The following is a 106,712-nucleotide window of genomic DNA, read 5'->3' on the forward strand; positions in this document are numbered from 1 at the left end:
ACTATTTGGCGCACAAACCTATGCATTTAATAAGGTGCATTTGTTTTGTTTAAAAAATTAATGTTTGGATGCTAATTTGAAAAAAAAAATCAATTCAAAAAACACTCATTACTCCTATTTCCAATCATTACTCTCATTTATCTCTCTACTCATTATCTCTATCTCCAATCATTATTATCATTTCTCTCTCTATCTCATACCACTCATTACCTCTATCTCCAATTATTACCTTAATTTCTCTCTCCATTCATTACCTCAAAAATTCTCAAAAACTCATCCAAACAAAACATAATTTTTTTCCCACAAACGAATAGATACCAATGAATTTTATTAGTTTATGAAAAAATAAGTTTTTTAACGAAAAACATGACCTTTGGGTGTAGCCTAGTTGGTCGGGTATCTACCTTTGGGAGTGAGCCGTCATGGGTTTGACTCCTTTGGATATAAGATCAACCTCTTGTGGCAATACTAACTTTGAACACCTCTCACTAACTCCCGCTGATATATACAATGTTGACAAAAAAAAGAAAAGAAAAACGTGTATCTTTTGTAAGGACTAGATTTGTGCGCTGAACATTTATTTAGGGGCAAAGAGAGTAATAAACAAGCTTGAAAATTAGCATGTTTGGTTAAACTCGGCTCTATAAGGCTCATTTTATTTTAACGAAAGGAGATTATATATTGGTTCTTATTAATTCAAAAAAGTAATATGTTGTTGTGCAATACTAAAAACTATAGAAAAATTGTACCACTATTTTGTAAAATAGGCTTTCTCTTAAAACTTATATCCACAGACCAATATAAAGGAAGCACTTCAACCAACGATAACACCTTTGCCTTTTGTGTGTCTTACTAACTAAAATAATTCGTAACTATTTATTTTTTAAATTATTAAATGTGATGTATTGTGAGAGAATGACTTGTCTCGTAAAACATAAAATAAGTACTTAAAGATAAGAACCTTATCGGAACTGGGTCTAAGGCCGGGCTTTATCTTGGATATTTTAAAAAATATTTGGGTAAAAGTCATAATATTTTATTTTACTAATTTGTCTTGACGAAACGAATGAGAAAACCAAAAAAGTGAGACGCAGAACTAACAAACGCGAAAAAAATTTAAATAAGAATAAAACAAGAAAAATCCCAAAAAAACCTTAGCGGAACACAACCTTACTAGTCATTATTGGCTGACGCCATTTTTCATTAGCCATGTGTATTTTTTAATCTAATTAATTTAGGTTAATTAAGTTCATAAAAGTAAGTTGGTAAAGTAAATATCAAACAAAAATAATAATCATCACCCAACAATAGAAAAGCAAATCATATTAGTTGTAACCAAACATATCGTGTTAGTTTGTGTTTTGTTTATTTGCTTATTCAAAATATTAAAATGCAAAAAACAAGTGAGCCTAAATTGTATGGTAAAATTTTGATTTATTTTACCATGGGTTTTTGGGGGCTTATGTGATTTACCTCCCTAACTTACAAAAAATATGCAAAGATTGCTCTACTGGTCTTGGAGTAAATCGCAGGGAATTCTATCTGCAACCCGACTCAAAAGAAAAAACACCCCGCAAATTCTTTCTCAATTACATTTTTACAAAATTAAACTACAAAAAAATAAATGAACTTTTCAAAAAAAGATTTTATTTTTATTTTTTTTGTATTCAGCATGGGAAAACCCCACAAAAAAACATCGCATTACTTATTAAGCGCCAAACTGAAACCCCAGAGCGAAAGAGTATGTCAGCGAAGAGAACAAATAAAGAATCAGGATTGATTACTTATTGGAAAATAATTTTCACACTCCCCTTTTAACCATCCACACACTTTTTCTTGTTTTTATCCACACGAGTTTATAATATTGTCCTTGAATGTGAGAAAAAAATGTATTGAATAATGGCAAGATAGTAAATTCAAGTGGATAAATATACAAAAAAAGAAAAAAAAGAAAAAAAAAGAGTGCAGATGCCATATGGTTAAAATGAGAGTGTGAAAATCAATTCTCTTACTTCTGAAATCTCTAATTTCTCCCTTATCTCTCATAACCTCTAATCTTTGTTTTTCTCCCTTGGTCTCTAATTTATCTTTTCGGGTTTTTTCCTGCTCGTGTTCTTCCCCTTTTATTTCCTGTTCTTCCCAAAAAAAAATATTTAGGACCAATTTATCCCCTAATTTATTGTCATCTCACAACTTCATTATTATAGTCATCTCATAACTTCAGCAATGATGATTGGTAACACAAATAAGGTGGGGCTAAAAGCTAGGGTATTCACTATCCACAATGGCATGTATGATAAAAATTAATAGGTTTCTACGGTTAAAAATATTTGTGCAAAATATATGACTCATAATGGTATAATCAGACTTAGCAACTTCTTTAAAAATAATCACATTTTCAGCTTTGGGTAACCACGACTAGCAGCCTTTTGCCAACAACTAAATTTAGTGGACCCCGCTAATTCTCAACCAAATTTAAAAGACTATTTTCTATTTCTATTTACTAGTTTCAAAACTATTCAGAAAACCTATTTTCAATATTCACAGTTTTTAGTCTTTTATGGTTTGAAAATATGATATGGTAAGTTTTGGTTATCCAATTTTGATTGTCATTGTAGACTTTTACATTGCGCTAACCTTAGCAATTTGGATTAATGAAAAGCTGGTGTGGCAACTTTTAGATATCCATTTTTTGTTATGCCATTTTTGGATACCAAAGAGTGAGCTTTAAGTGTCAACTTGGTTTTTAAAGAGGTTCTGTGATTAATTATTTCGGGCTTAAAACGAAAGCAAATGAATTTCCTTCAATCCTATGGAGTCTAGACAATTACGTACTTTGTTAACCATGCATATTAGAAGGTGATAGGTTCGTTATCATTTATTTTTCCAGTTAGAAACAAGAAAAACATCATGATGATCAGCTCAACAAGCGACTATATTGGCGTTTTTCATTTAAAAAAAAAAAGAGTATAAAACCAGTGATGCTTTTACTATAAGATCTCGAACTGAAAAGTTTTCTGTATGATTATTGAAGGCCAATTGATCTTTGAGCACTCTGATGACAAAGGAAGAGAGAGAGAGAGAGAGAGAGAGAGAGAGAGAGAGAGAGAGAGAGATCAGCTTCTCCCTGATATCACTTCTTATTCAGAGTTAAAAGAGGGAAATATAAAATAACTCGAAGTCTCATCACCATTACTCCTCGATCATGCCCAACGGGTATACCATACTAGAATAACTCGAAGTCTCAGCGCCATTAGTCCTCGATCATACCCAGCGACGTCTCTTTTATCTTTTTTCCGTTATAACTTTCATACGACTACCAAAAGTGCCTAAAAACATCCATAAATAAGCATATGTCAATGAGGAGAGGGTAATTTTGAGATTCTCCAGGGACCCAATCCTTTCCTTTCTTTGATCATCCAGTCCTTTCCTTATTCCAAAATCATTCAGCTTTCTGAAGCTGGAATAGTAAGAGCATCAACAGACTGTAATAAACAAAAAATACGATCCAAGATAGTTTTTTTTTTTTTGTAATACAAAGTTAACTACAATTTCATTACTGGCAACCAAAGATAAGATTTTACACAATATCTCTAACTTGTGTTTTGGGGCAATGTTAGTCTTTGTGCAGATTGTGAAGTATGTACAAGGAAGCAGAAGACAAGAAGATACAAACAGAATAGCTCAACAGATCCAATCCAGTGGCTATAGTCACCATCTTGCTCCTCTCAAACATCTTCACCAAAAGAATCATGACAATAACGTGTCCGACTTTCGTCTTCAGTTCGTCAAGCGAGCTGATTTTCATCCATTTAGGCCTTTCCTATAGTCAGTAAGAAACATTCAATGAGTTTATTTTACAGCAAGAAAGAGGGGGGGAAAAACCAGGGAACATTGCCATCAAAATGAAGGTTTAAGATCATCCAAGCACCGAAAAAGAGAGAGAAGGATTAAGATTATCCAGGTCTAGATAAATGCTCAACCGGTAAAACAACTTAATCACGCAAATGGTTTGCACTGAAAGCAGCAAGTGTCATGAACTTCACAAAATAACATGAACATACACAAAGAAAAGAGAACGACGCAAAACAGTTTTGCATCTGCCAATTTGGGGTGCTGGTATGGATAATGAGGTTCACAAAACAGATTTAAGGCCATCTGTTGTGGATGGCTTGCATTTTGGGAAGAACGTTCTGATGTGAGTCATGGGTGTCCAGACAGACGTCAATAAGACACGTTTCTAGACCTACTGAAAGTGCTATCTGGACGGTGATTAAGTTTGTCCGGACAGGCCATAAAGCCCATATCCCAAGTTTTTTTGGTGAGCCAAACTTGTAAAACAGAGGGGCACAATTGAGAGGGTGATCAAAGAGTGTGTAATTCTTATTGTTTATAATGGATTGATCTACCTTCCAAACCTCTTTATCTTGATGTTGAATCTTAGCTCCTTCATCTCACTGAAGCTTGATTCTAATAATTTCATCAGATGGCCGAGCCAATTTCAGAATGTTCTGAGAGCAGCAGGACTCCTGCCATATGTGGATGGATCTAGTTCTTGTCCTCCTATGAACACTGTGGACTCTGCAAACCAGGATATTCCAAATCCAGAATACTTATAGTGGATCAACGTTGACGCGCATCTATTCAGTTGCATCACTGCAACTCTTTCTCCTGTCATCTTTCATTATACTTTCACTGTAAATCCAGTGATGAAGTGTGACCATTCCCAAAAAAGGTTTTAGATCTCTTTCAAAAACGCACTTACATCTACTGAAGAGTAGTTCGAACAATCTGTCTAAACAATCTGGTCCTATGGAGGATTATCTTCAGCAAATTAAAGAAATAGCTGATCAACTGTCCTTGATTTCTTCTCCTGTTACTGATGAAGATAAGGTTCTTTGTTTTGATAGGCGATGAAGGTAAGGTTCTTGTAGGAATGAATGACCTGATTTAGCTCTGGCTGTTAATATTGCATGTCAATATAAGCATGCTCCATCTCAGGGTGATTTTAATTAGCTTAAACGTCCTCTTGCATATGTAAAAGGTACTCTTTCCCATGGTCTTTCCTTGACACCAGGAGAATTTGTTCTACATGGCTATTCCGACTCTGACTCTGACTGGGCTGGTGATGCTTCTGATAGGAGGTCAACTTTTGGTTATTGTGTTTACTTAGGGTATAACCTCATTACTTGGTTTGCCAAGAAGCAACCAACAGTGCTAGATCCTCAACTGAGGCAGAACATTGTGATCAAAATGATGCTTTGTGATCTGTCTATTTCCCTCCATCTACACTTGTTTTGTGGTGTGACAGTGTTTCTGCTTTATCTCTTGCTTTGAATCCAGTTTTCCAAAACCAAACCGAGCCTTGTGTCCCAATCAATTGGGGCTGTCTACATGAATCATGTTTTTCTATTGAGCTCTGTCTAGGGCTACCTCTTCATTTAGATTTAGTAAGCCTAATCACAGTATCCAAAGTCAGTTTAGGTCTTCCTCTTCCCCTAGCCCAACTATTCACTATTATCACGTCACTCTTCTAAGTCTTCTTGACTACTGCGTCTGTAGGTCTACGGTAAATATTTCCAAACCACCTTAATCTATTTTCTCTCAACTTATATTGCATAGGTACAGCTCCTACCGTCTCACAAATAGTTTCATTTCTAATTCTATCACTCCTAGTCTTACCACACATCCACCTCAACATCCTCATTTCAGCTACACTCATCTTACTCAATTGTTTCTTCTTGATAGGCCAACACTCCGTCCCATGCAAGAAAGAAACAGATGGAGGTTGACTACCATTTTATCTGAGAGAAAGTTCAATCTAAATATTTTATTGTGAAGCAAATCTCTAGCACTTATCAATTAGCTGATATCTTTACTGAGCCACTGCCTACTTCCAGATTTGTCTTGTTGAAAGACAAGCTCATGGGTAATTCTTCCCTCATTTGCTTGATGGAGACTGATAGGAATCATTTGCAGCTATCGCAACTTAATCAAGATTCAGCTAAGCATCAGAAGATTCAATCAGTGTCAGTCGACCTTGGTTAAGCCTAATCCAGGGTAGTGGTTGGGCCGTTGGGCTGTTATGTTAGAGTTAGCTTTAGATGGTTATATTAGGCGGTATAATAAACTTTACAGCTACTCTACAAATGGTTACTGTGAGGTCTATATAGCACGTAATCATCCGAGATCATTAAATCAAAAGAGATGAAATCTATTCGAACTTCCTTTATTCAAAATGACAATCAAGTTGTAATTTCTGAAATCTCCAAACTTATCCTCTCTCTCTCTCTCTCTCTCTCTCTCTCTCTCTCTCTCTCTCTCTCTCTCTCTCTCTCCCATTGCAAAAGGATGCAGGAAAACAAAGCAAATTATCGAGTTCTAGGAGTAACTCAAAGCTGCAATGAGCTTCAAGATTCGTGGTGTCAAATGCCTTGTTTTTGTTGATAAATAAAATGGAATTCAATAAAGAACAAATAAAGCCAGATGCTATCTTCCGGTAATTAATGATGCACAGAACTGCTGAAATCAATACAAAAGGAGATTTAACCAGTCCATAAAGAGATTACTACCTTTAAAGCGAACATCCCAAATAAGGAAGACCCCTTTAGAGCACGGTCAACAGTTGGAGGGACATCAGGAGATACATTGGTTATAAATAAACCATATAAGCCCATACCAAAAATTAACATGACAGTCCCAGCAAGATACACATCTGCATTAAGTGAGAATTCACTATTAGTGAGGGCTGGCTGACCAGAAAAGGAGTTATCATGTGTCACACCAAATAAGAGAGTTAACGGAAGTATCGAGGAAGGTAACACTGGATTCGGTAGAGAATAATTCATGAAAGGTTGATATACATGGTAGAACACAATTGCCTGATATGTATTCTAAGATAAAAACACCATTTGTGATGTATGTCAATGTGCAGTCTGTTGCATGTGTTTTTGTGTGTTATGCTGCGTCCATAAATGGAAGATGATGTCACACATAAGGGTCTATATATCCATTGACGAGAGTACCCCCACCTAGCTTCACTTTTTGGTGCAATTGACTGTCTAAATTCTTCCTAAATTGACTGATTTCATGTGGGGGAACGTTAAGGAGATTCAAGCTCATGCTCGTTCCAGCTCAGCAGATCAGCAATTAGTTGAGAGTCGGTTGAGAGTTAGTTAGTTGTTTAGCCATTTAATCCAAGTGTTTGGATATGGTTAGTTTAGAAGCTGTCTTGATGTTGACGGGTAAACTGTTTTTGGCTTATATAAGCTTCTGTATTGTAAGCAATATCGAATATTCAATCAATGAAACAGAACCGAGTCCATAGTTTCTAGTTCTTCATCTTCTTCCCCTTCTTTTTCTTCTTCATTTTCTGAGAATTCTTTGAATATTGCAAGTCAATCAAGTCTACAAAGGAAAACACGGTATTCAAGTGAAAATAATAGAAACGAGATATAACAAAGCCTTAGCCTCCTCTCTCTCGTGGTGATTGAATCCAGAAACTCCAGATGAGATCAATGCAGTCTAGAGAGTAGCAGATACTACGTAAAGTTCTGTTTGGAGAGCTATGGATTTTAAATGAAAGGATTCAGCATTTTTTTCAACGGCCATATTAAGAATTGTAGTTACACAATGACTCTGGTAACTTGTTAAACATGTATTTGGCATTAACAGAAATATTTATGACCAAATTGGATTTATCTTAAAAGCAATTCAGAATCTCACCAATAGCTTCAACTAGCAGTAGTACCATCTTTCCTGTGTGTATCCCTTTGACACAGCTCGTCCAGTAAACTTTGTATGCCTCAACTATGTACACACAGCCCTACAGAAGAGAAGCAATCAGTTCGGGAAAACCAACCCATGTAAAAGATACAGTCACTAACCACACTGCTAAATTCCAGAGAACGATAAACAATTTTCACATGGTAGTGGCTCAGAAACCAAAATAAGATTATAATACACTCAATCCATTTAATCTTCTGAAATGCAAAGCGCACTTCGTGAATTCCAACTGGGATCTGGGAATACGAATTTGAGCTTAACTTGGAGAAGGATTTTCCACAGGATCAAGATGGAAACCTCAGTTACCATTCAACTAGTAGCAATACCAGAAAATATGTCGCAATGGAAGGATGTGCCTCTACTGGTGATTTTTGACACGTCCATTATAGAAAAACAGGATGCCGCTGACGACAAAGAGTATGAACTAGATTATTCAAGTGTTACAGCATACAGCAAAAGAAGCACTCCGTGATGTGGAAAATCCAGATATCTTTTGACTACCATTAAAAATGTAGAAAAGAGCACAATGAGATTGTGCATATCCGGAAGTCCTTCGCCACAAGATACCATCAGATAGAGATGGTTTCCTCTGATGTCTGGTTAAGGAAGTCAGAATTTGAGTGCAACTATAACCAAGATCACTCCGGCACCACGTCTCGCATTGAACTCGCTTATGTCATAAAAGAATGAGCTTGCATATAAGGCAAGGATCACTCTCTATTAGGTCTTTCCTAACTCCTAAACCTTAATAGCTCCACAACTCAAAACATTTTATCAAAGAACAACCCCCTAGGCCAGGAGTAGGGTCTAGCTACCTTGCTCGGGACAATAGGAAGCATGTGGTATAGAGGCTAAAGCAACAGGGTTTGTTATGGCTCATTTGCCACAAGGATAGCTCCTTCTTGACAAGTCAAAGCAGCTGGCATCTCGGAAATGTATCATAACTACCGCTTGAAAGATAGGAGCCCGTATCATACCTACAACCTGTTCTATAACAATCCCTGAGATTCCCATGATACAGACCATAAGCTCTGATCATAAGAATCAAAGAGAAACCTTGATAACCTCCATTTTTCTCCGTAATAAGGAGGAAGCTACGAGCTGGCTTTTCCTTCTTCCAAGATTGTATATAATGATGGGTTGGACTCATCGTTGATGACAAACATGAAATACACATTATTACACATTTAGCATACTTGACTCGCTGGCTGACTGCTCTCTCTCTAAGGCTGTCCTGAACTTTCTCATCTAACTCCATTTGTCTCAAGCAATTGTCCAACAGACTAAGAATACGAGGAAAACATTTCTTTTTAATGGCACTGCGAGAAACCAGGGCTGAGGCTATCTTGGATGAAGCATGCTTATGGTGGAGTAGCTCATCATTTACAAAAACAAAATCTTTAATGTTTTGCTTTTTCATCCGATACAACTATAGAAAAAAAGGAGGTGAAAGACAACTTCGATTTTTAGAATGGATGTGAAAAGGCATAAACTGAATAATCATACGATGCGGGACTGGTGCGTCAAACAAGAAGTTGGTAACTTCCCGCTCCAACTACTGATATATCATGGGCCAATCAACTTCGAAGCTTGATTTTGGACATAAGTGGAAGGTAAAGGCCAACCATAAGACAATGTTCAATGAATAAGCTCTGAGAGACACTTCCATGAACCATAACCATAAACATCACATTTCAAAAGTTCAAATGTATGCATGTTTGGTAAAGACTAAAATGAACAAGAGGATCACAAAAATGTAAAAGAAAAACTCTACAGGTATATGAAAATAAAAAACAAGACACATTGGAATAGCTAAAAGAGTTGTACAGGTTAGAAAGACATTACATTCAGAAAGCACAGCAAAGAACCAGCCAATGAACCCGCGATAGCAAAAAGTGCCAAAAAGCGGAAGTCAAATATTGCCTGCTCAATTAAGATAAAGTAAGAAATGTTACAATCTGACAGCTGAAACAATCCACCACAGAATTACAACCATATACAGAAGTGCGAATAAAGGATAGGTGTATACAAATACTGCGTGATGTATCATGGAACACACTAGTATGCATGCAAACTTATAGAACACACAAAATCTGTCAAGTACTCCAGGAATTGTACGTGGACATGAAGCTACACTTAGCGTTGAAGGTAAACTGATTACAGAAATGGAAAACTGACGCAGGAACCAAATTCTGGTGCAGAAGCATCTCAGATTATATTCAAAAGGCCTGGTAAGTAAGTTTGGACTACTATGTCACTTGAAGCCCTTCGTTCATTTGTTTCAGTAAATTCATTGTTTCTTAGGTTTGGAATGCTTTTTGATATTGTCAACTATAGAAAACAGATCCATGTTGCCAAACCGCAATACTAATGACTTAAGGATTATTTACTAAGTTTGTTACCTAAGGTCATGAGTTTTCTTAGTACCAGAAGACTCGCATGTATCTTTCTAAGTAGCCATTAAGAACTGCTATTGACAGGATAAAGGAGAATTGAAGAGTAAATATCATATGGCAAGAATAAATACTGGGTCACTCTCAGATTTTGGTTGGTTTCTCTGACAGTCTGACTAACTCTAGAAATCAGACTTCCAACTCGTTCTTTTGTCTCGTGAACTCCAGTCTCGTTTAATTCTTCCCTGTTTCTAGGAATTTGTTGGAGGTGCAAGTTTTGAACCAGTAAAACACCTAGACAACATGATTTTAGTCCTTTACATTCTTGCAGCTTTTTAAGATATTTAATTTCAATCCCAGGTACCGCTGTAAGCTATAATCCTTCACACAATGTGTTTATCACTTCACACAATTGCATGAAGCAACACCAGAGGAACTAAACAGGCTATAGGGATTTCTTTAGTGGAAGAGCAAGTTCATAATAAGCAGTTTACAGAAGATAAAACAACGCAACAAATAAAGCTTCGTTGCAATAGTAGGATCTGCACTAGCTCTATGCAGAAGGTGTTGATCTCCTGCAACTGAGAGATGCATGAAGGACGTCAGAGCCTTGTTAGCTAGATAGTGGGCTTGTCGGATATCCTTGCATTGAACCTTCGTGATCCAAGGAAACTAAGTTTGTACTGATCAAATATATTTTACCGTACGGCCATACTACTATATGTTGAGACATAAACAAGTAAATGGACATCATTAAGCATGATAACTGCAAAAAAAGTGACAAAAACTTTAAGAAGAACACGGAAACACTCTATAGGGTCACTATGTTTGTCTACTAGGGAATCAGCTAGTCTACGCTATAAGGACACGCAAATGTAGTCACGGAGCGGCAAGCAGAACAAAATCACTTACACGACTAAGCTAGTAGCCAGGACAACGAACGAAGACATTGTCCATAGGCAAGAGGATCTCAGAACAGGTACACATGAAAATGTTTTTTCAACAGATAGGCATCCAAATAGACTGCAAATTGCATCAATAAATAATGTCAACCTTTAGAACTCATCAAAACTAAAGTCCTTCCATTGACACAAATGTACTCAGAAGCACATTAAAAACGGCCCTGCTATGCAAGACAAGGAAAATATGTCCTTGTCCAGCATTTCAAGATAGTCTCGTTTCATATAGTTTTTGCAATTTGTCAAAAAAAAAAATACAGTTTTTGCAATTTGTTGTGGAGTTGTCAATAATGTTCACCAATAGATCGATGCAAACAAAAATGCAAATTCTTGATCATGAGGATCGCTTTCTGAATTCATTGCTGACACACTTGCTTTAGCACTAAGATGGTACTCACCAGTTTTTCCACTTCCCATACAAGACAAGCGGTAAAACGATGTATTGACAATTAGCACTTATATCAAGCATCTAAACTGCAACTCGTGATTTGCACTAAAAGTTTATGTACTTTACATAAAATTTGATCTTTTTCTAGTATTGTCTGGATCGTTCCTAGAAGTCTCACGTAAATGAAATTCACTTAAATTTGTTAGAGCAGATAATATAGCTCAATAAAACAAAGTGAACTAGGTCCAATAAGTTTTCAGCCAAAATAATTGTTATAATCTTAATAGTGTTTCGTGTACAAATTTCTTTTAACCATTTTTGATTTTTGTGACTACTGAGCTAAAATCCTGCAGCTGCTCCTGAAAACCACCAACTATAAAAAGCGCAGAAATTTATTTAATGTCAATATGCACAATAACGAGTGATGTCAACTGAAATATACCCTTTCAATGGAGGACTCGGTGGACTGAAAGAAGCGAAGAAAAGGGTTGTTGCCATTTGGGCCGGCTAGTGCGTAGTTGAATCCGTTTTCTGGGATTTTAGGTGATTCCACAAAGGACTTTGGTGGGGGCGATGATGAACCAGAGGAAGGCGATGAGCTCAAAGCAGCAAGTGGAGTAACAGTAGGGGACGATCGTTTGTGAGTTGTTCTTGTTCTTGTTGTACTTGTAGGGCGCGGGGAAGCTATGGAGAAGGAGAGAGGGGTAGCTGAGACTGAAGCCAGAAATGCCATGGCCAAATCTAGAGAGAGAGAGAGAGAGGGTTGGAATGGAATGTTTGGAGCATTGGTCGATGAATGAGGGTCGTGTTTTTCCTGGACCTAGCTTTCTTAATCAAGTTTTTGGCGGGTAGCGATAGAAGTAACGGTTATGCTTAAAAGGGCCCCACGCCCGACACGTGATAATGTCTAAAAGTAACCCGAAAAGAGCGAGATTCACTATTCACTTTGATGTGTGTAATTCAATCGTCAAAATGAATCTCAACAACTGACTTTTTTCGGAGTATTTTCTTTCGGGTAGGTTTGTCAATGGGTTGGATCCGATCCGGATTCGACAAATCCGAATCCGATAAGACTTGAATCCGATAGTGGTAATTTGGACCCGAATCTGAAAAATCCGAATCTGATCCGAAAATTTTTTATTTCAAAAATTTTAGCAAAAAAAAATTATTACTTTCAAAAAAAAATTATTTTTCCAAAAAAAAAAAATACAACTTCTTAAACATTTTTTTTTCAAAATAAAAAATTTATAGTTTTTTTTTTAAATTAAAAATAAAATTTCGGATCGAATTGATAACGGATTTAATCCGATCCGTATTTGGATTACCGGATTCGGATTATCGGATCGACGTTATCGGATTCGGATCGGATTTTTCGGATCAGATCCGGTCTATTGACAGACCAAAACTTTCGGGGTAAGTTTTTCCTTTACCTAGAATTCTTCTTTTTTTTTTTTTTTTTTTCTGCTTTTGTCCTTTTTCTGATAAAGTGAGAATGGATTTTTATCTCTCTCGTTTTTTAAAGTGCAAAGGGATTTGGGGCAGCCTCTGTGGACAGGGTAAAAACGTGCATTGGTCGAACAAGTATCGCATTGCTTGGGGTAGTGCAAGGATGGAACGAGAATTTCGTAACCGAGAACTGAATTATGAACAAGAAGATTTTGAAATTCGGAAATTTAGTTTGGTTTACGTTTTGAGGGTCGTTTTTTGAGTAATAAGTAGAGAAAGATACAAAGTGAAATGAGATAAATAATTAAAGGAAATATTTATGGGAGATCATACGCAGATAGAGGGATTGGGTTTTGAGACCCAAAACGAGTACATTAAGAAAAATGTTAATATTAGTATTTTAAAAAAATCAGAAAAAAAAGTTAATATTAATATTAGAATTTTTAAAAAAAATCGAAATGACGTGGAGGCCTTGGTCCCCGTGAGCCCCATAATAGTTCCGTCTCTGCGATAGTGTACATATCTTTGTGTGTCTTCTTTCTGTCTTTTTTTTCCAAGGAAATGGTAATTTTCGTTAATAAAGGAGACCATCAGAGCGAGTAAAGAGCCACAACCAAAAAATCATAAGTCCCGGAAAACAAGAAACCAAACTAGGAAATGGTCCTAATACATGTCGTTCCTACACACAAATATAATCCCACAAAGCTAGGTATAATAAGATGATGCAAATAATCGTGAAAAAGAAAGATAAAGTAATAAAGTAATGGAGCAATAGCCTCTTGTTCCATAGAACTTAGAAGAACGCATTGCCTCTTTATTTTATTATCCCTTTTGTATTACGACTCTAGTAGTCTTGTATTTACATCTTGTCGTTTTGTTTTTATTTTGAATTTATATACCTTTGACAAAATTATGTTCTAGATATACGGGGGGATATCTAGGGTGGCTCTACATATTGTCGTTTTGTTTTTATTTTGAATTTATATACCTTTGACAAAATTATGTTCTAGATATACGGGGGATATCTAGGGTGGCTCACCCATGGGCCATGGCTGATTCGTCTGAGGATCGCTAAATCACCAAGGCCGAACAGACATAGCACAAACGAGCAGTAATGGAGGGATGAAACTACCGTCATAAGACTCACAACCAGCCCAGATCCGTCTAAGCCAAAACCGCGGACAACCAGCATGGGCTTTGAAACACGACTACGCATCACAATCCACCTGCAACGTCTACCACCGAGTCCAAATATACATACTATTCAATTCAAACCGAACGCCATTTGGTCTTATCTTGAGTCACACAATTAGAATGTGGGTGCAAGCGCGAGAGTGTAAACGTCTCTAAAACACATTCTGAATTACTAAAATCCGCGAGAGCAAGCGCATGACATTTTGGAGTCAATGAGCCAAAATGAACAAAAAAACCCAAACAAACTACCCTTGCAAAACGGCAAAAACCTCGGAAGTCTAAATTATTCCTAATCCTTACCATAACTTAAGCAATGAAAAAGATCAAGCCCTGGCAACTGGAACAACCATAACTTGATCAAGGACAGGGCCACAAAGAGACCCAAAGTCATCAACCCTGGTGTGGTAAAATGAACTGAAGAAAGTAAGCCTTGTCCTGGCTGAAATTGCTCTGAACTTCAAACTAGCTCTCTTGAACCTACCCTTCCCTTGGGACTTGAAGGGCACTTTTATGGTATCTTTGCCTGCGAACGCCTCGACCATCATCGATCCGTGGCAGCCGTTCTTTGCATCTCCCACGGAAAAAGATAGGTTGTAGTATTTGTTTGGGATCGTTCGGATAATTTGGGCGATGGCGCTTTCTCTTCCCGCAACCAATTCAATTGCGGCAAAGCCAAAAGGGACATTGAAGTGCTTCGAGTCTATTATTTTTACGGCTTTGAGGGATTCGATGATCCAGCCCGGGAGTGGGGATGTGAGATCTTCTTGTCTGGGAGGGAGTAGAATACCATTGGAAGAGTTCATTAGCAGGTGGGGGATCTCCTCGAAATTGCCGTTCTTTACCAAATTAGCTGCAAGAAATCATCACAAGAAGGGACCAAAACCATGAACTTCGTGAGATTTTTAAGACAAGAATCCTAAATTGAATTACACAGAGAGTTTCAGGAGCAGAACAATCCAAGTCGTTAAAACAAGGATCAAAAGTGCACTTCATTAGATTTTGTATGGACAAGATCCCCAAATTAAAATGGACTGATAGTTTTAGGATGCAGAAGGATCTATGAGATTACACATATGCAGATCAGGGAGTTGATTTTGATAAATATATCAAAATCGGTCGCATGAGTATTGTTTGTGAATTGTGATCATCAACTCAGTGCCAAACATCCAAAAATTGAGGATGTAGATCTACCAGACAAACAAAGAAAACCATATTACAAATCTAACAGTACCAAAGCAAAAAGCATCAAATGAGTCTGCAAGTTCAGAAAACCAAAAGTCACAAGCAGGAAGAATTTTACAGATTTTTAGGCAGGATGAAAATTTGTAAACAAAAAATATAGAAGAGTAGTGCTAGCTGTGATCCTTTAAGTTGAAATCAAAATAACCCACAGTTTATGGACCATAATTTCAAAAGGAAAAAAAGATATTGTAATAGAACTCATAGCCAGAACCCTTCAGGAATAATAAGGCAGAAACAATTCTAATGTTATAAACTTATAAGCCTGTGGCATTGTTCCTTGAAGTTACGAAATTGAGGCATCTATATTGGATTTCTCTCTAGCATTTTGTCCACAAAGAACCTCGCTGGTGCACCATGTTCCACAACTAGAATGACAGAAATACGGAATGACATCCTCGTATTACATTGATCTTTTGAGCATATATCAAAATCAACTGCCCAAATTTCTGAGAAACCCATGAAATAGAAATAACAAAGAAAATCGAAGATGATCAATCAATGACACATTTCTTCTCTTGGTGGACAATAGGTTTATGATCCCCAGGATTTAGTCGAGGTGCGTTTAAGCTAGCCCAGACACCTTGTTATAAAAAAAAAAACACATTTTCTTCTCTAAAAAACCATCATAATGAGAAGCCAAACATACAAAAACCCAAATAACCAGACAACAAAACACAAAATGCATAAATAAACAAGCATATCGAGAGAGAAAGATATATCGATACATGGATCGATGCATGTATCGATATTCATATACCTCTTGTTGGCCTCGGAGGGAAAAGCTCTTTGATGGCTACAGCATCCAAGAGGGGTCCACAGCTAGGATTCTCTTGAGCCCCAGGGTTGTGGAAACTCACCCTAGCAAAATCAGAAGTAGCCCTGAATCCCCAAGCATAAGTATCCCCACCATTGCTGCTATACAGTGTCTGCAGGGGAAGATCTCCCGTCTGAGGGAGTACCGAAACCCTCAACACCTCGTCCTGCGCACAAGTCCTCGATGCACCGAATGTTAGTGCGTAGAGTGATCCGTTTTTCACTGGTATTGTCTGAGAGACCGAGGCGTCGTTTCCCAGCCTCACCGCGTGGACCCCGTGTGCCACGTTAAAGTACATCCCGCCGGGCTGAGGCCCACCGGAGATGTACTCAACTAAGCCGTTGATTTCCCATTTGGGAAGTGAGTATTTTCCTTTGATTACCGTTTTCTTGATGAGGTTTGTTTTGTTGGGTGCCTCTTCGAAATTTCCATTCGGGAGGAGTCCTAAATAAAACAGGAAAAGGAAATTGGAGAAGATAGCATAAACATAAGGATAAGGCCATGGTCAACACAATCCAACAGGTTGGTTTCCTCTAAATTAAAAAACTGGAGTACAATCTAGTAATTATTTTAAACACAAAATATTCCATAAGATAAAATATTACACTATATCCCAAATCATTCCTGCAAAACAAACTTCCAGGAGCATGATATCAATTATTTAACATTAGCCCCAGGTTGCTCCAATTGAGGTGGGTTTGCTCCCACACAATTGAGCAGCGTTCGATTTTTAGAGTCAGGAGTCGGGCCACAAGAAAGAAAGTAATTTCTTCCGAATTTTTCTAGTCCCGATGACTGCCTATTAACAAACATTAATTGAGGCAGGCGTAAATTAACCCGGACACCCTGACCGTGGGGAAAAAAAAAGTTTAACAATAATCCTTCCCAAAACCCCACTATCCCTAAATAGTTATAGTTTATTTCATTTGGCTTTTCGAAAAAATAAGATGCAGGTCTGGTTTGGATCGCTATATCTATCATTTTGGAACCAAGATGCATGTTTAGTAACGTGCATTCCGTCACTAGTCAATTTGCTCGGGTATTACTGATTGCGGTGACGCATAGATAACCTCAAGTACAAACGAGAGAGAGCAGAATCAGAGAGAGTAAGAATAATCTGAAATGTGTGTCTTTGTGGGTGTGGGAGTCTCTCTCTCTCTCTCTCTCTCTCTCTCTCTCTCTCTCTCTCTCTCTCTCTCTCTCTCTCTCTCTCTCTTGTGTGTGTGTGTGTACGTACGTGTGTACGTGAGAGTGAGAGAGAGAGAGCACAAACTGCTGAGTAAGGGCAAATGCTAAGCAGTTTAGATCAAATTCCACACTCCAAGTAGAACAAAAGAGTTCAAACAAAGGATATAGAAGTACGTAGCTCCAAAAAAAGGGTTAGATCTGGGTATTTGAATACCTTCCAAATAAGTAGCTCCAAAAGCAGAGCCAAGTAAAAGGAAGCAGGAAAACAGGACAAGTGAGCTCAACACAGCCATTCTCACACGGATGAAGAAGACAAGCTAGCGGAGAGGGGCAGGGTTTTTTTTTAGGTACAATGGTGGAGAGGGTTTTTGAGATCTGGGATTAGGGTTTCCAATGCCCTACATTTATAGTGAGAGGACAGAGAGTGTGTGAGTGTGCTCAGTGAGAGAGAGAGAGAGAGAGAGAGAGGAAGAGAGGACAGTAGCTTGAGTAGCCAGCTGCAGCAATCAGATAGATTTGTCTGCCTGTTTTGACTACATGGAAAATGAATGGGCACCGCCAAAGGAGTGAATTATTCAGTGGAGCACCGTCACACGTGGTCTTGGGGTTCTATCCGAACACGTCTACGCGGGTTCGTACCAATTGCGAATTTCACGTGAATGCGCGGGGGTAAAGATCCCAGTGGCGACTTCAAAAATATCTAAGTGTAGGGTCAATCATAGGGTTGAAGCGAATTGAGCGATTTCCAAGTTCAGCTTGTTAAGTTTAAGAGCAAGCTCGATTGGTAAATTAGCCGAGCTCGAGCAACCCGAAGCTCGACTCGGCTTGGCTCAATAATAACTCAATAAATGATTGATGTGCTCAATAAAGGCTCGATAAGAATTTGACAAGGATTCGAGTACTTAATATTTAATGTACAATCTTAATAAAAGAACATTGAACAATTTCTTTAGAATAGAGTATATTCTTGAACTTGCATATGTATTTATACATCTAAATTACTTATATATGTCGTTAGTGCTCGTAAATTGTGAAGGCTATATTTTACGCGTTGTGTTTAATTGGATTGCGTTTTGAGCAAGATTGTGATCGATTAGTTTTAAGAGCGAGAAATAATCTAATGTGGTGTCAGTCGAAAAAAAATTTGGGATCATTTATGAATTGAGAAGAAATTTTACAATAATAAAGAAAAAAAACTTCCATGGAGTCGCGCGACCCCGTACCCTATAGGTTGGAGTCGCCTCCGGCTCCAAGAGCATGTAAATATTTTATCATATCCTAATGTTCGAAGATAATATTAAGGCCAGGAGAATGTCACTAACGTTGGAATAATTTGGAGCATGCCAATACGAGTACATGCATCCTATACGTTTTGAAACTTAGCAGAACCATAGAGCATGTACACCAGAATTAGTAACATACCTTTTCAGCTAGTATTTTGGAGAGGAGAAACTCAAAAAATATCCTTGCACAGGATTAGGTAAAAGGGTAGGTAAAATACATTTATGAACAGGAATTAGCCACTTTTACCTAAGCACTATTCACACTCCTTTCTTTATTTATGTTTCTTTCTCTCTCTCCTCCCTCCTTGGGGGAAAAAATAATAGGAAAAGAGTGAAAATATATATATTTTAATTGATGTTAGGTAAAATAGATAATATTGATGTAGTTGTGAAAGAAAAATTTGATAGCTAAAGTAGAATTGTGAACTGTTCACAAGTTAGTATACTTATCCACTAGTAAACTTGCTCTTAGTCGCAAGTGTATGCATCCCAAGAGAATGTCACTAACGTTGGAATAATTTGGAGAATACCTATATATACGGGTGTCACCTTGAAAAAAGGATCACGAGACCAACAAAAGTATAAAGGGTAGTGATAATATCGAAATCATTTATGTGTGTCAAAACTTCAGTACACAAAAGTTTTTGTATCATGTGTCGTCGGATACAAGTCTTCTATACATTAGAATTTTAACATTAATGAAAATAGTGTTTGGCATTACCATGTTCCAAGTATAAAACGGGAGTTATCTTATTCAAGTGATCAGCAAAGTAAATTAAAGTCACAGTTACCAGATAAACAATGAAAGTTCGTTAGTTGTCTTCATCCTGGATATTTGCAATGATTTCTCTAGTTGAAACGAAAAATACGGTGTCAAAATTTGACCAAAATAGTAAAAAAATTGAGAAAAAATTAACAAAAAAAGACCGTGCCAAAAATCACATGAAAAGTTGGATTGGGGTTTGTTGCTGCACTTCAGTTTGTAGTGCGGACAATCCTGCCGTCCCTCTCGGCACGGACGGTTCGGATATAATCCAACCTCTTACAAATCTTAATCATCCATTGTTTGCATGAAAATCTGAGTCGTCTATTACCGAGATAGATGGCTAGGTTGGCCGTGTAGTGCGGAAGGTGCACTACAACACCCCAAATCCTAAAATGTTATGCCAAACTCACGTCCCATATTGTTTCATTTACGAAAATTGTGTATTTTTTATTAGAAATTAAAGCACCAAAACTTTTCAACTTTGTGGACACTAATTTCAAGATGTTAATTAGTTCTTCAAACTAGTGTGAAAAAAAGTCATAGATTGTGGTGTACAGATGTTTGTAGTGACTGGTGAGTCGATTTAGCTGGAGAACACCTTGGTGTAGTTATGGTTTGGATCTGGGCATAAGAAATGATGTTCACCATGATCTGCATAAGGAACACCCACTGTTAGGACCTAACAGATCGGAGGTGATCGGGAAGGCATTCCAATGGCTAAGTGACTGGAGGTGAAAGGAGATGCAGGGAAGGGTTTAGAGTAGAGTAAACTGTTTAACTCCTCAGGATTGATTATTGTAAACTACTACTACTTTTTATGGAACTCCAAGACTTGCCCTTTAAGATGCCCATACTCTACACGCACGGTAACCACCACGGTTGACGTTATTCATGACGTATGGAGCCAGACAGTTAAGTGCACGTAGGTGAACTACCTTTCATATATCGCTAGGTCATATCGGTCAGTCTTAATGCAGCCGTTTGGAGAACTTGTCTGCCTGAAGCGAAGATAGGAGGATCCAGACCACTAAATTGGTCCGGCCCAACTGTTCGAACATGCCCAGTAGACTCACATCTCAAGCGTAGAGGCACACTGGAAAATCAAGAAATTAGAAGTAAGTTTACGGAAAAGACTCTTTGGAGCAACGACCACAGGGGACCCTACTGGAGTGGGATGAAGCTGGAGGCCCTATGTGGATTTGTTTTTTTTTTTTTTGAAGAGGTTATGTGGATTTGTTTAACTTCTTGGTTGTTGCGCGACTTACTCCAGAGAGTCCTTGGATTGGTAAAGCTGTAATTATTTGACCAAACAATGGGCCAACGTCCTAATATGTCTTTTTTTTTTTTTTGTTATAGATATAGAGATGGTCAGTTTCCCACAGGGTTTGTGTGGTGAGGAGGCTACAGCTTCGAGTTGTGCTAACGACCCCTTTACGAACTTGATCCTTCTGAGAATTCTGGTTGTGGTCCATTGGCCCCTGGTGGGGCGGTACTTGCTATTGCTTTTTGGTCCTTTTTGAGCCTTCTACAGATATGAAATCCCTATGCTCACGCTTAAGAGATGGTTGATATGCTCGATTGCCCCTTCTCCACCCTTTTTGAGGATTATAAAAAATGGTCGCGCTATGTACCACATTATTATCACCCTTTTATATTATTCCGCAACTAGGTCCTGTTTGTTATCACATACTGTATAAGTTAATTATTAAAACATCTCCAAGGAAAGTAGTAAGTGTGTGTGTATATATATATATATATATTGATCAAACCTAGTCTTGTTGCCACGCGTGGTAAATTGCTACTTGCAGCAAGTGCACTTCTAGCAACTATTCAAAGGTTTTTTTTTTTTTACTTAAAGGGTTCAACTTTGACAAAAAATTATTTAGTTTACCAATCGTAATTAATAGATTTGATGAGATGAAAGTTCGGTATGCCATTTCTTATTCTTCAAATTTAGAGTGAGAGAGATAGATGGTGTACCAAATTTTGCTACTTCTCTTGGAGTGTCTTTTGTTGATATGGATATTTAATTATAGTTTAATTTGAATTTTGCTACCTCGCTTGGTAATGCTCTTAGATCATGATTATTTTGATTATTCATTTTAAAAACTAAAAATAAGTTGGAGATGTGTTTGGTGCAACTTTTTGTAAAGCTAAAATAAAAAATAAATAAGTTGTATAATAGCTTATTATAAAGTAAATGTCTAGATTAATTTTAATCGTTGCATAGAATCAATATTAAATTAAGTGTTTTTTTTTTTTTTGGAAAACGTATTCTTACAACTTTAGATAAGCATAAAAAGTAAAAATTGAAGCTAAAAATAATCTCCTCCTCCTTTTTTTTGTCAAATAAGTTAAAAAAATGATTATTCGTAATTCATACCAAAGACATTGATCAACTTATTAAACAAGTAAGTTATTATGTAAGCTTAATACAATTCGAAAAGTATATCGAACGATATCCGATCAACGTAATTTTTGAAGTGGCCAAAGTACTCGATGAGCTCTAAAAAGTGACCAACATGCTAAGTGCACAATTGTTGTGTTGGTTGTGCATGTAATTTTGATCGTCCAGATGTATTTGAACGGTCTAGATTTAAAAAAAACTCGGGAAAATTTAACTTTTTCGGGGAAGAGTTTGAGCGAATTCTGGACATTTATTACAACAATGAACGGCTAGAGATTGGTTGTGTATTGTGTTTTACACAATCGTTATGTGTGTAGCACTTTTGTTAACGGTTTTGATCATTACTGTGGGCCCACAAATGGGCAAATCTGGATTGAATTGGATGTGTTATAACACTGGACAGGAGCTGCCCCTCAAATTGTATGGTGAAATTGTTTTCTTATTTCGTTAATTGAAAGTCTTGAACTATTTTCTAATTTTATTGGTAATTAGGAAAAAACAAAGATAAGTAAAATAATGATGCAAAATAACGAGTTTTTGGTTTGAAGTTTTTTTCTTTTCTTACTTTACCTTTTGGTTACTAAAAGCCTCCAACAACTTTTTTTATTTTCTATTAAAATAAAAATTAAATTAAATCCAAGTAATTGCAAAAAAGTGGCCTTGTTCGTTTCCAAATTTTACTTTGTTTTCCAATCATTACCCTATATATTTCTCCAATCATTACCCTATTTATTCAATTATTAATTTCATTTCTTTCTCTATCTCTTTCCACTCAGAACCCCTTTCTCCGATCATTATCCTATTTCTCTCTTCACCTCCTACCAAAACTAAAATACCCAAAGTTAACAAGAGCACTTCGAACTATCATTAATTCAAAAATTAATAATAATAACATACTACTAACTTAAAGAAAAATAACACAGACAACTTAAACAATACACAATTAAATCTACAACTTTAAATAACAAGAAAAATAATTTCCAACACCTTTTTTCCCGGATGAAAATTTTCCATTTTCATTAAAAGCCTAGCCAAATAACTCATCTAACGTGTAGATAAGGGTGTTTTGGGTATTGTCCAAAATTGGGGAGTTTAATTTGGTCCTTAATTATGCAAACTTATTGAAAGAGAATGCAAAAAGGAGAATCCGAAAAACTCCTCCTGGCTCCTATAACAACATTTCAGACAAATCATTATGGGAAAATGAGTTTGGGTTGCCCTTGCCAAGCACACTAAACTTGAAAATGAGTTTTGGGTTGCTCTTGTCAGGAGCGCAAGTGTTTAGTGTGATGGTTGATATCTTTGAGTTTGCCCTACTCATATGTTTCTTAGCGGTACTTATTCCAGACCGAGGGGATCCTGTGGGGTGGGGCGCCCTGCAACCCGTGGAGGACAGATCTAGGACGTCCATTTCGACAATAGACGACTCAGATTAAAATCTGATCAGTGGACAATCCAAATAGGAGTTTGGAGCGCAAGTGTTTGGCGTGATAGTTGATGCCTTTGAGCTTGCCCTACTCATATGCTTCTTAGCGGTACTTATTCTGGACTGAGGGATCCTATAGAGTGGGTGGGATGCCATGCAACCCCTGTAGGACACATATAGGTCATCCATTTTGGCAATAGACGACTCAGACTATAATCCAATCAATGGATAGTCTAGATCAATAGGAGTTCGGATTAAATCCGTGTTGTCCGTACCGAAATGAACTACTAGATCGATCACTCTACAACCCCTGTAAGGCGGAGTGCCTTATAGAATTTTTCATTAAAGAATCCCGTTCCATAACACCTTCTTAAAAAATAAGTACTTATTTTACATTTTCAAACTCAAAAATGATATAAATGAAAAATATTTTTTTATTTTATTTTTGCACCGTTCAAAAGATCTCAATGAGATTTATAAAACAAGATTCGTATTGCTAGAAAAATTATTTGCATAAATACATTATTTTTTAGTTTGAAATTGCTTTTTTATTAAAAAATATGCACTTAAAATTGAACATGGAACACAGAATTGTTAAAAAATAAATATTTATTTACAATTTTAAAGCTTAAAAATAATGGACTTACTGAAATACTAATAATTTTAAAGTTTAAATTTATTTTTTTTGTGCTACAATTTTTTGTGAACGATGCAAAAAAAGCCAAAATTTATTTTCATAAATATACTCCTTACTACCAGGAGTAGTATTTAGTTTGAAAATTGCAATTAGGAGTAGGTGTCTAACTGTCTATCTATCTACTGAAAAAGAAAAAAATCACTCTATGAACTAGGAAGCAACACAGAGACTGCCCTTTTGTTTGGTTTAGTTTTTGAAATTTTTTTTATGATAGTAACAGGGGTAATAAGGCTCCGTTCCAGACCACATTTTTAAAAAATAAGTACTTATTTAATATTTTTAAATTAAAAAATAATGTAAATAAAAAATAATTTTTTGAAATTTTTTTTTGCACCGTATAAAAGATCTCGATAAGATCTATTAAACAAGATTCATATTGGTAGAAAAATTATTTGAGTAAATACATTATTTTTGAGTTTGAAATTACTTTCTTAAAAAATAAGTACTTATATTGAGTTCTGGAATGAGACCTAAGTAGAGAGAAATAGAGAGAAGAATGATTGAAAATGGAAAGAATCTTTGAAAAATATTTTCAAAATGTAATGTTCTCTTCTCTTCTCAAAAAGAATTTTTCAAAAAATTCCTCCTAGATTCCTCTTAGATTCTTTCTACTTCCATTATTTTTCTCTTTATTTCTCCCCACTTATTACTCCTATCATTTTTCAAAAAACTTTTCAAAACACAATCTAATAAAACAAACAAGGCAGCGCGTTTCCCAACAACCAACTTCCACCTTCCGATCACCAAAACCCCATCCCGTCCCTCCGTTTGAAATCCCGCCCAGTTCAAATTTCAAATCACAACCCGACCGTTAACCTCTCTCCCTCTTCATATTCGTCTCCAAATCCCCCCCTTCTCCCATTCCTCTCACCCATCTCTCTCTCTAGAATCCGAAGACACCATCTCTGTGTCTCTCTCTCTCTCCCTCCCCCCCCCCCCCCACGCCACAATGGCCGCAGCCAAAAAGCTCCCCTTACAGACCAGCTCCAACGCCAACGTCGCCGCCTCCATACCCCCACCCGGAAAAACCATCGAAGAAACCTACCAAAAGAAAACACAGCTCGAGCACATCCTCCTCCGCCCCGACACCTACATTGGCTCCATCGAGAAGCACACCCAGACCCTATGGGTCTACGACGACAACAACGAGATGGTCCACCGACCCATCACCTACGTCCCGGGCCTCTACAAGATCTTCGACGAGATCCTCGTAAATGCAGCCGACAACAAGCAGCGGGACCCGTCCATGGACGCCGTCAGGGTCACGATCGACGTGGAGCAGAACCTGGTGAGCGTGTACAACAGCGGCGACGGGGTGCCGGTCGAGGTTCATCAGGAGGAAGGGGTTTACGTGCCGGAGTTGATTTTCGGGCATTTGTTGACGAGTAGTAATTACAATGACAACGAGAAGAAGACTACCGGTGGGAGGAACGGGTACGGCGCGAAGCTTACGAATATTTTCTCGACCGAGTTCGTGATCGAGACGGCCGATGGGAAGCGACAGAAGAAGTACAAGCAGGTACAAAGATCTTGTTAGGGTTTGCAGTTTTTTTTTTGGTCTAATGATGTTCGAATTAGGGTTTCTTGAGGGTTACCACTTGTTGTTTATATATGAAAAATCATTGAGGCCAGTTGGAGATGAAATCATCTGTTATGGATTGACTTGTTTATATATTATGGATAGATCTCTATTTGATATTTTCTACACCGAGTTCACAATGTTGGAATTGGGTTTCTTATTTTCTGCATTTTGATTGACTAAACATCTAGGGCTTTACAATTTTAGTGATATTGGAATTAGGGTTTATTGAGGCTTGTAATTATATGGTAGACATGTAAATGGATATATGGGGCATTTTTCAAGACCTTATTTTCTGCTTTTTGATTGTAGAAACAACTAGGGCTTTACAATTGAATTCTGATCTTGGGATTACAGGTTGTTGAGGGTTTTGCTTGTATGGTATATATGTAAATGGATTTATGGGGCATTTTTCAAGACCTAGGTTTATTTTGATGTTGTCAATCTTGGTTCGTTATCAGTCATTGACAGCTATATGTAAATGGATTTATGGGGCATTTTTCAAGACCTAGGTTTATTTTGATGTTGTCAATCTTGATTCGTTATCAGTCATTGACAGCTAGGGTTTCTTAGTAAATTCTTCAGTACCTGGTTATTTAGAGTTCATTTGTCGTAGTTTGGTTGTGATTGGATGATTGCTAGCTATCTACCATGTATACACAATTATTGGCTATATGATTTGCTGGATGTTCTAATAGCGGTTAGAGATTTCCTCAGGTTTCTGTTCTTGAATTGTGGGAATCAAGTTAGGGTTTTCGTTACACAATTTGCAGATTTAGGGAATTCCACGACTTAAGGTATTATTTTGTGCATCATGATGTGACAATGTTTGTTCATGTCTGATTGTCATTAGCTCGGTTTTTTTTTCTTTTCCATCAGGTGGTATGGGATTTCTTGTTTTGGGAAGTAGAGGATGCAACCCCTCTCTTGACAGTTACCCTGACTTCACACTTCATTTTTCTTGATAAAACTTTCCAGCTACTTGCTTTGGTATCTTGCTCAAATGAGTCTAAAGTTGTTGTTGTGTCATAGCTGTTATGAGTGACAAACATAGAGGATGACTTAAGTTGTTGCGTCATATTTGTTCGGTCTGCGGAATAAATGTAGCTAAGAGAAAGAGAACCAGTAATTCATTCCATTTGCCTCTCTCGTGACCGAATATTGTAGTCTGTAGAAGCCATCTAAGCCAAGCGTTTTCATTCCCAAAAAAATTTATCTGTACCATGGCATCATTCACAAGCATGCTCACGTATTATCGCGACTGATAATCCATTTAATTATTATTTTTTGATCAGCCAGTTTAATTATATTTTCAATTACTTAGTCTGTACATCATGTTTCTTTAAAGCATACACGCTTGCAAACTGGGCTAATATCTCCCTCTGCGATGAAGGTGTTCTGTAACAACATGGGAAAGAAATCGGAGCCCATCATAACAAAGTGCAAGGGGAGCGAAAACTGGACCAAAGTTTCATTTAAGCCTGACTTGGCAAAATTCAACATGACCCATCTTGAAGATGATGTTGTTGCCCTGATGAAAAAGCGAGTGGTTGACATAGCAGGATGCCTTGGAAAAACAGTGAAGGTTGAGCTTAATGGGCAACGTGTACCAGTAAAATCTTTCCTGGACTATGTTAATCTCTATCTTCAGTCTGCCTCCAAAGCCAGACCTGATCCCCTTCCAAGGTCCTTGTCTGAATCTTCAGTTGAGCAATTTTATTTTTGATAACAATAATCATAGTGCTCATCAAATTTTCTTTAAATCCATCAGGATTGCTGAAAAGGTTAACGATAGGTGGGAGATTTGTGTGAGTCTTAGCGAAGGGCAGTTTCAGCAGGTACTGACTACTGATAGTTGGAATTTATGTTTTTATTATGGCGTGTTACACAATCTGTTGATAACTTAGATGTTTTTTCCCCGAAGTATCGGAATTTTTGTATTGGGACATAACGTACAGTCTATTGATGAAACTTTCATGTTTTGTTCGGATATATTGATGCCTTAAACAGGTCAGCTTTGTCAACAGCATTGCAACAATCAAGGGTGGGACTCATGTTGACTATATCACAAACCAGATTACAAACCATGTAATGAGTATTGTAAATAAGAAGAACAAGAATGCTAATCTAAAAGCCCACATGGTGAAGAACCATATTTGGATTTTCGTCAATGCTCTTATTGACAACCCTGCTTTTGATTCTCAAACCAAAGAGACTTTGACAATTCGCCAGAGCAGTTTCGGGTCGAAATGTGAACTCTCACAGGAGTTCCTAAAGAAAGGTTTGTGGCATCCTCAGTTTATTTGAAAGATCAACTGTTCATTCTTTGATTTTGATGCTTTCTTGGTCAATCCTTTTGCAGTTGCCAAGTCTGGGGTAGTGGAGAGTCTCTTGTCCTGGGCAGATTTTAAGCAGAGCAAAGATCTCAAGAAAACTGATGGGACAAAGAGACAGAGAATCACTGGGATTACTAAGTTAGAAGATGCTAACGATGCTGGAGGGAAGTACTCTGATAGGTGTACCTTGATTTTGACAGAAGGAGATTCAGCCAAGGCCCTTGCGGTAAGTTAGTTGTTTTGTTACATGAACTTGTCAGAGGCCAACTCAGCTACCTTTGATTTTTGTTTTAGAGTAAATGTCTAAAGTTTTTCAATCTGTACAGATGGCTGGAATTTCTGTTGTGGGTCGAAATTATTATGGGGTGTTCCCCTTGAGAGGTAAATTGCTCAATGTCAGGGAAGCAAGCCATAAACAGATCATGGAGAATGCAGAAATTCAAAACATCAAGCAGATTCTTGGACTCCAGCACGGAAAGGAGTATGACAGTGTCAAGTCTTTGAGATATGGTCATTTGATGATCATGACTGATCAGGTTTGACAGACTTTTTTATTTTGTTATTTTGTTTTGTCTGTCTTGCTTTCAGTGCTTAACGAAGTTATTTTCTTATGCTTTGACAGGACCATGATGGATCACATATTAAAGGGTTGTTAATAAATTTCATTCACTCTTTCTGGCCTTCGCTGCTAAAAATTCCTTCATTCTTAATAGAGTTCATTACACCTATTGTGAAGGTCTCTATTCATTTTTAACAACTCTGAGCTTTGTTCTGTTACTGTATAAGTGGTATTGAAAGGGATGTTTTCTAATATCTTCTACAATTCATTCTTGTGCAGGCTACTCATAGAAATGGGAAGGTTTTATCCTTTTATTCCATGCCTGAGTATGAATCATGGAGGGAAAGTTTGGGAGGCAGTGCCAGTGGTTGGTCTATCAAATACTATAAGGTTTGTATGGGCTCATAGTAGGGAACCAACCAACAAGTGGAACCGAGTGCCCCATTTTTGTAGGCTACTATACTACTATTTTGTCTATTCATTTTTCCTGTAAGGAACCCAATAGATCACTTGGTATTTCTGTTCGAATTGTCAGATTTGATACTTGTACATTTCGTAAGATAGTTGTATTGGTGACAGGGGTTGGGAACAAGTACATCAAAGGAAGGGAAGGAATACTTCAATGATCTTGGAAGCCACAGGAAAGACTTCATCTGGGAAGATGAACAAGATGGGGAAGCAATTGAGCTTGCCTTCAGCAAGAAGAAAATTGAAGCAAGAAAGAATTGGCTCCGACACTTTGAGGTTTGAAGTTATATAATGTATTCCACAAATTTGTAAGTTCTCTTTTGTTTTGCAAATGTTCTTTTTTCTAATGGCGACAACACTTTCTTCGTTTTTGTGGTTGCAGCCTGGTACTTACCTTGATCAGAAGGAGAAGCTCATCAAGTACAGTGACTTTGTCAACAAGGAGCTTATACTGTTTTCAATGGCAGATCTTCAGCGGTCAATACCTTCGATGGTTGATGGTTTGAAACCAGGACAAAGGAAGATCCTTTTCTGTTCTTTCAAGCGCAACTTTGTTAAGGAAGCAAAAGTTGCTCAGTTCTCTGGTTATGTATCTGAGCATTCAGCTTACCATCATGGGGAGCAAAGTCTTGCTAGTACCATTATTGGTATGGCGCAGGATTTTGTGGGCAGTAACAACATAAACCTTCTCCAACCCAATGGCCAGTTTGGCACTCGTCATCAGGTGAGATCAACAAAATCTTGTCTCTTAGGCTCCATTTGTTAATGTCAAATATTTGCTTCAAAAATATTTTCCTCATTATCTTTGTTTGCACTCAATGAGAGAAAATGTCAAAATATTTTGGGAAATAATTTTCATCAGATGTCGCAAGATGACTAGCATTTGAAATCTCTGTAAGTCAATTTTGGCACATAGCATTCTGAGTTTTCTCATATCGCATATTGCAGCCTCAACCATTCTTTGCATTGCCATCTCATGCATCCTCAAATTTTCCTTTGTATGGTATTTTAATCAGAGCTTTAATTAAATCGTAACAGGCATGCTGGGATTGTTTTGTTTGGGTTTTTTTAACACCAAGTTCATAGTCTTGAATGTATAACTTGTTTCTAATCAGGGAGGCAAAGATCATGCGAGTGCTAGGTACGTATACACTCGCCTTTCTCCTATTACAAGATTCCTGTTCCCCAAGGATGATGACATCCTTCTTGACTACTTGAATGAAGATGGGCAATCTATTGAACCTACTTGGTATGTTTTTTGATTAGTAGTAAACAATTTATATGATGATGAAGTTGTTTGGCATGTTGTAAATTCATTTGCCATTTTATAAAGGTACATGCCGATCATACCAATGGTACTAGTCAACGGAAGTGAGGGAATTGGGACAGGATGGAGCTCCTATATTCCGAATTATAGTCCAAGGGATATAGTTGCTAATGTGAGACATTTATTAAATGGTGAGCCAATGGACGTTATGGATCCATGGTACAAAGGGTTCAGAGGAACGATTGAGAAAACAGCAACCAAAGAATCTGGGGTTAGTTACACTATCACTGGAATTATAGAGGAAGTCAATGACACCACACTCAGGATTTCAGAGCTGCCAATCCGACGATGGACTCAAGATTACAAGGAATTTCTGGAATCAATTATGACGGGGAATGATAAAATCAAAGATCCTTTTATCAAGGTATATGATCTGATATTTAGTATCACAAGATTGTGGTGGTCTGGATGAGTTTCAGTTCTCATATAGATGCTGAAATTGGTTGCAGGATTACAGAGAGCATAATGATGACACCACTGTCCATTTTGAAGTTATTTTATCAGAAGAGAACATGACGGCGGCCAAGCAAGAGGGCTTGCTGAAGAAATTTAAACTCACCACTACAATCAGTACAAGCAACATGCACCTCTTTGACGCGAAAGGCGTGATTAAGAAATATGATAATCCTGAACAAAGTAAGATTTTTACTGATAAGATGCATTGGTTTACATTAATCTTATCATGTATCAAGTTTTCTGGTTATTATCTATTCACTTCTCACCTTTTGCAGTTCTTGAGGATTTCTTTCACATAAGGCTTGAATTCTATGTGAAGAGAAAGGTAAGCCGGTTCACAAAAACCTAAATGTGCAAATCTGCTACTTCTTAGCTATTCACATGTAACCCATTGTTTGTCTTGTACAGAAAGTCTTACTGGACAATCTTGAAATGGAGTTGTTGAAACTGGACAACAAGGTTAGGTTCATACTCGGGGTTGTGAAAGGAGATATCATTGTGAGCAACAGGAAGAGAGCAGAGCTGTTTATTGAGCTGAGGGATAAACAGTTTACTCCTTTCCCCAAGAAAACAAAAAATGTGGATGCAGCAGTTGCCGGGGCAACTGATGAAGCAGAAGAAGCCGAAGAGAACTCAGAGGTGGTGGCTGGATCCAAAGGAGTTAGAGCTAGTGATTACGAGTACTTACTGTCAATGGCCATTGGAACCTTGACACTTGAGAAGGTTCAGGAATTATGTGCAGAAAGGGATAAACTCAGTGGAGAGGTTGATGAGTTGAGCAAGGCAACTCCAAAGTCTTTGTGGATTAAAGATCTTAATGCTCTGGAGAGAGAACTTGATGTATGAGTCCATGGATCATTCTTTTTCCCTTCTTTTTCTTTTTTCATAACCATTTCTCTTGATGCCATTGAACTGATATGTATCTATGGTTCAGGAACAAGATAAAACCGATGTTCAGGCAGAGGCAGCAAGAAAGAAGATGAAAAGCAGGGTGATGGGTGAAGCTGGTCTTAAGGCGGTGACCAGACAAGCACCAAAGAACCCACGGAAGAATAATAAGAAGAAGACCGACGATACAGAAACTGTTTCAGAAGCAATGGAAACAACAAGTAGTTCTGCAATGGAAACAGGTGAGTTTCGAGTCATTTTTCATGTTGGCCTTGCTTTTTTGATTACCATTAAATTGGATTACCTCGTCTTTTGTAGATAACGTTCCAGAGGTTGCAAAACCAAAAGGCAGAGCAGGTCCAAAGAAGGCCCCAGCTAGAAAGGTTAGCACTTACAGAATATTTCACAACTGGGTTGTGTTATTACTTGATTACATCCATTTGCTCTTCTGCTGCAAGTATTATACTCTGCGGTTATTATTCTACCACTCAGCAGGAGAAGCCGTCCTTGATTTTGAGAGATGAAGATGATGATGATGATGATGAGGTTCTTGAACTAAAAGACCGACTTGCTGCTTACAACCTCGAATCTTCTCCTGATCACTCTGAAGGTTATTCTATCTTCCTATAAGCCTAGTCAATTGTTTCTACTTATTCCACAAGGTTAAGAATCACTTTATATTTTAGTTAAGGTTCAGTAAGAATCACTTTATAAAATGACGAAGGGATAGCTTTCTCTGGGAGAAATTTCGGTCCTTTCAAATATTATACAAATTCAATGAACACTGGAGGGAGGACTGTGTTAGTGTAAGAAGCAGTTGGAGATTTGTTTGCTTAAATTTTTGTTCCATGTAAATGTTACGTTGCAGGCATGGAAACTGAAGTGCACGAAGCACAGGCCAGGAAGAAAGCTCCTAGTAGAAAGGCTGCTGCTGCGGCACAGAAGAAAAATTTGTCAACTGTGACAGAAATTTCCGACGATGAGGAGGAAAAGGAAGATGAGGAGGAAAAGGAAATGAGTGATGAGGATTTTGAGCTTGAAGTCGTAGATGTGGCAGAAGTAGGAAAGAAAAAGGGAGGGAGAAAACCAAAGGCAGCAGCAAGTGCTAATGCCGCTAAACCTGTTGCAAGGAAAAGAGAGCCAGCTAATAAGCAAACAACGGGTCAGAAACTGATAACTGATGTTTTGAAGCCTTTAGAAAATATGGGAATTTCACCTGAGAAGAAAGTGAGGAAAATGAGGGAATCTCCATTTAACAAGAAAAGTGGTTCTGTTTTGGGAAGGATTGGAAAAGATCTTGAGCAGAACATTTCGGTAGAAAGCGAAGAGAGTACTGAGGATACCAGTGAGGTATTGGCTCCAAAGGTCTTACCACGAAGGATGAATCGCGGGAAAGCAACGTATGTTGTGAGTGAATCCGAAAGTGATGCAGTTACTGATGATTCTGACTTTGATGAAGATAAAGATTAGTTTTTCTTTTATTTTTTATGAGGTCAGGTGAGTGCTGCTGACTGAGATTGGAAAATGGGAAACAAACATTTTCCTGTAGTTCGTTTATTATGACTTCGAACTTGCATTGTTTTCTTGTAACTCGTGAGATGTATAACTTTGATGTGTAAATTGTGACAAAAAACAAGCTTTAGAACGTTTGTTTTTTGGAGTTTTACTTTCCTGGGTTTCTAAGGAAGAATAAACCCGCGAAACTTGCTAATATCCGTTTAAAAAGAAGTCAGCAAGCTTGGCATTGCGCGGGACAAGTCCTACTGGGAATGGCTGCCGATTGATTGATCAAGCCAAAGGAGTAATGCTACGACCATGTGAATTATCATTCGTGCATTGGTAAAAAATATGGCATGTTGGCTCATTCTATCAATACTAAACATTACTCACGTGGTATTCAAATCATGGTCACCGCACCATAATTGATCAAGATTTATCAAAAACTGGAGGAGTGTTGAGTGGTGAAGCCAAATTAATTACTCCCTCCGTCCCTTATTTATAGTCCGGTATTTCATTTTGGGCTGTCCATTAATAAGTGTTTATTTTGTAAAGTTAGTGGGTAAAAGTTGGTGAATTGCCTATTTTATCCCTAAAAGTAGATTCCATTTTAAAAAGTAAGTGAATAAAAGTGTAATGATGATGGGTAAGTAAGGAAAGTGGAGGAAAAAGTTGATGTGAAAGGTATAATGATGATGTTTTTTTAATAAGTTGGAATTACGAAGCAGGACACTTAAAAAGGGACGGAAGGAGTACATCATAATTCATCAAGTTTTTTTTTTTCCTGAAATGTGATTACCATACTGATAAATTAAATTAATGTCCCTGAAATTTTTTGGCAATACACCGACCTCCTTGTGGTTTCAAAAAATAACAAAAATGCCTTCGAATATATATCAGGGTCTTAAATGCCCGTATATTCAATGAATAAATTTCAATAACCCATACGATCACTGTAGGATTGTCAATTGATTTGTATTTCTTTTATCTTTTCAGCGACAATCAAAAATCAAAACTTTAAATTATTTATTCTAGTAGCCCTCCTAAATCAACAAAGAGTCTTGTTAATGTATGCCCAAGGCACGTGATAGGAATGCATTATACCTCCATAATTCGATTCCACTTCCGTGGGAAATCCGAGGTAATCCTTGAGTAATCAATTCTGTTTTTAAAGAGGGTAGGTGGTGCTCCAACTAAAGAAAAAGAAGCTTTTGGAAAAAAGAAGGTAATTTCAAGGTTAAAAATCATGTGTTGACGCAAATAATTTTTCTACCAATATGGATCTTATTTGATAGATCTCATTGAAATCTTTTAAACGGTGCAAAAAAAATTGAAAACTTATTTTCTATTTTCGTTATATTTGAGTTTGAAATTGCCTTCTTTCTCTAAAAACCTTCTTTTTCTTTAGTTGGAACACCAACTGTTTAAGTAATGGACAGAAATGCCCCAACTTTACATGATAAACATACCAACCCATGTTTTCTTTCCTCAGTAATATTCTAAGCTGATCTCAACAAATTTACTTGACAAAACAAAACAAAAAGTCGAGCTATCCAGTTGTTCTCCCTAAATTTTGGTATTCTTCGTTTTGCGTAGTTTGTTCATATTTTTTGAATTTTGGTTAGATTCACATGATAATTTTTTGATTAATTGTTCATCTCAACAAAGGAGTCTAAAGTATGATCAAAAGAAAAAAAAAATTCACTAAAGACGAAAAATACCAAACAATTGGTATATTTTTTGGTATCATTGTCGTCTTATATGAAATTTTTTAAAGTTCGGTTCATATTTTTGTACTTTTCTGATTTGTCTATTCAAGACTAATGATTAATATAAAAAATTACGACGAAAATCTAAACAAAAAATAACAAAAAAAGAAATTATTGGGGAAAAAAAAAAGGGACCAAAAATTTAGGAATAATGGGGACTGAAGGAGACCCGCTAACTTTCTTCTAGTCATTTTGAATTTTTTTTTCCTCACCACCTAGTGTGGTTGGTTGCTTACTGCCTCTATTAAGGGAGAGGTTTTGAGTTCGAATCCCTATGAAGGAGGTGCTCGATTCACGTTATAACTATTTAAAACTAACCTCTAACATCCTGTCGTTGGAAAAAAAAATGTAAAAAAGATTCAGCTAATGCAAATAAGAAGTCAAATACTTGAGTTGTTTTGGCATACTTTTAGCTTTGGGAACTTTTTCAAATTTTGATGATAGTTTTTGATACTTATCCGCGAAGACAAATACTCCGTATAACAAAGATAATTCAAACCATGTACATATGAGTTTTGTGGGGCCCACTTCGGATCCTACAAAGATGATTCAAACCGCCTATTATTTTTAAAACATTTTTTTATAGAGCCCTGCAAAAAATCAGCGCAACCCGATATCGGTAAAAAAAAATTTTGAATTTATAGAGGTGAAACTAAGCAGTTAAGTAGTTCGCCCCTACAAATTCAGAAAAAATCCTTACTGATATCGGATTGAGCTAATTTTTTACAGGGCTCTATAAATAAATGTTCTAAAAATAATGAGCAGTTTGAATTATCTTTGAAGGACCCAAGGTGGGCCCCACAAAATTCAAATGTACACCATATGTACATTTCATATGTACTCATAGCAGCACACTCCAAATATGATGATGTAAAAAAAAGAAGTTATAGCTTGTGAAATTTTTATTTTATTTTTTTGGGTACACGGTATCAGGTATGTAAAGAATTATAGGTATGGAAAGAATTACTTGCTCTATGGTGTAACATTTTCGTTTCTCATTCAATGTACGCAGCTGGGGGAGTCAAATTAAGAAAAATGAAACGAATAAAAATGAAATGGTAACATGAAGGTTTTTTAAAGGGTATTTTGGTCTCACCGAAACTAGTTTTTCTCTTTGCCCAGTACTCCAGCTAACCTATTTCCTGATTTCACTATTTCCCGTGTTGGTTGGGTGGTTTAGTTTCATTAAATGATGGTTAACATATGCCTTAGAGCATTCGCAACGAGGTTTGGTATATTTGTGTGTTAAAATGTGTATTAGGATAAAAATGGGTCATACAAGTATGTGTTAGACATTGTTAATATAGGAGTGTGTTAAAACATCTACAATGAGTTTGGTAAATTTTTGTGTTAAAATATGCGTGAGGATAAAAAATGAGTCCCACAGGTGTATATTAAGAGTAATAGATATTTATATTTTATGGTTGGAGTTGAATTTATAGAGGTGGGACCCACTTATTATTTGCCAGCATAGTTGTCAAACTTCACACACACTCTAGCACACAAACTAATGCAAGCATTGTGGTATAAAAAATACATTTTTATTTGTTAAATCTTAACACATGCAATTAAACACACTAGTTTAGTACACCCATTGTGAATACTCTTAGGGGCACATATTAACAAAAGGCGCTTCAGTAATTAATTGCATTATTTCCGTTAACAGAGCAAGCCCTCTCTCTCTCTCTCATGCATGCACTGTCCTTTTAGGTTGTGTTTGGATCTTTGTATATCTTTAGCCTTTCTCATTATTCCTAGGCAAATCCCTTCACTAATTCTCGATTCAAAAACATGCTTATAAAATTGTTCATTACATTCTTTGAAATCTACCTCACAAACGTAAGAATTGGTCCTTCACATTTGTATCTTTGTATATCATGTCTTTTAAAAAAAAAAAAGTTTATTGAACGGATCAGATCATCCGTGCGGCTGAAATGTGGAATGGGCACTGTGTGTCCGTCAGTACCCCATCGGTACGAACCTCGTCAGTCCCTTAGGATTATCGCCAAAAACCATGCTTCGTCAAAATTGATAATTGCAAAGGCCACTCAATTGCAATGAGCCAATGACCAAAAACTATTCGAGGCAATGGTTCAAGTTAGTGCAGCTACTGACCATGCTCTGTTGGTCCTAACCAGAAGTATTCTTACCTAAAGGTCAGCAAAGAAACTTGAGCAAGTAAAGTTACCTTTTACTCCTTCTTGAACAGCCATCACGTCATCAAGACATACAAATATTTTTAGTTTTTTTTTTGGTACAACAACCTTGTATTGTCACTTGAGGGGACTCTTCCTCTGTCCCAAATAATATGTGAGCACAACGCATTGGGGTTGTTTGGATAGGCAACAAGGGCACTAAATAAATATTTGAGACACACCACATCCCATGCCTCATCTCCTTTGTTGAGGCCAATGCTGCCTTAATTAGGAATAGCAAGCACAAAATATATATGCTCTGTAAACAAAAAACGTCATGCGGTATTCACAAACTATTCTTTTTTACTCATTTTATTTAGAAGAAAAAACTTGCACTCATAGCGCTCTATCTTTTCTCTGCAAATGCAAAAGGTTTTGTAGAACTAAGTAATCAAAAGTTGTAGTAATCTGAATAGACTTCACTCGAAATTTTTTAACTTTTTGAATTTTATTTTGAATAGAAAATTCAAAATTTCCATTCCCTACTGTTTTGAAAAACCATGCCCAATGAAAATATAAGAGGTTGAAAAATTCAGGCTCAAGCTGCTTAGTGTGGTCCAGGGACGATTCAGAAATTCATATAAGTGGGGCACACAAATAAAACTTATTCTTATGAGTATATTTGTAATATCACTTTATAAATAGCAGAAAGGGATGCGTTTGCACAAAAAGATTGTGTAAAAATTTGACACTCAGAAGAAATAATCAGACAAATATGCTGATAATGCAAATCAAGAGTAATTTTATTGGAACATTATCACAAATTTATTTGATAAAGTTGAAATGTTTAAAAAAATTAATATAATTTTACAAAATCAAGTGGGGCCCGTGCCCCGCGGACCCCCACTTTATCCGTCCCCGATGTGGTTGATCAAAGTTTCAAGAAGCAAAAGTCTAGGACCACCGCATGGGTGGCCACTGCATGCCACGTATGGTCCACTCTGGGCCTCAAAAAAATACAAAAAAATATCCACAAATTTTAAAATAATTATTTATACAGTTCTATAAAAAATCAACTCCAACAGATATCGATAGATATGTTTTTTGAATTCGTATAGGCATAATTGATAAGTTTCACAGTTTCGCCCCACAATATTTCAAAAATATACCTATCAATATTTGTTAAAGCTGATTTTTTACAAGACTCCTAAATAATTATTTTAAAATTTATGAATATGTTTCGATATTTTTGTGGGGTCTGACGCGATGTGCGGTGGTCTCCCGTGCGGTGGTGCTAGCCATAGATATTAAAAACCTACAATAAATTATACGTATTCCACCCTGTATCCTTTTTGTATAAAAATCGTATGATACGACCGTGTATCCTATGACTTATATGCATATCCTAATTCGGTATGTATCATACGATTACTTATTAGGAAAAAGGCGGACCTTATTTCAAGAAATGGAACCCCAAATGCATTAATTTAAGCTATTTGATCTAATTATGGCATCTTTAAAACCATTTGATAAAATTCAACCTCAATGTAGAATTTGTATAGAAGAATGAACTGTACTTTGATTGTGTTTCGTTGCTTGCCTTTTCTTTTCTTTTTTTATTCCCTTACAATGGGAATTTTTTTTATTCCCAAACAATGGGAATAGAAAGTCTTAATGTAGTAGGCTCCGTTCAAAGACTTGAAATTTTGTTTCTTAAAATCTTTTTTTTTAAATTTAAACATAGTTTGTTGGTGTTATTAGGTGTATCAACTTTTTAATTGTATATTAATTATAATTAATATTGTTAAAGTATAAACTAAATTTAGTATTTTGGCATTAGAAAGTTAAGTCCAAGCCCAATTGACAAAACCAAAAGATGGATGATTATATTTTTTTGAATGAGGGCAAGAGGATAATTCCACATACCAACTCACCTAGGATGAAAGATATTATTGAATAAGATATAAATATCTGGTTTTTAGAAACTCTAAAATATTTAGCTCTATAAGTTATAGAACATCCTTGTGAAATATCTAGAGTTTTTTTTTTTTTTTTGAGAATTAGTCACATGTAATTCTAGAATTACCTCAAAATTTATCTTGTATGAAAATATCTTTTTACTAGAGCCTTACATGGAATAGTATAAATAGGGATGAGTTCTAGCCATTTTCTACCAAGCCAAAATCTTTTTTGAGCTCAAGTGTAGTACAAATTGTAAAGACCCGGTATTTTTAATAAATTATTATTATTATCAAAGCAAAAATATTATTTTTCTCGTTAGTTTATTTAATTCGAAAAATTATTTATGTCGTCACACCAAATTTTATTTCGTAATCGATTGTGCGCGCGCGCGTATTCGATGAGTAATTTTTCTAGTGTGTGCATGTGTTGCACCGAATTAATTTTCCAACCCAAACCCATTTCTTCTCGCTCTTTCCATTTCGTACTTTCGGCTGAGGAGACAAAAAAAAAGAAAAGAATAGAAGGAAAAAAATATATATATATATTTTCCCATTCTCCAATCAAAATTCGACAACTCATTTTTATCCAAAGGATATTACCCTCCCTCCAAAAAATCCAAAACCCATTATATTGCCTTCTTTTTTCCAATTCTTGTTCCCAGGACACACACACACTCGGCAGAGAGAGAGAGAGAGAGAGAGAGAGCAGCGTGAGAGGAGAGAGGAGGCAGCCATACCTCCGACCGGCCGTCCCCACCACCGGAGCAGCATCACCTCCTGCCGCCATCACCACCAACCGAGCCCACCTCCAGCCGAGCTCCATCCGCCGATCCTCCAACCGGCGCCGCTCGTCCTCTCATCATCACCACCAAGCTCTCATCATCATCACCACCACCACCGATCAGCACCTCCCACCACCGAGCAACCCATCACCAGCCGGCCATCACCGCCACTGGAGCCATCTCCACTGCCGTGCTCACCATCACCACCGCCCGAGCTCCGAACCGCCGCCGTCTCTTTCCAAACCCCGTTTTGCCGGACGAAAGGTAGTTTGGAACTCACCTCCCTAAGTATATATCGCGTGTCTATATTGATTTTAGCTTTTCGATATAATGGTATTCGAATCCGACGTCGCCGGTCGAATCCGGCCGCACCCCCTGGTTTTTCCGACGTAACACAGCCACTGGATTTTTTTGAAATTTCTTGGATTAATTACAGTTCGATCCCCCGAGTTTATTAGCTTATAAATCCAACCCTTGAGTATTAAAGGCTAATACTATAAACCCCAAGTTAATTAGTTTTGGTTAAATCCTAATTTTTATTGTGATCATGAATTATTTTAGTACCGACAATACTCCGCGACGATTAAGAATAAATGTAGACTTTAGTTTTGATAAAGAAAAGAGTAGATAAAGGAACCGCTTAAATTATTTCTCTCGCAAGATGAATTTTATCGCATGATTATTTTATGGCAATATTAGTTGTATCGCATGATTATTTTTATGGCATTATTAGTGGCATCGCATGATTATTTTTTTTTCCGGCATTGTTAGTTGTATCGCAAGATTATTTATGTGGCATGATTAATTCTATAGTGAAATAAATTTTATTGCTTGGTTGAACATTATTAGCATGTTAACCTGTATCATGATAATGTTGAATTTGTGAGGTGTGATTGTACTGATAGATTGGACAAATAGGTTCTCGGGGTTGGTTGCGATGTGCAGATTTAACATATTAGACGTAAAAGTAGGTTTAATGGAAAATGGTTAATGTGAGAGGATGTGCTTTTGGATTCCGGGCAATCCTGGTTTGAAACCCGTGGTGATGTATTGTTGATGAATGATTGGTGGTGATCTGTTGAAAGTATGGATTTACGAACCCTGGGTACGGCATGGTGGTGGTCAGCTCTCGGACGTTGGGACGGGACATAAGGGTGGCATTGTGCTTGCGTCACAACCCGGGCTAGACGGCGCTTGAGCGTTGCCGGTGAAGTTCAACCCGGGCTAGACGGCGCTTGAGCGTTGCCGGTGAAGTTTTATCCGAACTTATGGTTGCGGATGGGATACCTAGGTATATAACTTAGGTATCTTTCATCCGGATCTGGAAAAGGGGAGTCAGACCACACCAGTGTTTGTGCCAGAGGTTATGGGTAGGAACGGATCTGTGGATAAGATCCGAGAGTTCACTTAGGTTGAAGAATAGTAATAAAATGATTAATTGTTCTCTCTTTATGTTATGTCAATGCACTTCAATTATATTTTCTTGCTGCTTGTAAGTTATGGGTTCGGGTGAGTTTTGGCTGCTGAGCGTCATCGCTCATGGTACTATGTTGCCCTGGTAACTCAAACGCCAGGTACCGAAGATGGAACAGAAGTGTTCGTACGATTCGATCAAGTTCAACCCTAATGAGGAAGAAGCTGAAAACCTTGGTTTCCGTACACATAGTCGCTCTGATTAATTTAAGTCGACTTTATTTTGGAAGCTTCTAAGTTTATTTGGAAATTGTAATATTTTGATTTATTTAAAACGATTGTAATATATTGACATATGCTTTTGAACTAGTGACGTAGTAAATTTATAAATTTCTTTTGTGGAAATAATCTTTTCATTATTTTTTTTATGCCTCCGAATTTTCGGGGCGTAACACAAATAGTCTTATTCCAAATGAAGACCAGCTTGATATTCTGTGTCTTTCTCCTATCACCCGTCCTTTGGGTCACAGCTCTCCCACCACTACCACCTCCGATTTTTGTTGTTGTGGTTCCCACCCCACCGGCCCCTCTTATACCGCAGGGGTGGATGATGTGGGTACGGAAGGTGTTGTCGGTGCTATTTGGCGCCGTGATACTACTCTGGCTCTTCGGATTATTTGTGAGAGTTGTTTCATATTTTTTGGGTTCAGTTCCTCCACCACATCCGATTCAGGGTTCAGTTCCTCCACCACATCCGATTCATCCGGAGGTACACGAGCCCCCAGCGCCATTCCACGTGGCGATCGACATTCCCCACTAGTATCAGTAGGTGGAGGATATTGGACTAGTCGGCGCCCAGGCAATAGAGTTCTGGAGCTTAGGAGTATTTTGTTTTTAATGTTTTAATTTTTCTATAATTTGTATCGCGGTTATGAATTAGGTGGCAATTGTGGTCTTGACAATTATAATCTAAACAGGTAATTTGATTTCTCGGATGGTTCATGTGAATTTGGTTGCTAATGATTTGATTAAGATGGCTACATTTGTTAACTTGGGTGATAGTGATTACTTATTTGTATTGTTAGTATTATGAAGGTATAATGTTGATTTTCTAAATGATTTTGGATTTTTGCACTGTCTGAAAATTATTTTGTTGTAATCTCAGAAATTTGTTTGTTGCTGATATGGGTTACTTAAACTGCTATATAATGCCTTGTCGAATAGCTTGAATGTTTCAGAGATCAATTGACTTACTTTCCATCTAAATGGAAATGGAATTGCTGACTTTGATGAAATAAAAGATTAGTTTTCCTTTTCTTTTTTTATGAGGTCAGGTGAGTGCTACTGACCAAGATTGGAAAATGAGGAATAGGAACTCATTTCCCTGTAACGCGGAAATTTGAAATCATGAGATGCAACTTTAATGTGTAAACTGTGACAAAAAATAAGCTTGAGAACGTTTGATTTTTTGAAACTTCAACTTTTCTGCAGCTAGAGGGCTTGCTAATATCCGTTTAAAAAGAAGGCAGCAAGCTTAGCATTGCACGGAACAAGTCCTACTGGGATTAGCTGCCAATTGCTTGATTAAAATAGTAGTGGTAGGATCATGTGAATTATCATTCTTGCATTGGTAAAAAATATGATAGGTTGGCTCATTCTACCAATAAATACACTAAAAGATAACTCACGTGATATTCAAATCATGGTCATCGGCTCACTGAACCATAATCGATTAAGATTTGTCAAAAACTCCATGAGTGTTGATTGGTAAAGCCAAATTAGTTACATCAGCACATTTTTTTTTCCTCTGAAATTTGATTACCATACTGATAAATTAAATTGACCTCCATGAAATATTTTAGCAAATACACGAACCTCCTTATGGTTTGAAAAAATCAAAACTAAAATCAGGGTATATGCCTGTAATTTTAAATCGGAGATAAATTTAGTTTGTTTCCTCTGGAGAAAGTATTAGATCTATTATCATAGAAGGATCGTTTAATATCGCCATGAAAATAAAAGAGTGGCGACACATTGTTTTTATAGATCATTTTTCTTTTTGAAAAAAAATTTGTACACTGTATTTTCCTAAGAAATGCACTCCAAATTATTTCAGTTATCGTACTTTGGAAAATGTATAGTTGTATTTTGAAGCACTAAAAGATAAATTTTTGAAGTGCATCTACGCAAAAAATATGAAAACCTTCCATTTCAATTTTTTATGGACACCTTTTTGGCATAAAAAAAATTGTCATGTACATAAGAGTAACCTTTCTATTTGAAAAAGTAACATGAACATTTTTGCACAAAAAAGATAAAATGTATGTCCTATTGGTACATATGAACGGGTCCACGGACCGCACGGTCCGTACATATGACATTAACTGTATAAAGTTGGCAACTGAACCAGTAACACAAATGGTACATAGTTCACTTTTTATGGTCATTTTTTTTGATAAAAAAGTGGCTGGTTGTGCTTAAGAAAATAACCTCTGTATATAAAAAGTAACCTCTTTTATTTTTCTCAAAACTAAATTAGACTGGAGATTACCTCGTAATGGAGACAGCGATATTTGAGCGAAAATACAAGGGCTTGACAAGTAATATTAAAAGTATAAGAGGCAAGACAACACAAGTATAAAATACAAGGGTGCAAAGTGTTACTTTGTCCCTATTGATTTAGGCGAAAACCACGAGGCCTGTAGAGACCCGTATTTTAGGGCCGTATTTTTTTTTAAGAAATATTAAAATTATCGAGTAATGACGTAAATTGTGGAAATTTGAATAAAGGCATGGTTATAAGATTAGGGGATCAATGTGACATAATTGCAAGTGCAGGGGTGAAAGTGTGATAAGTATATATGTATATGTATATGGGCGTACAGGAAAAAAACCATTTTTCCCCTTTTCTTTTTTTTTCTTTCTTTCTCTCGGCTCTCTCCCTCCGAAACTCTCCCTCCACTTCTCTCCTCGATTTCATCTACTTAGAGCGTGATTCCGAACAAAGCCCAAGAATTAAAGTCGTTATACGGCGCATGGGCTTTCCGAATATCCAAGAAAAATCATGATCGGACCACGTGGGAGTTTGGTTGACTTGGTCAAAGGTTCGGGTTTTGCTCAAAACCCATGAGGTAGGGATTTCTTACTCTTGCTATGCGTTTATACGGTGTTTATGTACCTAGATTGTGTCTTGTTTCGTTGTTTGAGGTTGTTCTTTCCATTTCTGGAATTCTGCAGAAAATGGGTCACTGTTTATGGGATTTTCATTGTCTTAAACTCGGAATTGAATTTTGGTTCCTTCATAGGAAATAGAGTAGACTTAAAGCCTGTTCTAATGCCGCTGGAATCACCCGAAACCGTTGAGAATTGAATTTCTGGTGGTTTTTAGAATACTGATCTGCAATCTGTCTCGTTTTCTGGGTTTCAGCCCACTTCGGATGGCCATAACTTCCTCGTCTGATGTCCATTTTATGCAAACTATGTATCGGTTCGAAGGTCTTAAAGTTAGCTTTCATTTGCCACCGGAATCGTCTTAAAACTCTTAGTATACGGAAAGTTATGATCATTTGAGTGGAGGCGTGTCAATCTGTCATGCTGCGTGACAGATTCGTGTAGCCTCGGTAAACCCCTGTTTAACCACCCTTGGGGTGCGGATTTGACAAGAGTTCCTTCGTGACTTATAAGCTTCGTTCAATCGCGCAACTATTGAGATTGGAATCACTCAAAAATATTAAGAACTCGATTTATAGTGATTTTTAGAAGATTGCCTTGTAATCTGAAAATCTGGGCAGCTCACTGAGCAGCGTTTTTCATTGTTTAGCTATGGTTAAACGACCCTATTGGTTATGGGTCTTTATGGGTTTTAAAGATTGGTAAGTTTGTGATCTTTTGGCGTTGGTTTCAATATTTTTGGGTTTAAGATGAAAGGGAGTATGATTTATTTGGATTGAATTGAACTTAAACACTATTAGGGCATTGTATTGAGCATAAATAGAATCATTGAGTATTGTCTAAACATGTTTCCATTTGATTGAATGTTTTAGGAAGTTCGAGTCGTCACGTGGATCGAGGTGAGTGATTTAATACCTAAATCACATGGTTTTGAACTTGTTTTCCTTATCGTATTTATTTGAACATGTTTTATAAATTGTGTACTCCATGGATACCAATGAAAGGTGGACCTATTTGTAAAATATTTGCGAATCTATTTAATGGCATTCCCAACGTCCGGTCTTGCTAGGGGACGGCTTAATGGCTAGCAAGGGTGTTTGAGGTTGGTATGTGTTTTGGGATAATGCGTAGACGTCTGGCTTATCCACTACCGGGGACGCCTGGTAGCTTTTGAATTTTGAATAGCGGAATGTGCATTATATTTGGCCTATGGTTTTGAGTTCCTTGTTTTGAAAAATTATCAAATTATTTTGCATTGTCCATGGAAGGCATGTGAGATAAGTATTAATCATTCACACGAGCTTTGGCTTATGTATTTTCTTTTCCACCTTTCAGGAAGCGACGCGTAGTGTGGCAGAGTGTTTACTTTTGAGATGTGTTGTATATTTGGAAAAGAAAGTTATACTTCATGATCACTTAGCTTTGTGTATGATTTGTTTAGTTTGTAAATTTGTAGGTAAGCACAGCTCTGAGAGGTTTATCCTTTTGGTTTGTAAACCTATGTAAGACTTTGGTTTGTTATCAATAAAAGTTAACTTTTGCTTCCGCTGTTATGTTTAGCCCCTTTTGATCATCGCTTGCTTAGATGATATTTGATTTGTGATTTGGCCTTAGTGAGAAATCACTGGCATTTGTCATGATTACGACCTCAAGGGGCGGGTCAGGGTCGTGACAAGGCCAAACCCCGTTTCTTCTCCCATCCCCTCTCTCTCTCTCTCTCTCATTCGCACAGGCTTGAATAGAAGAATGAACCGTACTTTGATTGTGTTTCGTTGCTTGCCTTTTCTTTTCTTTTTTTTATTCCCTAACAATGGGAATAGAAAGTCTTAATGTAGTAGGCTTCGATTCAAAGACTTGAAATTTTGTTTCTTAAAATCTTTTTTTTAAAATTTAAACATAGTTTGTTGGTGTTATTAGGTGTATCAACTTTTTAATTGTATATTAATTATAATTAATATTGTTAAAGTATAAACTAAATTTAGTATTTCGGCACTAGAAAGTTAAGTCCAAGCCCAATTGACAAAACCAAAAGATGGATGATAATATTTTTTTGAATGAGGGCAATAGGATAATTCCACATACCAACTCACCTAGAATGAAAGATATTATTGAAAAAGATATAAATATCTAGTTTTTAGAATCTCTAAAATATTTAGCTCTATAAGTTATAGAATATCCTTGTGAAATATCTAGAGTTTTTTTTTTTTTTTGAGAATTAGTCACATGTGTAATTCTAAAATTACCTCAAAATTTATCTTGTATGAAAATATCTTTTTACTAGAGCCTTCCATGGAATAGTATAAATAGGGATTAGTTCTAGCCATTTTCGACCAAGCCAAAATCTTTTTTGAGCTCAAGTGTAGTACAAATAGTCTCATTCCCCATTCTTGAAATGAAGACCAGCTTGATATTCTGTGTCTTTCTCCTATCACCTGTCCTTTGGGTCACAGCTCTCTCACCACTACCACCTCCGATTTTTGTTGTTGTGGTTCCCACCCCGCCGGCACAGGGGTGGATGACATGGGTACCACAGGGGTGGATGACGTGGGTGGAGGTGTTGTCGGTGCTATTTGGCGCCGTGATACTACTCTGGCTCTTTGGATTATTTGTGAGGGTTGTTTCACATTTTTTGGGTTCAGTTCCTCCACCACATCCGATTCATCCGGAGGTACACGAGCCCCCAGCGCCATTCCACGTGGCGATCGACATTCCCCACTAGTATCAGTAGGTGGAGGACATTGGACTAGTCGGCCCAGGCAATAGAGTTCTAGATCTTAGGAGTATTTTGTTTTTAATGTTTTAATTTTTCTATAATTTGTATCGCGGTTATGGATTAGGTGGCAATTGTGGTCTTGACAATTATAATCTAAACGGGTAATTTGATTTCTCGGATGGTTCATGTGAATTTGGTTGCTAATGATTTGATTAAGATGGCTACATGTGTTAACTTGGGTGATAGTGATTACTTATTTGTATTGTTAGTATTATGACGGTATAATGTTGATTTTCTAAATGATTTTGGATTTTTGCACTGTCTGAAAATTATTTTGTTGTAATCTCAGAGGTTTGTTTGTTGTTGATATGGGTTATTGAAACTGCTATATAATGCCTTGTCGAATAGCTTGAATGTTTCAGAGATCAATTGACTTACTTTCTCATCTAAATGGAAATGGAATTGCTGACTTTGATGAAGATAAAAGATTAGTTTTCCTTTTCTTTTTTTTATGAGGTCAGGTGAGTGCTACTTCCAAGATTGGAAAATGAGAAATAGGAACTCATTTCCCTGTAACGCGAAATTTTGAAATCATGAGATGCAACTTTAATGTGTAAACTGTGACAAAAAATAAGCTTGAGAACGTTTGATTTTTTGAAATTTCAACTGTTCTGCAGCTAGCGGGCTTGCTAATATCCGTTTAAAAAGAAGGCAGCAAGCTTAGCATTGCACGGAACAAGTCCTACTGGGACTAGCTGCCAATTGCTTGATTAAAATAGTAGTGGTAGGATCATGTGAATTATCATTCCTGCATTGGTAAAAAACATGACAGGTTGGCTCATTCTACCAATAAATACACTAAAAGATAACTCATGTGATATTCAAATCATGGTCATCGGCTCACTGAACCATAATCGATTAAGATTTGTCAAAAACTCGAGGAGTGTTGATTGGTAAAGCCAAATTAGTTACATCAGCACATTTTTTTTCCTCTGAAATTTGATTACCATACTGATAAATTAAATTGACCTCCATGAATTTTTTAGCAAATACACGAACCTCTTTGTGGTTTGAAAAAATCAAAACTAATATTAGGGTCTTAAATGCCTGTAATTTTAAATCGGAGTTAAATTTAGTTAGTTTCCTCCGGAGAATGTATTAGATCTATTATCATAGAAGGATCGTTTAATATCGCCATGAAAATAAATGAGTGGTGACACATTGTTTTTATAGATCATTTTCCTTTTTGAAAAATAATTTGTAAACTGTATTTTCCTAAGAAATGCACTCCAAAATATTTTAGTTATCGTATTTTGGAAAATGTATAGTCGTATTTTGAAGCACTAAAAGATAAATTTTTGAAGTGCATCTACGCAAAAAATGTGAAAACCTTCCATTTCAATTTTTTATGGACACCTTTTTGGCATAAAAAAAATTGTCATGTACATAAGAGTAACCTTTCTATTTGAAAAAATAACATGAACATTTTTGCACAAAAAAGATAAAATGTACGTCTTATTAGTATCTATGAACGGGTCCACAGACCGCACATATGACATTAACCGTGTAAAGTTGACAACTGAACCAGTAACGCAAATGGTACATAGTTCACTTTTTATGGTCATTTTATTTGAAAAAAAAGTGTCTGGTTGTGCTTAAGAAAATAACCTCTGTATATAAAAAGTAACCTCTTTTATTTTTCTCAAAAAATTAGACTGGAGATTACCTCGTAACGGAGACATCGATATCTGCGCGAAAATACAAGGGCTTGACAAGTAATATTAAAAAGTATAAGAGGCAAGACAACACAAGTATAAAATAGAAGGGTGCAAAGTGTTATTTTGTCCCTATTGCTTTAGGCGAAACCACAAGGCCAAACCCCGTATCTTCTCCCATCCTCTCTCTCATTCGCACAGGCTTCACAATCTCTCTCTCTCTCTCTCTCTCTCTCTCTCTCTCTCTCTCTCTCTCGTGTTACTTCTATTTTTATTTTCAATTTTTATTTTCTTTTCCTTTTAAATTTCTAGTGGTAGTAACAATCGTTCGCTCCCTCGGCCAAATTCAAAATCCTTATGGCCTTTCACGTCGCTTGCCCAATTACATGGTATGCATCTCTCTCTCTCTCTCTCTCTCTCTCTCTCTCACTCTCTGAACACCACTCTCTCTCTCTCTCTCTCTCTCTCTCATCTCTCTCTCTCTCGCTCTCTCTGTGTATTTGCAGCCGGCGAATATGTTTCTGCACGCTAGGGTTTCCTCGCGAGCTGCAGAGCGACAAGGCGAAGAACGAGTTCCTGGAGCAGGTGGCTAGGGTTGAGGACTTCTTCAAGGATCCGTGGCTACTTAGGGTTCGAGACGAGGGCGCCACCGTCCAGGTCACCGTTCCCAGGGTGGTCGTGCCGCCGCCGCCACCGGTGCCCGCGGCGACGACGCCTGGAGAGGGGGGATTGGGGGGTGGGGATGGAGAGGATTTGCTGCTGCTGTCGGCGCAGACTAAGCGGGCCGCGATGCAGAGGAAAGCGGCGGTGGCGTCGATGGCGGCCGAGGATTACGCGCGGCGGTTCGAGTCCGGTGCTTTGGCGGTGAGGGGTTCTGACTTTACTGAATTCATGATTGATGATTATAAATTATTGTGTTATTTTTGCTTTGTGGTTTTGAATTTTTGGCAATTGTGAGAAAGTGGAGTGTGTTACTTGTGAGGAGTTTATGTTGTTGATTCTGTAGAATGTAGAATTTGCAATTTTTGTTTATTTGGGATGGGAATTGGTGTGAACATGCTTTGAAACGACTACAGTACTCCCTTTGTTTAAGAATTCGAACTCCTCTTATATGTAACTCTAGTGTAAGAAATATTGATCTGAACTCCTCTTAGATGTAGTTCTAGTGAAAGAAACATTGATTTTGAGTGCATGCACGCACACAGTCTTGTGCATATGTTGGTGCAACTAAAAAAGAAGACATTGTCTGGCTTAAATTTAATTTTCATGGCGTTAACATGGTAAGTGGATGGATTAGATTCCATGCTCACTGAAGGCACAGAATACCTCTTCTTTTTAGTACCAAACTGAGTGAAGCCAGGAAATGCCAGGTGAGGCTGAAATTGCTCTCCTTTCTCCTCTATTTCGTCTGGCTCTTTTCTTTTTTCCCTCGTCCTTTGTCTCATCGGTCTTGTGTTCCAACATAAAAAATTCTCCATTTATTTAAAATTATTACACATGGTAATATACAGAAATTAAATGGGAATATTTGACTGAAATTTTGTTAGCCATAAACATGATTTTTAGAGTATGAGATGGGAATATTTCAAAATTCAAAATCTAAATTTTGTGTAATGGTAATTTTTTGTTTCCCTATGCTTCCTCTCATGGTTTCAACATGCAATACCAACAATTGTGATTGACTAGGTGTTCTTGTGTGTATGCTTTATGTTTCTTTCATTTGGACTAGATCTAAAGAGTGGTTCAATTTTCTGTGGAAAAGGAGTAGGAAATATTTTTGCTTCCAGCTTATGATTTGGAACTCTTTGTATTTGTTTGAGAACATGTTCCATGACTGGTCAAAGAGTGCTGGCTGACAGTGAAGAAAGTTGTTAAAGAGGACTAAAGGTGAAGAAAAAATATGTCTTAATTAGTCGTGCTTGTGCAATGGACATTGAATTACGAATCCACGCATGATGTGAAAACGTCTCTTGCAATGTGAGATTATCTAAATGTGTGTACTGTATATCTTTTTCAGTATGACATGATACGTACTGTTCAGTAAATTCGCTTGCAGTATAATTTGGAGACACCGACACGATACCAATGCATTTGCATTTGTGCATGATGCCTTTTTTTTTTCCTGGAAGATTTTCTACTTTAGGAAAGAAGCAAGACTTCAGTTAAGAATGAACAAAACCCATTTAAAGTTTTGTGCATGTGGAAAGGAGAAAAAAGTCGGTTGACTTAGAAGGATCAAAACCATCCCGCAACTTCTATGCAACTACTGTGTGTAGCATGGTATTTATGCACAATTGCACATAGACATGGGAAACATCAATTCTCAAAAAATGGGACACTGCAATTTTTCAATATTTATTTTCTTTGTGAATACCTACAAATATTTAGTTTAGGACTCCTATCGAATGTGTTAGTGACTGGTGTTGTATGCCTACATACGTACATAAATGTCCTATAGTACACTTGTGGCCCAAATACACTTGAAGTTATAAATGTTTACTGTCGTAAATACATTTAAAATTTTCATAAGGCACCCTGCAGCATCCCATGTGTTGCGTGTCCCTGACGTGGTGTTTCCTCTACGTATTTTGGTGTTTTATGGTGTGTCGTGTTTCCCTGACATATCTGACAAGGATACAATGACTCAGTGTGTAGGTGCTTCAAAGCAAATATTCAAATGCAGCTCAAACAGGCATTGAATACCGAGTTGGGGCTTTACATGAATTCATTTCCCTTTTATTTCTCACTTTGAATTATTTTCCTTGGTTTAATATGAGCTACTTATGCCCCTGTTCACCACCTCAACACATGTACTTCTTCAATATTTCTATCTTTTAGCACAACCCACTGTGACATAAAGTAACTTGTCCATGCAATTGTTTTTCATGCTAAACCTTCCCGGACCATATTAATTAGTTAATTATTTGATGTTTAGTTGTCGCAATTCCTAAATTTGAATGAATCAGTCATTTCTAGTTTGTTGTTTTTGTAACTCAAGCCATCCATCTGACATTATAATTTCTACTCCACAGTCCACTCAACTATTGAATATGTTATTGTTTTTATTGGCAAACCTTGTGGACTAGAAAATGTTGTGGGCTTTATAGGTGTCCTATGGAACTTACTTCAACTTAGTTCAAATATGCTGTTAAAGGATCCAACTCAAAGCCGATTGGCAATGAGTGGAGAGGCCGTCCAAGCTCATATACGAGTTTTGGAGGTTATAATTAACCAGCAAACTCTAGTACTCTTATGCATGTGCGACCCTAACTCGCACGTGGAGAGGTAAACAAAGGGGGCCTTAAAGTAGGGGTCACAAAGGATCAAGGTGTACTTAGGAACAACCGACGGGGCAATCAATGAAGAGAGTTTTGTCCAAAAGCCTCCAAAAGCCTAACTGTGATGTAATGTTAAAGTATCCAACTCAAACCAATTGCAATGAGTGTAGAGGCCGCTTAGGCTCATGTACTAAATTTGGAGGCCAAATTAAAAAAAATGGGATAAGCTCTAACACGTGTAATGATATAAAATTCGCTGGAAAACTTCCCGGTTGTGTTTGGACTTCATAACTATCCATTCTCCCCCCGCAATAGGAGCGTTGGCATTGAGGAGTGGCCCTGACTTCCATCGGAGGTAGTGGCAGGAACTCTCTTCCTTAGCCTTTGTAGGTTTGTATTGACGCTTTATGAGATCACACGCCCTTTCAGCTCCAAAGGGATTTTGCCATCCGTTAAATATTTTTGTCTATGAATCATCTTCCTTGTGGATATCTTAAATGTCTCTCTAAATGGGGTTATTAAGAATCGAAACAGTAGTATAGCGTACCTTCCATTGAATACAGGAAGTTTTTTCTATGCTAATGATACCGGTGATAGAATCTTTCTCGCTCTCCCAAAGTACAAATAAGACATGGAAAAAACTGTTTATTTTATTTTTGTTTGAAACATGCACTTGCCTGCTCTCACAGTCACTTTTCTGCTGGCACACCTCTTCCTTTGTCAGGAAGCTGGAGTCATTTGATGTATCTGTTCTTGTCCTGGAACCGTAGTCCTCTTTTAATGGTGTCTCCCTCCTATAGTATCTCATTGTTGCTTTGGCAATAACAACGTATACTTTTATATGTGAAGGATGCCTCCATAGATCTTCCTGCAGAAGATCAAGGCCAGTCTAGTGTGAAAGTAATGTGCAGGCTATGCTATTTCGGTGAAAATGAAGGAAGTGAGAGAGCAATGAAGATGCTTTCATGCAAAAGTTGTGGCAAGAAGTATCATAGGAGCTGCCTGAAAGCTTGGGCTCAAAGGAGAGGTAATAGCAAGAAGTATCATAGTCTAGTTAGTTTTTTTTTTTTTTTCCAAAACCAGGCTACTTTGTTACTATTGCAAATTTTACATATTTTCGTGGATGATTGCAGACTTATTTCATTGGAGTTCGTGGACCTGTCCATCGTGCCGAATATGTGAGGTAATTACTAATTTCTGATTGCCCTTTGTTAGCATAAGATATGAAGTTGTATTAAGCAATATGACTGCTATGTTCATCATTTCACTATCATCTAATCTGTTTTTCTTTTCCCGTTCACCGAACTGTCACTGGAATAATTAAGTTTTTAAGTCTTGTTGCCAGCTTCGCATATCAGTTACTTTATTGTGCATTTCTGGCTTCTTGAATTAAGATTTTCCTGCTCAGAGTTTAATATTTTTTTGGAAAACATCAGCCATTCTACATCCAAATTGAAAGAAGATTACAAGGGCAGACCTAGTAATCATTCATTTTTTGGGCGATTGTGGGCATGTGTCAGGATGGGCTAAAGCACCAAACCAAAAGTTAAACAAAATACGTAATAGCATAGGAAACTAAAACGCTTATATTTTCAACTTTTCGTGGGGCTTCACATGCATATGTATTCATGAATAGGCTTGTGCATTGACGGGCGTACATTGGCCCATGTATTTAAACATTTTCTTCTTTCCCAGTCTCATGGAATCAATATTAGTTGAGAACAGTCCGAAGTGGATGAGCAATTTCTTTTTGCCTCTTTCTAACTTAGCTATGTGTCACACCTGTCCTTGATTGACTGTTTGACAGGAGTTGGGGACAACGTAAAATAGCAACCTTATATGTTTTGTACCACCACAAAGCCAATACCTGATAAACATTTTCTTCTTATATGTTTTAGCAAAATGTAATGTTATCCCACACTGACTCTTTTTGTGGTTTCTCCTTCATTTAGCTTTCCTCTACTTAGCATTGAGCCTTCTAAATGTAGTTGTTTGTGATCGGTTGATGCGGTAGTTAGGAGTAATATAGTTGTGGTAGATGGTAGCACTAAGGGGAGGAGTCGACCAAAATTGACTTTAGGGGTTGTAGTTTGAAAGGATCTAGGTTTTTTGGAGATCACGGTTCATGATGCCCTTGAAGAGCTCAAAGGAGATAACGGATTCACGCGGCCAACCCCAATTACTGGGACTTAAGGTTTGGTTTGGTTTGGCAGATTCCGTGCATTTGTGTCCCATGTTTATTATGCTCTGTTACATGATTGCTTCAAGTGAAGGCCTTAAATGCATAACAGAATTGGAAAGAGAATAAGAGTCAAATCAGTCATTGCACTCGTATTAAGAGGAATTGGAAAAAAGGATTCTGGTACGAGATTGAAAAACCTTCAGATACACAAGTTGCTGAGAAAGTTGATTAATTTAAACTCTCAAACTAAGTTATGTGGAATGTGGATTGCTCCAATACGACGAATGGGATTGCAAACATGCCAGGCTATGTGTCTGCTATACATGATCCAGTAATAGCATTTTTTACGATTATTATTGTAAAACATATTGTTAGGAGCTTTATGATCATCTGGTCGTGGGATTTCTTTATTACTGCTGTGTCCTTAATTGCTGACTTTGTTTATTGTCAGTGTGTTTGTTTGACTGAACTATATTTGTGATGCACTGCTGCATTTGCTGTTGTCTTTTTGGTCGTATTGCAATTGATCAATTTATTATGACGCATTTACAGCAAAGCTGGTTTACAATTACTTCTGTATCTTGTTCACTTCTGAAATGTACTCATAACTCTAGGTCTGCCGAAGGACTGGAGATCAGACTAGATTCATGTTCTGTAAAAGGTGTGATGGTGCATACCATTGTTACTGTCAGCAACCTCCTCACAAGGTTGGGTGTTGATTCCTTATCCCTGTAGGTTTTGTTCCAACTAGCAATTGAAACAGTTTGCCTTATGTGAGTTTGAACTCTGCAGAATGTTAGCAATGGACCTTATTTGTGCCCTAAACATACAAGGTGTCACAGCTGTGGATCTAATGTCCCTGGAAATGGTCTAAGCGTAAGGTATTGACTGTTAGCAATGGTTAAGAACCTTATATGAAAATGATCTCAGATGACATGTTGATGTTTTAGTGGTAGCTCTTTCTTTTGTATGGACTGTTTTCTAAGAATCCTGATAACTGTAATGGTTTATTCTAAAGATGCATCTTTTTGAAATGTGGATCCATTGTTGCTCTGTTAAATTGTAGGTGGTTTCTGGGTTATACCTGCTGTGATGCTTGTGGAAGGTTGTTTGTCAAGGGAAATTACTGCCCTGTTTGTTTGAAGGTATTATTTGGTGTTTGATGATCTTGAATTTTTCAGCTTCTGTTTATTTGAGGAATTGTTAGCTTAAGCATGTTTAAACCTTTAAGTGCAAAAGTGTCAATTGGGTCTCTCTCTCTCTCCACAGAAGAAGTTCACTACCTTTTTGCCTTCGTTGTTGTAGGTTTACAGAGATTCTGAATCAACACCTATGGTTTGCTGTGATGTTTGCCAGCGCTGGGTGCACTGTCAGTGCGATGGGATCAGGTTTCTTCTGCTCTTGTTCTTCAATACTACATTGATTAGTTTTTCTGATACATATCATATAATTTTTTGTGTAAGCTGTCAGTCTAGTTGCTATATCATTGGTTGTTTGTCATTGAATGATTATCAAGGGTAGGGCAATTTTTATTTCAATTTTTTATGTGGAGTCTTCATGTGTGAAGTAAAGAGTAGCTATTGACTTTAGTTGTGGAAACACTATAAGCAAAAGAGGTTATTTGTTCTCTTCATGTTCCTGAAGAGGTAACTATAACAACAACATAACATAACCCATCTAGTCCCCAGTCATTGGGGGTATGGGCGGGGGATGATTGGAGACAGACCTAACCTTTGGCAATATATGCACAAAGTGGCTGCTCTCAGAATACCACTAAAACAGTGGTCCCCCTAAAAAAGTTGTTTGAGGTCCTCCATATTATTTATGGAACATGCCCAAGTAAGTTCGACAGCTGAGTTCCTAGATACATATTGTAATCCCTTTTTGAAGTTTCTAAAGAAGCACATGGAAAATGACATGCACAATGGTCAGAATTGTTTGAGTTATGCCTTTAGATGAGGTTCATCGTATCTTCTGCACTTTTGGTTGTGTACCTCAGATGTAGATGTATACCTCAGATGTAGAAGTACTGATTACATTTACAACACGGAAGGAAAGGAGGTTTTATTGCAAAGGGTGGATTGAAGTAGGTATGGATAGAAATACAGAAAGTTGGTGCCCTATATATTAGTAGTCCCATGTTACATGGACTCTTCATATGCTTTTCAAGTACCAGTGTCGAACGACTGGCACTTAGTCTGGGATATTGGTGTAGATAACATCCATCCAACAAAGTATGTTTACGTGTAGATGATATTCATCCAAGAAAGTATGTCTACAGATTTATGTTTACGCGCGGAGTCTGTGATATTATGCTTGAAATGTTCACTTTCACCTTGTTAAGATCCTGTAGCTTGGACAATAAATGAGGAATTGGAGGTGTTTTTCTGTCTTAGGAATTAGCATAGTTGCATAGTTGAGCAAGGTGCCCTTTGGTGCGCAAGGCGCCTCAAGCCTCACTCTTGGCGCCTGGAAGTCAGTCAAGCTAGGTGATTTGACAAAGGCGAGGCCTAGGCAACCAAGGCGCGCGCCTTTTGGAAAGGCGCAAGGCGTGCTCCTGGTGAGCCTCTTTCAAATGCACCAAATTTAATTCTAAACGACAAAAATGTAACTGAGGTCTTAACCTAAGGGCTAAATGATCCTAACATATCACTTCACCGCATCGATGTTTCATCTCTCAATTGAACGACTTGAACCGAATGATCTCTCTCAGCCTCTGTTTCAAGTGTCGGATGATTGTCTTTAAATGAATTTGACTTTCTAGTTCTCTACGCAAGAGTTGTTGCCTATATGATTTTATGGATTTTTTACATGGTACACTAACTTCATTGTCCTAGCGTTCATTATTTGAAGAATTGATGTGTGTTTTTTTTTTTGCTATTTTTTCTTGCCTTAGTGCTCCTCGCTTCAACAAGGCCCACGCCCCGCCTTGTGCCTTGAGCCTAGAACCCAACAGATGTTCGGATGTTTGAGTACTTGGCCAAACATTCTTCATAATATACATACAAAAGACCTATGGTTACATAAAATCGTTTCACATGATTTTGTTAGTACTTGGTCATTTAGATGTTTGAATGTTATGTTTATTGATTGGAGAATTATAGGAATACTTTTCTGGAGTTAATAATTTTGCTTTATTAATAGTTTTAATTGATCTCTGTGACCCTTGCTTGAATCAGGCGCCACTCATGCTTCAGCGCTTGAATGGCCAGACACTAGGCATCACTTGTATCAATTCTCAACTGGCACCTGAGTCCACGTAGCATAAGAGTGTTAGTAATGAACATGATGCGACAATATCAGCCAAGGATTACTTCTTTTGTATGTATATTATAAATAATATGAGTTACAAGGAATAATGTGAACTTTTTAAAATTTACTATTGAAATGAAGTAGAATTGTATGTTGAGAACCTGAGGTGGAGGAAATGCGACAATAAAGTTCTATTTAATTGCATAATTAGGTTAAGTTAGAGTAGTAGTTGATGAAGGAGGACCCTAAACAGGTAAGTAAAAGGGAATTAGATTTGCTAAATTTAGATATATGAAGCAAAGTAGGGAAGGAGAGAAGATGCTAACTTGCTTATTGGAGTGCTAGCACCATTGTTATATATTTGAGGCATTCGAGTCCAGAAGTTTCATGATGGCTAAATATTCCCTGTTTGACACTAAAGCTGGTCATGATTTGCTGTTGTTAGATAGCTTGATATACATTTTTGTGCCCATTTCCTAATAGCTTAAACTTGTGGGACAATTGGTTACGTAACAGTTTATGAATGAAGTTATATTTTATCCTGCCTACACTTTTCGACATCGTTTTTCCAAACCAGAAGCAAAAATTAGATTGTAAAAAGTAAACAATACGATCAATTGCAGAAGAAAACTAAGTTGAGTTAATTATCAAATTATTAGAACGACATTGGCTAATAAATGAGTGACTTGGAGAAGGGCAACAGTGGAGGAAGAATAGAGGGTGAGATGAGAGAAGTGGAGAGGATGATGTGGATTTTTGTTTATTTTTTAATTCTCGTAGAAAAAAGGGACATCGCGGCATTGCCAGTGGACTACGAGTATTTAGTGTATAGTGGGCTGGGCTAGCTGCGAGTTTTTTTAAGCTCCTTCATTGTTAAACACATATCCTGATCACATTTTTGAAGCTTGAGCTTGACTAATTCTATAATGAGCTCACCTGGGCTCTGAACTATGTTACATGGAGTCAGGTATGAGATATCAAGTAAGCGTCAACCCTTCAGAAAGTATATAATCTTAGGAGTTTGGAATATCTATCCAGAAGTTGGTTACAAATATGTGGAAACATTCTGAACCATAAAAATATACTCCATCATATTGTATAATATCCTGACAAAGTGTTTCAATTTTCTAACTATTTAGAAATGTACTGTCAAATTCATGGGATTTAGAAGGAAAGGGGATTTCTATCTCTCAAATATATGGCTGTCTAGGTTTTTTTGCGAAGGATCAAAGTGTCTTATTTTCAGTACGAGAGTTAAATTTCTATTGTATACCCTTGGGTTGTCATATCACCTTTCAGATAGGATTTAGGAAATGTGAGACATACAAGTTGTTATGCAATATGTGTTGTAAACGATCCCTTCCCTTTAGTAAAACAAGCATGAGAACACGTATATGTGTTGGGATATAGACGGGGCAAGACATACAAAAAGTTACTCTGGGGTGCAAGACTGTAAACAGATTCCTCCCCTTTATACGTGTTTCTGTGCATAGTTTTGAATGGAAATAATTGGAGAATATAGACATGCAGGTGATGCTGGTGTTTTTGGAACTCTTACTGGTTCCAGACTTTGTAATTTCCCCCCTTCATTTATTGTATATATTATTTTTCTGATTCTATTATAGTAGTCTGTTTGCCGAGCAAAAAAAAAAAAAAAGTCTGTTGTACTTCAGCAATGAAGTTGTCAGCAATTTGAATTTTGACAATCACAGATTCTCTTGAGGAATGTGGAATCATTTCAGCCCTAGATGTTAACTTTAGCATTTTTACTTATATTCCTTTATCCAATACGTCGCAAGTACTTAATTGTTTTGGAGAACTGTAAAAAAAGACCTGGATTTTAAACTTGTTTTTTCTCTACTTTGCCTCTCAAATCATCATCTTCTAGTTTCAGAACATCCTTACTGGTTATGAGGTACTTTGTCAATGTAGGGGGCAGCCATTGCTGTTAAAGCATCCAACTTAAAACCAATTGGCAATGAGTGGAGAGGCCGCCCCTCACATACTAGTTTTGGAGGTTATAATTAACCAATGTGGGACAAGCTTGAATACTCCCCCACACGTGCGACCCCTAACCTGCACGTGAGAGATAAACGAAAGATCCATAACATTGGGATCACAACAAAGAACGAAACAATGTGCGCTTAAGGCACATCCCAAAGCCTCCGAAAGCCTAGCTCTGATACCATGTTAAAGCGTCCAACTCAAAAACAATTGTCAATGAGTGGGGAGGCCGTCCAGACTTATATACTAGGATTGGTGGTTATAATTAACAAATGTGGGACAAGCTCTAACTATTGCGATGTAGGTTTCGAGTCTCTTTAGTACACCATTGCAGCTGAAATTAGTACTCTCTTCAATGACGGGAGGCAGTAGAGAAGGATAAAGTTTTGCGGTTAAGAGGAAATATACTTACTAGCACTTGGTACAGCTGATAGATGACGAAAACAATGCACCAATCTTAGCAGAATGTATTGTATCCAGCTTATTGTAGTTAGCATGGTACTACTAGTGGCTGAGTATTTAATTAAGACATTAGCTTTCTTTGTTTCTCCGTATACTCCACTGAGCATTGTAGTTTCCGCACTATAACTATTTGCTTATGCTTTTTATTTCCATCTTTCTTATAAGAATCGTCTTGGTTTTGCGGGGCAGAATTATTTCGAACTCAATTTTCTGAATCATATTGACCATGTTCGTTTTGGGTCTCTAGACCCAACTTTTTCTCTCTGCGCACCGTTTATTACTCTCATCTCTCTCTCTCTCTCTCTCTCCACTCATTACCCCAAAAACTTTCCTCAAGTCTCAAAACGAACATGCCCATTGAGATTCAAGATTTCTTACAACTGTTAGCAAATTTTTTGCAGTGATGATAAATATATGCAGTTTCAAGTTGATGGAAATCTTCAATACAAATGCGCCACATGCCGTGGAGAATGCTACCAGGTATATAGACATATAATGGTGTTTATAACATTTTCAAAATGTATTCGTTGTATTCAATTTGCTAATTGAAAGTAACACCTTTCTTTTTTTTATAACTAACTTGTCAGGTGAGGGATCTTGAGGATGCTGTTCACGAGCTCTGGAGGAGGAGAGATGAAGCTGACCGTGATTTGATTGCAAGCTTGAGAGCAGCTGCTGGGTTGCCAACTCAAGATGAAATATTTTCTATTTCACCTTATTCGGATGATGAAGAAAGTGGCCCTATTGTAAAGAATGAATATGGTCGTTCGTTGAAGTTTTCTCTTAAAGGGTTAGTGGATAAATCACCAAAGAAGACCAAGGAGTCTGGAACGAAACCCCCAAATAAGAAGTTTGTTAAGAAGAAGGGTCACCATGCATCCTTAATTAGCAAGTCAGGGGCACATCAGAGTTTCGAAGGACAGAGTGATCCACCGTTATTTGGGTATAACAGGGATGATGACATGCTGTCCCACAGAAGCGGAGAACCTTTTTCTTCTCCAGTTGCTGGAAGTTTGAGTGAAGGGATATGCTCTATCAATCAGGCAGGGGTCCTGAAACACAAGTTCATTGATGATGTTACAGTAGGCAATGCAAGTACGAAATCAAGACTTGGAAACATTAAGAGTGGTAAACCTCACAGCTTGGGTTTTGGGAATGACACTAGTAAAGATGCTGGCAAGTCTCAGATTACGAACACAAAAGGACCAAAGCTAGTTATACATTTAGGTGCACGAAATCGGAATGTAACTAGTCCTCCAAGGTCTGACGCTTCTAACTATCGAAGAGGGCAAGAGTTGACAGCCTCCAATGGTATGAGAGCCTTACTTTTTTTCTTATATTGCTATCATTGTTATTGTTCTTATTACTATTTGGGACTCATAAACTATGGATCATTATGTCTGTGAAGTAATAATCTGAACTGTGTTTCTTTTGGATAGAATTGTTTAAAAATCCTTATCCTTTGATTTTATGGTGGGACCATAATAAAACCTTTCTAGTTATTGCAAGTAGGTTTATTCTAGGTTTTTCTTGCGTTTGCCTAGTTATGTTTCTCAAAGCTTTGGCAAAGGCAGATGTTCAAGAAATATGTTGAAGTCGGATTTGCTGAGAATTGTTAGCCATCATACCTTTCATTTTGTCTCTCTTGCAATATGGAAATCATGTTTCTTTGTTTCTTTGATGTTGCATGTGAAACCTTAGTTGTTCTCTATTTTTTCCCTATGTTTTCACATTTTCTTTCTTGCAATATGGAAATCATATTTTTTGTTTATATGTATTGAATTATCTGTTTTTTATGGATTATTTTCTTGTATAAAGGTGAAAACGGAAGTTGGACAGAGGAAAGAAGCTATGAAAGAAAATCTCTATGTTGGTAGGCCTGTTCGAGCGAGTTCCTCAAGAAAAAATAAAAGGAATAAGGGCATTGGCTAGTACTAGAAAATAGTGAAAACAACGCAAACGCTTCATACATGCTCTAAGAGCATTTTATTTTACTGCTAAAGCTGGCATACCATATGAAGTTTGTCTTTATGTGCAACTAATTGTGATGTTTTCCAGTTTCAATTAAGCATGGGGCAAATATTTGGCTGTGAACTCTACTTGTCATTAGTAACTAGTGCTAAATTGTTTTCTTATTCATGCTGGAGATGAATGGCTGAAGTAGGTAAGAATGGTCTCTATAGTAGAAGTTTTTGAGTATAGTTGAAAGCAATGTTTTAAAAACCGGACCGGACTGGCCGGTTGAACCGTCAACTGGCCCTTGCTCCGGTCCAGACAAACTAGAGAACCGGCTATATTTCAAAACCGTCCTCTTTCTTTAAAACTGCTCAACTAAACCGGTGAACCTGTTAACCTGTTGAACCGGTGCGTTTAAATTTTAAATTTCCCATTAATGTTTCACTGTAAGCGATTTCAGAAGAATCTGTGAACAGCTGTCAGCTAGCTGGCATGTGGGCCATCACTGGTGCACCCTACAAATCAACTTTGAGCCTACTTCGCCTTCTTTTAACCTTATATAGATATTAGTGTGCCTTAGCCTCTCTTTGTTCTCCGATGTGGGACTAAGCCTCCATTATACAAAACTTCCTTCTCTTTTGATGAGTAATTTTCCAAAGTTCCAAACCAAACCAAACCTTATGTCTCAATCACTTGGGGTCGGCTACATGAATCCTTTTCCTCCATTGAGCTTTGTCAATGGCCACTTATTCACAAACCTATTATACTCATATCTTTGCCCACAATAGCATCTAATGTCAATTTAGGTCTGCCCCTCCCTGGAGCATTGCTACCCAAAACTATCCTATCCGCTCTCTTAACTACTCCAGTAGCCTAAATCCTCCTCTTTCCTTCGAATAATGTGAAATCAAATTCCTTCCAATCATTGTTTTACTCGTGTATTGTTTTATATTATTATTATACTAGTTTTTTTTTATAATATTAATATATTTTTCTATAATTATGACATCACGGTTCTATTCCGGTTGAACCGGTGAACCATCCACCCGGTCTCTTCTCCGGTTTGCTAACCGGTCCGGTTTTGAAAACATTGGTTGAAAGTTTTAGATGATAGTATGGAGTGGAGAAATGTGATAGCTGATGATTCTGCCAATAAGTCTTAGAGCGCCTCTGGCATCGGACTCTGAGAGTTGGAATTATCTTGGTCTATTCTCGACATATTGTTTTTCATTGTGTTGGACTTTGATTCATGTTGTTTGTTATTAATTCATCAAGATATTTACAAGTCCTAGGAGAATTATCTCAAGCCTTGTTTATGTATTGTCCGATTTAGTTTTATTGTTTGTTGTTCTTCATCTCGTCGGATAGTGCACCTTGGCCACTAAGAATGGATCAGAAGTTGGCCAAGTGGCAATATTTGATACCAAAATATCTTTAGTTCCTTTAGTCTTGATAAACTGGTGGACTTCTGTTTTTTTTTCCCCAAAAGGTGAACTTGAAGGGTTGTTCATGGATTCTCAATACTAGATCAGGTTTTTAATTACGTAGTGAAGATTGTAGACAAAAATGGGTCAACTTAATATCAAGAAAAGCTTGTTGGTAGAAAATCCTGCTAGTTGCCCTGTCTGGACATTGTTTGGGTCTGAATTTGCTGGAAATTTTGCTTGTGATGTGTAACAACCTCTGGTCTGTTGACCTCACATTAACTGTAGTGTCATGTGGCTACTGCCATTGCCTCCCATCTTGCAGCTTCATTTATTCTTCCAATTGTTTCTCCATTGCTATAATAGCTGCCGAGTAGAAACAAACAAGTGCTTTCGCGTTAGTTGTCTACTTTATTTCCTCAACTTGAAAGCAGTTTCCTCTGCTTTTGTTGCTTTTGTTCGACACTCATGTCTCAGCTACATTTATGGCCAATTGTTTGCAGTTTTTTGAGTTCTATTCATTCCTGCAACCAGCCTGCTTATACATGCATTACACTTTCTATGCTTAGTAGTTGAAAGTCAAGAGCAAGTCATTTTGCTCAACCTTGGGTTAGCACTTACGGAGTATCTGGCAAGGAAGGCACACTTTTACGCATGGTATTAGTTGGAAAAAAGGGGAAATGTCAGAAAAATGAATAAATAAGATAGAAAAAGAGAAGAAAAAAGAATCTCTATTGGGGTGAAATTATGTATTTGAGTATATATAGTTCGAGATGATTTGGTTTGTCTCTCATAGAGGATGCATTTGGCTTATCTGGTTTTTATACACGAATAGGCAGTGAAGATGCGGATCATGAGCAAGCGGCTAAAAGGCAGACGTTGGACAGACACACCAAAGTTGGTGATGAAAAAGGTACTTTTTTCACTGAAGGAGAATGCATGTCCTGTTTATTTAGCTGACACTTTTGACAATATCTGTTAAAATGCATCATGCAAAAATAAAAAAAAAGAGACATTTGTGTTTTACATGGATTTCAGGAGGTAATTACGCTGCACAACTAAAAGGTCCGAAGATGAGAGGAAAAGAGGGCAACTTGATAAAGATCAGAAAAAGTAACCCAGAAGTCTCTGACGTGAGCCCTAAGTTTGGTGGCGGGAATAGGGATGATGGATGTGAAACAGTTTCGCCAGATGACCCTCATGCTTCATCGGGGAGACGAAGCGTTGAAGAAAGTCCGGCTGTGGTGGATGGTGCAAACAAATACCCTGCAATAAAAGGTCAAAAGGTGTATCTGAGGAAGAATGTGGAAGGTAGGTCTGAAGCATTAAATGGTGGCAACAATGAGAGCAACCATACACCTTCAGTGTCACAATCTATGCTAAGGGATTCCAAACCTTTGCTGAAGCTCAAGTTCAAGAATCCTTATCACGACAATCAAAGTTCGTGGGCTCCTCTGGGTGAGGATGAGAAGAGTTCTGTTAAGGGACAAAGGTCCAAAAGAAAGAGACCATCGCCCTTCATGGGGAAAACTTCTACTAGGGAGGACGAAGATGTCTCGCAGCAGCATGGAGATGATACGATGGATGAGATCATGGATGCTAATTGGATACTGCAGAAATTGGGCAAAGATGCGATTGGAAAGAGAGTGGAAGTCCATCAGCCGTCGGATAATTCCTGGTGAGTTGTCCTTTGAAAATCATCAATGAAAAGATTTGTGAAGCCCTTGGGTACCGGGTAAACACTACAGCCCCTTTGATTTGAGAGATTTAGCGAGAAACGAATAAAGAGATGAAAGAGATAACTCTCTCTCTCTCTCTCTCTCTCTCTCTCTCTCTCTCTCTCTCTCTCTCTCTCGTTTTAGGTGAAATGGATTGCAGAAGAACACACTGTTATTTGCCAGTTCCATTCTCACAAAAGACGTTGAGAAACAAAACTGACTGGTGTAATTTTCAGAATACTGAGATGGTCATCAACACACAAAGGGAAAACAAGAAATCCCACCCATATCCCTGTCTTACTTTCTCTGCTTTCTTCCTCATCCCCACAAGAAAGTGAACACAAAAAATCTTTTTCTTTTTTTCACCAAGACCATGAGATCTGTTCTTTTCTCACCTACTTAACCAACGGACTGTGATGCTTTATTACTCTTCTGTTTGCTCCGAGTTTTTGCATGCATGGTGGATTGAATGCTCAATTTCTTTCCTTTTAGGCACAAGGGAGTGGTAAAAGACGTCAATGAAGTCAAATCAACTGTTTCTGTTTCTCTAGATGATGGAAGGGCCAAGAACTTGGAACTGGGGAAGCATGGAATTCGCTTTGTTTCTCAGAAGCAAAAGCGTGGGAACACACAAGGTTGAACTTAATGGGTATGGAAACACTACCAAAAGACTTTCCATTTTTATGGATGGTATTCTGGAAAGCAGAGACTGTCCAGACTATGGAGGATTATCTTGTGCAGGAGGTTTCCTCAGGTCCTTCAGGATTCAAGAATTAGACCTTTTCTTATCTGCTCAAATTTCTGCCAGGTTTGTACATTACCAATGTAGCCGGTTGGGGATTGGTTTACTACCAAGAACTAACCTCAGCCGGTTGGAAGGTGCCTGAGCATAATAAAAGGTTCTTTGTGGGCATCGTGCCCTCTCTCATGTGTGGGCATCCGCTGTAATTTGTGCCCTCTCTCATGTGCGGGCATCTGCTGTAATTTGCGCCCTCTCTCATGTGGTAAACTGAGTCGTCCTTATTGCCATCCATAAATTTATAAATTTTAGGTTACATCCGATGGCAGTGTGGGCTATGTACATGTAATCTCTTCATGTATTAGGTTTTTCTTTTCTTTTTTTTTTTTTCATTCAGAGAGATTAGTTTTAATCGTTAAAGATGATTGTTGTCTGTGCATCATCATTCTAAAGTTTATTTGTTCTTTTCTGGAGATTTTTGTTGAAACACGGTATTAAAAAGGAAAGCGTCTGTATGTTTTGCCTTGTGAGATCAATGCTTTGGTTCTATTGGAACCAGAAAATTTCTCTCAATTTCTTACAGTATTTACAAGTTTATGTATTCATAAAAAGATGATTTGAGACAAAATTATAACTTTGTTTCTACTCTTTTCGTCCCTTTTTAAATGTCCACTACCATTCTGTGTGCCATTTTTCATTATCTATAGCTCTTAATATATATTGCTTAAAATATGCAATTTGAATTTTGTTTGATAGATTTTAATAATTTCTATAAGACAATGGTTTTAAAAATATAAAACGTAATATACGTTGAGAGATATAAGTCATTAAAAATAGCATGTAGAACTATAGTGGACACTTAAAAAGAGAGATGGAGTATTATCATCGCCTTTTCGATGTGAGCCTAGCTATATGTATTAAACTAGGCTTGTATCATTCCCCTAGAACATAATCTCTTACTTCATGTGTGTTAAATCGATTTTTTGAGAAGTTCTACGAGAATGGAAGATATGAATATACTTGGCTAGCAAGCAGTGTGTGGCCTTCAAAAAGTGTGTTTTGAACAATTAAAGTTGCTGCCATACTTATTTTTATTTGTGTCAAATCAATTTTGTTTCTTGTTCATTTAGTTGTGTTAGAAGACAATGCAATAGGGGGTTATATGTTTGTGCCAAGAAAGTCCTCTCGTTTTGTGTGTTCGATATGTGGACTTTCAACTTCCCCTTATGGGGTTCCTTTTGTCTGATGTGTCATTAGATTAATAAAATCTCCTTGCTTTTTCTATTTTTTTGTTAAATATTTCAGCGGCACATACCCAACCAAAAGGTTAACGTTTGGCTCCGCGTAACTGAAAAAATAAAATTCGTTCCACAGACGAAGTCAGGACAATATTGTTTGTTTGGTTTCGTATAACAGAGAACATTGACACATTGTTCTTTATACACTTATTATCTGTTCGGTGATTTCTTCAAATAATTTCTGGTGCCTTGATGCTTCACAAATCCTTCATTGAATCAATACATCACTTCTAGTTTATTCTTTCTTTTTTCAAGTCCATTACTGAATGCAATGGAGCCTAATGTAAAGATTAATTAACAGCATCATCGGTTGGGTGGTGGGTATGATTGGATTCCTGCTGTATCGAAACTGCCTAGAATTGGTACTCTGCCTAGAATTGATTGAAATGTGACTGGTCGTTTTGTTATCAAACTTTTTTTTTTAATAAAGTGCCTATAGGCATGAAGGGGTGAAGCTGCAAGATTAGGTTGTGCAGTAAATTATTAAGTGCCTTCAGGCACTGACACTTTGCTAGTACAATAAAACAGGACTACAGAGAGGAGAAAGGGATGGATGCAACACTGTTAGCGATTCATAGTGCTACTTGGTGTTTTTACTTTTTTTTATGGGAGGATATATTAGGAATAATATAGGGCTAGAGAGAAATTGATTGGGTCCAAATAGAACCACTCTCTCAAGAATCCTGAAAGGAGAATTGGTCTCTGCTCTGGGGGACGTTGGGTATCCTTTTGTTAATGCTGTCAAATAGTCTAACACTGGAAACTGATTTGTTTGCAAATCTATATCAAGATGTCTTGTAGTGGAAGTTATCTAGGAACACTTGAAAGGATTCGATTCTCGGGATCAGGCTGCAAGAAAGAAATTTTTTGTGAATCCTCTAGTCCCGTGTATAGCCTGCCTTTGACCGGACTGGGGAGGAGATTAGTCGAGGAGCGCGAAAACTGGCCCAGACATTCCCGTCGGTTGAACCAAAAAAATGGAAGGATTCCCAGGCAGAGCTTTTCATTTTGAATTCATAATCCATCCTATTTTAGTAGCTTCAAATTTCACTTCTGTTAAGTGCTAGCATATTTATTTGCCAAATAAACAAAAATTCCAACCTCAATTTCCGAAATATGAAGCGCAATCCAAATTGGCCAAAAAAAAGGGGAGGGGGTGGAACCTTGTTGAAATTGTTATTACTTACACTACGTTTATACAGGTGGAGGTGGCAAGTCTAATAGAAGCCAAAATCCTTCGCAATGGTCCGAATCCAAATCGTTTTGGATGGCAAGAAAATGTAAGCCTCCACAGGCCTTCTTTGCAGCTTCCCAAGCTTCAGCTTCACTAGTTGTTACTGGGGTTTTCTTATACGTGGCATAAACATATCGTGTGGAAATTCCAACTGATAAAATCAAGGAGGCTCGAGCCGCATCTGCTTCCATCGAACAGACTTCTAATCCATTCATCCAACCTGAAGCAGGGGAGAACCAAAAAAAAAAAAAAAAGGAATTTTATCTGGCTTCCTCATAGAAACGGCAGATGTACCAAATTTCCAAATAAATTGGTTACAAAGAAGTGAACTGAGAAGAAAGCATTGTTGATAATTGAACACTTGTATGGCTTAACATATCAGTTAGTTGGGAATGAAAATGCTGTTGAGGGTCTGCTCCTGGCATACTAAGGACAAAATGAGACACAAATTGTCGACAAAGAACAAAATTGTTTGTGGTTATAATTTCTCAGTTAACTGACTCTAGAAATTGCAGAATTGAAAAACCAACCAATTACAAATTTCTGGTCTTCTGGGGTATTATGATATTATAATTTTTCATACATAAAGTTCAAGATTCTTTTTTAATTCCTTTCTTTCGTCCCAGTTGTATCAGGAATCTTCTCAATCTATTTTTCCATTCTCGGCAATTCTATGGTCTACTGTGCTATATAAAGTATCACAAAGCAAAATTTCTTAGAGAGATCTTGTAAGGTGATATGATAAATCTGTTGGAGTAATCCTGATTTTGGCAACATATGAGCCATATATTTAGGGATGTATTACAAATGGATGTAGTGAAGAAAGTGCAAGAAAAATGATATCACGCTACTGACATTCAGATGCTAAATCCAAAGGGACACATTGGCATACCTGCTAATGGTTTAGCACGTGAAGATGCAACAGCCAATCCAGGAATCAATGTGTCGGCATCAATTTCAATCCCCAAAAGATCCAAGTCTATATTTGCACCAAAGACATACTTTGTCTCTAAGGAAGAGGCCTCCTGCTGAACAACTGAAACGGGAAACTATTAAACATTTTGCTACGAAATGCTACAAATTGTAAATGATGTCCTTTATTTCCAGGATAAGTGAACAACTGAAACTGGATTGTTTATAGGGTAGGGATTGCTGAGTAGTTAGGACATAATACACCACTCTTCCAATAAAAAAATACCCCACTTTTTTAAAGCAGAATGAAAATTGACATCTTCATTTCCAATTTTCCATTGACTTTATGGATGCAAACCAACAGATGAGGATAACGAACATGATCTTTACCAAAAACAAAAGACAGATCAAGGAAAAGAAAGCGAAGATGAAAACCTCAAACTTTAAAGCAATGTTATAAGAATGTACCTGAAAAAGGTAACTGGACAAAAGCCCATTTGTCACCGAACAAATTTTCAGGAAGTTGCATAGGAAACGGGTTATCTAGTGCCAGAAGCGGTTTCGCTCCTTTTTGAAAGCCAGGATGACGTATATATACAGTTTCGTACCGATCTTCCAGCCACAGAAGTAGTGATAGACACTGGTATTTAGACCAAGCAAACGTAGCAAAATTAGAACAGTAGGCATGTGAAACAAAGTAGCAAAACTATTGTTACGAATATTCTACTACATGGAACTTTCACCCGTTGCACGCTGATGCAGGTGGTGGTTCACTGAAATTCTATTGGTCACAATCGGTATAAACTTGGGGTGCAGCAAATGAAGAGTTCAAAAGACAGGCATGAGTAATACATGTACTAAACTATTTATTTCACCAATTAGAATGGAAAATTTATTGATGAATCTAGTTGGAATGTGAACAACATTTCCATTGGTTTGCTCTAATACCATGTTAAATAATTATCCCCAGCAGATTCGCTAATATGAGCGCCGCCGTCCCCGGGTGGAACGCTTGAGTGACTACCCCGGGTGGGTACACTTTATTGCGCATGATGACTGGGCACAACACCACGAATACTTGGTTAGCAAACACTCAACAAAACTCAGAGTTGCCACTTGGTTTTGGTCCAAGAACCATGAATGACTTTATGGAAAGGCTCAATCCTTGTGTCACCACAGACAGGTCCGACGACTAAGGTACTGAGTGGGAAGGTAATCCACTGATTGGCCTCTACTCATCACCAATGGTTGGAAATTGTCTCTATCCTAAATGCATGAGACTCAAGCAGGTGAATAGGTAGATTTTAACAAACACAATTTCGAAAAGAAGTCTTTTTGCAAGAGGGGAAAAACCATTTGAAAACTACCTCCGTCAAATGCGGCATACAAAAAAGAAAACGAAAGCATGCATCTTATGGATGAGAGCCAAGAGATGAACAACCCATTGTTGCCCACATCCATAGCCAATGATCAACAGCCATCCTTAGGTTCTCATACGGTCCCTAGATCTACTTCTAGCACACAAAAGATCAATCTGCCGTTGCGAATCTAGATAAGGGCCCAAATGTTAACTTATGTGAGTAAGATGAGTGTGTGGTAAGACTTTGCGAGACAAAATTAGAGACGAGAACATTCAGGGAATGGTAGGGGTAGCACCAAAAGAAGATAAAATGAGAGAAAATAGATTAAGGTGCTTTGGACATGTCTATTACAGATTGACCAATGCAATAGTTAGGATTGATATGGCAACGATTGAGGGTAACCCTAAGGGGAGGGTAGACCAAAATTGACATTAGAGGCAATAATTCAAAAAGATATAGATTTCTTGAACATTATGGAACACAATGCCATTGACAGAGCAAGTTCAATAGATAAAAATGGATTCATGTGGCCGACCAAATTGATTGGGACTTAAGACTCTATTCGGTTTTGGTTCGGTTTGACCCAGTTGTTAACTTCATGTTTTAGTTTCTCACGAAAAGATGTTATGTGTTAAAGCATCCAATTCAAAACCAATTAGCAATGAGTGAAGAGGCCGCCCAAGCTCATATACCTTTGGCGGTTACAATTCACCAATGTGGGACAATCTCTAACATTCCCCCACACGTGCGACCCTTGGCTTGCACGTGGAGAGGTAAACAATGGGCAATAACATAGGGATCACAACGATACAACGTGCGCTTAAGGCACGAACAAAAGGTCAATCAATCAAGAGAGTCTTGTCCAAAAGCCTGGCTCTAACACCATGTTAAAGCATCCAACTAAAAACCAATTGGCAATAAGCGAAGAGGACGCCCAGGCTCATAAACTAGTTTTGGATGTTGCAATTGACGAATCTGGGAAGAGATCTAACATTTTGTAAACTCATAAGTTAGCTGGATATTTATTGTAGTTCGATTAGTACTGTGGATGCACCCCTGCTTCGAGACTGGAAGCAACAAAATTTAAATCCAATAGCAATTTCCATATGTTCTGCTACGTATCAAGTTCTACAAAGCATTTACTCTTGGTGGTATTTTCTTCTAGAGTGAAATCTATCTAGTTGGAAATAAAACCTGGTTTAGTCCCCACCAATGGGGTCTGAGAAGGAAAGGTTGCGTACAGACATACACCCGAGATCATTTGCTAAATATGATTTAGGAAAGCAAGCATTGCATAATTTTTGAAGTAAGAGTACACAATTTGTCTCGCAACTACAGACTGTCTCCAAGACAAAAGCTTGGTTAAAGGCAAGCTAGGTTTCAAGACCCTCATCATGTTCTTCAGATTAGGGCCCATGTCGTTCAATGAAGATATGCAAAGAGTTAAAGAAAATTACTAGTTAACTATGTCCAAGGCTGGACAGACTGGAGAGTACACTGCAACCTTCTACTTAGAACAAAGATTAATACTTCTGTGTGTTTATCACACCTACAAATTTTGAACTTCACCGTTATGGTATGTAGCAGTCCATGGATAGATGAAAAATCATAACTAAAAGGGAAAAGAGAGAAAACCAACCCGTTTACTTGGAATAGGTTTAATTCCAAGCCTACGAATTTTGAACTTCACCGTTATGGTATGTAACAGTCCATGGATAGATGAAAAATCATAACTAAAAGGGAAAAGAGAGAAAACCAACCCGTTTACTTGGAATAGGTTTAATTCCAAGCTCTTTACATGCTTTTGTAATGATTGTCTGCATTTGTGACCTACAAATGATAGACCAAAACCAATCAATGTCATTCATCTATATCATGCAATAACAAAAACTCATGAAATTGTTGTGAACGTTGTTCCCGACCACATATAGAAGCAAAGCCACGCACACACCAAAGAAGCAGCGACGCCAGAGATTTACACAGCTGGGCACCCACCAGCCTATCCACAAGATAGATAATCAACAGTGTACTGGGGATATTACAACCATGAGACCCAAAACACCCAACCTGACACCAATACCCTGGTTCATCCCATTTCCCCGTTCAGGGGTCACCCTGATCCTCCAGTATTCCTACACATTCCTATTCATAGACATTTCAAACACCAGCTAATCCTACGCAAGTGTTCAAACCCAACCCACATATTGCACTCCCCATGGATTCGAGACTCCACACCCTTATCCAAACAAGTAAAAAGGTTATGCAAGAACTTGGTCAAATCAAACAATCAAAAGAAAAGAAAAATCACATGGATAACATGAGACATGAGGTATGTGGTTCATTGTCTGAGCCTACATCACAGGAAGAGGAAAAACGGTCCACAATACGCAGTAAAGATTACAACGCTCATGTCTGACACTGCCTCCGTCTAGTGCTCTCTTTATTCCAGAAACCCTATTAAAAAATGCATTACATAGGCCTTCAAAATTGCATAAGACTAGGGATAAGAAGCTCCAAATATTAAAATTCATGAGAACAAGGATCGAGAGCGGGAGCGTAGAGCGAGAATTGAGAGCGACGGGTACTACTTTTAGGGTCAATATCAGCAACACAACTCATCCAACGATCAACCTAATCCAAATTAGAGAGCTATGACACAATCAAACGCAAATGAACAAAATGTTGTATTGAATCCCACCAGTCTCTGCTGGGGGTTATTCCTCATTTTGTACTTGATGTTCTATTTTCCAATTATTTCTTCAGTTAAGCAAACTAAAGAGAATAACAACTCCACGAATTCAATTCTCTTAGCCCATTCAGAAGGATCTCATCGAAAAATTATCTGCAGGAAAAGAAAAAAAAAAACCCCAATGAGTTCACCTGAAGAAGCGGATTTTATCCGGCAAAGGCACACCCAACTCGTCAGTGATGGACACTATAGCGTCTTTTAAAGTGATACTGTTGATGACATTATTGGGAAAGTACTTGGTGAACTGGAGAGAGAGAGACCTATCGCAAACCACCAGCTCCCAGATCTTCTTTCCTCTGATATCAAGAATGGGTCTGGAGCAGAAATCCATTTCCCACTCAGTAATGGTCTCTGGATCGGCTTCTGGGTCCAGATAGCACAGCTCTGCGGTTGGGTCGTCATTATCTTCATCTTCATCTTCATCTTCATCTCCTTCTTTTTCTTTTTCTTCATCATCAACTGTCCCTGGTTCTTCTTGTAAAGGTGCCGAAACGGAGCTTTCGGATATGGAACCGCCGCGGAGAGGGCGGAGGGAGGGTGGTGATTTGGCGGAGGATTGGGAGAGGTTGAGGGGGAGTTTTTTGGTGGGTTTTGACGAGAAGGAAGTGAAGAAGGTGGAGATGGGTTTGTGAGGTTGGAATGATGGGGTTGTTCTGATTTTGGTGGGATTGAAGCCCACAGTAGCCATTGAAGAAGCTCTCTGTGAGAGCCCTTTTCTGGACAGGAGGCGAAGCTATCGTCTTGTCAACCACAAGTATCCGTTGGCAGGGATAGGAAAAATATTCTTTTTTTTTGGTACACTGGGAAAGGGGATAGGAAAAATATTGGAAAGTAATTTTCGCGTTCCCTCTCTGATCATAGCTCAAAGTGCACCTTGGTAGGAGTTTTTGTCTTCACCACCAATTGTTTCCTCTACAAATACCAAAAATACCATTTATAATAATTTTATAATCACAAAAACTTATACTCCTATATAAAATCATTCATATAAAGTGTAGGGTTTGTGTGATTGTGTGTTCAAGTGCTTTGGGTACTGGTATTATAACAATGCTACCACAAACACTTACGCACGCTCACTCATAATAGTGGTAGATTCTGTACATATTAGAGCACTTATACACATTCACTCACAATAGTAATGTTAGTCTGTGCGGGATCCACCACTATTTTGAGAGTGAGAGTAAGTGTTTTTATATGGTCATAACTTATATACTTAACTGCTAGTATTATTGTATCCTTTAATCTATTTAGTTAAATAAAATGAGTTATTTTGATTTTTTTGAATATCATGTAATTTTGAAATAAATATTACTCCGTAACATTATATCCTTTTGTCACATCAAGAAGGTTTGTGCTACCGATCAAAAAAGAAGAAGGAAGGTTGTGGTTGGAGAGTGATTTTTCAGTGTGGAGCGAGTATATCTTACGTGATATCTGTTCGGCGCATCTGAGCCGTTCGATACACTTTTGGACAGCTCGGATTGAAACCCTCTATCTCCTCTCATTTCAACACTTTCTCTCTCTTCACATTTGAGCTGTTTAAATACGCAATGGACGGTTCGGATACGCGAGCGGGTACCATATAGGATATATCCACTTGGCAGTGGAATTTTTTCCGTGGTTGGAGGGTTTTGCAAGTGCAGCAAATCCCTCCAAGACAGCAAAAGTTCGCATACGGCGAATTTTTTTTTTTGGGTTCTTTTCGGCTTTCATCTATGGTCCAGGTTTTTTTTCTTTTTTCTTTTCTTGAGTAATTATTTAATGTCATTGGGGCATTGTCACCCAGAACTCTTCTTCATCACACATTGTTATAGGATCTACACACTTAGTCTTTTAGATCGCACCAGATTGTGTGGTGGAGAAATGGTCTGGGGCATCCCGTGGCGGTACCCTATTGTTGAATTATATATATATATTTCTATTTTTCACCCTTCTTGTGTGAAATTTCTCATATGGAACAATTAATTGAGCAAAAGAGCACGCCTAAAGCCAGTCTTTGCAAGTTGTTCCATCAACACTTAGAAATACTAGTTAGGGTACCTTGGGGGATGTGGCTTTTTCGGTGGATAATATTCACCAACTTTTTTTAGGTGGAGAGATAAATAATATCAAACTCTATATGAACAGAATTACAACAACATTTGTCACACTAGATTAGCTATTCAAGCGTCCGCAACCCCTAGCTCAAGGAAATAGTCCCTAATGTGGAAGTAGTAAACTAGTAACACAAATATACTCCAATATTTCATGTAAAAAATGGGAGAAATAACCAATGCTTGCATTCAACAAGTTTTTAATCCAAACATGTCATAATCGAGAGTATAAATGGGCAACCCCAAAGTAGATCATTTACTTCTTTTCAAAAGAGTACCTATGTGTGGTGTTTTTTCTTAAAGGAAGGGGATGAAGATATTAATGTTAAAATCACGAGTGTAATATCTTTAGATTCAATTCGAAAGACATCTGTACTGAGTAATTAAGAGGCCGCCTTACTGGCTAGGTTGAAGGCGTGAACATCATAACTAATCAATGCGAAACAAACTTTGACAACAAACAATGTTTACTATATACATACAATCAAGCATAAGATTCTTAGGACAAAGTAATGTCAACACATGCGACAGCACTGCATGCCAATTGACAAGGTAATTGTAAATTTGTTCCACAAACCAAACAGAGTTTGAACCCAACAAAACATTAGGTAAACGCCTTTTGAGTACAACAAGAGTGCCTCTTTTCGCACCCCCGGAAAAAAAAAAAAAAAAAAAACCCCTCCGGGCCCCACCATTTTCCCCCTTCCCCCTCCCCCCACTTTAATTACTGTTTTGATCATAACTTATGATCAAAAGAGTAAGGGCTGGTAGACAGAAAGACCGTTTTGATCATAACTTTCTGTGTGCTTTGAATCGTGATGTGATTTTGGTGTCATTAGAAAGCTGACTTCAAGACCTCGAAATCGATATATAATTTGCATATTTTCGATTTTGGAAGAAGAAGTTATGACCGTTTGAAGTTATGACCGTTTGAATTTTCGTTAGTTTGAGGGGGTTAAATGCCAAAAAAAAGTTAGAGGGGAGTAAGTGTACGCGAGGCATAGTTAGAGGGGGGTAACTATAATTTGCCCTTAAATGCCTCAACGATCTCATTCATCAACTCTTTCAGAACCTACGTCTCATTATTCTTCAGTAAGACCGGTTGTTCCTGCTCTCAACCGTCATTTAGTGCATGTTTACGAGAAATTATTTTTTGCAAATTTTGAGATTCTAGCTTTTTAGAATAAATTTGAAGTGTCAACCAAAAATTCTAAATAAAAGATTCTCAGATTCTACAGATTTTGAAAAGCTAAAAAAAAAATGAAATTCTAAAAATTTCAAAGCTACTTCACATAATGCAGGTGCGAGCGTAAAAGCTTCTTTCAAAAACATCCAATAATCCAAACTGTTAAAGACTTGAAATTTAAAAAGTGAGAATTGAAAAGGAGTTGTGCATGTTTGCGGGAATTTTTTTTGCAGATTTTGAAATTCTAGCTTTTGAAAAGAGTGTTTGCCGAAAATTCTAGATAACCAATACTTGGATTCTACATATTCTAAACAGCTAAAAAATGAATAAAATTCTCAAAATTTCAAAGCTTGATTTGAGTAGCTTTTGGAATTCTACATTCAAATTCTCAAAAAATGAAAAAAATGAATAAAATTCTCACAATCTTGCAGCTGGAACATACCATTTTTTCAACTTCTACTAGAATTTTGAATTTAAATTCTGTAGCAAAATGTGAAGCCAAAATATAAAATCTGTATCCACAGTTATCACAAATATGCACAAAGCTCTGTGCATCTTACCAAGAAAAAGACCCGTTTAAGAGCATCTCCAACAAAACTTCTGAACATGGAACTACCGGAAATAGTTTCAAGCTTATTTCACAATTAATGGACATCTCTACAAATATAAAAGCTCTGCCCTATGGAATAATAATGTTCGGAAAAGTCAATATTACACCCCCTTTAATAGTGGGTACCCTATGCATTTATTACATGATTCATACACACTTCATAATATTTTGGTATATTTCGTAACTCTCCGGCAATAAGATTCGTAACATTTTTATTAGAACTCAACATCTTGGGACATCTCGTAATTTTTACACTACAAAATCGTAACTTTTCAACAATAAAATTCATAACGTTTATGATTCGTAACATTTTCTCTAGGATCATAACATCTTGGTGTTGTCGTATCTTTTACACTAAAATCGTAACTTTTTCAGCAATATGATTTATACCATTTCCTTTATGAATCAATACATTTTGGGAACGCATATGATACACATCCCAAAAATATGGCAACGGTCAAGCACAAATGTTAACGAATTGTAGGTACATTATGAGCCATCCGTAAGCTTGTCTCCGTTACAAAAATCCCAGGAAGATATTCAAACCTAAAGCAGAAAGCGAGATCAAATTTAGGAGTTAGTGGCCAAAAACAACCGTGAACCATTTACAAAATGATAAATCTAATTCGAAAGTTACTACATTAGTACAAATCATTATTAAAGCCTCTAGAGGTATCTCCCATCAAATTTCATGAAGTTAATTACAGTAACTGTCTAAACTGTACACTTTCGAATTATCTTATTGTGACTTGTGCTCTGTTTGCTTGGACAGCAACTGTGTAAACTGGACACTTTTGAAATATATTATTGCGACTCATGCTCCGTTTGCTTCGGCAGGCAAAAATGTACTCATGGCAAACGGCTGCTTCAGCCCTGAAAATGATGGTGCAAAGAAGACTATAACTCAAAGAATGCTGGTTAAACAAGAAAATAATTGGGAGGTCAAAGTGAGGGTAATCACAACGAAGTAGTACCGAATCAACTACATGAGGCAACCCACATAATGAGCCCGAGGATACTTCCTTTGTAGTTGTGGCCATTGTACAAAGAATTTATCCGCCATGTGTAACTCGTAAAGAAGCAAGCCAGTTAAAGATAGCCTCCTCACCCTCGCTATACTCTCAACGTAAAAGGTAGATGACCATCTAATGCCCACAACCTGTCAACAACATCCAAAAGTTTCTCAATAAACTTAATTGCCAATTTACAGAAATCAAAAATCAAGTTGATGTATAAAGCTAGCAGAAATCGAAGTGTCTTAACCTTGAAAAAGAATGCAATCACACATAGAGGTAAACAAGTTCCAGGGCCGTTGCATAGAATCTATCAAAGAATCCAAAAAAAGAATTTATCAAGTAGGATATTGAAGTGGAAGATATAAACTAAGACAAAAACACAGCTGTATCCTTGAAACAAAAAGCAACAGGTACAGTAGAGATTTAGTACCACTTGGGGTCTGATTTTAATCATTAGCCAGAGAGCATGAGCAATAGCCATTAAGGTTGTCCCGATAGAGGTTAAGTATGACTGGCCTACTTCACGGCTTCGGTATATTTGCATAAACTGGGCATTTTCTAGCACCCCTGTCTACAGGAACCAAAAACTATTTTGAACATATAATAAGTCAATAGTAACCGGAAAAAACTAGAGGATCCCCGATGCAGCAGATAACTTATCTGAGTACTATTTACAAGATAAAAAAGCAAGCATAATCCAACTATGTTGAGGAAACTTCATAAGCTATACAAAGAGAGTTTTCTGGATTTCAAATTCCTCGAAACCATGACACATAATACCACTAAAGTACTCTTTCTCCATGTGTACAACTACAGTAAATGTCCCTCCTAACAAACCAAACCAAAGAAACCAAGCCTTAATCCCCAATCAATTGGAGCGTCTACATGCATCCGTTTTCTCCATGGAGCTCTGGCAAGGGCATTGTTTTCCGTGATATCCAAAAACCCTTTATCCTTTGCACTACCATCTCTAAAGTCTATTTGGTGCTTCCATCTATGTAACCATATCGCTACTCCTAATTACCCCATCGGCTGATCTATGATAGAAATGTCTAAACCACCTTTATTCTCATCTTATCTTCTATCGGTGCTAATGTCCCTACTAAAACACGGGGAAAACAAAAACACCAACATAAACCACAAAATCAGAGGAAATATAACTGGAAGTGAATAGTGCCAAGCTCCCTAACTTCAATTTCCACCAGTCTTCTTTGAACAAGTGAAGTTGTGACTCTTTAGTATTCAACAACATCAGGCATGTCAAAGAAACATAAACTGAACCTCCAAACAAATCCAATTCCAGAAGCGAGTTTAATTAGGAAGAGCTGAAGCATTTTCATCAGCACTCAGCAGTAGACGTGCGGCATTTTTTTTCTGATAAGTAACAGTAGACATGCGACATTAGTAAGAGTATAATAATATCGTAGCAACATGCAGACACTTAAAGGATGAAAGCTTGCAATGACATTGAATGGAACTTCCGAGCACTAAATAAGTGGACATATGAAACTGGATGAAACTCAGGTTTACTACAACCACAAAAAGACCAGCAACTTAAGTTTACACCTTTGGAACTCTGCAACTGCATTCATATATACGTTATCTTTAGCAGATATCAGGCGGTAATGTTAATTTTCTTACATTTTCCTATTTGCAAAGGCACATTTCCGGCCAAAACATCAGATTTACATCTAATTCCTATCTCACTAGTTACTTCTTCAGTTTTCTTACTAGTTCTCAAAATGCAATTATTAAGTTATATAAATCCTTATACCTTATATAATAGAGTAGCTGAAACAAGCGATAGCTTACATTTTAGGGCAGCCATTCTGAATTCCTGAAATTTCAGAACGAGGGATAGAACGCAACAGATAAACAAATGTAAAACGTCATTTTTGAGTTACTTTGATTTGCTGAGTCTTGTAAGCATTTTGGAATGGGATTGGAGTCGTGTTACAGTGTCTTCTACATCCTAAAACAAGAATCCTCTCTCAATTTGACACACAAAGTTACATGCATATGCTACTTGCGGGAAAAAAATCACAATATTGACATCATCACAACTTGTCCGACCAAATTGATAGTACATTTTTTACTTTTATTTCCATGGAAAATCCTTCTTGATCTTCCCGAACAGCAGCAAGCTACACATGCACTCTAGCACAAGATGTATAAATGTCCTTCGCCAAAGGTTAAATAGTCCGAAATTACTGTAGCCTCATAAGACCATCTCTAACCTTTAGCTTTGACTCAAACTCAAGTACAAATCTGATTAAAAGCTTGATTTTATATGGAACACTCTAGTGGGAAGACTCATATCCAGGTGTAAATTTAAGTAAAAGCTTCACTAATCACGTAGTTTTAAATTCAGAAAGACACAAATTAACCTTCCAAAATTTGACTGAAGATTTTAAGTCTCCCTTGATTTGAGTAATTTGAGTACAGAAAATTCAGAAAGAAGTTTTAAACTTCAAAATCTCAGATGGGTATAGGTTTGAGTCCAGAAGTGGCGAGAGTTTAAGCGTTTTTTACCCAAAAGTTTTGAGTATAAAAAAATTGGTAAGAGCCTGAGATGCTCTAATGGCACAAGACTTGTTAATCAATAGAAACCAGATACAATACTAGATGATGGGTGGCAGGAGACTACAGCAACCCCCCAAAAATATAAGTAGATAGATGCAAGCATATGGAGGAAAAGATGGAATTGTTCCCGTGATGAACCAGGAGTTTTACTTGTATTTACATAAGAAACAATAATTATATACCAACATTCTAAGTTGTAACAGAATCTACCTTGTCAATCACGGAATTCTCAAACAAGTGTGCCTTCTGAAGACTCATATTATCTGTGGCGGCTGCAATGTAAAATCTAGGAGTAAAGCTGTCTGTATGCAGCACAGATAACAGATTGAGCATCTCTGCTGTATGACCTCCTACATTAGGATCGATTCCATCAGTAAGTTAAGAGGTAGTTCCAAGTAAGTCCAAACATAAGGAATTAACTTCAAACAAATGAGCAAACCTGAACCGAGAACAATGAGAGTACTAAGAGGTTGTGGAGACTTAGTATGAAGTGGTTTGATACTCCGGTATATGACATACGAAACCCGTATCACAACAAGTGCAATAGCGATAGTAATGAAATAAATGTACACATTCGATGCTGAAGCAGAGAAGCAACAGTTAATGCCATTCTCCATTGCAAGCATGAGGGTTCACTTCTCCTCTAAAAACAAGTACAGACACTTCACATTAAGATTAGAAACCAAGAAAAACATAGGAACGATAGAAAGAAAAAGGGGTACTTAATCAAATACATACTTAGGTAATATGTTCTCACTGTTACACCTGGGATTTTTTCAATTTATTAAAGAAGAAAGCTCAATGTGATAAATCTGAAAACCAAATAAGTTAATGGTGATAAGCCAAAAATTTTGTTCATTTGCAATAAACATTTGTACTCAGCAAATCATCTACAGCACCGGTGACCATTGCTGGGCTTAAATCCATGTCTATTACGCAATAGAAAATCTATTTCAAAGTTTCGCAAAAAGAATCAAACAAGAAACTGACAAGCATCAACAATCATTGCTAACATTGATACAACCAACCAACAACCGTACTAGATGTCTCTAGCACATGCACTTTACAGGCTACTAACCCGAAGGACGAAGCAACCTACCCCGCGCGGATTTACGGACTTTCACCAACGGTGTCACAATTGACCCAAGTAGGTTTAAAGACTTTCACCGACGGCGTCAGAATTGACCCCACTCAAAATCACGAAACTATCATATTCCAAAATATCTCAAATAGTTGGCCTCAAGCCCAAATCAAATAAAATCAACCAAATTTCCTTGAATAACTCGCCCAAACGCTTCAAAATAAGCCAAAATAGGATAAGTTCAATGTAGTGTCCACAAAATATACTAACTAACAAGTACCTAAACCATATATCAAGTACCTTCCACTTAATTACTAAATTGACAAAGAAAATTAGACTTGGTATAGAAATATGCCATCTACGCTAATTGCTTTCTTCAAACTCAGTGCATAGTAATGACTAGCCCATGCTTAAGAGTAAAACAAAAGTCATAATTTCTCTAGCAAAGAGAACCCTATACATATGAATATCAATACAGTCAAAACGAAAACAGCATGACTCAAGCATAATTATGAATATTATTACCCCATCTCTAACGAAACTCATGTGTAGCAAACATATCCAAACAAATAAACTAGGGCTTACCCTATCATTTCATTAACTCTAACCAAAGCTCAAATTAAGTGCACACCAAGGCATACACACACCCATATTTAATCACTTAGCATAAATCCTACCTCAAAAGAGAGAAACCTCCAAAATGATGGAATCTCGAATTTCGGCCGACTGAGATTTCATTCGGATCAATGCGTGGCCCTCCGTCCGTAGATCACGTCTTCTTCTTGCCTTTCCTCGTAATTTTCAAGCCTTAGGCCTTCAATTTTTCGTTTGAACCACGCGGGTTTGAAGTTGGTAAGAGAGAGACGAGAGAGAGAGAGACGAGACGAGAGAGAACAGAACCAGCAGAAAAAAAGAATAAGGAAAAGGGGAAGATCGAGGGATCTTCTTATCACAATTGGTTTATAAGTGTAAAATTTACACTACATACCCCTCTAGTTACTTAGGCCTTCCATCAACTCCTACAATTTATAAGTAGCTACACTAAGGAGTCGTTCCAGTTTTAGAAAAAGTGGGTTTTTTTTGGTCCAAAAAGAAGGGTGAGTCCAGATCTCGAATAAGGAAAAGGGGAAGATCGAGGGATCTTCTGATCACAATTGGTTTATAAGTGTAAAATTTACACTACATACCCCTCTAGTTACTTAGGCCTTCCATCAACTCCTACAATTTATAAGTAGCTACACTAAGGAGTCGTTCCAGTTTTAGAAAAAGTGGGTTTTTTTTGGTCCAAAAAGAAGGGTGATTCCAGATCTTGAGCCTTCCTTTTTTTTGAAAAATGTTCGGCCAAAATGACGTCGTTTTGGTCGAAGTTCCCCACAGTCCGCGAGTGAAATGGCCATACTGTCCTTGCCCCATTTTTCTCTCCCAGGGCTTCAGTCTACGTTCACAACAGAAAAACCCCAGCCGCTACTGCAGCCCTCCCTCGTCTCCACAGCCAGAAGTCCCCGTCCCTCTCCCCCTCGCCGCCCTCTCTCTCCCCCTCTCCAGAAGTCGAAACGGGCCTTAACTCGTAGCAGCCGCTACTGTAGCTCGGTGGTCCTGCCGGACGACTGTAGCACTCGCTCCAAGTGAGTTCCCCTCTCTCTCTCTTTCCCCTTGTCTTCACAAGCATTAGATCTGTGTTTTTTACGGCCTTGTCGTCGTCGTTTGCGTCCGGCGAAGGTAAGAAAGGTTACCCGTCCCTCTCTTGCCTTCTTCGTCTGGTGTAACGATTTTTGGGTTTTCCGGCACCGACGGCGAGGAATGTGGCCGGAATCTCGCACTGTTTTCAGATTACTCCAATTGGGTTTTGATGCTGGATTTTCATATATTGTGTGCGTTTGATTCAAAAGTTTTCATATTGCTCCGTCTGGGTTTTATTTTCAATGTGGATCTTTAGTGTACCCAAATAGAAGTTAAAATCAATAGAGTTTGGCGGTGGTTTTGATTTCGTGAATTTTGGATGTCGGTGGCCGGTGGTTTTTATTTCGATTTTCCAGCTGATTTGGATTGGGATGTCGGTGGTTTTACTGCCAGTTTGTATTGCATGTTTTGGTTGTTGAAGTAATTAGCAGATGGTTAGCTTGATTTACATTTGTCTACAACTCCATCTTTCCCTCAAACTGGTTCATGTAATTGATTACTTGTTGCTTGTTCTTTTTTTTTTTTTTTTTCATTTTCCTCCAAATGTTGCGTATGAAAGTCATGGGATTGAAATGTAGTTTATACTTTTTCATGGGTACTGCCATCTTATGAAAAGCAACATGTACTTGGTCATCCAGAGTACATGTGGAAGGACCTTTTGAGATATTAACTTCCCTTTCTGTACATCAAGATACTTCTTATAGAATCATTGCATTGACAAGCATTATGACACCTACTGACAAAGAGAAGAACTCGTTCATATTAGTCACACTTGCATATCAATCCTGCATTGTCCATAGATGTCAATCTGCGTGTTATTTCCTCTGCATTTGACAACATATGAAGCCATATTTGTTAGCTGGAGGTAAGTATTACAGCTTTTGAAGCCTCCGTCATCTGTGTTGATAATTGATATATTGACAAACACATTGATTATGTTGGTGACCTCCCATATTTTGGAATGAAGAATATTTTTAATAGTGGTTATCTTTTTGCAAGTCACTATGCTGGTAATTTATACGTTATTAAGCCTACGGTCTCAAACGTACGACTATTGACCTTAGGTTAAGTCGTCCTACAAACGTGACTACGTACTAAACAACATAATTTGCTTAGGATGTCATTCAGTCTATTGGAGATGCTCTAAGGGTGCGTTCTTTTCACAAAGAACAGTTTACATAGATATGTACTGTTTCAGTAGTCTACAATTAGATTTTTTAGAGAATCTAATGTCTCTCATACTGCAATATCTCATCATTTAGCAAATGCGAGTTGTTTGGGACTAGTCTGCAAGTCAGTATAATTTGAACAATGTAGTCTTAGACAACTCAACTTCCTGCTATTTCCTCTGCATTAATTTCATTTGGTTTTTGTTATTGTTTCGAAATTGTTATCATGTCATTTTCTTAGTCCGGTTTCAATGTGTCACCGAGCGTTCCTTATCCTGCATTTGTCTAGTACGAGGATAGAGAACTTAAAATTACCATATTGTTACCCCAACATTCTAATTGTCCACAACCTGTTTTCCATATTAGAGTTATAACAAATTTCCCAATCACTCCACATGGCTTCCGCTGCGTCCAATGCCACCTCTACATGGCCCACAAGGCTATGCATTTATGGAGCTGGTCCTTGCATTCCAAGAAAATCTGGCTCCCGCGCAAAGCACCCTGGCTAGTGGTACTATGACTGCCCTGGTGACCCTGTAAGCCTCTCACTTCTTGTGACCTTCACTTAGGAAAATGATTTAAAGGGTGTTCCACTTTCTCAAAAAAGGAACTTCTAGAAAAAAAAGGGACTTTTAGAAAAAAAGAGGGTAATTTAAAGCTCAAATATAATAAAAATGAAAAGCTCAAATATAATAAAAATGGAAAATAATTTTTTAATTTTTTTGCACCGTTTAAAAGATTTCAATGAGATCTATCAAACAAGTTCACCATTGTAGGAAAATTATTTACGTAAACATATGATTTTTGAGCTTAAAATTACCTTCTTTTTTTAAAAGTTACTTTTTTTAAAAAGCGGAACACCCCCTTAAACAATCTTTGTTGTGACCTTTTATTTGTTTATTTTCTGAGTAGCCTTGCCGGGAGTGGAATGGTTGGTGCAATGAAAGCATTCCGAATGTCACCCATTTTCAAGATGATAGGTCATTCCATTTCACGAAGTCATCCGAAGCTTACAACTTCAACGGCCAGAACTTAAGTCAACGCATGTTAGCTTTAGAAAATGCCGTCCGGACCTTAATGCTTATTGGAATTGTAATTTGTGTCCTACTACTTGTTGTCCTACTGCGTATGCCATTGTAAAAGTTTGGATTAAAAAGTTAAAGTTAACTTAACGAAAGTCTTTAGCCATGCCAATGCGTTCAAATATGCACTAAATTTTAAAATGAAAGACAAGAATTAAGTTAACTCCACTTTTGTAATCCAAACCCACTTGTACTATGTGTTTTCCTATGTACGTTTTTTTGTAATACTCGTACTGCATAAGACCTTGTAATATTGTAGAAATCGATGTCATATTTGGGACTTCTACTGTGTTTCAGATGAATGAATGGGTTTGCTAGTTATGTAAATGTGTTCGGGCACATTATTGTAATATGAACTTTTGTACCTAAACAACTATGTTGTTTTTTTCCAAAGCATGTCGTCACCGGGAGGTGGACGTGGTAAGGGAATTAGGTCAACCCCCCACAAAGCCATCTTGCAGCCTTCAGAAGAGCAAAACTTCTCGCAGGTTTCACCGCGACGACAATTATTGCAGTCTTATGAACAACCACACTTCTCCCATTATTATGACCAACCGAACTTCGACCAGGCTGCACAAGAAGCCAGCTTTTTGCAGTCCTCACAACATACACATACTAGCATGTTGTCACCGAGCGTTGGACGTGGGAGGGGCATGAGGGCAAGCCCCCGTAAGACCTTCTCCCATGCCTCACGACAACCAAACTTCTCTTTGGTCAGGAGCTGGTAGTGGAGCTCCATTGTGGAGTACGTCAAACGCAGGTCTCTTTTGTAATGAAGAGACTGAATATGGGAGTTGTTACGGTGGGACTGGCCACGGGAGTTCGTCCAATTAGTGCGGTGGGTTTCAGAATGAAGGTACCGAAGATGGGGGTGAATATGGTGCAAGTGAAACGGAAGAGGAGGATCCCATGGAAACCGACGAAAGTTTGTTACTTGAAGATGAAGATGATGTTCCTGAACATGTCGCACACGCTGTCTACGAGAAAGATGTGCAATATCTTGAAATGCTTAAGAATCATGCACTTCAATACGTCCCAGTTGAGATTGTGAGGATACCGTACCATACGTCTACACACAACGATTTTGATTGGGTGATGTCAGTCTTAACTTGCCCAAATGCTAGAAGGTGTCCTGAAAACTTCTCCATGACAAGCAAAGTTTTCGTGAAGCTATGCGAGGAATTGGTTTTCAAATACGGCTTCCACACAATACGAAGACATGCAATCGGAATTTTTGAGAGCATCGCAATGTTTTTATGCATATTGCGTGGATGCTCCTTAAAACTCGTGGGGGAGTTATTAAACCGTGGGCAGGCTACCTGTTCAAGGCAAATCAATAAAGTATTGGTTTGTGTGACGCGTATGGCCAAAGAAGAGATTCAACCGCGCGATAATCACCCACATTCTTACTTGTCACATAGACCTTAGTATAGACATTTCATGGTAAGTTAGAAGGCTGTATATTAATTTGCCGTACTTTGGTAATGTTAAGAAAAAAACCATATAGTATTTGACGTCACCCCAGTAAACTAATGTGTTATGTACATCATTCACAAGATTGCATTGGGGCGATGGATGGTACGCATGTATTTTGCAACCCGCCGCCGAAAGATGCCACAAAATATTTTGGTCGCAAGGGTGGCCACACGATGAACATAATAGCCATTTGCGATTTTGATCTCTGCTTCACATTTGCCTCAACTAGATGGGAGGGATCGATGCACGATTACCACGTATTCAGAGAATGTGTTTACGGCAGGGGCAAACATATGTTTCCCCATCCGCCAAACGGTAATGTTATTGTCCCAGATTTACAAGTTTTTTTCCTAACATTTTTTTGTGAAATGCACAATTACCACCAAGTAATGCTTTGATTATATTTACACGTGATTAGCCCCAACTCATGCTCTGCCCATCAGTAGGCATTTGATGTGTCGTCTTTGAAATAAGGTCATGCCATATTCAGGTAAATACTACTTGGTGGACAGTGGCTATCCAAATAGCGACGGATATCTCGCACCATACAAAGGCTACACGTACCAACTAGAAGACTTTAGGCGTTCACAAAAACGGCATATGGATCCGTACGAATATTTTAATAGGTGGCACTCATCACTTCGTTCTGCAATTGGGCGGACATTTGGGGTGTGGAAAAGTCGGTGGAGAATGATGAAGGAGACCTCAACTTATCCACTTCGCATTCATAAGCTGTTTGTTATTGCTTCCATGGCAATACACAACTACATTATACGGAATTCTGTACACGATGACGAATTGGAAGAAGCGATCTGGAAGGACGAGAGGTACGTGTTCTAGGATCTGCCAGACATTGATCCCACATATGTGGCGCAGGAGGACACTGAAGGTTTCCTATATCCTCAGTCTGCAAATACTTTGGACATGGAAGTCGTGCGGCATGACATAATGACAGCCTTGAACAACGATCAGGCAAGTGCTGAACAACCACAACGTCGACGAAGAAATTGACCTGAGGAGTGTTAATTCCCTTTTCCTGGAGAGCACTCCTGTACTTGGGTTATTCTATCGTTTGTACTATTGAAAAATTCATGGTATGGTCAGGCAAATTTTTTTCCCTGCTTCCTACTCAATCCTTTGAAATACATTTGGTCCACCGGAGCCGACGCCCTACTATTATTGGTTTCCGTCTGCACACACTGCATAGAAAGTGATGGATTCCAAACGTTCTGTAACGATTTTTTGCGTTTTAGCAGAAACAACTTATGTATAGTACTGTTCATTGCGCGAAAAAGGTTTGTTCATTACGCGAAATCACAGAAATTAGTACCTCAAATGTGGTTAAAAGCCTCAAATGTGGTAACAACTAAGATAAAACCATGGAAAAAATGTCTCTGAATAAACCATCCATGGAGATAGGCTTGGAAACCATCTTCGAATTAGGTTGATACATTCTTTGCCTATCTACTGAACAATCTCCCACTAAAATGTACATGAATGCCCAGTTTTTTTTGCTTCTTTGAAGCCTGTATCACAACTACACTCCCGCAACAGGAATATATTCCCCAGAGGCCTCACTCTCCTTAATCAAGCATTCAATAGTGTTCGGTAGGCGAACACATCTGGCTTCTAGGATGAAGCCATATCCCTTCTGAAATCACAAGTGATTCTCGTACGAACCTCATTGAGCCACTATGAGTTGAGAACCTTAGGAACTGGTCGCTTTCGCCCTCCACGACTTACACGGACATGGTAAATCACATAGCCCTAAATAAAGAATTACTTTCGGTAGCCATACAAGAAGTGTTTCAAAACACCAGAAAAAGAAGGAAGACTATAGCACCCTAGTCCCCATCAGCACCCGTTTTGGCCAAGGGAAAATTGGGTTTCTAATGAAATTCAGATGAAAGGCTTGTCAGACGGTCTATGTACTTCATGAGCCTAAATATTTAGATCCTTCCAAAGAGAACCTGAAAAATCCACGCCGGCTTGAACCATGAAATACCAATTACCACAATTAAGTTGACATTGCTTTAACTGTAAAGCATTAAAAAAACTACCACACGCTCCGCAAAAATGTCATACAACATACAAGTTTGTCACTTTGTCTCACAAACGTTTGGAGCAAACATGTAAGACTTGAGTGTATCAGATATGTACAGGCATATAAAGCATTCCACGTACACTAAAGCTGGAGGAATTAGAATTAAAAACAAAACATACTTAAGAGGACACTGTGGGCAGCGTGCCCTTGGAATTTTCGGATTCCAAAATGCAAGGGCCCAGATCGAGGGAGCGCGAGCGGGGAAGCAAGCGCTCGCAAAATACAGAGTCGCCACTCGGGTTTTGAAGGTCCGACACCCAAGGAACCGTATTTCGAAGCACCTGCCGCGCTGTTTTGATTTGAAAAAGTTTAAGAAACCAGTCCGTCATGACCATATCTGGGTTCGGGAGCCAGGTTATGAGAGGGGAAGGGTTTTATGGCACCCCTCTCGCCCAATCCGGAGATCGGTCTCTACTTTAGGCATTTGCGAAAAAATGTTTGTAATTCTGTTTCATTAATCAATTTTTAGCTAATTAGGGCGGGGGAACAGTTAATCGGGGATTAATACTGTAATATGTTTGCAGGATGTGATGGATATATCATGGATGAATGGAATAAAATAAAAAGTGGGATAAAACCCAACACTCTCGATCAAACACCAAAACAGGGCTTTATATGAGATCAGCACAAATAATGGCCAACTTGCATGCGTGGATCAACCTGCATGCAAATACACCATCGCGCGACAATCCCATACACTCGCGCGAGTAGTGATGCCTCACCAACAGTTTGAACTTTACCCCCTTCTGGGCTCTGGAAGGACCAGTGCTCACCCAGGTGCAAACCAAGCAGTTTATAAGTACTTGAAAGTAAACAATATTACAACATGCAGTAATGATTTTGAAATACAACCCCTAAACAGTGGGGGTGACTAAACAGAGGCCAAAGCCAAGCTGCCCATGCAAGGGCAGTTTCTGGAATTAAGACAACCATCGCGCGAGGGTTCTGACTGGACTTCCAGGAACTGCTTTGCATGCCTGTGCTCTGAGAACATATTCAGGAGCAAACCAGGGGCATTCTCAAGCTGAATAACTAAAAGTTCTAAGTTTAACTACAAATTTTAGCATACAAGATAGTGAAATATCACAAATATTTTCCATAGGAAGGCATAAGATCATAAATGAACGAGGACAAGGATCCCATCCCCATGAGAACCATATCGTGCTGACTAGAACAGTCGCACGATGGAGTGGGTATCTCGCGCGTGGGAGAGCTTTTCCACGATAACTTGTAACTCTGCTGGCTTTAGGACCAGAACTGGTATTGATTACCAGCCTTGGCCCTGTCAGCCCCCCTCAGGGGTTCGAACAATAAGCAGAAAAGTATTATACCTTTGGTTGAGTGTCTTGAAGATGGCTTGAATGAGGTGGTGAGGCTTGGATAGTGATTATGTGGGGGTGAGTGCAATATGGGGTGCTTGTGTTTAAACCTCCTTCTTCTTTCTTGAGAAAAAATGGTAACCCTCTAAGATGAAGCATGATGGGGGGGGGGGGGGGGCGGGGCGGGGGCGGGGGTTGTGTATTTATAGAAGGAGGAGTTGGTTGGTGGCTAGGCAAGGCCGTGCAACCAGCCAACAAGGCTGGCTACAATCACTTGGTGGAGAAGTGGGGTGCCAAAGGTGATGGGAGAATGGGGTAGAGGTGGTGCAAAAGGAGCCCCCCAGAACGCTGTTCAGTCGACGAAACGGGGTTACATAGGCCTGTAGCCCCCTGATCACCACGCAATCCGGGTGAAAATGACAGGTGTTGACCATCGCGCGAGGGTTTGGAAGAATTGCGCGCTTGTCAAGCTAAACCCCGCGAGGGTCAACAGCCAAAACTTTGACTTTGACCGCCACCTGGCCAGTGAATAATCGCACGAGGGACCCAGTATGTCGCGCGATGGTCAACCCCAAGGCCCAGTTTTTGGTTCAAGGGTTTCAGGGCTAAGGATGGGCTCCACGTATACCAAACTCAAGCCATTTTCATTTTCTCAAAACTGTTTTTGACCTGATTCATCATCGGGGAAACAAGAAACTGAAAAATGAAGTAAAACGATTGGGAAATCAGACCGGGGTGTCTACAGACACGTACAACCGGTACAGGCATTGTAGAAAGTAGACCACCTCCATATTTGATACAATCACATATTAAATTTAAAGCCTGAAAATGACCAATCTGTTCATTGTTGGTGTCAATGGGGTTCAAGGCTATCCCCTTAGGCTTGAACACCCCCCCCCCCACCCCACCCCACCCCACCCCACCCCAACCCAAAACAAAAAAAAAAAAAACAAAAAAACAAAAACAAAAGAAGGCTATGCCCTTGCCTTCTTTTTTGGTGTGTTTTTATAAAGAAATAACTCACCAAAAAAAACAAACAGCAAAACCACAAACTAAAATAACTAACAAGAGTTAACGGAAAACATCGAACGCGAACATCAAAACACATTATATACCTGCTTGGCCTTGTAACCCAATCTGTTGGCTTTATCACGATGAGTAGGGTGTCTGACACGCAAGATGGAAGGAAGCAGGCGATATTCCCAGCACCTCCACCTCAGCAGACACCTCATCAAATCTGATTGCTTCTTCCTCCATATCTCCGAAAAGTAAGCGTAAGCCCCTAACATTATTCCCAAAACAAAAACCAAATTTACTTAACAGATGTCAGACCAAAATGTTTTATAACCGTAGATCAGCATATACATGGTGCTGTACTATCTGAATATTTCTTGCTTCCATGAGCTTGAGCATATCAATATGCAAAACCCAACTACTCAAAAGCAATGACTAACAAGGTATGGAAGTTAGGGATGAGCAACAATCCGAACCTATAGTTGTAGAATTAGAATGCGATTCACCCCACCCTGGGATTTAGTGAAAAAATTACTACCTGACCCGTAAGATCATTTGCTTTATGTATGCTATTCAACACCTCCAACTTCAAAATCATTTGTGTTTCCTTGATCAGGACCAATATATACATCTTGTCGGAATCAAGATGCAACATATGATAAACAACTCAAATTCATAGCTTTACAGAAACAAAAACTTTCCTAATGTATGAACTTGAATTCAGATACGTTCAAAAATTCAGATGTATATGTATACAAAGCCAAGGGCATCAACATTCTAATACATATTGATCTTCGATAACATCGCCACTAATCAGAGCCAAAAGAACTCATACTGACGAGTCACAAACTGAAGGGAAAAAAAAAACCCTAAAACAACCCAAATCCGGTACCATATGAAGCGCACAATGAAAGTAACAAGACCCAAAAGAGGTTCCAGCTTCACGTCAAAGCACGAAGAAAAAATGAAATCATTCATACTATTTACGCAAATCTATGCATATTAGGTGAACAGGCGGAAAAACAAACCAAATCTAGATTTGCAAACAGGGGAAAATACATCCAGAAATGCTTACCCATTGTCTGTTTTTGTTCAAGTAGAGATCTCTCTGAGTCTCTCTCTACTCGTTTGGGCGAGACAAAAAATGAGTGAGGTGAGGGTTTGAAATAGGGCGTCTGCTCTGGGCGTCAAAGAAGAGGGAGGGCGTCTGGGGAAGAAGAGGGAGGGAGGGCGTCTGCGCGTCTGCTTCGTGCGTCAACGAAGAGGGAAAGAAGAGGGAGGGCGTCTAGGGAAGAAGACGGAGGGAGGGCGTGCGTCTGCTCTGTGCGGCAACGAAGAGAGAAAGAAGACAGAGGGCCGTCTGGGGAATTTATAAGGGGCAATATGGTCATTACGGCTATAAACATTTTAAAAAGGAACAACCGTTTGGAGGAAAGTGGAACGCCCATTCGGTTTTGGTACTGTTCATTACACCAAAAGTTGCTTTGGAAAACGGAAGCAAAACTGGAAGACCCAGTTCAAGAACGGTATAAGAATAAAATGAAGTTAGAGTACAAAAGTGCATATTATAACTGAGTTTCAAAAAAAATTTATAACAAATTGCCCAGTTCAAGAACGGTATACATGTGACACTTGGGAAAATAGACTCGATAAATTCCTTTCGTAGAGGAAGTCTACATGAGTACGAATTGTGACACTAGGGAAATCCATTGTAGCTTATTGATGCAAGTTTTTAAGTATTAGTGCACAACAAATTAAAATAGTGAACAAGATGACTAAATTATGTCAACTAAGTAAGAACAAAAATTGAATAATGGAGATCAAAATATAAACTTCGACTTGGCTGGAATACGAAGGCAGATGTAATTCACTTTGTTGAATGGGATGTAGTTCACTTGTTGAATTGAATTATCCATGGAGTTCAAATTATTTACTAGAGTTCTTTTCAACTTAATGGCCATTTCAAGAGCAATTCTTGGCCTTTTGTTAGACCTTTCAGAAGCTCTCTCTTTAACTTTCAACCCTTTAGCTCTTTTCTCAATTGCTTCACCAAGAGTAGCTTCATTATCCAGAGATGCACTATTATTGGCATACGAGATCCCATGAAAATTTTCTTCGGTTAAACTTGCATCCACTTCTCCTACAATATTTTTAAGACAATCCAAAGCAATATTGTAAGCTTCCTCCATTTCAACAGCTTTTGTAGCCAATTGGGTACACAAGCGGCACAACACTTTGTATCGTCTTTCCATCATTGCCTTCAGATCTTCTATCAAAGCTGTATATGCACAAGTAACTGTACTCCCTAATTTTGTATACTTTGTCCACTTTTTCGATATGTAATTCTCCAGAATGCTCATAATGTTGTTTGAGGAAAGAACTTTAAGTACATGTGAACATAATAATCCTACAAACTCGAATTTCTTATAGCTACACATCACCATATCTGTTAATGAGTTGTATGTAACAAAATTGTATTGATCTTTGCCAAAATGACTGATATCATATTCAGTTACTCTTCCACTCTCACCGGTTCAAATTGCAATCATGAGCCTTGCTTAGCTCCCCCTGAAACAATACAAACATATCATGGGTGTACATACTTGTTGCATGCTTCAAAATTTCAACTAGAAAGGATAAAGATGGAGTACTTTGAGTTGCTCTAAAATGAGCTTTTGATTCTTCATAGCGGCGATCATCGACTAACCTTTGAAAATGTTGGAAAAACTGCAACAAATCATGGTTGTAGTTGACCTATTTTTAAGCACACTGTTCATGCTCCTACTGCGTTGGGTGGTAGTCATATCAGCACAAAAAGTCTGTCTCCCATAAACCAATGCTCGTTTCTCCTTTATGTTAAACATTCTCTTCAACCAATCATTATCTTGGAGAATATACCTTTCAAGCTTCGCATTCCAAGCACTGATAAAATCATCTTCATTTTCATAATCGAATATGCATTCACTGAAATTTGTTGGAAATCTTTGAATCTTGCAAATGCACCATTAAGTTTTGCAGCTGCATTTTGGTAAATGTGCCAGATATGCAAGTGATGAATTATTCCTAGCCACTGAGCAGCTAATGCTTTTGCCATTACTATATCCTGATATGTAAGTATAGTTTTGGGTGTCTTTCCACCCATAGCCTTGGCAAAAGTATCAAACAACCACATAAAAGAATCAGTAGACTCTGCATACAATAATGCAGTGCCAAAAAACAGCGGTTTGCTTATCATGGTTCCTGCCAATGAACATCGCAAAAGACCGGCCATCTTTGTTCTTCCTATACGTCGTATCAAAACATAGATATCCCCAAAGTGAGTATAATCTGCCATCATCTTCGCATCAGCCCAAAAAATATTGGTTACAAATCATCCTCATATGCTTGAATGGCATAGAAGAAATTAGGGTCTTCTAGTACTCCAAAACACTACCTATATCGCCTATCTTTATTTGCACAGTTTGCTTGAAACACAAGTAATTTTTATTATCTCGAAGAATAAACCCAAGATTCTCTCGCTCACCAACTTGTCTAGCCATAAAATGAACTAATGCCTTATGAGCTATCCCACAATCATTTGCATATCTATTTCAACTACTTGGGCAAAACAAAACTTTCTATGAGACTTGTGTAAGTGAGTCTTACTTGGAGTAATAACTGTATGATTATGCACGAGATTAAACTCAGCAACATAAAATTATGTGGTTTGTCGACAATATTTAACTTTCATTCATGCCACACAACCGAATCTCGTCTCAGGGCAGTGAGATTTTACAGTACTATCTCGTTTATCTTTCCCCCTGTTTACCTTCTTAAGAGTAGCGAAATGTCCGATTTACTAACCTCTCACTCTTATCTTTATACTTTTTACTTCTACGAACACTAAAACCAACTTCGTATGTGTAGTCATTATAAAATTCATAAGTTGCCACTTTAATGCCCTGATTTTTCAAATATACTCGGAGGCATTAAATATTAATATAAGGAAAAATCTGCTTTATTAATGACTAAAACCGATAATTCAACGTAAGAAATTGTTTATTGCAACCGAATGTGGAAATACTAAATTTGACTGTGGTCTTTAATCTGACAAAACTCAGAGCTGACTCCTAAGCTTAATACGGATTCCAAGCATACTCTGGCTCAGTCTCCATCTCCGGATAGTACTGCCCTCTTTTAAAGTCCTGTGTTTCCTTCTGGTTTTTTGCAAAATCTGACACGGATGCCAGATAATCCATGCCTGAGTGAAACAATTCACCCCGTAGTATAATCCGACCCAACTACCCCTCTTACTTTTCAGCTAGCATGTAACAATATATTATCAATGCAAAAAAATAAAATAGAAATAATACGCATAAACCTTTTCATTACTGTCCAATAGCCTAATAACAAAATAAAGCTTATTATACTTGGACCATAACTAGGGTTCGCCTATCTTAATCACCACATCAAGATCACCACTGGACTCTCGTTAGTTCTATCATCACAAAACATCACTGGACCACCCGCCAGGTTTTATCATCACAAAATAACACAGGACCACCCGCTAAGTTTTATCAACACAAAACATCACTAGACCACCCACCAGGTTCTATCATCACAGAATATCACTGGACCACCTGCCAGGTTTTATCATCACAGAATATCATTGGACCACCTGCCAGGTTTTATCATCACAAAATAACGTTGCACCACCTGCCAGATTTTATCAACACAAAATATCATTGGACCACCCGCCAGGTTTAATCATCACAAAATAACACTGGACCACCCGCCAGGTTTTATCATCAGAAAATAACATTGGACCACCCGCCAGGTTTTATCAACACAAAACATCACTGGACAACTTACCAGGTTTTATCATCACAAAATATCATTGGACTATCTGCTAGGTTTTATCATCGCAAAACATCACTGACTATCTGCCGGGTTTTATCAACACAAAACATCTTTGGACTACCTGCCAGGTTTTAAGTCATCACATTACTGGACTACCCGCCAGTTTCAAATCACTTTACACAATCTGCCTGCAGGCAATCTCTAACATTATAAAACTTTCCAATATTACCTAACACCGTCTAAGTGAATTCTATTCGCATACCACCCCATATTTCTAGGGCCCAATCCAACATATAAGTCAAGAATCGAAAACATACACAAATAATCACAATTCTAATTGAAATAAATAATAATCGTAGAAATCACGTACCTTTTTATGAATGAGTCGTACCTTTTTAGGAGTGTAAAGAGTCTAATAAAAATTATTTGGACATTAATAATATGGTTTATAAGGTCGCAAAGTTATTTCAATTGAAAACTTTGTAAAATAAATAATAAATAGATAATTAAACAAATATCATGGGGGAGATATTTCTCCACATTCTTATCTCTTGTATGTATAGAGAGAGAGAGAGAGAGAGAGAGAGAGAGAGAGAGGTGGCAAGAAGAGAGAGGAAAGACTAGGGGTGAATTCTCTTAGATTGGTCTATAGTTTAAGGAGGTAACTAATTTATTCTTGATTTTCTCTTGAATTCTATGTTTTTGATAGCTCTTAATCTTTACTAGTTTGGGGTTGATTTGGCTGTGATTTGAGTTATTGGAGATGGGTTTTGGATGATTTTCTTGGGTCTTGAGGCTGCTATTCAAACCCAAAAATTTTGCAAAAACAGGGTCTCGATTTTTAGGGGTTTTCGCCTTCTTAAACTCATAATTGAATCTTCGTTCCTTCTTATGAAATAAAGTAAACTAGAGGCTTGTTTATTCGCCACTGGAATCATTTGAAATCGATAAGAATTTAATTTATAGTGACTTTTAGAATATTGCTATGCAATTTGGAAATCTGGGTAGCATACAGAGCTAAGTCTTTCATCAAATTTTTTATAGTTAAGTGATCCTCCTGATTATGGATCCTTATGAGTTTGAAAGATTGATAAGTTGATAATTTTTTGTCATTGAAATTACTAAAAAGTATTAAGTATTCAATTTTTAATGAATTTTTGATCACTAACTGTTCTGTTAGATTTTGTATTTGCGGCACCGACACGTCTTGGGAAAAACAATCATATCTTTTAGCTCGGATATCGGGTTTGCGCACCGATTTTTTATTTGAAAACTAGACTCATATATCTTTCTGAATATGTAGGGTTTGTACCCAATTTTTTCATAGGCAAAATCAGTTTTGCGTGCAAAGTTGACTGATCTGTAGAATTTGTGATTTTGGGTACAGCTAGTTGTGTAATATTGAACTAGTATATCTTTGTCATCCGGACTCCATTTATGGCAACCTTTATATCAAAATTTATATATCGGAAGTGTACTTTCTAACGGCGGTGGTTTCATGAACTAGTTTTAAACCTATTAAATGTTATGATCATTCTAAGAAAGATTGATTGTGGAATATGTTATCTTTTTGGAGAATTGAGTGGCTTTTGAGTTTTACACTTATTGTGGAACACTTATAGGTATTGATTTGGAAATATTTATATCCGTTAGACATTGTTTAGCTTCTTGTTAGCTTTATAATCTTGTGCCGAGTATTCATTGGATTCTTAACTAATATGAGTTAACTTGTGGCTAGGTAAATAGCCGGTCATTTGGCAAGTGCCGAAACCTTAGTTTGGCATACTTCAGTCGACACAAAGGTGAGTGTGTTTGATATGGTTATGTTCAATAAGGTATTACATGGTAGTGGTTATATATTATGCAATTTGGGATTTAGCTAGTGTTATGCATGTTTGTTGGATGTTGATCATACCGCCGAAGGTTCATGTGTGAGCACATCACGTCGGTAAGCCATGCTGCCTAATTAACGGTAGTTTGGAGTATGGTGTGTGGGACATCATTCCTGAGGTATATGGGATTATGGCAGACGTGCCACCACATATGTTGTGATTATATGTGTGTTGTCTTTTTGAGTACATAAGTTGAGTTTGTATGAACTACATTCAATTGAGATGTTCCTTCGGGTATTGTAGTATTTTATTGAATGTATTATATATCTCGCACAACATGATTTTCCTTTTTGGATTGTCAGGTCACAGGTGGTCGTAGAGTTGTTCCATTACCGGTCGACGTTTTGGGACACTTAAATTAATATTGAGTGTTGGTGTTTGTGATCGAGTTGGTTGTAATTGGTTAAACTCTGATTTTTGTTAAACTCATTTTGTGAGTAATGTTGTCAAGTACTTTATGATTTCAAATTTATAATTATGTGAGGAACTCTGTTAATGTTTAATTACTTGTGTTGGGATAAGAGGCATCAACTTATGTACTATGTAAGTTCGTAAAGCGATTGACACATTCTTTATATTAATGTTAAGTCTTCTGCCGGTGTTTTAATCTGTTTCGTGTATGGTTTGTCGTTTAGTTTTTTTTTTTTTTTTGTGAAATGCTACGTAGTCGTGTCGGTTCGGGCCCACTTTGAGTATCGTTCCAGGGTGGGGCGCAATAAAGTGAGTCATACTTGGAGTACAAACTGTGTGATTATGCACAGGATTAAACTCAGCAACGTAAAATTATGTGGTTTGTCGACAACATTTGACTTTCATTCATGCCACACAACCGAATCTCGTCTCAGGGCAGTGAGATTTTACAGTACTATCTCGTTTATCTTTCCCCCTGTTTACCTTCACAAGAGCAACGAAATATCTGATTTACTAATTTCTCACTCTTTTCTTTATACTCTTTACTTCTACGCATAATAAAACCAACTTCAAACGTATAGTCATTATAAAATTCATAAGTTGCCTCTGTAACACCCCAATTTTTCAAATATACTCGGAGGCATTATATATTAATATAAGGAAAAATTTGCTTTATTAATGACTAAAACCGATAATTCAACATAAGAAATTGTTTATTACAACCAAATGTAGAAATACTAAATTTGACTTTGGGTTTTAATTTGACAAAACTTAGAGCTGACTCCTAAGCTTGATACGGATCCTAAGCATACTCTAACTCAGTCTCTATCTCCGGAATCATCTCTGGATAGAATTGCCCTCTTTCAGGGTCCTGTGTTTCCTCCTGATTTTTTAAAAAATCTGACACGGATGCCGGACAATCTGTGCCTGAGTGAAATAGTTCACCCCGTAGTATAATCTGACCCAATTACCCCTCTTACTTTACAAATAGTAGGTAACAATATATTATTAATACAGAAAAGTAAAATAGAAGTAGCACAAATAAACCTATTTATTACTATCCAATAGCCTAACAACAAAAGAAAGCTTGTTATGCCCGGATTATAACTAGGGTTCGCTTACCTTAATCACCACATCAAGATTACCATTGGACTCCCGTTAGTTCTATCATCACAAAACATCACTGGATCACCTGTCAGGTTTTATCATCACAAAATAACTCTGGACCACCCACTAGGTTTTAATCAACACAAAACATTATTAGACCACCAGCCAAATTTTATCATTACAAAATAACATTGGACCACTTGTCAGGTTTTATCAACACAAAATATCACTGAACCTCCCGCCAAGTTTTATCATCACAAAATAACACTGGACCACCCACCGGGTTTTATCAACACAAAACATCACTGGACCAATCGTCAGGTTTTATCATCTCAAAATATCACTGAACTATCTATCAGATTTTATCTTCACAAAATATCACTGGACTATCCGGCGGGTTTTATCAACACAAAACATTTCTGAACTATCCACTAGGTTTTAAATCATAACATTACTGGACTACCCGCTAGTTTCAAATCACTTCACACAATCCGCCTGTAGGCAATCTCTAACATCATAAAATTTTCCAATGTTACCTAACACCATCTAAGTGAATTCTATTCGCATACCACCCCATATCTCTAGGGTCCAATCTACCACATAAATCAAAAGTCGGAGCCATACACAAATAATCACAATTCTAATTGAAATAAATAATAATGGTAGAAATCAAGTAACTTTTTATGAATGAGCCGTTGCCCGTAATCTTGTATGGCAAAGAAGTTAATAATAATACAAGAAACTTTTATCGAATAAAGGGAAATTAATAATAAAAAAAAAAAATAATAATTTTATTCAAATAATAGTAAGCCTAGGCTTATATTAGTTTATTTTATGAAACTAAATTGATTAATAACTATAATAAATATATTAACTAAGTAAAAATATTAGAATAATTAACATGACCTTGATAGGAGTCCCACGGTCCTATCCATTGGGATCGAGTATCAAAAATCGAGTCCAGAGGGTCACGAGATTATTTTAAAATAAGGTATTATCGAAAATTACCGACAGTAAAATAATTAGGTAATAAATATTCTAATAAATAAAAGATGTTAAGATTAACAAGGTTTTATCTTAGGAGTGTAAAGAGTCTAAAAAAATTATTCGGGCATTAATAACATGGTTTAGAAGGTCGCAAAGTTATTTCGATTGAAAGTTTTGTAAAATAAATAATAAATAGATAATTAAACAAATATCATGGGGGAGATATTTCTCCCCATTCTTATCTCTTGTATGTATAGAGAGAGAGAGAGAGGGAGAGAGAGAGAGAGAGAGGCGGCAAGAAGAGAGAGGAAAGACTATGGGTGAATTCTCTTGGATTGGTCTATAGTTCAAGGAGGTAATTAATTTATTCTTGATTTTCTCTTGAATTCTATGTTTTTGATAGCTCTTAATCTTTACTAGTTTGGGGCTGATTTGGCTGTGATTTGAGTTATTGGAGATTAGTTTTAGATGATTTCATGGGTCTTGTGGCTGCTGTTCTAACCCAAAAAATCTACAGAACATGGTCTCGATTTTTGGGGGTTTTCGCATTCTTAAACTTAGAATTGATCTTGGTTCCTTCTTATGAAGTAAAGTAGACTAGAGACTTGTTTGTTTACCGCTGGAATCACTTGAAACCGATAAGAATTTAATTTATAGTGACTTTTAAAAAATTGCTCTGCAATCTGGAAATCTGGGTAGCATACAGAGCTGAGTCTTTCATCATTTTTTTTTTATAGTTAATCGATCCTCCTGATTATAGATCCTTATGTGTCTGAAAGATTGATAAGTTTGTGATGTTTTGGCGCTAGAATTACTAAAAAATATTAGGTATTCATTTTTTAATGAATTTTCGATCACTGACTGTTCTGTTGGATTTTGTATTTGAGGCACCGACACGTCTTGGGAAAAACAGTCATATCTTTTTGCTTGGATATCGGGGTTTGCTCACCGATTTTTGATTTGGAAATTAGACTCATATATCTTTCTAATATGTAGGGTTTGTACCCTAATTTTTCATAGGCAAAATCAGTTTTGCGTGCAAAGTTGACTGATCTATAGAATTTGTGATTTTGGGTACAGCTAGTTGCGTAACATTGAACTAGTATATCTTTGTCATCCGGACTTCATTTATGGCAAACTTTATATCAAAATTTATGTACCGAAAGTGTACTTTCTAATGGTGGTGGTTCCATGAACTAGTTCTAAACCTATTAAATGTTATGATCATTCTAAGATAGATTGATTGTAGAATATGTTATCTTTTTGGAGAATTAGGTAGTATTTGAGTTTCACACTTATTGTGGAACACTTCTAGGTATTGATTTGGACATATTTGTATCCGTAAGACATTGTTTACTTTCTTGTTAGCTTTATAATCTTGTGCCAAGTATTCGTTGAATTCGTAACTAATATGAGTTAGCTTGTGACTAGGTAAATAGCCGGTCATTCGGGAGGTGCCAAAACCTTAATTTGGCATATTTCGGTCGACACAAAGGTGAGTGTGTTTGATATGATTATGTTCAATAAGGTATTATAAGATGGTAGTTGTGTATCATGTCATTTGGGATTTAGCTAGTGTTATGCATGTTTGTTGGATGTTGATTATACTGCCGAAGGTTTATGTGTGAGGCACATCATGTCGTAAGTCATGCCGCATAATTAACGGTAGTTTGGAGTATAGTGTGTGGGACATCATTCCTGAGGTATATGGGATTATGGCAGATGTGTCACCGCATATGTTGTGATTATATGTGTGTTGTCTTTTTGAGTACATAAGTTGAGTTTGTGTGAACTACATTCAAGTGAGATGTTCCTTTGGGTATTGTAGTAATTTATTGAATGTATTCTATATCTCACACATTCTGATTTTCCTTTTTGGATTGTCAGGTCATAGGTGGTCGTAGAGTTGGTCCATTTCCGGTCGACGTTTTGGAGACACTTGGATTAGTATCGAGTGTTGGTGTTTGTGGTCGAGTTGGTTATAATGGGTCAAACTCTGATTTTTATTAAACTCATTTTGTGACTAACGTTGCAAAGTACTTTATGACTTTAAGCTCATAATTATGTGGGGAACTTTGTTAATGTTTAATTACTTGTGTTGGAATAAGAGGCAGCAACTTATGCACTATATAAGTTCGTAAAGTTGTTGACACCTTGCTTATATTAATGTTAAGTCTTCCGTTGGGATTGTACTCTATTTCGTGTATGGTTTCTCGTTTAGTTATTATTCTTTTGTGTGGAATGCCATGTGGTCGTGTCGATTCGGGCTTACTTTGTGTGTCGTTTCGGGGCGAGGCGTGACAAAGTGAGTCTTACTTGGAGTACAAACTGTGTTATTATACACGTGATTAAACTCTGCAACGTAAAATTATGTGGTTTGTCGACAATATTTGATTTTCATTTATGCCACACAACCGAATCTCGTTTCAAGCAAGTGAGATTTTACAGTACTATCTCGTTTATGTTTCCCCTCGTTTACCTTCACAAGAGCAATGAAATTTCTGATTTATCAACCTCTCACTCTTATCTTTATACTCTTCACTTCTACGCACACTAAAACCAACTTCGTACTTATAGTCATTATAAAATTCATAAGCTGCCTCTGTAACGCCCCGATTTTCAAATATACTCGGAGGTATTAAATATTAATATAAGGAAAAATTTGCTTTATTAATGATTAAAATCGATAATTCAACATAAGAAATTGTTTATTAAAACCGAATGTGGAAATACTAAATTTGACTGTGTTCTTTAATCTAACAAAACTCACAGCTAACTCCTAAGTTTGATACGGATCCCAAGCATACTCTAGCTCAGTCTCCATTTCCGGATTCATCTCTGGATAGTATTGCCCTCTTTCAGAGTCCTATGTTTCTTCCTGGTTTTCTGCAAAATCTGACACGAATGCCAAACAATCCGTGCTTGAGTGAAATAGTTCACCCCGGAGTATAATCCGACCGAACTACTCCTCTTACTTTACAGCTAGAAGGTAACAATATATTATTAATGCAGAAAAGTAAAACAGAAGTAGCACGCATAAACCTATTTATTACTATCCAATAACCTAACAACAAGAGAAAGCTTGTTATGCTCGGATCATAACTAGTATTCGCCTACCTTAATAACCACATCAAGATCACCACTGGACTCCCGTCAGTTCTATCATTACAAAACATCATTGGACCACCCGCCAGGTTTTATCATCACAAAATAACACTGGACAACCTGCTAGGTTTTATCAACACAAAATATCACTAGACCACCCGCTAGGTTTTATCATCATAAAATATCACTGGACCACCGGCCAGGTTTTATCAACACAAAACATCACTGGACCACCCACCGGGTTTTATCATCACAAAATAACATCGAACCACCTGCCAGGTTTTATCATCACAAAATAATACCGAACCATCCGCCAGATTTTATCAACACAAAACATCACTGGACCACTCGCCAGGTTTTATCATCACAAAATATCACTGGACTATCCTCCAGGTTTTATCACCGCAAAACATCACTGGACTATCCGCTGAGTTTTATTAACACAAAACATCTATGGACTATCCGCCAGGTTTTAAGTTATCACATTACTGGACTACCCGCTAGTTTCAAATCACTTCACACAATCCGCCAGCAAGCAATCTCTAACATCATAAAAGTTTTCAATATTACCTAACACTGTCTAGGTGAATTCTATTCGTATATCATCACATGTCTCTAGGGCCCAATTTAACACAAAAGTCAATAATCGGAGCAATACACATATAATCACAATTCTAATTGAAATAAATAATAATCGTAGAAATTCGTAATTTTTTATGAATGAGCTGTTGCCCTTAGTCTTGTATGGCGAAGAAGTTAATAATAATACAAAGAAACTTTTATCTAATAAAGGAAAAAAAAATTATTCAAATAATAGTAAGCCTAAGCTTATATTAGTTTATTTTATAAAACTAGATTGATTAATAACTATAATAAATATATTAAATAGGTAAAAATATTAGAATAACTAACATGACCTTAATAGGAGTCCCACGGTCATATCCAACGGGATCGAGTATCAAAAATCGGGTTCGGAGGGTCGCGAGATTATTTTAAAATAAGATATTACCGAAAATTACCGAAAGTAGAATATTTAGGTAATAAATATTCTAATAAATAAAATATGTTGATGTTAACAAGGTTTCATCTTAGGAGTTTAAAGCATCTAAAAAAAATTATTAGGGCATTAATAACATGGTTTATAAAGTCGCAAAGTTATTTCGATTGAAAACTTGTAAAATAAATAATAAATAGATAATTAAATAAAAAAAATTAAAATTAACAAGATATCATCTTTGAGGTGCGAGGAGTCTAGGAAAAATAGTTCGAATGTCAAAAATGTGATTCGGGAGGTCACAAAGTGGTTTCGAATCATTTTTAGTCAAAACTGAAAGGAGTTTGCGGCCGCAAACCGGTCAACCTTGCGGTGGGAGCTTCCACCGCCATGTTTTCTCTGGACCTTGCGGCCGCAAGGTTGGCTCGGAAATTTCTTCTATTTTTTCCTTTGTTTTTCGTGCAAGGGACCATATGGGCTATGGCTTAGGCCTAAAAATACATAAATATACTTAGAGAAGATGTTAGATAGGATTATAATACATTGGTTTGATTGAATTGGATAGAAAATCGAAAACTTGGTTTTGGGGAAGACGACTTCGGTTTTGGCAATTCGGGAACTTTGGGACCGAATTGAATGTTATTTGGGGATGCTTGGGGTTATAGGAAGTGATTGGGATAGTTGGATCAGATCTCGGTTGGGTCTAGGCACGAAATCCACTTTTCTCTCTCTCACTTTCTCTCTCTAGAACTCCATAGCCTGGAGCTCGAATTGGCTACTGTTTCCTTTCGTTTTTGACTAGGTGGAGTGTGGTGGTTGTAATGGTGTGCCCGTGGGTCAATGGGGTAGGGTATTTATAGGAGAATTTTGGAAAAGGTGATAAGATTGTATTAATGGCATTTAAATTTTTGGGATTGGAAATGGACGAGATAGGATTGAGTTTAAGGTCAGGGAGGGAGTATGAGAAGGATATCAATGAGTTAAATTCAGATTTTCCTTGGTGATGAAGGAATTTTTCAGTTTGTGTGAGGGGGGGACGAATTTGATTTTTCTTGGAGAAAAATGAAGAAGAAGAGTTATGGCTGGAGAGAGAGGGGCTACAGAAGGGAGGGAGAGACAGGAGGGTGTGGTATGGAAGAGAGTGAGGTGAGGGAGTGAAGTGCATGCATGCATGCGTGTAAAAAAAATAATGATAATAATACTAATAAGAAATGTATACTATTATTATTAATACTATTAATAATATTAAAAAAAATATACGGGTTGTTGCAGCCTCTTCTGTCTTAAATTTCATGTCAAGTTTTGCAATTGTGTCATTGAAAATCTGAGAGTGAACCAAATTTATATCACATGTTGCATCTAATGAGTTGTACAATATATTTTGTTCACCTTCCTTTTCCATAGGAACATTCATGTTAAAAAAGTCATCGTCATCTTTAAACTCCAACTTACAGCGAAAATCACAATCATTTATTGCATAATTACCATCAATGTCCAAAACCTACAAAAACGTCAAGGACAAAATTCAATCTCCTCGCATTATCGTTGACTGAAACTAAACGAATATGGTACCGTTCGAAACATATGACTTACCTCACATGAGATTGGAGAAGAAGAGCCATTGATTTCAATTTTCAT

The 106,712-nt window shown here is 37.6% G+C and overlaps 9 protein-coding genes and 1 long non-coding RNA gene across 20 annotated transcripts; 6 read left to right on the forward strand and 4 right to left on the reverse strand.

The window, feature by feature from the left end:
• Positions 1 to 3,391: 3,391 nt before the first annotated feature.
• LOC131317740 (uncharacterized) lies at positions 3,392 to 12,360 on the reverse strand. Its single transcript, XM_058347327.1, has 5 exons — positions 11,968 to 12,360; positions 9,631 to 9,708; positions 7,726 to 7,825; positions 6,573 to 6,715; positions 3,392 to 3,823 (listed from the first exon to the last, which is right to left on the reverse strand). Exons 1-5 carry the CDS (start codon positions 12,256 to 12,258, stop codon positions 3,617 to 3,619), a joined length of 819 nt encoding a protein of 272 aa, XP_058203310.1. The 5' UTR covers positions 12,259 to 12,360; the 3' UTR covers positions 3,392 to 3,616.
• Positions 12,361 to 14,314: 1,954 nt separating this feature from the next.
• LOC131317732 (protein DUF642 L-GALACTONO-1,4-LACTONE-RESPONSIVE GENE 2) lies at positions 14,315 to 17,931 on the reverse strand. The gene is made up of 3 exons (XM_058347314.1): positions 17,624 to 17,931; positions 16,165 to 16,665; positions 14,315 to 15,015 (listed from the first exon to the last, which is right to left on the reverse strand). The coding sequence occupies exons 1-3, from the start codon at positions 17,700 to 17,702 to the stop codon at positions 14,489 to 14,491; spliced, it is 1,107 nt and encodes a 368-aa protein (XP_058203297.1). The 5' UTR covers positions 17,703 to 17,931; the 3' UTR covers positions 14,315 to 14,488.
• Positions 17,932 to 24,809: 6,878 nt separating this feature from the next.
• Positions 24,810 to 33,314, forward strand: LOC131317693 (DNA topoisomerase 2-like). 3 transcript variants are annotated; one of them, XM_058347258.1, is made up of 19 exons: positions 24,810 to 25,507; positions 26,961 to 27,253; positions 27,339 to 27,405; positions 27,578 to 27,848; positions 27,930 to 28,129; positions 28,230 to 28,439; positions 28,526 to 28,639; positions 28,742 to 28,852; positions 29,042 to 29,206; positions 29,313 to 29,654; positions 30,046 to 30,179; positions 30,264 to 30,621; positions 30,707 to 30,893; positions 30,989 to 31,038; positions 31,122 to 31,553; positions 31,648 to 31,843; positions 31,920 to 31,984; positions 32,094 to 32,211; positions 32,470 to 33,314. In XM_058347258.1, exons 1-19 carry the CDS (start codon positions 24,938 to 24,940, stop codon positions 33,069 to 33,071), a joined length of 4,485 nt encoding a protein of 1,494 aa, XP_058203241.1. In that variant the 5' UTR covers positions 24,810 to 24,937; the 3' UTR covers positions 33,072 to 33,314. The 3 variants fall into 3 exon arrangements, with proteins under 3 accessions (XP_058203241.1, XP_058203251.1, XP_058203259.1); XM_058347268.1 differs by having other exon boundaries at positions 32,097 to 32,211; XM_058347276.1 differs by lacking the exon at positions 28,526 to 28,639 and having other exon boundaries at positions 24,854 to 25,507.
• A 3,487-nt stretch (positions 33,315 to 36,801) lies between these two features.
• Positions 36,802 to 41,563, forward strand: LOC131328976 (uncharacterized). The gene is made up of 3 exons (XM_058361982.1): positions 36,802 to 36,840; positions 39,626 to 40,009; positions 41,320 to 41,563. The coding sequence occupies exons 1-3, from the start codon at positions 36,802 to 36,804 to the stop codon at positions 41,422 to 41,424; spliced, it is 528 nt and encodes a 175-aa protein (XP_058217965.1). The 3' UTR covers positions 41,425 to 41,563.
• A 2,481-nt stretch (positions 41,564 to 44,044) lies between these two features.
• LOC131317746 (uncharacterized) lies at positions 44,045 to 45,874 on the forward strand. Of its 2 annotated transcripts, XR_009197401.1 has the most exons (3): positions 44,045 to 44,289; positions 45,202 to 45,228; positions 45,665 to 45,874. It is a non-coding gene; the product is annotated as an uncharacterized LOC131317746 (long non-coding RNA). The 2 variants fall into 2 exon arrangements; XR_009197403.1 differs by lacking the exon at positions 45,202 to 45,228 and having other exon boundaries at positions 44,054 to 44,289.
• Positions 45,875 to 48,926: 3,052 nt separating this feature from the next.
• LOC131317715 (uncharacterized) lies at positions 48,927 to 66,296 on the forward strand. The gene is made up of 13 exons (XM_058347300.1): positions 48,927 to 49,146; positions 49,264 to 49,621; positions 52,885 to 53,062; positions 53,169 to 53,218; positions 54,832 to 54,924; positions 55,010 to 55,098; positions 55,284 to 55,362; positions 55,523 to 55,605; positions 60,337 to 60,415; positions 60,523 to 61,246; positions 64,151 to 64,228; positions 64,354 to 64,993; positions 65,526 to 66,296. The coding sequence occupies exons 1-13, from the start codon at positions 49,115 to 49,117 to the stop codon at positions 65,671 to 65,673; spliced, it is 2,631 nt and encodes an 876-aa protein (XP_058203283.1). The 5' UTR covers positions 48,927 to 49,114; the 3' UTR covers positions 65,674 to 66,296.
• Positions 66,297 to 68,121: 1,825 nt separating this feature from the next.
• Positions 68,122 to 74,174, reverse strand: LOC131317726 (protein TAB2 homolog, chloroplastic). Its single transcript, XM_058347307.1, has 5 exons — positions 73,458 to 74,174; positions 72,338 to 72,407; positions 69,685 to 69,856; positions 69,197 to 69,340; positions 68,122 to 68,524 (listed from the first exon to the last, which is right to left on the reverse strand). Exons 1-5 carry the CDS (start codon positions 74,012 to 74,014, stop codon positions 68,265 to 68,267), a joined length of 1,203 nt encoding a protein of 400 aa, XP_058203290.1. The 5' UTR covers positions 74,015 to 74,174; the 3' UTR covers positions 68,122 to 68,264.
• Positions 74,175 to 77,582: 3,408 nt separating this feature from the next.
• On the reverse strand, positions 77,583 to 82,830 carry LOC131317749 (uncharacterized). 7 transcript variants are annotated; one of them, XM_058347395.1, is made up of 7 exons: positions 81,254 to 81,440; positions 81,025 to 81,164; positions 80,006 to 80,068; positions 78,662 to 78,802; positions 78,479 to 78,538; positions 78,190 to 78,374; positions 77,583 to 77,761 (listed from the first exon to the last, which is right to left on the reverse strand). In XM_058347395.1, the coding sequence occupies exons 1-6, from the start codon at positions 81,438 to 81,440 to the stop codon at positions 78,198 to 78,200; spliced, it is 768 nt and encodes a 255-aa protein (XP_058203378.1). In that variant the 3' UTR covers positions 77,583 to 77,761; positions 78,190 to 78,197. The 7 variants fall into 7 exon arrangements, with proteins under 7 accessions (XP_058203378.1, XP_058203355.1, XP_058203387.1 ...); XM_058347372.1 differs by having other exon boundaries at positions 78,177 to 78,374; XM_058347404.1 differs by lacking the exon at positions 80,006 to 80,068 and adding an exon at positions 82,573 to 82,830 and having other exon boundaries at positions 77,686 to 78,088; positions 81,254 to 81,457.
• Positions 82,831 to 83,319: 489 nt separating this feature from the next.
• Positions 83,320 to 86,531, forward strand: LOC131317783 (uncharacterized). 2 transcript variants are annotated; one of them, XM_058347425.1, is made up of 4 exons: positions 83,320 to 83,520; positions 85,111 to 85,280; positions 85,657 to 85,724; positions 86,221 to 86,531. In XM_058347425.1, exons 2-4 carry the CDS (start codon positions 85,159 to 85,161, stop codon positions 86,481 to 86,483), a joined length of 453 nt encoding a protein of 150 aa, XP_058203408.1. In that variant the 5' UTR covers positions 83,320 to 83,520; positions 85,111 to 85,158; the 3' UTR covers positions 86,484 to 86,531. The 2 variants fall into 2 exon arrangements, with proteins under 2 accessions (XP_058203408.1, XP_058203399.1); XM_058347416.1 differs by lacking the exon at positions 83,320 to 83,520 and having other exon boundaries at positions 84,716 to 85,280.
• A 978-nt stretch (positions 86,532 to 87,509) lies between these two features.
• LOC131317794 (uncharacterized) lies at positions 87,510 to 88,256 on the forward strand. Its single transcript, XM_058347438.1, has 2 exons — positions 87,510 to 87,617; positions 87,793 to 88,256. The coding sequence occupies exons 1-2, from the start codon at positions 87,545 to 87,547 to the stop codon at positions 88,140 to 88,142; spliced, it is 423 nt and encodes a 140-aa protein (XP_058203421.1). The 5' UTR covers positions 87,510 to 87,544; the 3' UTR covers positions 88,143 to 88,256.
• The last annotated feature ends 18,456 nt before the right edge of the window (positions 88,257 to 106,712 follow it).

The sequence above is a fragment of the Rhododendron vialii genome, chromosome 1a (assembly GCF_030253575.1).
Source record: "Rhododendron vialii isolate Sample 1 chromosome 1a, ASM3025357v1".
In the NCBI taxonomy this organism is placed as follows: domain Eukaryota; kingdom Viridiplantae; phylum Streptophyta; class Magnoliopsida; order Ericales; family Ericaceae; genus Rhododendron; species Rhododendron vialii.

Excerpts from the sequence above, each read along its gene's own strand:
- LOC131317740 (XM_058347327.1), bottom strand. The coding sequence starts at position 12,258 with ATGGCATTTCTGGCTTCAGTCTCAGCTACCCCTCTCTCCTTCTCCATA. Across the intron at positions 7,826-9,630 it reads CTTTGCTGTGCTTTCTGAAT|GGCTGTGTGTACATAGTTGA; the intron begins GTAATGTCTTTC and ends TCTCTTCTGTAG. Across the intron at positions 3,824-6,572 it reads TTGGGATGTTCGCTTTAAAG|GAAAGGCCTAAATGGATGAA; the intron begins GTAGTAATCTCT and ends TACTGACTATAG.
- LOC131317732 (XM_058347314.1), bottom strand. The coding sequence starts at position 17,702 with ATGGCTGTGTTGAGCTCACTTGTCCTGTTTTCCTGCTTCCTTTTACTT. Across the intron at positions 16,666-17,623 it reads TGGAGCTACTTATTTGGAAG|GACTCCTCCCGAATGGAAAT; the intron begins GTATTCAAATAC and ends TGTTTTATTTAG. Across the intron at positions 15,016-16,164 it reads CCCTCCGAGGCCAACAAGAG|CTAATTTGGTAAAGAACGGC; the intron begins GTATATGAATAT and ends GATTTCTTGCAG.
- LOC131317693 (XM_058347258.1), top strand. The coding sequence starts at position 24,938 with ATGGCCGCAGCCAAAAAGCTCCCCTTACAGACCAGCTCCAACGCCAAC. Across the intron at positions 30,894-30,988 it reads ATATGATAATCCTGAACAAA|TTCTTGAGGATTTCTTTCAC; the intron begins GTAAGATTTTTA and ends CACCTTTTGCAG. Across the intron at positions 31,985-32,093 it reads AGAAGGCCCCAGCTAGAAAG|CAGGAGAAGCCGTCCTTGAT; the intron begins GTTAGCACTTAC and ends TCTACCACTCAG.
- LOC131328976 (XM_058361982.1), top strand. The coding sequence starts at position 36,802 with ATGTGGAATGGGCACTGTGTGTCCGTCAGTACCCCATCG. Across the intron at positions 36,841-39,625 it reads TGTCCGTCAGTACCCCATCG|GACACACACACACTCGGCAG; the intron begins GTACGAACCTCG and ends TCTTGTTCCCAG. Across the intron at positions 40,010-41,319 it reads CCCGTTTTGCCGGACGAAAG|GTACCGAAGATGGAACAGAA; the intron begins GTAGTTTGGAAC and ends CTCAAACGCCAG.
- LOC131317715 (XM_058347300.1), top strand. The coding sequence starts at position 49,115 with ATGGCCTTTCACGTCGCTTGCCCAATTACATG. Across the intron at positions 55,363-55,522 it reads ACTGCCCTGTTTGTTTGAAG|GTTTACAGAGATTCTGAATC; the intron begins GTATTATTTGGT and ends TCGTTGTTGTAG. Across the intron at positions 61,247-64,150 it reads AGAGTTGACAGCCTCCAATG|GCAGTGAAGATGCGGATCAT; the intron begins GTATGAGAGCCT and ends ATACACGAATAG.
- LOC131317726 (XM_058347307.1), bottom strand. The coding sequence starts at position 74,014 with ATGGCTACTGTGGGCTTCAATCCCACCAAAATCAGAACAACCCCATCA. Across the intron at positions 69,341-69,684 it reads TGTCCAGTTACCTTTTTCAG|TTGTTCAGCAGGAGGCCTCT; the intron begins GTACATTCTTAT and ends TTCCCGTTTCAG. Across the intron at positions 68,525-69,196 it reads ACGTGCTAAACCATTAGCAG|GTTGGATGAATGGATTAGAA; the intron begins GTATGCCAATGT and ends CCCCTGCTTCAG.
- LOC131317749 (XM_058347395.1), bottom strand. The coding sequence starts at position 81,440 with ATGCTTGCAATGGAGAATGGCATTAACTGTTGCTTCTCTGCTTCAGCA. Across the intron at positions 78,539-78,661 it reads TTAAAATCAGACCCCAAGTG|ATTCTATGCAACGGCCCTGG; the intron begins GTACTAAATCTC and ends ATTCTTTGATAG. Across the intron at positions 78,375-78,478 it reads TGATTGCATTCTTTTTCAAG|GTTGTGGGCATTAGATGGTC; the intron begins GTTAAGACACTT and ends TGTTGTTGACAG.
- LOC131317783 (XM_058347425.1), top strand. The coding sequence starts at position 85,159 with ATGCCACCTCTACATGGCCCACAAGGCTATGCATTTATGGAGCTGGTC. Across the intron at positions 85,281-85,656 it reads ATGACTGCCCTGGTGACCCT|CCTTGCCGGGAGTGGAATGG; the intron begins GTAAGCCTCTCA and ends TTTTCTGAGTAG. Across the intron at positions 85,725-86,220 it reads ACCCATTTTCAAGATGATAG|CATGTCGTCACCGGGAGGTG; the intron begins GTCATTCCATTT and ends TTTTTTCCAAAG.
- LOC131317794 (XM_058347438.1), top strand. The coding sequence starts at position 87,545 with ATGCACGATTACCACGTATTCAGAGAATGTGTTTACGGCAGGGGCAAA. Across the intron at positions 87,618-87,792 it reads GTTTCCCCATCCGCCAAACG|GTAAATACTACTTGGTGGAC; the intron begins GTAATGTTATTG and ends TGCCATATTCAG.